The sequence below is a fragment of the Mytilus edulis genome, chromosome 5, assembly GCF_963676685.1.
Source record: "Mytilus edulis chromosome 5, xbMytEdul2.2, whole genome shotgun sequence".
Lineage (NCBI taxonomy): Eukaryota > Metazoa > Mollusca > Bivalvia > Mytilida > Mytilidae > Mytilus > Mytilus edulis.
The window spans coordinates 55,719,373-55,829,209 of NC_092348.1; the positions used below are offsets into that span (position 1 = coordinate 55,719,373).

At 32.9% G+C, this 109,837-nt stretch overlaps 5 protein-coding genes, 1 long non-coding RNA gene and 1 pseudogene across 8 annotated transcripts; 1 reads left to right on the top strand and 6 right to left on the bottom strand.

Annotated features, from left to right (window-relative positions):
- Nucleotides 1-8,806: 8,806 nt before the first annotated feature.
- LOC139523981 (complement C1q tumor necrosis factor-related protein 3-like) lies at nucleotides 8,807-11,202 on the bottom strand. The gene is made up of 2 exons (XM_071318478.1): nucleotides 11,019-11,202; nucleotides 8,807-9,730 (listed from the first exon to the last, which is right to left on the bottom strand). Exons 1-2 carry the CDS (start codon nucleotides 11,131-11,133, stop codon nucleotides 9,324-9,326), a joined length of 522 nt encoding a protein of 173 aa, XP_071174579.1. The 5' UTR covers nucleotides 11,134-11,202; the 3' UTR covers nucleotides 8,807-9,323.
- Nucleotides 11,203-22,690: 11,488 nt separating this feature from the next.
- On the bottom strand, nucleotides 22,691-24,791 carry LOC139523979 (complement C1q tumor necrosis factor-related protein 3-like). The gene is made up of 2 exons (XM_071318476.1): nucleotides 24,639-24,791; nucleotides 22,691-23,171 (listed from the first exon to the last, which is right to left on the bottom strand). The coding sequence occupies exons 1-2, from the start codon at nucleotides 24,751-24,753 to the stop codon at nucleotides 22,759-22,761; spliced, it is 528 nt and encodes a 175-aa protein (XP_071174577.1). The 5' UTR covers nucleotides 24,754-24,791; the 3' UTR covers nucleotides 22,691-22,758.
- Nucleotides 24,792-35,219: 10,428 nt separating this feature from the next.
- On the bottom strand, nucleotides 35,220-45,163 carry LOC139523980 (complement C1q tumor necrosis factor-related protein 3-like). The gene is made up of 2 exons (XM_071318477.1): nucleotides 44,936-45,163; nucleotides 35,220-35,877 (listed from the first exon to the last, which is right to left on the bottom strand). Exons 1-2 carry the CDS (start codon nucleotides 45,051-45,053, stop codon nucleotides 35,471-35,473), a joined length of 525 nt encoding a protein of 174 aa, XP_071174578.1. The 5' UTR covers nucleotides 45,054-45,163; the 3' UTR covers nucleotides 35,220-35,470.
- Nucleotides 37,698-40,355, top strand: LOC139523982 (uncharacterized). The gene is made up of 3 exons (XR_011664724.1): nucleotides 37,698-38,091; nucleotides 38,473-38,630; nucleotides 40,232-40,355. It is a non-coding gene; the product is annotated as an uncharacterized lncRNA (long non-coding RNA).
- A 5,471-nt stretch (nucleotides 45,164-50,634) lies between the features above and the next one.
- Nucleotides 50,635-95,013, bottom strand: LOC139523983 (junctophilin-1-like). Of its 3 annotated transcripts, XM_071318479.1 has the most exons (7): nucleotides 93,695-94,854; nucleotides 77,133-77,168; nucleotides 72,142-72,201; nucleotides 66,877-67,678; nucleotides 57,474-57,592; nucleotides 54,190-55,184; nucleotides 50,635-51,645 (listed from the first exon to the last, which is right to left on the bottom strand). In XM_071318479.1, exons 1-7 carry the CDS (start codon nucleotides 94,077-94,079, stop codon nucleotides 51,559-51,561), a joined length of 2,484 nt encoding a protein of 827 aa, XP_071174580.1. In that variant the 5' UTR covers nucleotides 94,080-94,854; the 3' UTR covers nucleotides 50,635-51,558. The 3 variants fall into 3 exon arrangements, with proteins under 3 accessions (XP_071174580.1, XP_071174581.1, XP_071174582.1); XM_071318480.1 differs by lacking the exon at nucleotides 77,133-77,168 and having other exon boundaries at nucleotides 93,695-95,013; XM_071318481.1 differs by lacking the exons at nucleotides 72,142-72,201; nucleotides 77,133-77,168 and having other exon boundaries at nucleotides 93,695-95,013.
- Nucleotides 95,014-99,350: 4,337 nt separating this feature from the next.
- On the bottom strand, nucleotides 99,351-103,268 carry LOC139522451 (apolipoprotein D-like). The gene is made up of 4 exons (XM_071315955.1): nucleotides 103,113-103,268; nucleotides 101,860-101,987; nucleotides 100,990-101,075; nucleotides 99,351-99,759 (listed from the first exon to the last, which is right to left on the bottom strand). Exons 1-4 carry the CDS (start codon nucleotides 103,233-103,235, stop codon nucleotides 99,524-99,526), a joined length of 573 nt encoding a protein of 190 aa, XP_071172056.1. The 5' UTR covers nucleotides 103,236-103,268; the 3' UTR covers nucleotides 99,351-99,523.
- Nucleotides 103,269-105,278: 2,010 nt separating this feature from the next.
- On the bottom strand, nucleotides 105,279-109,541 carry LOC139523985 (apolipoprotein D-like; annotated as a pseudogene).
- Nucleotides 109,542-109,837: the final 296 nt, after the last annotated feature.

The window sequence follows — 109,837 nt, forward strand, 5'->3', positions numbered from 1 at the left end:
ACATACCAAATACCATTGATGTATCTCAAGAAACAAATTAAAATCTGAACAAGAAAAAATAAAATTTTCAAATTTATTCAATTCATGAATTTAAAGTTAACTCCCTTTTTTTTTTAATCTATTTTCATGTCAAAATTAGCTTGTATCTTTCTTATATGATCTTATATGGACGGTGACCTACCATTTTTTTTAATCTTTACTTTTAAATTAATGTTTGGAGAATTCAAAAACACAAAATAAGAAAATTCTATGGATTAGAAATGCACCTTTTGATTCAAAAAATGTATCCAATAATGTTTTTTCCTTCATAGTCTATACGAAATTTGTGTCAATATGTCCATTTTGCCTTATATTTTCAAATCAAAATTTTGAGCTTGGAACACTGTTGACCCCACTTTTTTATTTGATAATTTCAAAGTATGTATCACTAATAATTATTATTTTACTATGTCTCGAAAAATTACTCAGGATCGACCAAAAAAATATTCTTTTTTTATTAATTTTTTTAATCTCGTAGCTCCTTGAAACGTCGGGTTGTTTCTGTTTGCTGTCTGAAAGCCAGTGATAGTAAGTCGCCATTATTCGATGTATTATAAGGCAGGTTTTTATTGTCAGATTATTTCATAGTTATTGCTTTGTCAGTGAAAATGACTTCGATGATAAAAATTCGAGTTTCTAAGTTATTGATGTATATTGTGACGTGTATGCTAAATATTGTGGTAAAATACTTACTAAATTGGTAATTTGACACTTAGACTCATGAAGTATTTTCAAAATCATTAGGAAGTTATTAAATTAAGATTTGGATCCCCGCGCTTGCATAGCAATACTAAATTTGTCGTAAACTCCGAAAAATGTTCTTGCGTCTTATGATTTCAATGTTCACAGCACATGATACTTACTCACACTTCTAGTTTTTTGTACATGTATTAGTACAACGCCACTGTTTTGCACGTAAAATGACCCTAGCAACAACTTTCGAGAGAGTTAAAAGTGACATGTGACAAGGCACAAGTTGTATCTATATCCAACATATTCTTAACTTCGAGGCATATAACCATGTCGAACTACCTCGCAGAACCTAAATATTTTGATATTAGATTTCTAACCCAACACTTTCGTCCAATAGTTACAGTTCATCAATAGATTTATCGACAAGGGATGGGATAATCATTCAAATGTTTACATACTTAGAATATTTACCATAGAAACATGTATTGTAGTATTATACGTACTACTAGTAACTAATAAATTAGTCAAGAGGCCGTAGCACAATTTATGAAAAAAATAAGAATGAACAAATTAAGTTGAAAAAAAACACATGATGGAATCGCATGAACTCATGGCGAAAATCGATTTGCAAATGATTCCTGCTATTCATGAACCGCTTTGTGAATCCACAGTCAGTCTAAATTTTGACACAATTGAAAAATGTTAAGAATCAAATGAATTTTCTTGTATCCAAAGATTAAAAATTCAAAAAAGGCATTTGGATTGTGAACGTAGCCTGTGTGTAGTTCCGATTTCAATCAGCCGTTTTTCCTCATAACTTTGCTGGAACAGTTGTGTTTGTCAATAGTAGCCACAAGTTGGTAAATTTTATATATAACGCCATATGATGGGTTAGAAATCACGTAATTGGTTAAAAATGGGAAGTTCACAATAGAAAACTTAAATCTACTCTTTTGTTCTATATCCTAGTTTTGTGAAGTCATTGTTTTGTCAAAATAGAACAAAAAACATATATGAAGCAGACAATTTAGTCAATAAAAACTATCGTACAAAAAAAAACCCATAATAAATCAATAAAGAATAAAAACATAATTTAAGTAGTGAAGACAAAAATAGTAAATGTCATCCACGTGTTAGCGAGTTGTCCTGTTCCAAAAAGGCATACATTCCCATAGATTTTGTGCTTCGTTCGTTATTATACTAGAGTTGCCTTTGATCTGAACTGTAAAACATGTATTTTTGAGTCTTTTGATGTCAGTGCACAAAGTTATTACCTACTCACACGTCAAGGTTTTTTTGTACATTTATGATTACAATACCGCTGAATTTACATTAAAATAACCCTTGCAATAACTTGAGGAGGAGTCCACAGTGACCTGTTTGAAAAGCAGTATTTGTATCCCTGTTCAATACACTCTTATTTTTGAGGGGCGACCAGCCTTTCGCGTCCTCTAACCAAGTCGATCTACCTTACAGAACCTATATATTTCAACACTATTATACCTTTCATCCAAAATTTAAATTCATAAATGTAATAACTGACAAAAGATTGGATAATCAGGCAGGTATTTACATACTTAAAATACTTATTATAAATACAATTGTTTAAATAACATACATATTACTAGTGAAAACTGAATTATATAACAGTGAATGACCTAGGTTCAATTATTAAAAATACAAAAGGAATGTACAAATTAAGATGAGAACAAACATGAGGGAATCGCACGAACTTAAAGAGGGTGAAAAGAGATGATAAAGAGATGCGTTAAAGTGTCCTGCTATTCACGACCCGCTATTCATGACACGCTATGCAAATCCACAGTCAATCTTAATTTCACTTGAGGGGATATAACACAATTGAAAATTCTAATGCAATTATTTTGTAACGAAAATTTTCATTGGACGTTGACAAATATTTTGTTGGGTTAGATTCCACGTTCTACCAGTCCGTAACTAAGAAAGCCACCATTGTGAATTCCGATTTTTTTTTATGGTTTGTAATTTCTCAACAAATAAACAAGATAGTCACAATTGAGCCTCAACATCTTCTTTTTTGTCTATATTGAAACCATTTTGAAGCGTACGAAAAGTAAAAATACGTTTAGTATCCATGTTTGACATCCAGAGTTTACATATGTCGTCACATTGTTTAGATGCTAAAGACGATGCAACAGTCTTGTTGACTTTTTCACTTATGCCATTTTAAAGCCATATATTTATTTAATGACATTTATTTTAATTTGTGGCATTAGAATGGAGATAACTTTATTGTATTTTAAGTTTGGCCTTCGTAAAACTTGATTTTCCTGTCGTAAATATCTTTTTATCTATCTCCGCTTCGCGTCGCAAGGTAATTTCAATTTGCGACAGTAAAATCTATGTTTTACGAAGGCCAAGCTTAAAATACAATACAGTTATCTCCTAAATGTACAGAATCAAATGACTTTTCATGTATCTAAAGATACATAAAAAAAAGGCGACAAAGTCATTTGGATGGTGGCCGTAAAATTTATGTAGTTCCGATTTTAGTCAGTGTTCCTACCTCATAACCCAATTCGAACAGTTTTTTTTTCAGTGGTAGGCTCCAGTTGATAAATTTCACAAAGATGGGTTCGAAATCACGTAACTGATTAAAAAATGGGATGTTCACAGTTCGAAAACTGAAATCCACTCGTTTGTCCTATATGCTAGTTTTGTGTAGTAATTTTTTGTCAATATAACAAAAGAACCATATACGAAGCAGACAATTTAGTTAATAAAAACTATCTTACACAAAAAAAAAAACAATGATCAATACAGAATAACTAGAGGCTCTGAAGTGCATGTGTCGCTCACCTTGGTCTATGTGCATATTAAACAAAGGACACAGAAGGATTCATCACAAAATGTTGGTGATGCTTTTGTAGATCTTACTTTACTGAACAATCTTGCTGCTTACAATTATCCTTACCTATAATGAACTTGGCTAAGAAGTGACAGTGGAAAATATTTTGTAAAAATTTACAAAATTTATGAAAATTGTTAAAAAATGACTATAAAGAGCAATAACTCCTTAAGGGGTCAATTGACCACGTTGTCCATTTTTACTCATTTGTAGCTCTTACTTTCATTGACATTATCACTGTTTTCCTCTATCTATAATAATATTCAAGATAATAACCAAAAGCTGCAAAATTTTCTTAAAATTTCCAATTAAGGGGCAGCAAACCAACAACCAGTTGTCCGATCCATCTGAAAATTTCAGGGCAGATAGATCTTGACCTGATAAACAATTTTAACCCACGTCAAATTGCTCTAAATACTTTGGTTTCAGAGTTATAAGCCAAAATCTACATTTTACCACTATGTTCTATTTTTAGCCATGGCGGCCATTTTGGTTGCTTGGCAGGGTCCCCGGAGTCATTTTTTAAACTAGATACCCTGGTGATGATTGTGGCCAAGTTTGGTTAAATTTGGCCTTGTAGTTTCAGAGAAAAAGGTTTTTGTAAAAGTTAACGACGACGGACGACGGACGCCAAGTGATGGGAAAAAAGGGCCAAGTGAGCTAAAAGCAAAATTTAAGAAGCGAAAAAACTGTTAATTTCACACGAAAACGTCATCCACGTGTGAACGAGTTGTCCTGTTTCAAAAAGTCATACCTTTCCACAACGATTGCTGCTATAAGATATAGGTATCTTATTCGGTCTTAATTTGAATCAGTTCTGTCGTTAAATCAATTTTACTGAAAACCCCATCATGATTATGTTATTTTACGCCAAACCAATTCATCATTCTAATGTAATTTTTCTGTAACGATGATTTTCATTAGACGTTGAGAAATATTTTTACGGGATAGATTCTACGTAACAAAGCAAGCCACCATTTTGAATTCGTGTAATTTCTAAGACCAAAAAAAAAAACAAGAAAGTCACAATTTGTGCCTCTCAAAATATTCATTTTGTTAAGTTTAAAATAATTCAGAAGCTTACGAAAAGTGTGAATACTGTTAATGTATGACATCGGGAGTATAATAACGTCACATCATTCAGATACCAAAGACGATGCAAACATTTCGCGGACTATTTCATTTATAGAATTTTAAGCCAAACTGTTTATTAAATGGATGTTTTTTAATATATGGCATTATAATAAAGATAACTGTAATGTTTTTTAAAGTCATATGGAACTTCAAATTAAAAATAAACTGCATATGTTTTTTATTACTTAAAATTATATACATATTTTTTCAGTAGAACATTCTTTAATTTGTCCAAATGTAGAAGAAATTTACTTCTTTTTTTCTACTTCCACCCAACAAATCGACGACATGTTTTCCGTATGCAGTTACCTCAGCGTGACCTTTCTCGTAAAAGTCTGAAGATCACAATACGCAAGTGCGAAGGGAAAAACCAAGATGGCAGAGAGAGTCACCTAACATAAACATCGCTCCGTCATCCAAATAAACTGTATGTATATTATTGTACATGTTATACACGTGCTTACCTGTTGATTGTTTAAAAGGATGGTAACTTCGGTTTCAAAACATGACCATTAATTAGCTGCCATATTTTCACAACAACACTGACTAAGTGAAATTGTTTTTTGATGATAATACATGAAAAATGATAAAATCGTGCACAGAAGACTAAATACATGCACTGGTTCAAGAATTGTACATTGTACACCACTTACAAATTCGTTAGTATGTGTTCTTCAAAATAAAGCACGATGGAGAACGTGTAATTTGTTTACCAATTAAATCCATTTTTTTTTTCAAATTCCAATCTTTATCAACACCCCAAAACAGGTTATACGATTCTAATGCATATAACTCCTTTTTATCGTCCAAATCTCGTCTCTTTTCTCAAATGTAAGGAAAGCAGTAATCGATATAACTTCATGACTGCAGCCTCGAGTCCAAATACAGGTTACTTCTGCGTCATTCTAATAAAGATATGCATAAACAACGTTACTGATAAAAAAAACACAAAAAGTAAGGAAAAGAACTGTACAAAGGTACCTAGAATATCTATAAAAAAAACAGGGACTTTATATTATGATTTGCAGACATTTTTGTGAATTATCGGAGCATGCAAAGCATCTGCATGTGTTGTTTTTTTTTCAGAAAAAATTCTTCACTTACAATATGTGAAATTAAATTATTATTTACATTGTAATTAAATGCATTCAAGACATAATTTTGAAACAATATCCGCTTTATACGGCAAACACGACAATGTCAACGGGTGAATTACCGGAGTTTCCTTTTCCCCTTTTTAACAAAAATACTTGTTTGCTTTTTCATCAGATAATGCGTAATATATTGACTTGTTGTCAAACAAAGTAACCAAGCAAAATAGTTAATCGTTATTTTCTTTACAATGCACTTTGTTGGTGCGAATGTAGTTTTTCTGGTCCTTTTTTTATTATTGATATTGAACTTTGATATCAAGCAGCATTGAAATTCTTTTAAAGACGCTTCTGAAGGATTTATTTTAATCCTGGTATATATGAGCTTATGTATGATGTTTGAAGCAGTCGAGAATAGCATCAGAGAAAAATGTAAACGGAAGAAATTAAAGCAGAGCAACATTTTGAATAAAATGTTTACAAAATATATAACATATAGGCAAAGATTATTTTGGGCAATGTCTTTTTTGACAAAATCAAGTGCAAGTGCAAAATAATAAACAAATCAAATCAATTTAAAGTGAGATTAATTCTACTGGAACGAATTCTACTGATTTTGGAACGTGCCTTTTACAAGATCAGGATCACCTGCTTTAGATGTAAAAAAAAAATTGAAAGCATTTAAACCAACACGGAACATGTCATAACAGTCCATGTTAGGATAGAAACATATATTTATGTATACTGCACTCGTTCTATTTGAGAAGTCACAATGCAATGACTCTATGTCAAATACAGTCACTGACCCGATCAAATTTCATCATGAATACTTTAATAGTAAATATAATATGTGAACTATAAATATTCATGACGACTGCTTCACGTTTCAACCTGTCCTTGTTTCCAATGTTTATAACAAAGCGGGAAACAAACTTTTTTACAATTGTCAGAAAAACATTTCATTTGTTAATAATTTTTGGTTTAAAACCTATAAATTAGCATGTTTTATGCTTATTGTTTATATTTTTAAGTCCATACTCAAACGAATTCGGTCACCATCAATTGGTTTTAACAGGTAATTTTCATTGTGTTGTATATTTCTCCGCCTGATATGAGGCTTTTTAAAAGAGTGATTTTCCCCAATACTTAAAAAAAAAACAATAACACAAAAAAAAACCAAAAAAAAAAACCAAGTGAAAATATGTTTTGTCATATTGCAGTATAAAGATAATAATAGTGTATTGAATTGACATATCAACGATATAAATATTCGACCCGAAACGGTGAAAAAGCCTCGCGTTTCCCCGTTTCTACGCCTCATCTTTTTATCGTTGATATGATAAGTTAATACACTATTATCATCTTTATATATGCGACTCAGTATGGTAAGACATTTACGAGGATGTTCTCATTGTATAACCTGTGGTCTTACAGGACTAACACAATTATCTATAAATACTCGTTTAAAATTTTGCTCAACAATATTGCATCTGCAAATATTTGTTCCTTTCTCATCGGTATTCGAACCCATGCATCGCTAACATCGTGGCAACTCCGTACGCATTGTGACCAACGACGTAAACCACTCCAGCAACCAGACAATATTGAAATATACAGTACATGCTGTATAGTGGAAGTAAATATTATATCTTGTAGATCAGCTATTTTTGTCTCTCGTCAAGGATGATAGTTTTACTAACAATTCCGTCACATCAAATTTTATTCTTATCACATTGTGACAAATTTACGACAGATTTTCCCCATCAGATAACCTGTGGGTATGAAGGACTTACACCAAAAATTTATAAATACTTCGTCTCATCTTTAGCTAAACCATGTTAAAACAGAAAATTTGTGTTAAAAACGTTATGCTCTATCTTCAGCGCGATTTCAACCCCTGCATCTGAAACATAGTGGCAACATTGCATGCTCTGTGTTCAATGATATATAAGGCATGAGGTTGTTATTGTTACAGATCAGCTAAATTATCTATAGTAAAGGATCCTACAAATTAATGTAATATACAGTCATAGAAAATATGTACACAGCCATGTATCACCATCATTGATGGCGATCCGATCGATACATCTGTTGTAGAGTTGTCACTGACTCAGACGTAGTTATAAATATAATTATTTTCTGTGACTGTATATTACATTAATTTGTAGGATCCTTTACTAAAGATAATTTAGCTGATCTGTAACAATAACATCTTCATGCCTTATATATCATGTACTGTAGTACGCCGCTAGATTAAAACTGACGAGGAAAGGCAACACACGGCCAGCGAAAGCTCTTTATTGAGAGCCCAGGTGGTCGTGTGGTCTAGCGGGACGGCTGCAGTGCAGGCGATTTGGTGTCACGATATCACAGTAGTATGGGTTCGAATCCCGGCGAGGGAAGAACCAAAAATTTGCGAAAGCAAATTTACAGATCTAACATTGTTGGGTTGATGTTTAGACGAGTTGTATATACATTATGTACACAGCCATGTATCACCATCATTGATGGCGATCCGATGGATACATCTGTTGTAGAGTTGTCACTGACTCAGACGTACTTATAAATATAATTATTTTCTGTGACTGTATATTACATTAATGTGTAGGATCCTTTTCTATAGATAATTTAGCTGATCTGTAACAATAACATCTTCATGCCTTATATATCATGTACTGTAGTACGTCGCTAGATTAAAACTGACGAGGAAAGGTAACACACGGCCAGCGAAAGCTCTTTATTGAGAGCCCAGGTGGTCGTGTGGTCTAGCGGGACGGCTGCAGTGCAGGAGATTTGGTGTCACGATATCACAGTAGTATGGGTTCGAATCCCGGCGAGGGAAGAACCAAAAATTTGCGAAAGCAAATTTACAGATCTAACATTGTTGGGTTGATGTTTAGACGAGTTGTATATAAATATATATATATATATATATATATCATAAAATAATCAGAATATTATATGGTCAAATCAAAATTCATAAAACGAAAATAAAACAAACATTACATAGATAAAATATGACGAAAGACAAGCAACACTACACATAAGGCAAAAGGCAGCAGCGAAATACAATCTCAGAAAAAAACAGGGTTATCTCGGGAGCTCATGAATGGTTGGCGAATCACTCCACTAGTTACACCTGTCGTGTTTCTCATGGCTACATCAATTCCATGATGTCACATTTTATGATTTATAAAATGAGTTTGTACTACGATATTTCCAAAAAAATATCCATATTCTTTTACTTTGCGCTCGTTGAAAAGCAAGACTTTCAGGAATCACACTGTGAGAAGACCAATTGAATTTTCCTTTTACTGCATTAAAAATTTTAATATCTTTTGATATCTAGATTTGATAAATACCATAATCATCGAATCATTGGGCATTATTCAACCTTATTATCTTGGTGCTTTTGTTTTTATTTAATAATAAATCTTGAAAAAATGAATTTGTTTTACAACTTAGTGTATTTAGTTAAATCAAAAGTTTCCTTTCTTTATCAAAACACCTGAAAACAGATTATACGGTTCTGCGGCATACAACTTCTTCCCTTCTGTTCCTTTCGTATAAACTTCGTCTCCTTTCTTGAGACTAAGGTAAACAGTATTCGATGCAACTTCGTGTCTGCCTCCTCCGTTTGTGTACAGCCTGGTAACCTCAGCATTATTCTTATAAAGATACATATAAACAGTGTTACTATGAAATCCCATCAAACTAAAGGTAAAGCTGTACACACCTGGAACTGGAGCGTGGAAGATACCGGACCTAGCACTGTATGCTTTTCCGACATTCGTGACAACCTTGTCGTAAATTATCGGGCCATTCGGTAAAGCATCTCCATTTGTTGTTATGGCCGTGAAAGCCGCATATTCTTCCTCTACTTTATCTGTTAAATGAAATATAACATCTTCTTTTTAATGTTTTACAAAAGATATCGGTCGACTATTCAATAAGTCTGTTATGTACCTTTTAACAGATACATACAAAAAGTAAAACGAAATGAAAATGATATCAATGTCACAAAAATTTGTTTCACTCTCTTGGATTTTAATATGACTACGTGTTAACACTATGACAATACTTTATTCAGTTGTTTAGGGATCCTTATACGGTACTGACATGATTTAAAAACACACCTTAGTAAAAATTGTACTATTATATATAGATTTATTAACTCTTAAGAGACTAAGGTTAAAAATCCATCACGCAAAACTGACCTTAGATGAATTTGACTATCACTTGTTTATCAATTATGGTTTGTTAACTCTTTATCTGTTTCGGTTCTAATAAATCTTTTAAACTGTCGGCTTTGAGTGTTCCTGATGAAGTTAAACCTAGAAAAGCGATTCGGGTGCATGAAACTTGTAAGGTTTTGTTTTCATTTTTAAAACAGTGGGCAGTCAGTACTTCGGTACTGGCATGATTTATATCAAAGCTTTATAAAAATGTCCAATTATGAATTTGGAAAATATTCAAAAACCAAACTTTCCACTAACTAAAAAATAGTTTAACATATAGCTCTTCAAATGTATCGATTCTCATATACATCATTGGGCTTCAACTATTAGGCTTTGTGGGCGTTCCTGATGTAGGTAAACCAGAAAAACGTTACGGATCGACGCAAAAAAAAAGTTGTTTTCCTTTTTCTAAACAAAATCGTCGTCTCAAATTATTTGAAAAATCATATTTGGTAATGTATATCTATTGCATAACGATTCAATAAGACAACCAGGCAAAACAACGGTCACAGAAAATAAAAGAAAATGTTTTTGTGTACCTTAGCAAGTATGTCACTCTTAATACTACAGACAATCGTTAAGCGTGAAAGCTTAATCTGATGTTAAATTGTAATACCTATTCTGTATGGTTTTCCTTTTGTCAGGGCCACAAGGTAGTTTAATGAATTCTTTTTAGTCACCCTCTTTAAATTAAGTCAATATTTTTAATCGTTTTTATTATTATTATTATTATTATTATTATTATTATTATTATTATTATTATTATTATTATTATTATTATTATTATTATTATTATTATTATTATTATTATTATTATAATTATTATTATTATTAAAAATAATATAAAAAAAATATTGTAGTGTCATCAAAATATATTTAAGATTTTGGATCAAATCAAAACAATTGATTGTTGACATATTTTTAACATTTACTTACTAATTGAATCACATGATGCTCTACAGCAGCTCCCATTTAATTCGGTGCCTTCACAACCCCTTGCATTAGCAAAAACAAAAGAAATAAAGATAAAGAATAACACTCCGACAGACATTGTGATCAAACAAGATATCACCGAGCTATGAAAATATATATACAAGTGTATGCATGTTGATATAATGTAGTGCGATAACAGATTTTAATTCTGACTTATTTTATTGGTGGACACTTCTTGAAACATCCGATACATATATTGTCACGTGTATTTTTCTTTATTGAAAGTAATATAATAATTTGATTTTTTTTACGTTTAGTCAGTAAAACATGTTTCACAGTGAGGATACTATTCTGTACGCTATCCGGAAGTCGTGATTTTCGAAGCGATGATTTCCAACTGGCTAACAGGACAGTTTTGCCTACGGTAACTTTTCTAATCATTTGTTTACTCCTATATCTATAAAGTGCTTTGAACATTTTCAAGGTATGTATAGTATCATAAATATGAGTAACTGTAACAAAAACATGCATTAGAATATAAAATTTACGTGTGCATCACACCAACTTGATAGAAAAAAGTGAAATCGATGGACAATTTTGCTCTCGTAGTACAAAGCAACTAATCTTTTATTGCAAATATTTGCATCAGTTTACAATTAAATATACAATGTTTCAACATTCTTTTCGTATTTAAGTAAAATATTCGTATTTCCCATAAAAATATGTTTTCCTTGACGTTCCCAAAATAAATTACTGTACGATCAGTCTAGAACTGACTGTATTCTAGAAGTGATTTCAGATTTTTGGACTGTTTGACCTGTCGTGATTTTGAAAAAAAACAACAACGGCAATTTGAAGGTGTATACGTGTCTATGTGATATTATGAACTGTCTAGAGAACTATCACGTGTAATTTCTGTCATCAGACAATACAAATATATTTCTGATGATTTTTTGTAGACGGCAAAATAATTGTGTGTTTGTTCCGTCAGTTTATTAAAAATCAACTGCATAAAAAGCAATCCATGATTCGCTTGTTGACTTTGTTATAGTGTATCGTTGCAGTTATCTGTTTACCTATTACATTTGTATAGACTATTTACACCTTCCGCCATTGACCAATTGATGACAGCATAAATCAAGATTGTCTCTTTTAAAATTACAAAAAAATGAATAAATAAAGCTTTGCGTAGGGGAATAAGTTGTATGATATAATTGGGGTATTAAGTTTACAGAAATCATTACCTCTATCAATACCGAATGAATTTAAAATGACAAGGTTTTTCATCAATTTACTTAAATCGATTTCTGGGTTAATCCATATATGTCATTGTACTGATTGCATTTCTTAATTGCATGGCAACTTATGCAGGCGGAAACCTGGTTGAAACAGAACAAAAGAATCGAAGCTCTTTGTTAGAGGAGGCGATAAATGCTTACTGTAATGTTTACTATAGTAACAAAAAAAAATTAAAAGTTAATTGAAACAAATAAAATGACAATTTTCTTTTTAATTACGAAGTGTTCTATTTCAAAAACACCATTTGCATAAGTTTTCAATTTATCTTGTACATAGTTAAGCAGAACAATTAGATATCAAGTTTCAAGTTGGATGAAAAAAATGCATAACCTCCGATTTAAAAATAAAATTACCACGGACGGAAACCATATCAATCTATCAGTTCAGTAATTTTCGTGTCTGCCCTTCCATTATGTGACTCAAGAAAAAATTCCAAAAAATTAGTAACAATAGTATCGAAAAGAGAAAATCGAGTGCACCTTTTTGTGTTAGGGCGTGTTTGAGTTGAATATTTTGTCTCGATATCGTACAAAGCAAGAATATTTCATACATGGTCTCGCTTCATATTCTATTATTTTTATGTATTAAAGCTACAGGTTGACTTTATTACATAAAAAAATCACATTACTAAAAGATGCAATATATAGGTCAAGTGAAATACCTATCTAATGAATCACAAAAACAGAGTAGGTGGGCTCGAATATAGCTATTTTTATTACTGAAAGTACTTGACGACAGTCTTTCAAGTCAGTCCGGAATGCGATTCGATAAAATTGCTCCCCTTGTTTATTTAACTCTCCTGTCAAATCATGTAATTTCGCTACCTCCAATGGTAGACGCTACAACGATGGGTGTCGTTAAGAAAGGTACGATTAAAGGAATCAGCTAGGAATTAGACGATCACTATTGGTATATAGGTGAGTTGTTTAATAGTTGTTGCTGTGGGATAAATGCATGATTTAGATTTATTCATAATCAGGAATAGCTGGAAAGGAAAGAAACGTGTTGCTACGTGAACCCGGAAAGGCCGGGACGAATTTTAAAAAAAAATCTAGAGACGATCGTTCTGAGTGTGCCACCTACACATTCAAACGTGTACACAAGCACAGTATTCCCTATCTATGTAATGTGTTTTCATAATCATGTGATATAGGGCAAAAAAAAGGTAGCAGCTTTTTGTATCTTGTTGTTAAGCATTTCCAGGGGAGATAATGTTATTTTTCACGGTGTGTTCGATACTAGGTTTGTTACATTGTAACATTATATTATACACACTTATAAAGTGGATTAAAAGATCTTCCCACACTCAATTAACTGAATTTCAATTATTCTATTTACCGTAATGCTATTATATAAGACTTCGGAGGTTCAAATCACTTATATTCAACGTTTTTATATCGGATTTTTTTTTAATATTGATGTTGAACGGTTCAAAGAAATAAAAAAAAATCCGATAAAACCGTTGAATGTAAATGATATGAATCTCAGAAATCTTATGTATTGTCCTCTAATATAAGACCGAAGGTTCATATCATTTACATTCAACATTTTTATCGAACTTTTGTTTACTATCAATGTTGAACGGTTCAACGGTTCAACATTGGTAGGTAAAAAAAAATCCGATAAAAAATAACGGTTCAACATTGATATAAAAAAATTCCGATAAACATGTTGAATGTAAATGAAATGAAACTCTGAAGCCTTACATTATAGGACTATCGTTTATTAGTTCTTTATCCTAACTAAATGTTTTTGTGGTGTACATTACAAAAAAAAAGGGGGGGAGGGGGTTCAAAAACACCAAAATACCTTAACAATCCTACAATATGCTGTTTACAGAATGAGAGAGATATTTCGTATTCTAAAACTAATTTTTCTCACATGTTTGTTTAATATGTTGAAAATACAGACAAAATTAATGTTTAGTACGTATATCCATCCCCTCTTTTTCAATTCATTAGTTCAAGATACAGCTCAGAAGAATATGCAATAACCTACATTATTCTAACATGTGAAGACCAATGAAAACATTTGATATGATTTGAAAACAAGGCCAATTAAGTATGAACTTTGGGTTTCGTAGACATAAATTATAATTCAACATTTTCGATTAATATTTTAAATTTTCTTTATTTCATATTCTAGTATATTTAATAACATGTTTATATTTTGTGATGCATCTGATGTATAAATCCAGTGTCAGATCCGGGAAAGAGCTCTTAGTTCCGATCCGTTTGTACGGGGAACATGTGGTTGGCTTGCAACCCCCTCTTTAATTGCCTGTTTGATTTTTATGTTTGCAGTGTCGAAAAGGGAGGTAGACAGCAGTTTTATCAAGAAGTTATGTGAAAGTTCTGCTATACATCCGACAGTCAGGAATTATTCTGAAGTACACATGTCGACCAGAGGCATAGAACAGAGAGGAGAGGTTTAAAAGTACCAGATGCTTATCTGAGATTCCAATTTGAATTAAAGAAAGCAATATATAAAGATATGTAGGAGAAATAATTTATATGAATAAAGTATGCCACAAAAGGAACTTGTTTTTTTTATATACATAATTTGTCAAACGTATCCATAACAGAAGAGACGTGAATGCATCCTTCATAGCCTTGTAATACTGATGGTATTTTAAATAATTTATATAATTTCTGAGATGATATAGCAGTGCCATTGGTTTCCCCTTTCTCCTTTTTCATAGAACTTGATCAGCTGAACCCTTCTTTTTTTTTTAAATTGGAGCCCTGTTCAAGAACAGAATAAAGAGCATATGCTTAATTTTCGTTATCTTTTAGAATCATCATTTTTTTAATATAAAACAGGTTGTACATTCTCACAGTGTATATACTATTCTGTACGCTTTCCGGAAGTCGCGATTTTCGAAGCGAGAACTTTTTGGATCACATTTTAAATTTGTCAGATATACTATATTAAACGGTAAGATGTTCATCTGTACATTGCTTAATGATTAATTCAGCTGACATCGATATTCACAAATGGTTTATAATTAAATTTAGCACATTCATTATTCGTATCTTTGCCTTAATTAAGAGATTTTTAAGTGCATCACTAAGGAAAATCAGTCGGTGAACCTAAAAACAATCTTTTTGCACTCTTACTGTACAAATTAACGTAAAATCTAGACTTAACTTACTAAATAAAGTATATTTTAAGTGGTGGTAAAAGTTTCAGCTAGATCTATGAAGCCAGAAATAAGAAAATTACACTTGTTTGAATTTCTCACTGTACGATCAGTCTCGCTTGTATATTTTGAAACTGTATGATCAGTCTTTATTTCACTGTATTCTAGTAGTGATTTCAAAGTTATTTACGATACATTAGAAGATGGCATTTTTCTAAATAACACAAATATATTTTAATAAATTCACATCCTGTAAACTTTTCAAACATGTTTTAGCTTGATAGGGTGTACTCGACTTACTACATTAAGTATAAGGATGTTTGAATGTGGCTGAAATACGAAGAAGGTTTGTTTGTTTATAGAAGTTTCAGAAATGTCCTCTGTACTTAAAATTGTACAAACACACAGATTTAATTGTTACTATATAAAAATGCATGAATCTACAAACATTCGAGGCCGTACTGTAGCCTATAATTGATCACAGTTCTTTCACTTTGTTTTGGATGTAGATCTGTCTCTTTCACACTCAATTGTACACCACTTTGTAAAGCGGTGGTTTATAGTGATAATGAAGTCCGTCTTTTTGTTCGTCCGTTGGACCGGTACAACATGTTTCGCCGGTTTTGCAAGCGCATCTCCTCATAAACCACTTAATATACATTGGGGTTTCCAGACATTTTTAATTGGAGAGGGGGTCCAATCCAGGAGAAAAGAGGATTCCAAATATATGTTCCCATACAAATGCATTGAAAGTTAAAAAAAGAGTTTCAAACCGCCGGATCCCAATTTTCTTGAATCCGTCACTGGTATAAGTATAAACTATTAATTATTTTTTTCTCGGATTCCGTATCATAAATTATAATATAAAAAAGAAGATGCGGTATGATTGCCAATGAGACAACCGTCCACAAGAGATCAAAATGACACAGCTATTAACAAATATAGGTCACCGTATGACCTTCAACAATAAGCAAAGCCAATACCACAAAGTAAGCTATAAAAAGCCCCGAAATGACAATGTAAAACAATTCAAACGAGAAAATTAACGGCCTTATTTATATAAAAAAAAAAGGAATGTATTTCTTATTTTATTAAAAATATCTTATGGGGTTTCTTTATATAAGATACGGACTTGAACGTTGCATTATATGGGGCACTCATCAGGTATTTCCAACCGTGACCTCCAAAACCAATTGTTAAACTTTTCTAAAATTGCTCCATTTTTAATCTATTTATGTACTATGGACCTTCTATTTCGAATTTTTTGTAAAAATATTTTTGATGTTTCTCTATCTAAAATACGGACTTTGTCATAACCTTATATTGAGCGTATCTATTTTATATCCACAACTTCCTTCAACACTTGTCATAACTTAATGAATCTTTCTCAGATTCCTTATCATTTAATTCAATTGTGTACCTCTTATTTTGGTTTTTCGAAAAATCATCAGTTTTTTATTTCCATGATATGGACTTTTCCACTACCTTATTGGGTGGTACCCGCTTACTATACGCAACTTTCAAAAAACTTACCATATACTAGTATTAATAAAACTTTCTCATATTCGTTATTAAATGATGCCCCTGTGCACCTCAGTATAATTTAGTTTTTCTGGTGGTTTATTTTTTTCCAAAACATGGACTATAGAAGTGGCGGGGTATAATTTCGTTAATTCTTTCCTCAATACCTAAAGTTTTTAAACAAAGCTTTCTCTATCTATTTTTTGTCATTTTAAAAGAGACAGTCTTGATGTATGTAATCACCAATTGGTCAACGGTAGACGGTGTAAATAGTCTTTAAAAATGTAATAGTCAAACAGATAACTGCAACGACACACTAATACAAAGTCCACAAGCGAATCATGTATTATAATTGCTTTTTAGGCATTTGATTTTAAGTAAGACTGACGGAACAAAAATATGATTATTTTGCCGTCTACAAAAATCATCAGAAATATATTTGTATTGTCTAAAGAAAGAAATTACACGTTATAGTTCCATGGACACAATCATAGTATCACATAGACACGTCTATACCTTCAAATTGCCGTTGTTTTTCAGTCAAGGTCGTTAAAAACTTCCATTTGTTGTTGTTTTTTTCTTCAAAATCACGACTGGTCATACAGACAAAAAATCTGAAATCGCTACTAGAATACAGTCAGTTTTAGACTGATCGTACAGTAATTTATTTTGGGATCCTCAAGGAAAGCATATTTTTTTATTTGAAATACGAACATTCTACTTAAATACGGTATGAATATTGAAACAGTATATATTTTACTGTAAACTGATGCAAATATTTGCAATAAAAGATTATTTGCTTTGTACTACGAGAGCAAAATTGTCAATCGATTTCACTTTTTTCTATGAAGTTGGTGTGATGCACGCGTATATTTTATATTCTACTGCATGTTTTTGTTACAGTTACTCATATTTATGATGTTATACATACATTTAAGATGTGCAAAGCACTTTATAGATATAGGAGTAAACAAATGATGAGAAAAAGCACCAAAACAAAACCGTTCTGTTAGCCAGTTTGAAATCCTCGCTTCGAAAATCGCGACTTCCGGATAGCGTACAGAATAGTATCTACACTGTGATTCTACATAAAATATGCTAGTCAACCGTAAATGTAAACACCCGAAAAAGGTCTTTAAATTAGTATATTTATTTTTCAACCTACAAAATATGTCAAAGGTTTCAGCATCCCAAACATTACCATGTGACTTGAATTTTTGATTTGTCAATATCAAGCAAACTCGATATTTCCCATAACATCATAATAGTTCCGTTTTTATTATTAAAACAACAAAGGACTAACTCTTGTACAAAACTGTAACAGAATATCAAAAATTGTCTAGTAAGTACAATTTTAACCCAAGCCGCTGCTCTTTTAAGCACCGTCTTAGCAACGGCTTGGTTGATTGTAAGTGTTTGGTGCAAAGACTGAAGACTTGAGACAATAACATGGAGGTAAGTATGTTTTAAAGAATAAAGGCGGATTCGGGGGGGGGGGGGGGGGGAGGGGGGCTTTCGTTCGAAAAATATATTTGATCAAACATGACTGGAGCGAGCTCCCCTTAGCTCAGTCAGCCCCCCCCCAACCCCCAACCCCCCCAACCCCACCCCCTTTTCCCCTCCTAATGTAAAATTCTAGATCCGCCACTGAATATTGGTTTGAACAGTGCGATGGAAGTCTTCAAATGTATAAAACAAAAAATGAGTCTTTGTGCTGGTTATTTACATACGGGAACGAAAATTTAACTTCAAATTGTGAAAAAGAGTGAGGGGTAAGATTCATTCAAAAAGAATATCGTCTGATCCAAAATTCGTTCGAAAAAATATTGTTGTCAGGAAAAATTTAAAACCAGAAAAAACATTATGAATTCTGATCTTCTTAAACCTTAAAGTGTTAAATTTTGAAAGAAAAAAATATTTTATTGGTGGAGGCGGACAATAAATGGTCGCGCTCAGACAAGAAAACCATACCCCTTTAAAGTTAAATGAATAACTTAATTCCTTGTTGATGGATTGTTTCCTGGCTTGCTTTGGTAGAGTATTGTTGCATGTTTCACATTCGAGTAATATATATATACGCATGTGTAGTACATGAAATATGAAGACACCGGTGTACTACTATAGTACTTGACTTGTAATAGTGAGCATGTATGAGAAAAATAGAGTGAGCCAATTGCAAGATGCTATACGATAGACTAACAAGAATGTGTCCATAGTACACGGATACCCCACTCGCACTATCATTTTAAATGTTCAGTGGACCGTGAAATTGGGGTCAATACTTTAATTGGGCGTTAAAATTAGAAAGATCATATCATAGGGAACATGTTTACTAAGTTTCAAGTTGATCATGTCGATTGGACTTCAACTTCATCAAAAACTACCTTAACCAAAAATCTTTAACCTGAAGCGGGACGAACGAACGAACGGACGCACAGACCAGAAAACATAATGCCTCTCTACTATCGTAGGTGGGGCAATAAAAATGTATCGAAAATATAGCACAAAAGAAATCATGAAATAACTCAGTGCAATCCCAATTTAAGATGCAAACACATCAAAACAAAAACAAAATCACACCTTATCTCCACATGACACAAAACAAAAACCAACTGCAATCAACAAATAAGACGCAAAGAGTCACAAGAAATTAAAAAAAAAACCATTCGCGGGCAACTACCGACTTATTATACTGTATGATCGAACACAAACATAGCCAAAATATGACACAAAAGAAATTAGACGCAAACTAAATTACAAGAAATTACAAGATCAATAAATGATGTATAAAAAATAATTCCGAGCGACAATTGGTTAACATAAACAAAAGGAATACAACGATATAAATATATGCAACTTCACAATGATCAACCATTCCGGGTTACTGTATAACTAAGATGTAACAAAATGTGTAACAAAACTTTTTAAAATAATACAGAAATTATGACTGTTGGTGTAAATGTAATTGTTTAAGAAAAAAACATGTCAAACATGCAAATATTATTTAAAAAAGATTAGTTTTAATCACTTAAAAGTCATGTGATGTTACATATATAGGACGGGTGTGTTCGATGCGTAAATTTATTAACAAAACCCCGTCATATAACATCCAACTTTAAAATTGCGTCCAAAGGTCAATTTTAGGTGTGCCACTTTGGGAATGGTCTTAAACGATTGACAATTCATTTCTCAATTTTTGTAATTTTCCCCAGATTTTTTTTATGTCGGGGGAAAAAAAGGTAGCAGTTTTTAAGGAGACCCCCTAAATGACGTAACAGCTTGACTTATGGTCGTTTTAAAAACGATTGTTTGCAAGTTGCATTGTTAACAATTGTACAATATGAAAATTAAACAACGTGAATGCAAATATTTATAATGACTTTACGGAAAGTAACTTTTGTGACATCTTGACAACCGTATACAAAGTTTGTTTCACTTTTCTACCTTCTAAACACAAGAGGTCTAATTCTTTTGTTCTAATTAAACCGCATATCGGACTGAAGTTGGATGATGAAAATGCATATCTTCAAAAAACTATAATATATATAATTTTTTGATGTGATAACTAGGGTTTATAGGCTTCAACCACTAAAAAAATCTAGTCTGCCCTTCCACGAAATATTTAATTAGAATTTTTATTAAATGTTTATGAATTTACGAAATTCCACCTGACAACCGATCAGACAATAGTTTTAAGTTGAATCAATGCAGACAAGATCATTAACTGATGCTCATAAGGGTAGTTATGAAAATGAACTGGCGTTATGGGGAGATAATTTTGACAAAGTAGAATCCTGACTGCAATGCAACACTTTGCTTATGAATGACGATGAATATAGGAAGCAGACTAAAGGCATACGTTACCGCATGTTATCATTTAAAAAAAAATCAATCGTGTGTCTGATTTGCACTTTGTTTGTAGCGATCGTTTTATGTTATAAAAGAAAACAAGAAAGAGTTTTTTTTGCAAAAAAGAATCGAGAGACAAAATTATATTTCGGTAACATTAAAAAAAACCACATAGACACAAATACATAAATAAACGAAAAAAACATCGAAACAACCTTGCATAACAAAAAAAAACAGAAAGGGGGAGGGATATTCAGGGGGAACCGTTTTGGTAAACAATAACAGTCTCTGGAAAATTCAGATGAACAACAATTGTTTTTAAGATGATTGTACGTTGTAATCTTTTCAGTTGTTCATATTAATTGTATATTTGAAATAAAATCGACTGCGGTGCACTCGATATGGTCCAATGTGAACCTGTCTTCACATGTTCTTTCATCTAGTATGAAATAAAACCCAAGAAACTAGAAACTAATAGAAACGGACTTGATATTGAAATATGATATATATAAAATCTGCGATTATTAGCGGCTATAACTATATCATCTTTGTAATCCACACTGTGCACACTGAAATCGAATATATCTGATCACACATTTGGTTTTAAATCAAAATTTGAAACAACACTATCACAAAAACCACATCACATTCTTCGATTTTTGCATTGAGAATATACGTTCATCGTCTTTATCCATTTTGAAATACAAAACAAAGGTATTCACGGAAAATATGTAGAGTAGTCATTACGCACGCAAAAATCATGATACACATTCGCTGTGTCTTATTTTTCATGTAACAATGCATGTTGTTTACCTTCAGCTGTACTTTCTTTTTGTCTATTGTTTAAGTTGAGCTTCTGTAAAAAGGGGCCAACATGTAGATTTAATTTTAATGTAAAAGAAGTTTATTCACAAAACAACTTTCACACTAATCTTGTTGAAAATAAATGTTATAAAAAGATAGTACTTGCATGCATTTTCCCCTCCTTTTTTTGACGAGTTAAACAATGTTTTAAGTTAGAAATAAGTCTCTAACGATACATTCTGTAAAATATTGAACAGGTCCAATATTTTACAGAATTGACTGTTATCGGCTTATATTCTTTATGGAGAGAATAATATGGAGTGGCAAAGATGTCACTTTTCAAAAGATAATAAGTATTTGTAGCCGAAATCGATAGATATGATACACAATGGAAACATGCTTGACTAGTAACTTCATACACAACTTTTTACATATTCTCAATTTTTCGGACCATGAAAGTATATATCTAAATGTCACTTCTATTTTGGCGTGATACTTTGGGTAAATCTACATCCTCGTATTACATTAATTGAGAAAAGATTAAGATGACGCTGACGCTACTTTACTATGGTAAGCTCTCATTGAAAGTTGCAGAGATCGCTTGCATGATGCTTTTTTTTCCCTTCATAATAACGAAATTACTTAAATTAAAGGCTATTTCTAGCATTTCTTCACAAAATGAATGATAAAATGAATAATCGCGTCCACATACTTAATTGAAATTGAGAATGGAAATGGGAAATGTGCCGGAAGACAAAAAACCCAACAAAGTGCAGAAAACAACCCATTTAGGCCAACAAAAGATCTTCAACCTAGCGAAAAATTTGGCAACCAGAGGCGGGCTTTAGCTTGTCCCTCAACAGGCGTGTCTACTATTTCAGCGAAAATGAACATCACACTAAACTCCTTAACAGAGAAATGTACTAAAATTTAAACAAAAAAATAGACTAACTAAGGCAACAGGCTCCTTACTCGGGGCTGGCGTCGGGGTTAAACATGCACTGTGTGATATCAATTCTCGCCCTATATCTACTAGCAAATGTAAATAAGCAAGAGCAAATAAATACGAACAAATATTTAATTCAAATTAAAGAGCTATGTCAGTCATTTCAAATATACATATATATATTAGCTGGTGAAGTCTCCACTCCTTACCAATGCCCCTGAAAACTGATTGTACGGCTCAACCGCCCATAGCTTCTTTCCTGCAGTTCCCTGTACCCATACCTCATCACCTTTTACGAGTTTGAGGTAAACTGTGTGTGATGTGACTTCGTGTCTAGTTTCACCTTTTGTGTAAAGTCTGACTATCTCCTTGCCATTATGATAAAGGCGGGCCCAAATAGAGTTAGTGTTGTGACCCATCAAGCTAAACGAGATGCTGTAGACACCGATAATTGGAGCACGGAATATACCAGAAGTAGAACTGTATGCCTTCCCAACATTCGTCACAATATTGTCATACTTAATTGGATCATTTGTCAGTGCATTTCCATTTGTTGTTATTGCCGTAAAAGCCACAAATTCATCCTGGGGTTTATCTGAAAAGGAGAAGATCAGGTTAAGATTTTAAAAAATCACCAAAAATACCATGAGAAACATTTTTACGAACACATGCGTGTTTCATATTTCAAAAGAGCTGAAATTAAAACTCAGTTGAAAGGAAAATTCATTTACAAAATTAAAGAACACTGAAATGCAAATGTTTCAAAAATCTGAGTTAAAGCTGTTTTAGGTCATCTTTGTGGGATGGCATAACAATATTAGTCATGATATTTATAAACTGTAAATTTACAGATGCAATCAACAGTTAAGCATACTAACTTAATAAAAATTATTACCGATCAGTTATAGTGAACACAACTGAACTTGATTTAATATTCTGTATTCCAAACCTAGTACTTGTCATTGTGAATTAATTAATTTGGGTTACATTGGACACACTGTTTTTAAAACATACTCTGTTCCTCTTTCATGCTGTACGCAAAATGTTAACAACGCAATATATACCCTCTGTATGTGACAGGACTCAAGTTCAACTTATATATAGACCTATATTGACCACTCCTCAAGCTCTGAAGTCGATCAAAATCAAACGTTTCAAAGAAAAATTTGGTCGAAAAAAACTATGAATTAGAAAACTTGGTCAAATTATATGTTGTCACTAAGTTGGATCAAATAATAGGTTTATGAAAACCCTTATTTCGATAAACTTCTCACATAATTAAATTTGGGAAAGGAACTTGGGAATGTGTCAAAGCGAAAACAACCCGACCATAGATTAGACAACAGCCAAAGGCCGCCAATGGGTCTTCAATATAGCGAGAAACTCCCGCACCCGTAGGCTTCCTTCAGATAACCCCTTAAAAATATGTATACTAGTACAGTGATAATGGACGTCATACTAAACTCCGAATTATACACATTAATGCATTTAACTTTTACGGTATTATTATCATTTTGAAAGTGGCGAATTTGAATTTATTCAGGTGTGAAGAGATAGGGGAGAAGACACGGGTTGCTAGGTGGAAGGCAACTGTAATACATTCATTACTTTCCAAACAACACTTCACAGTGAGGATAGGGTCGGATTTTGGAAAAGACAAATAGACGTTGAATATGTTTGCTGATCGAGATAAATGCGACATTTGTATTGCTTTGCAATATTTTTGTTTGTTTCACTGGAAATGATACTACTTTTCCGGTCAGTTTTCCCTTGTAGTTTTGCTCTGTAAACGATCATTGTAATATTCTTTAACTTCCCTATATTCATGAGGATATGCTTATATCGTTAAAGTCCATCTTTAAAGTTTCAGAAGAAATATTATGAAATTCTGTTTCATCAAAGTCCACGTTTTTATTAAAGTTTTCTTAGACGGTTGTCACTGTAAAAAAAATCCGTCTAAAACTTTGATAGCGAAACTATCATTCTGTTTTTTTAAACTTGAATATATGTAAGAATTACTATAAAACAATATTTTTTTGCCATACTAAAACTATTTACTTACCGTTTAAATCTCTTGATGCTTCACAGCAGCAGCCATTTAACTTGGTGACTTCGCAATCCCTGGCTTGAACAAAACTAAAGGAAATCAAGACAGAGAATAGAATTTTGACAAACATTGTGTTCAAACAAATTTCACTGAGCTATGAAAATATACCCAATTTAATGCACGTTTATATTATGCATATGCGGTAACAGATTGTCAATCTAAATAATTTGATTGGTGGAAACTTCTTTGAAATTCGGTAAATATGATGTATCAATATCATCCACGTGATTGTTTTCGTGGAAAGTAATATAATGATTTAAATGTTTGAATGATGAGAGGCATGTCGTCTGACACGCATTAAAAGAAAGATAGGTTTTAATGATTTTTTTTTAATATTGTTTATTTACAATGTGTCGTAACAGTTAAGTGAATTTAATTATATACTATTGTCACTTGACTAAAAGTGTTGCTCTCCACCTAATACAGTTATTCTAAGTCAGACCCACTTATAATTTGTTTATAAAATTAGACTGCTTCACAGGTCATAAAACACCAACTGCTTTAGAAATCCACAGTCAAGTCATTTAAGTGCAAGGTTATAAAATAAAACATAGCTATAAGACAATAAATGCTCTTCATTACTATAATAAAAGCTTTGCTAAAAAATTCAAAACAAATTGATTTTAGAAGGATTCATTCGAAAGTTGAAATTAGTTATTCTAAACTGCTAAAAAAAAAGTATAGAACAGGAAATAAATAATTTTCTATTAAATCTAAAAAAAAAACGTTTTCATTTCAACTTTACCAATTTGTATCTCCCAGTTTCTCAGCATTCACATACCATTTAATCTAACTTATTCAGTTTTTAAATTCACGATACGCTCTCGTCCATTCACATTAACAGGAGTGTGTTCCTTTCACACACTTTTGTACTCAGAGTATGAGGAAGACCGACTGAAATCGACACTACATAAATAGTCACCACCACCAATTGGTTGATCGTTACCATATGTCGGTATCTTAACTCACTTACAACATGATTTCTCAGTGGTTGTTCATGCATATTTGGAGATGCTTGCACTGTCGAAGCACCAGATTCTGCTTATTTTTGGACATCATGCAATTTCTTGGGTTTGTGTTTCTTCTCTCGATATGTCAATTTGCGATACTTGAACATCAGTAAATTAATGTCGGCTAATAAATACCGGTTTTTCGATGGGTTTGCGCTGTTGAATCATAACTATCTACTTATTATTTGTCAACTGATTGTTTTTCGTCTTTTTTATAACTCGTATTCTCAAGCACGTTTAATGTTCTTTTTAAACGGTTTGATAATTTCTTTTTAATAATAATGGTGACTGAAATTGTATCATAATTTGACAAGAGTAATAGAGCTCATTGTTCAATACTTGTCGGCATCGCTATGGGAACAAACTGTGTACCTCTTCTTGCCGACACTTGTCAAGAACAAGAGGATAAAAAAAGCCAGATTATTTAATTTCACTTTTAGATAAATTGATGATGTTCTTTCCATAAACAATCCAAACTTTTCTTATTGGGTTCCATTAATATATTCCCCTCATACCTTTATCTCGAATTTGACTTACACAGTCATCTCAGAACCAGAAAAGAGGGACGAAAGATACCAAAGGGACAGTCAAAATCATAAATCTAAAACAAACTGACAACGCCATGGCTAAAAATGAAAAAGACAAACAGAAAAACAATAGTACACATGACACAACATAGAAAATTAAAGAATAAACAACACGAACCCCACCAAAAACTAGGGGTGATCTCAGGTGCTCCAGAAGGGTAAGCAGATCCTGCTCCACATGTGGCACCCGTCGTGTTGCTTATGTGATTACAAATCCGGTAAATAGTCTAATTCGGTAAGTCACATTCATGAAAGGGAAGGGGATTGTAGTTACGACGTAAGGAACATATCCGATATCATTTGTGAAACGGTTATTCCATAACATATATGACAAACGAGACGATTTTAATTTTGAAATTATAAATTTCCCCCACCTAAGTAGTAATATACCAACTTCACCTGCATATGGGATATACATTTCCCAACTTATTCGATATTCAAAAGCTTGCAGCTCCTACTCAGACTTTGTAAAACGTCATCAATGTCTGAGCAGAAAGTTTATGAACCGAGGTATGTCAAAGAACGTCTCGTCCTTTTTCTAAAAAAAAAGTTCATCGGAAGGTACCAAGACCTTGTTGATAAATATTCCGTATCAACTTCGCAAATAATACATGATGGTCTTGATGTATAGATTCTGCGTACTGACGTTGTTTACCATCTTAACAACGTGTTATATTGTTTTTTCATTTGTCTTTGTTCTATTATTAATATTACTTTTATTGTTGGATTGTTTTCTGTGATATCCATTTAACGTGGCTCGGTACTTATACATCCCGTCAATGTGTTGGTATTATCTTTCATTTTTGCTTGTATGTTTTGTATATGCGTCGTTTTGTGTTTCGTTGGTTCTTATAATGTGACTCTGTACTTTTAAAGACCCTGTCAGTATGTATTTGTTCTATAATATGTCATTATGTTATATTTTTATTATAAATTAGAAAATACATGGAACCACAAACGTCAAATTTTTTTAATCACGTAGTTGAATGAACCATTTGTGGATTCTTATAAATTCTGTAGAACTTTTTGACTATTTTAAATGTCGGTCTATTTCTGAAATTAATTCTTACCTGCTTTTAACCCTGTATGCTAGCATTGCCCATGTGAAATTTTAAAATTGTTTGTATAATTATTGAACGACAAAAATATGTGACGTATAAATTTTCTGACGTCAGACACTCGAAATTTTTTCTTTTAAAATTGTAACACGATGATGACTGCTGTACCCTCATTTTGACTATTGTTTTTGTATATGAATGTCTGATTAGTTCACGCATCATTGTAAATATAACAGAATTTGATGAGACTGTCATACAAAGCGAGAGGTTTAGCGCTATAAAATAAAATTGAGAATGGAAATGGGGAATGTGTCAAAGAGACAACAACCCGACCAAATAAAAAACAACAACAGAGGGTCACCAACAGGTCTTCAATGTAGCGAGAATTTCACGCACCCGGAGGCGTCCTTCAGCTGGCCCCTAAACAAATATATACTAGTCCAGTGATAATGAACGCCATACTAGTTTCCAAATTGTACACAAGAAACTAAAATTAAAATAAAACAAGACTAACAAAGGCCAGAGGCTCCTGACTTGGGACAGGCGCAAAAATGCGGCGGGGTTAAACATGTTTGTGAGATCTCAACCTTCCCCCTATACCTCTAACCAATGTAGAAAAGTAAACGCATAACAATACGCACATTAAAAATCAGTTCAAGAGAAGTCCGAGTCTGATGTCAGAAGATGTAACCAAAGAAAATAAACAAAATGACAATAATACATAAATAACAACAGGCTACTAGCAGTTAACTGACATGCCAGCTCCAGACTTCAATTAAACTGACTGAAAGATTATGATTTCATCATATGAACATCAGGCACAATCCTTCCCGTTTTGGGGTTTAGTATCATACCATCATAACATATATGAGAAGAACATAACCCGTGTCATGCCAACAACTGTTTTTAGAATAAATGTGTTTAGTTCCGATGCAAAGACCTTATCAGTGACTCAATATTAACGCCAAAATATGCAATCTTTAATGACTTGACAACAGTATCGTAATTATATCCCTTCTTAATAAGTCTATTCAAAGGTTTTGTAAGTTTCTGAGGTGAATACTGACACCTTTGTGTTTTATAAAGAATATTTCCATAAAAAATTGGATGTGAAATACCTGAACGTATTAGAAGTCTGCATGTTGAGCTATATTTACGAATGATGTCTTTATACCGATGATAAAATTTAGTAAATGTTTTGACTAGTTTGTGATATCGAAAGCCCTTGTGTAATAATTTTTCAGTAATACATAAATTTCTCTCGTTAAAATCTAAAACAGTATTACATACACGAGCGAATCGTACAAGTTGAGATATATAAACACCGTAAGATGGTGACAAGGGAACGTCACCATCTAAAAACGGATAATTAACGATAGGAAATGAAAAATCATCCCTTTTATCATATATTTTAGTATTCAGCTTTCCATTAGTGATATAGATATCAAGATCGAGAAAAGGGCAGTGGTCATTGTTAGTATTAGCTTTATTTTAAGTAAGTTCAACAGGATAAATTTCATTAATATACATACTGAAGTCGTCATTATTGAGAGCCAAAATATCATCCAAATATCTAAAAGTATTATTAAATTTGTTTATCAGATGTTGCTTCGATGGGTCTTTGCTTATTTTTGTCATAAATTGTAACTCATAACAATACAAAAACAGGTCCGCAATAAGTGATGCACAGTTAGTCCCCATTGGAATTCCGATAATCTACCGATATACGGAATCCCCAAAGCGAACAAAAATATTATCTAGTAAAAATTCAAGGGCATATATAGTATCAAAGCATGTCCAATTAACATAGTTTTTTTGTTTATTGCTACTAAAAAATGACCTAAAAGAGTTTGAACATATATATTCACATTCTGATTTTTTGAATGCCCATTTAATTAGGTGTGTGAATTTTTTCTTAATGAGAATGTGAGGCAATGTGGTAAACAGGGTAGAAAAATCAAAACTTTGAACAGATTCAAAATCACCAATATAAGCATGCAATTTATCAAGTACTTCCAACGAGTTCTTGACACTCCAAAAGTAATTTATTCCACTATTTTCGAAGGCCTTATTTGAACAATTTATTATAAGGTTTTTAATTGTACCAAGTGTGCTGGTAAGAAGAATAGACAATTTAGTAGTTGAACAATGGCTTGAAGACGAAATAAATCTATATTTGTAAGGAGTTTTGTGTAGCTTTGGAAGCCAATACATAGTTGGGACTTTCATTGTATTTGGCTCTGCTTGTAAAGCGGTGGCTAAAAGTTTATGTTTGTTACAGATTTCGTTTTCTGAAAATGAAGTCAGTTGGAATGTTGGTGAATTGGTGATTTCCTTTTTCAGAACCTCAATTTAAAATTTACGTCAAACAATAATAATAATATTATTAGCAGCTTTATCGGCCGGGACAAAAACAAATTCCTTGGCTAGTTCTTTTAGTTTATGTTTGATACGAGAAATAGGTTTATTGTGGTTATTGTTAATAGTAAAATGTTCTTTAAAATGTTGAATACGTATATCAACTATCTTCATTACTGAATTAAAAAAAGAGTCCAAAGATTTGTTGTCAGCTTTTTCCCGTTTTATCCATTTCATACAGTAAGTATGAAGTGAGTCGTGGATGATATTACGACACTCATTCCAATTAATAATAGACGGGGGACGATATTTAGGTCCTTTACTGAGGAATGATTTTAACTCTCGGTCTTGAACGATGTTAAGATCTCCTGTTATAACATGGGAAATGGGTCCATAAATATATTCGGAATTACTGCAATTACATGAAGTAGGTGTATTTTCACTGATATTAACATCTTTACACAATTGACTATAATTAAACACAAATTTCCGGGTAGATTTCTTGTAAATATAACAAATAAGAGGTAGCTCAGTATTGTCAAAATATCCAGGAATTTGTTCTTTAACAAAATGGTCGTTAAATATACCGGCAATATTTACAAAATTAAAGCCTTTATTGACATATTTAATTTTAATAAAATGTTTTTTATGATCTTCAGGGCGATCAATTTTGAGAAATAATTTAGAATAACAATATGCCATAATAATTTGAACACTTTCATACTTAGGACTGCTATATGAAATTGTGTTGCAATCCTCCAAAATTTTATTTAACTTATTAACCGGTAACGAACAGAGTTTTGTTAACAGATGATGTCTGCCGTTGTTTTTTGAAATAGAAATTAGGTCCGACATATTGGTATGATTGGCCCGAAATTTTCTTTGATTGCGATTTGTTCTACGACCGTGAGAACGTTGTTTACGAACAGTTTTAGAAACTATATCCAAAATGTTAACGGAATTGGTTCTAGATATATTACCAATTCCCATGATATTATCATTTAGACCGAGAGGGTAAACTGTCTGTAATTTTTTAATCCAATTTAATTCAATTATTTTCCGTGATCGTACAAACTTTGAATGCGATTCACCAGGCTGCTTATTTACTACTTCTAAAGGTTGAACTGCTAAATATTTAAAAGGATGGTTGTGCTTCTTAAGGTGTTGGTAAATGATACTTTTGAATTTATTGGGTCTTTTAAAACGATACAGATGTTCTTGAGTGCGTTTAGATAAATATCGTCCAGTTTCTCCTACGTACTGAATACCACACCCCGGTGGTTTGTTTCATGTGAGTAAATAAATAATACTGTTTGTTTTTCAAGTTATATCAGTTTCAAAATTTAAAGAAAATGTGCGACCATTAAACGTTGACCTTGCCGTATTTTTGGTGGAAAGACGGGGACATGTAAGTCATTTTTTGGCATGACACTTATCGAGAGAAGGGTAACCACGATTTTTATTGTTAAAAATGTTAGCGATGGTAGTATTTTTAGATAACCGATTTTGAAGATTTAGACGTGTAGATACCCTTTGAACAAGTTTAGTATTTAGTAATTTCCATTTCTAAGCTTCATAATTGTTTTGTTAGTTAATTATATAATAAAGGAGCAAAGATTGGCGTCCAGAATATGAACCAGCATACAATAATTTAAGTTATATAAAATGGATAAATGTGTTCGGCTAATAATGTCAAACGCTATCAGTATAAATTACCCGAAAAAGATAGGGTATATCAGGGTAGGACTGATGGCTGACTAAATAGTAGAATGGGGCTGAATATTAAAATACTACTTTTTGATAAATATTCCTAAAGTAATGAACTAGAGCAGTTCTCGCTCGGACACACACTCCATAATCTAGTATATTATAAGAGCATAAACCTGAAGCACGGGGAGGCACTCTACTGCCTCCACACGGCACTAAAGACAAACTCTGTAAAAAATAAAATTGAGAATGGAAATGGGGAATGTGTCAAAGAGACAACAACCCGACCAAATAAAAAACAACAACAGAGGGTCACCAACAGGTCTTCAATGTAGCGAGAATTTCACGCACCCGGAGGCGTCCTTCAGCTGGCCCCTAAACAAATATATACTAGTCCAGTGATAATGAACGCCATACTAATTTCCAAATTGTACACAAGAAACTAAAATTAAAATAATACAAGACTAACAAAGGCCAGAGGCTCCTGACTTGGGACAGGCGCAAAAATGCGGCGGGGTTAAACATGTTTGTGAGATCTCAACCCTCCCCCTATACATCTAACCAATGTAGAAAAGTAAACGCATAACAATACGCACATTAAAAATCAGTTCAAGAGAAGTCCGAGTCTGATGTCAGAAGATGTAACCAACGAAAATAAACAAAATGACAATAATACATAAATAACAACAGACTACTAGCAGTTAACTGACATGCCAGCTCCAGACTTCAATTAAACTGACTGAAAGATTATGATTTCATCATATGAACATCAGGCACAATCCTTCCCGTTTTGGGGTTTAGTATCATACCATCATAACATATATGAGAAGAACATAACCCGTGTCATGCCAACAACTGTTTTTAGAATAAATGTGTTTAGTTCCGATGCAAACTTTAATGACTTGACAACAGTATCGTAATTAAATCCCTTCTTAATAAGTCTATTCAAAGGTTTTGTAAGTTTCTGAGGTGAATACTGACACCTTTGTGTTTTATAAAGACTATTTCCATAAAAAATTGGATGTGAAATACCTGAACGTATTAGAAGTCTGCATGTTGAGCTATATTTACGAATGATGTCTTTATACCGATGATAAAATTTAGTAAATGTTTTGACTAGTTTGTGATATCGAAAACCCTGGTGTAATAATTTTTCAGTAATACATAAATTTCTCTCGTTAAAATCTAAAACATTATTACATAAAAAACCAGGTTTAATCCATGATTTTGCCATGTGATAAGGGACTTTCAGATTTAATTATCCTCAGAGTTCAATAGTTTTGTGATTTTACTTTTTACCAAGTCAAGCATACAGCCGATCAAAATTGCGAATTTTCCTTTTGATGCGAATGTCAGAAATGGAAAATTAGACAAAACGACATAAGAATCAACGTTCGGTCTGCTGGAGGCAAATTTTCCAGAGATATTCTGATAAATTGCAATATATAACGTTCTTCAGGAAATAATTTGTTGGTATAAACTATTTATACTGAAAACCGTGAAACTTAATTTCAGTTATCTCTCTTTGAATCCAGATATCAGATACTTTTCTTATATATCAAACATGAATCTTCACTAAAAATTAATATTACTTATTTATTATGATATTTCAAAAGTATTAATTTGGAACAGAACCTTATCTATACCTACCGTGTCCATTTGTCCCTAAAGTCTTCTAATTATGATTCTCCTAAATGGTAATAAAATAAAAGTTTAAGCTAAACATCCATAATTATAGTCGTGTTGAATGAATAAAAACACATTCACGTCCAGTTATTTTCCAATGACAGTCCAAATTTCCTTTTTGCCGTCCTACATCCTGATCGGCCCATTTGTATTCATTGTTAACTTATCATCGTAGTGCTTGCATAAAAAAGATTAACAAACGAATATGAATGCTTTGGACGAATAAAATTTATTCAGTGTTATTTCATTCTTTATCATACCACCAGAAATTAATTTGACCATAATGACTTATCTGACTGAAAATTTAAGACTAATCCAGCACATCCTGCAATTCTCAACCGTCTGGATTTTTCTTATTGCTGTCTGAAGGTTATGGTAACTGTTAACATGGTTAAGAAGTCGCCATTATTCCTCCTATTAAAGGTATGTTTTTATTATCAGATAATTGTTAACCTCTTACTGGTTATTGAAAGTCACTTCCTGGATTAAATTAGAGGTTATCGGTGTATATTGCAACGTGCATGATAAATATCGAATTAAACTACCTACATACCTAGTGTTGCCTCTTTTACACATTCCCCATTTCCATTCTCAATTTTATAAATTGGCAATTTAATGCTTCGGCAGTTGAAGTATTGCAAAAATAACTAGTATTCTGTTTTAATATGAATCATTTCTGGTCACTGTCACTGATGAGTCTTTTATAGAAGGAACGCGCGTCTGGCGTATATATAAAATGTAGTCCTGGTATCTATGATGAGTTTATTTACAACCACTTGGTCGATGCCACTGCTGGTTGAGATTTATTTCTCCGAGGGTATCACCAGTCCAGTAGTCAGCACTTTTTGTGCTGACATGAATTCTCATTGATATAGTTATATTTATAAATTAACTGTTTACAAAATTTTGAATTTTTCAAAAACTAAGGCTTTTCTTCCTCAGGCATAGATTACCTTAGCTGCATTTTGCATAACTTTTAGGAATTTTGGTCCTTATTGCTCTTCAACTTCGTACTTTATTTGGCCTTTTTAACTTTTTTGGATTCGAGCGTCACTGATGAGTTTTTTGTAGACGAAACGCGCGTCTGGCGTATATATAAAATTTAGTCCTGGTATCTATGATGAGTTTATTTAAATCAGTTTTATTGAAAATCTCATCATGATTAATTGGCGTATTTGATTTATAATTCTAATGCAATTCGTCTGTAATGATAATTTTCATTGGACGTTGACAAATATTTTGAAGGGTTAGATTCTACGTCCTATCAGTCCGTAACTAAGCAAGCCACTTTTTTAATTCATGTATTTTAATAAACAAGAAAATCACACTTTGTGACCGAAATATTAATTTTGTAAATATTGAAATAAACCAGAAGCGTACGAAAAGTATGTATATGAATACTGTTTATGTTTGACATCGGGGATATACATTTGACGTCACATTGTTCAGATAACCAAGACGATGCCAAACTTTCGTGATTTATAGCATTTTAGCCAAACTTTTTCTCAAATTGATTTTTTTTAATACTGGTATGTGGCATTATAATGGAGATAACTGTAATGCGTTTTAAAGTCATATGGAACTTCAAACTAAGTTTTGGGATCTGTTTTTTATTACTTAATGGCTAGTTTTTATTATGAATCTTATATATATAAACGTTTTTCTGAAGGAATTGTTTTAATTTGTCAAAATTTAGGAGAATTTATTTTATTAATTGTTTGCTTCCAGTCTTCAATTTGCCAACATGTTTTTCGTATGCAGTTACATCAGCGTGACCTTTCTCTTTAAAAATCAGGAGATCGCAATACGCAAGTGCAAAGAGAGAAATTCATAAATCGAAAACAAAAAAAGAAAAGCAACAGTTTACGAAACACTACACATAAAACATAAGGCAGTAGCGAAATACAAACTCAGAAAAAAACAGGGTTATCTCGAGTGCTTATGAATGGTGTACGCACTACTCCACTAGTTACACCTGTCGTGTTGCTCATTACTATAAAAATTAATGATGTTACATATTGTGATTGTTAGATGGAGTTTGTTCTACGATATTATCGAACATAATCCATATTTTTAACTTGCGCTCGTTAACAAGCGTATTTCAAAATTTAATGATAAACATCAACACGTCGTTAAAATTGACAAAAATCTCACAGGAATCAGAATACATACGACCAATTAAATTCCCTTTTTACTGCATTAAATTTCTTTTAAATCTTGAAATACATGAACAATGTATCTTGATGTAAAGAACATCATAATCAACAAATCATTGGGCATTGTACAACCTTAATATCTTGGTGCTTTTGTTCTATTTAATACATTTGTAATAGTACTTGCAAAAAAGACATTTGTTTTACAGTTTAATGTATTTAGTTTAATTAAAAGTTTCCGATCTTTATCAAAACACCTGAAAACAGATTATACGGTTCTGAGGCATACAACTTCTTCCCTTCTGTTCCTTTTGTATAAACTTCATCTCCTTTCTCGAGACTAAGGTAAACAGTATTCGATGCAACTTCGTGTCTGCCTCCTCCGTTTGTGTACAGCCTGGTAACCTCAGCATTATTCTTATAAAGAAACATATAAACAGTGTTACTATGAAATCCCATCAAACTAAAGGTAAAGCTGTACACACCCGGAACTGGAGCACGGAAAATACCTGACCTAGCACTGTATGCTTTTCCGACATTCGTGACAACCTTGTCGTAAATTATCGGGCCATTCGGTAAAGCATCTCCATTTGTTGTTATGGCCGTGAAGGCCGCATATTCTTCCTCTACTTTATCTGTTAAATGAAATATAACATCTTCTTTTTAATATTTTACAAAATATGTCCGACTATTTCAATAAGTCTGTTATGTACCTTTTAACAAATACATACAAAAAGTGAAACGAGAATAAAAATAAAAAAAAGAATAAAGAATAAAAATAAAAAACAAAAAGTGAAACGAAATGAAAATGATATCAATGTCACAAAAAATGGTTTCACTCTCTTGGATTTCAATATGACTACGTGTCAACACTAAGACAATGCTTTTTTCAGTGTTTATGGATCATTACACGGTACTGACATGATTTTAAAACACGCCTAAGTAAAAATTGTACTATTATATATACAAGTCAAATGTATGTCTTCTTCCATCACAAGTTTTATTCCGTGAGCATCCTGTCAGATCATATATTTTGCCGGAATCAACATTCTGTATACTGTGTCAACAGAATACAGAATGTTGATTCTGTATTCTGTTGACACAAAATTCTATATTCTGTTGACACAACATTCTATATTCTGTTGACATTTTTACAAAAACAATGTCTTTCCCTTCAAGACTTTAGTTCAAATTTATATTTACATATATATTTGTTTATAAAAAAAGATGCCGTATTATTGCCAACGACACAACAACAACAGCAACAACATATATTTTATTTGCCAATCATGGCACCCAAAATGAGCGGAATAATCACAACTCTCCACAACAGATCAGATGACCAGAAATTAACAAATATAGGTCACCATACGGCCATCAATAATGAGCAAAGCCATATCGCATAGTCAGCTAAAAAAAGGCACCAAATGACAAATGTCAACGAATTCAAACAAGAAAACTAACGTTCTTATTCATGTACAAAAATGAACGAACAATGAATATGTAACACACCAACAAACAACAACCACTGAATTACAGGCTCCTGACTTCGGACAGGAACATATATACAGAATTTGGTGCGGTTAAACATGCTAGGGTCTTCCCCCTAAACCGTGAACAGAGTTGTAACAGTACTACATAACAACAAACTATCAAATTCAGTTGAAAAAGGTTTATTTAACTTTAAATAACTGATGAATGCAAATAGAAATACATCTCAGTAACAAAAACATAATGGACGATACCGTTACTCAACAAAAAAGTCACTAAATACAGATCTGAGAGTACTTGCAGTTACTGACAGCTAGTTCAAAGCCACTAACAACTAATAACAAAAATCATGCATCTAACTTCAAAGACTTAGTTCATAGTTGTTTTTATATATCTGTTGATTATATTTAATCTTAGTTTTTTCCTTCTGTTAAAAGAGATTAAATAACAGACGCAATGTTCAACAAATTTGTTTAAAGATGGCAAATTTGTGTTACATTCGTTTAATTTATAATAATACACACAAACTAAAGAGACAGAAAGACAAAGTTTGCCTCCAACGACAAGCAAGAATAAACCAAGAAACAGAAAACAGACAATTTTCCAATGTCCTATTTGGCTGGCTTTCACATTATTCCCAATTTTGTTATAAAGTAGACAGAAGCAATGAAGAATCGATAATAGTGTGATGCTTGAATATGAAGAAAAGAGAATAACAGGCAAAATTAATAATAAAAAGTGAAAAATGATATAGAATATTACAGAATACAGAAATGAAGAAACCACTTCCAGACCAGAACCTTTTATAAGTTGCACATTTTTTATTTTTTTTGCCTTTTAAATCTTTCTGTTCGGACACCATATTGGTCCGACACCCCAATAGCCTGACGCCCTATTAGTCCGACGACCCATTGGACCGACACACGAATACTAGTAATTCGACACATAATTATTGAGCAATACTTTGTATGAATAATATTTATATTTTAAGAGGATAATCCCTATAGTTTAAAATGATCCTACTGAGATTCCTCAAAATAATAGCATATTAGAGTACATGTATTAAAAATTTGCTTAATGTCCAGTAGCAAATAATACATTCATGTTCAAAACAATTGTTAAATAAGTACAATAGGTAAGTCCTGTAAAAGATGTCATCTGGGGTGAAAGAAGGTCAATGAAACTTGGACTGCCACTGGACAACGAAAGCATATTGAAGGTGGACAGGAATTTGCCCTGCTGCATATTCAGACAAAAGGCCACCGACGGCCTCTCAAAGAGTTGTTGCAATAGTTATTAACCTGCAGAGATCATGGCACTTTCTTTCTATACATGCTATATGAGGCATCCGATTAAAGGTAACCAATCTTACATATGTTGAAAATTAAACATCCCGCACAACTTTACTACCAATGGTTTTAATGTTTAACTGTATCACATAAACATTATCCGTTGTGATGACTGACTTGCACTTCTGGTGACATTTTCTTAGTGAGAATGTGTTCACATATGGAACATATCTTGTCCTTATGTCCCACGTAAGTGTTATCAATAACTCCTGAACCACTTTACAGAATTTTGTAAATCATCGATACAATCTTTATCTCATGATGTATTTTTTCAAAGGACAATTTACAAAGTGTTACGTCCATAATTAATACCATAACATGCATATTGGGAAAAACAACTTTTTATAAATGCATGCAAAGTATTTGATGCAGTATGATCTATTGTTATAGGTATCTAAAAATGGATCCCACCAGAACACAAAGACTAAGTCTATGAGGAAAATAAAGTTTTAGATCAACGACTAAAAATTGTCATGAACAGATAAAATATGAGATAGAGATAGAACTGGTATGAAAGGTGACAGTAGAACATTGAAATAATTTGAAAGGTAGGTATATATATAGTTTTACACTCAATTATGAATTTTTTAAAGTAAGTATTTGCAGTTATTCCTATAATTTTATTTCAATATCATGAAATGTTGTAGTGTGTTTATATGACAACAAACCAACAACGAGCAAGTTCAAAAAAATAAAGAGTAGAAATACAATTCTTCAACAATTGAAAGATATCATTAAAGTTAACAAAGAAGTCTACGGGAAGTACATATCCGTACACACAACTTCTCATTTAACTGTTTCACAGATTGCATTGATATTGTGCTCGAATAATCAGATTATATTAATACATATGTGTTTTGTTGCCGATCCAAAGATGTCAGAGTGTTACAGCAGGACATAGTTGAACTTAGGAACCTAAAGGAAATATAAACATATAGATTCCTACACTGCAACAAGTGTATTACGATATTTCTCCACTCGAGACAGTTAAATTTTATTATTTAAAGCGCGAGGCTTGCCGAGCTCGGCTTTAAATAATAAAATTTAACTGTCGAGAGTGGAGAAATATCGTAATACACGAGTTATAGTATAGGAATCTGTTTCTCTAATGATGTTTATCCTTCTTTTTCAAAGATTTTCAAAAACTTGTGTTCTTTATATGCGACGTCATCAGGCATGGTCGCCTTTTTTCATGACGTCACAATAGGAAAATTCAGAAGAAAACAAAACATTTAGACGTCATAATCAAATTTCGACTAATCATTTGCCGAGAACAGATTTTTCACTAGTGAGGAGAAATATTTTTCTCACACCGGTCAGGAAATGTGAAAATAGCACAAAAATTAGAGAAAAAGATCTCTTTCTCTGTAACCGAATAACAGATTTAAAAGATAGTAATTTATTATAATGAGAATTTCCACTGGTACTTATAATGAAAAAATTCACAAAAAGAATACTTTTATTTAATTTTTAAACTATTGCATATGTATAAAATGATAAAAAGTTGTAGGATTGTCACTGAGACAACTATCCACCCAATTTGAGACGATGTGAATGTGAACAATAATATACAACTGTGCAGACTTCAACAATGAGAAAACCCATACCGTATTGTCGGCTACAAAAGACCATGACATAAACAATATATGAAACAATTTAATTCAGAAAAATTAACGACCTAATTTATAACAAAACAAATTAAAAATGTTAAAAGTGCAGCCCGTATTGAAAACATGGACATTTGCCATGAACCCAAACTTGGGACGCTAAAGTTCTTCTCCAAATCGTATAAGATCAGGCCCTGAAGTCATACAAAATTTTCTCAGTGCCCGGAGAAAAAAAATCGTGGTCGAAAATTGAAATCCAGCATTTTGATTGGTTGATTTGTTGATTTTGGAGTTTGAGTAAATAACTGACTCGAAAGTTTAATGACTTCAAGGCCAGTTTTCAAGTAGGTAAATCAAACATTGTTCCATTTTTTTCTTTCATTTTTCTCCCTGTATAATATAAACCTTGTATAATTAACGTTATACCACCTTTAGCAATGCATGTACACTGATTCACATTATGTCATTGTTGACCTATGTTTAATCTTATTATTGGACTTTAACAAAATGATAAATGTTATAATCCAATTTTTCCTTTCCAGAAACAAGTTGGCAAAGATATATATCACATGCATAGGAAGAGCAATGGAAAATGACATTGAAGCAGAATTATGAAACAGTTATTTTAAAAAAAACATTAAATTAAGAGAGAGAAAACACAATTTTTTGTACTTTTTAATGCTGTTCATTCTTAAGATTACTGTTTATTGTATTTCGATGGAAGTTATTGCAGTTGATAAGAAGATAGAACAAAAATTTGAGTTCTTCAGCTTGTTTTTTATTCAGTCAATAAAAATTAATTTTGAAAAGCAAACCATATATATTCAAAAATCAAAAAGGTTAATTATGTACCAAATGACCTCCGTCAGACATTAATCAGTCTGTTGGAAATCTTTCTTTAAATTTTTATGCTATTTTACAAAATGTACATTTGTTTGTATGTCTGTAAGATTCAAATCAATCAGAGATTTCTGAGGAAGTACAAACCAAGAGTTTCTGAAAGTCATCAGTCCTCATGTGAACATGCTATACTGAGTAATGTAGTGCTTACCCTTTCAACTCCCCGTTAACGGGATGCCTAAATATTGTAACACCAAATTTCATATATTCTTTTCGTAAAATACGCTCTGCAGTTTTATAAGAAAGAGTACAAGAGTTGTGCATACATGTATCTAAGTTACTATTCACAATACACTCATTACAAGTGAATGAAATTGCATGATTAAGGTATACAAAAAAAAAGAAATCTGTCAATAAATGTATTCAACCATTAAAAATTTGTAAGGGTTCCGCGGAACCCAGTGTCTCGCCTACTTTTGCTGTAAATCACAGGCTTAACAAAAATGAGGAAAAAAATCAATAAAAATATTCCTCTTGATACAATCTTTTGATTGTAAGAAGCTACCATGTACTGTCCAAGTTTGGTAAAAATCCAGCATAGTTTATGAATCTAATAAATGCTTTAAAAACTTTAACTGCAGACTTTACAGGTATGTAATGTTAACTGGAAGATAATCTAAGTCCATTTAAAAGTAAAATATGGAAAAAGTGGATTTTTTTTCCTTCAAATTTACTTCTGGATACTATCTTATGATTATAAAAAAGCTTCTGTTCAAGTTTGGTACAACCCAGGATAGTTTAAGAAAGTTATTTAAATTTTAAAAACTTTTACCACAGAGTGAATGTAATGTTTCACTGCAGAAAAACTAAGTCCATTCAAAAGTAAAATACGGAAAAAATGGATTTATTTTTTTGTAAAATTTGCTTCTGGATACTATCTTATGATCATAAACAAGCTTCTGTCTTAGTTTGGTACAAAACAAGGATAGTTTAAGAAAGTTATTAAAATTCTAAAAACTTTATCCACAAAGTGAATGTAATGTTTCCCCGCAGAAAAAACTAAGTCCATTTAAAAGATAAATACGGAAAAAATGGAATTTTATTTTTACAAAATTTACTTCTGGATACTATCTTATGATCATAAACAAGCTTCTGTCCAAGTTTGGTACAAACCCAGGATAGTTTAAGAAAGTTATTAAAATTTCAAAAACTTTAACCACAGAGTGAATATTTGTGGACGCCGCCGACGACGACACTGACGACGACGGAAAGTAGGATCGCTTAGTCTCGCTTTTTCGACTAAAGTTGAAGGCTCGACAAAAATCTTACAATGAGCATATGATTGGAAATTTATTTATGAGAAGTTAGACTAAAAAAAGTGGTCGTATTCTGAATATTCGATCAGCTCACAGTAAAAGGAGAAAAACATACGCTGTTCAGTCTGAAGGTACCTGTTCATGTAGGGGGACACGTCTTGTAGCAGATTCTCTCCTTGCGGTGAACTAGCATGTTAAAAAGAAGCTCAGTGCATTATTGATCTAGTTCTGTACAAACTATGTTAATTACATTGTATTTATATCTGAGTATCATGTCCTCTTCCTGCACTTAACTTGCCACTGGATCACATAACATCAATCCATCCACCCATCTTCTCAAAAGTAATATATCGAGTTCCACTGTTCAATATGTTCTGATTTGACTCAAGCAAGATATAAATACATGTAATATGGTATTGTCAAATAGAAGTATTAATAAGTATTAAAAACATAAACCTTGTAGACCACACAAGATGCAATTCTGACAATAAATATGACATAAAGCCAGAATATTTAAAAAAAAAAAAAAAAGCTAAAGTAACTGTCGAAGAGCTGGATCTAAAGCTGAACCACTTCAGGACAACAAAAATCAGAGAAATAAAAAAAAAACATAACGAAAACATTTACATGTCACGATATAGAAAATGAATGGAAATGGGGTAAGTGTCAAAGAGAACAATTAACCCACCCCAAATATACAAACAAACTAGGCATCACTATACAGATAGTCTGATTTAAAAAATGAAACAGTACTGAAGAAATAAGTAACGAAACACTACTTACGAAATCAGTACTGAATCATTACTGACGAAATCAGTACTGTCTGAAACAGTACTGTCAAAATCAGTACTAAAACAGTACTGTCAAAATCAGTACTAAAACAGTACTGTCAAAATCAGTACTGAAACAGTACTGTCAAAATCAGTACTAAAACAGTACTGTCAAAATCAGTACTGAAACAGTACTGACAAAATCAGTACTAAAACAGTACTGTCAAAATCAGTACTAAAACAGTACTGTCAAAATCAGTACTGAAACAGTACTGACAAAATCAGTACTAAAACAGTACTGTCAAAATCAGTATTGAAACAGTACTGTCAAAATCAGTACTGATTTCATTGAGAGTATAACATTATAAGTTTTCAGTCTTTCCTTGCAGTACGGATATGCACGAGGGTAGAAATGTACCAAAAAAGTATGGGTAAATTATTGGTAGTGTAGTATAAATTTATTAACTCTTAAGAGACTAAGGTTTAAACTCCATCAGTAACAAGAATGTGTCCCCAGTACACGAATGCCCCACTCGCACTATCATTTTCTATGTTCAGTGGACCGTGAAATTGGGGTAAACCCTCTAATTTGGCATTAAAATTAAAAAGATCATATCATAGGGAACATGTATACTAAGTTTGAAGTCGATTGGACTTCAACTTCATCAAAAACTACCTTGACCAAAAACTTTAACCTGAAGCGGGACAGACAGACGGACGGACGGACGAACGAACGGACGAACGAACGGACGAACGGACGCACAGACCAGAAAACATAATGCCCCTCTATTATCGTAGGTGGGGCATAAAAACTGACCTTAGATGGATTTGACTATCACTTTATCCATTATGGTTTGTTAGCTCTTTATCTGTTTCGGTTCTAATACATCTTTGGCTTTCAAACTATCGGCTTTGAGTGTTCCTGGTGTTAAACCTAGAAAAGCGCTTCGGATGCATGAAACTTGTAAGGTGTTGTTATCATTTTTAAAACAGTGGGCCAATACCGTTGATGGTGTACTATCAGTCCCCAAGGGTATTTTCACCTCAGTAGTCAGTTCTTCGGTACTGGAATGATTTACATCAAAGCTTTATAAAATTGTCCAATTATGAATGTGGAAGATATTCAGAAACCAAAATTTCAACTACCTTAAAAATAGTTTTACATACAGCTCTTCAAGTGTATCGGTTCTTATATACATCATTGGGTTTCAACTATTGGGCTTTGTGTGGCGTTCCTGGTGTAGGTAAACCAGAAAAACGCTACAAACGCAAGACAAAAATGTTGTTTTCATTTTTCTAAACAAAGTCGTCGTCTTAAATTATTTGAAAAATCATATTTGGTAAGGTATCTCTATTGCATCACGATTTAATTAGACTACCAGGCAAAACAACGGTCATGAGTGACAGAAAATGTTCCCTACCAAATATGTCACTCGTAATACTACAGACAAGCATTTAAGCGTGAAAGCTTAAGGACATGCGTTACAGTTACATGGGGAGGTAATGACGTTGCTAACGTAAAATGTTATTTTCGCGACGTCAAACTGTGACATATACAGCAAAAAATGACGTTTTTTTTCCACATTCATGACCATTTGCTAGATTTTAGTTATTTCTAAACAAAATATTTTATAAATCTATAAAATACTTATATAAAAAGCCGAATTTTGAGCAAACATCTGAAATTTCGACCTCATTTTACTCAAAAAGTAGCACATTAAGGTATATCTTTTATTATGTATTTGATTTAAGCAGGTAAAGAATAGCTGGTATATCTTAAAGAGAAAAAATATCAACGTCAGAAATAAACTATTGGATATGCCCTTAATTTAAGGTAATACCCAACACTTTCACTAAAATTAATTTGGCTCGTTTAATTTTCATAAAATATTGTCAAAATACTTACTTTGACCCTTTAACAAAAATATAAAAATTTCAAAACTTTTTAACCAACCGTTTTGTCAGAAAAATTACACTGGTTATATAGCAGTTTGACAAAAATCAATTTTGAGCATTGAAAAGCTTTATATTTCTTTTACAACACAACGTAATTAAAACGTTTAGCTGATTTACAGAGTTATCTCCCTGTAGTGTTAGGTACCACCTTAATGTTAAATTGTAATACTGTATGGTTATTTTTGTCATGGCCACAAGGTAGATTAATGAATTCTTATTTAGTCACCCTCTGTATTATTAATAATAATAATATTATTATATACTCTAATATAAAAAAAAAATATCAGTTTCGTCAAAATATATGTAAGATTATGGATCAAATCCAAAACAATTGAGTGTTGATATATTTTTAATATTTACTTACTAATTAAATCACATGATGCTTTACAGCAGCAGTGCCCATTTAATTCGGTGCCTCCACAATCCTTTGCATAAGCAACACCAAAAGAAGTAAAGATAAAGAATAAAACTCTGACAGACATAGAGACCAAACAAAATATCTCTGAGCTATGCAAATATATACAAGTGTATGCACGTTAATATAATGTAGTGCGATAGCAGATTATAATTCTTACTAATTTTATTGGTGGACACTTCTTGAAACATCCAATACATATATTGCATCAATAAGATCACGTTTATTTTTCTTCATTGAAAGTTATATAATAATTTGATTTTTAGTTTGATAAGAAGTTTGTTGTCATGTTGTTGGCAAGTTAAAAAAAACCCACCTTAAATTACGTTTAGTAAGTAAAACATGTTTATATTGTTCATTTGCGTTACGTATTATAGGTTGGATTCTATACTACTTTGAGTTGACTGTAAGTGTTGCTCTCTACATATTGTACTTCATTCAAAACCTGACACAAGTGCGATTTGTATTATATAACCAGATGCTTGTCTTAAAACACAAACTGCTATAGAAAACAATAGTCAAGTCATCCCAGAGTAAGGTGATAAAATAAAGTATATTTACAATCATATAAGTCCTTAAATGCACTTCATTACTATAATAAATAGTCAGAAGACGCTTGAACTGTTGAAGCACCTGATTCCGGTCACATATTTTTTTATTCATGCAATTCCCTGGGTTTGAGTTTCTTCTCTTGGTTTGTCTTTTTAAATCAATTTACGAAACTTGAACATCAGTAAATTTATGTTGCCTTATTAATACCGGTTTTTCGATGGAGTTGTGCTGTTGAATCATAAAAGAGGGACGAAAGATACCAGAGGGACAGTCATACTCATAGATTGATAATAAACGAGGGACGAAAGATACCAGAGGGACTGTCAAACTGATTAATCGAAACTAAACTGATAACTGACAACACCATAGCTAAAAATAAGAAGATAAACAGACAAATAATAGTACACCAGACCCAACATAGAAAACCAAAGACTAAGCAACACGAACCCTTACAAAACTGGGTTTGATCTCAGGTGCTCCGGAAGGGTAAACAGATCCTGCTCTATATGCGGCACCCGTTGTGTTGCTTGTTATTACAAATCCGGTAAATAGTCTTATTCGGTAGGTCACATTCATGAAAACGAAATGGTATTGTAGTTATGACATAAGGAACATATCCGATATCATGCGTGAAACGGTTATTCCGTAACGGTCAACCAACTCGTGATGGCGTCCGTAAAATTTATGAAGGGATGATTTCAACTTCACCATTTAGAATTTAATAGCTTCCTTGTCAGCAGCAAGCCTCAATCAAGAAAATCATGATAGGAAATACAAGCCCGAGAATATCGTATCAATTATCTACTTAGGATTTGTTAACTGATTGTTCTTCGTCTTATTTATAATTCTAATTCAAGCAAAATTAATTCTCTTTCCAGACAGTTTCAAAATTTCTTTTTAATGTTAGTGAATGAAGTTGTGTTGTAAATTTATATGAGTTATAGCGCTCAAGTTATTTTTTGTTGGTGTTCGTGTTGCTTAGTCGTTAGTTTTCTATGTTGTGTCTTCTGAACTATTATTTGTCTGGTTTTTTTTAATTTAGCCATGGCGTTGTCCGTTTATTTTCAATCTATAAGTTTGACTATCCTTCCGGTATCTTTCGTCCCTCTTTTATTGGTCATTGTTGAATAACATTTTCAAGTCAGGTTACGAGATGACCAAATGCAGAATTAGACAAAACAACAGATGAATCCTCGTTTGGTCTCATAGAGGGCAAAATTTGAGAGATATAAAGGGGAAAATGCAATATTTACGTTGTTCTGTAAAATTGTGTTACGCTTCGATAAGGTTAATTTCAGTTATCTCTGTTTGAATCTAGATATCACATACATTTCTTGCAATTTAATTGATTAAAACTAATGTGAAATCTTTATTCAAAATGGATATAACTTATGACATAACCTTATTCAAAACTATCCGATCGATATTTTGAGCTTATACAACCTTCTTTGGTTATGCATCTTTATTTTTCAACAAACGGTCAACTTTGAAATTTTATGTTTCTTCTAAATTGAAGTAAAGTAACTTCATTAAAAAAAAGCACGAGAGATGCATCTGTTTGTTGTTCTAAGGGTGGATTTTATAAAAAAACCAAAAACAAAAAAAAACGTATTCACGTTCAGTCATTTTCAAATGGAAGTCAAAATTTCCATGTGCCGTCCATCATCTTGATCGACCCACGGGTAACTTATTATTGGAGTGAATTCGAAAGAGATATCTACCAAAGAACATTCATGAAAGCTTCGAAAGTATGAAACTAATAAAGTTTTGTTTTCATTTTTAGGTAGCTTCAATATGTCAATTTTACAAAAATGACTGAACTGACTGAAACACTTATGGACTACCCAAGACAGTCTACTTAACCGTCGAAATGTCTCTGATTACTGTCTGAAAGCCAATGGTAGAGGTATGAACTTCAAACGAAGAGAGAACAAGGGCGTTAATTGACAAATCATAAAATAGCATACTTGTTTATAGTGGCAGTATATGTTCCTTTTATCCATAAAATTGTTCTTAGTATACTTTCTATCCAAAGCCATGGCTAAAAATGAAAAAGACAAGCAGACAAATAATAGTACACAAGAAACAACTTAGAAAAGTACAGACGGAACAAAACGAACCCCACTAAAACCTGGGGTGATCTCAGGTGCTCCGGAAGGGTAAGCAGATCATGAATAGAAGATTACTCAATATGATAGATCAGAATATGAAAAACAGTAGTATTTTTTTCAAAATGAAGAGAAAAATTGTTAAAAAAAGAACTCAACAAGAATCTGTAAACATATTTTAACTCCTCACATATACCAGCTCCATAGCTCTCTATTAGATTGAAGTACGACATAATTAGGAAGAACTCCAATTTTAATAATCCCCAATGCATGAAAAGAATATGATCGGTAATGTCGTATCGATACTAAAAACAATTAGAAAAATGAAAGAAAAAAAACACTGTACAAACCTCATGCATTCATGGAAACTCTCTGGGTCTACCTCCATTAGGAACGCTCAGTCATATTTCGAAAGCCAAGAATGTTTCACAACCGAATGAACCGAATCAGTTGAAGATTTTATGACCAAAAAGGACATAGTATGATAACCAAATCCATATAAGTGAAAGAGTAAAAACTTCTTTAGTTTCTTAATATTTTTTTAATTTATTTACAGACAATTTAAGAAAGTTTGTTAAAATTCCTGTTAGTACCACAGTACTGCGTACTGCACTGAAATAAGAGCATACATGTATGTACACTGACAACATTGACCTTTAGATCACCAATTATCTTGAATACTAGTTACTGATTTGTCCATTGTTGCACGACAGATATGGAGCAGAATCTGCGTACCCTTCCGGAACACCTGAGATCACCCCCAGGTTTTGGTGAGGTTCGTGTTGCTAAGTCTTTAGTTTTCCATGTACTGTCTTGTTACAAATTTTTGTCTGTTTGTTTTAGCCATTGCGTTATCAGTTTATTTTCGATCTATTAGTTTGAATGTAGCTCTGGTATCTTTCGTCCCTCTTTTGTTGTCTTTTCATACCTTATTAGATAGGTATGAACCATGCTTTCTTGTTTATGTGTTTGTAAATTTTCTAATTGGTGTTTACTGAATTATAAGTCTGGTACCTATGATGAGTGTTTTCAACCACTGGGGTAAATGTCAATACTGGTCTACGTTTCGTTCGCGATGTTATCACCAATTCAATCTCTATTCAGCTCTTCTTTGTTTTTATCCTTCACTGATATCGCTTTAAAGCTCCGCCCACTGCCGGACTGAGTATTGTATGAACCTGTGTGACCTCAGAATGTGTAATGCAGTTGCATTCCACTGACGTATTCATTGCGAATTAACGATTAATTTTATACGTTCTGCATGTTTGTTTTCAAACATTTCTTTAGAGCAATAAGAATCACACCAATTTTCTGATAACATACACACATGAACAGTCTTTTCTACGGTGACAATTATCGATGTCAAAACTTGAATGTGTATTGATCATTGATTGTGTAGCAAAAACAACCATGTCAATTTCAGCATGCATGTTTAGTGAATGTCGAGTGAAGCGTAGGACAACTCGTACACTCCTGTTTTAAATTGGACAATGTTTTGTTATTTGTTTTTACTGTTGAAATTAGTTTTTATGTTAGAATAGATAATTATTCACCTTGAGTGATATATAATTGTTGACCATTCGAGATTCTTTTTTTGCGAACCTGTCTTCAGCTGAATGTGTGATTACTGTGTATCGTAATACTACACGGGTCTCAGGGGATTTCAAATCGAAAATAAATGCAAAACACTTGTTTTTTAGTCTTTCAAAACACAAATAACATATAGAATTAATTGCAGGATAAAGACAATAACTGTTTAGTGTCTTTAAATATCAGCTGTATTTGTACTCGGCTCGAAACAGGTGTAGTAGCTCGCTTAAAGCTCGCATACACATTATTTCCTAGCCTCGAACAAATACAGCTGATATTTAAAGACACTAAACAGTTATTGTCTATGTATACGTCTTTTTCTGTAATTTACTGTTTATAGAACTTAAATACTATTCTAAACACTTAGTTTTTATACCAATAGGCAAATACAACAGTATCTAGATGTTTACACATTTTTGGGGGATAATCGTTGGTTATATATACTATTCAACTCAGCATTGAGTTGGATACCAACTATTTCATTTTGAGCGTTACAAATAGGTCTTATGTAGACGGAATGTGCGACTTAAGTTTCTAGTCTGGTATCTTTGATAATGTGTTTTTTTTCTACTGTGTGTTATGTGCATAAATAGCAACTTATGAACAACAATGAATATTTCAGAGATGCTTTATCAAACAACGTCATTTTTCACCTTTTCATATAGTTAAAATTCCAAAAGCGAATGACAGATTTTGACATATCTACACATAGGGAGTCTTTTAACCACAACTGTTCCTGAACAGCTCACTTCGTTTCATTTAACTTTTACGGAAAAAGTTTTAAATTATGGCGCTGTGCGTCATCTGTTTTGATCGGACTTAATTTTAAGGTGTCGCATTGATAAATGGATTGGTTAGTTTGATATGTTGAGTATGATTTTATGAGCTCTGTTCACATTTTCTTTTAATTAAATGACTGTGATGCCTGGGATTAATTCTACAAGACTTATTATTATAGACTTTTGAAAGTTATAAAAGTTTCTCAATTAGGTATTTAAATGAAGAGAAGACGTTGGATGTTATTAAACGAACTGTTTTCATTACTTTCATGTTGCATGATGCAAACAGAATGAGTCAGACGTGTAAGGCATTTACGACCAGGAACCTCAAACAAATGAGAAAGTCTGTGTGATTTCAATGAATCTGACACTTGAACAAAATTTCAAATTGCAGTGACAGTGGAAACAGTGAGTATAGGATGAAGAAGACCTCGTAATGAAAGGCTCTTGCACATTCGTACCTGCAGCATTTATTTTCTGTGTTACAAATGAACGATATTGGGAGAAACTCGATAATACAATGATTTCTCTCCTAGCTTATTCATTTCATTTCTCTCGCTAGAAATATCTGTTATTAAATATTAAATATAATTCTATAATAAAGACACAATAACACAAGTGGAAATAGGTAATGTATATTATTTTCATAAATAATGGTATTATACACAACATTCCTCTACAACCGCGGGTCAAAGGTCAACTATTAAACAGAGCTGAAAGACTTAACGGACTTCACACTGAATCCTTCTAACAAGTTGGTCAATTCCTTTGTTTATGACGTCATGGTAAGTGGTCACATGATTGTATGACGTTCAAACGTGTAACTCAACAAAAATGAAACAAACAATTTAAGCTCTTCCTATTCACAAAGTCAGGTGACTGATATTCTGTGTATTTGTAAATATCCGATCAAATCTTTCATAACTTCATTCATAACTACTTTGTAAATTTTCTTACTTTCTCAACAATTTATAAATAAAAGTAATAAATATCTAGTATATCATTGAACAAGAAATAAATGTGAATCACAAAAAGACCACATTTTGTGGAAAACAAAATTACATTCAACTGGCACTGTTCTAAAATAAATTAACTAATATAAATAAATACAAACAGAGACGCAAACACGCATCAACCATTTATACCACAATTAAAATCTCAGAATCCCCTAGGAATGAAAAAACATGATCCTCGACTAAAAACTGGAGGTTCCAAAAATCAACATTGGCGCAACTCCATTGTTAGGGGAATGATATAAGGACATGTTGTACAAAATGGTGCTTCTGGTTTGGTACCAGATCAAAAAACAAGATGCTGATAGGTAGACTGGAATTGGCATTTAAGTATCTGATGATTATAAAATTCTCTTATGACTTCCAAAGACAAATTGTACCAATCTTAACAACTATCTTCGTCTTGTCAGTGGGGTATCATTACTTGTCGTCTCCCTTGTTCACATCCGGGTCCGTAAACACCGCTTCCACGTCATTTCCGCAAGAACATGGCAGTAGTTGGTTCCCATGGTAGCTATGTTAAATGGTCATCAAGACATGATGTTAAAGAACATGGTAGCTAAACTTAGATTTAAAGCGATGACTAACACCAACAATTGGCGATGCTGCACGAAGTCCTGAAAAAAAGAAAACAAATCCTCAATGATATGACATTTTAATTTACAGATCACTGACATGCAAGTCAAGTCAGCGAGAGAGTAACACAAACAAGCTTCCCAGTATCAGCATATACTTTTTGGGTTAAATAAAAAATAATTTAATTTTGGATGTAACGCGTATTCGGATTGGCTGACGTTATTTTGTTATCATCTCATAGACATAATTTAATCATGTGACCGTCATTAACGTTTTTTTATGGTTTTCTACGGTTTAAATGGAATTTAATATTAAATCATAGGAAATGACTGTAATATTTTTTCTGACTATTCGAAATAACATAAAAAATGTGGCGCTACGCGCGTTATATGATGTGCGCCAATTTTTTTTTATGTTATTTCTTCATAGACAGAAAAAATATTACAGTCATTCCTTAAAGATATTCGAACTAAGCGACATAACTCAAAATACATTCGGATCATATCAAGTAAGCTACTGCCTTTTTTAAAATTTAATATTTTGCATAAATATTTTGCTGTATATAAACTTATAATAGGATAAAACTTTACATTTTAACATTGAAGAGAAAAATAGACAATATTGACAGTCGATTTTTTTAAATGTATATATGAAGAAATAGTACATGTTGTCTGGTCTAAGCGAAATTTCTGTATTGTTTTGTTACAAAGCACAACTTCAATTACCTCAAATTAGTAAAGAATAACAAGATTTAATGATCCGAATGAATACGTATTGTAATGTCTGGAAATGGCATATCATTCATAATGAAAATATTTTCTTGTTTATGATTTTTCTTTCAAAATTTTCCTTTTCCTCCAATTAATGCGTCTAAATATATACAAAGCCCCATAATCAAAGGACAAACCGCCAACTGATGGAATTGACATCAAATCTAATTTTTAAACATTTGAACTTATAAAAATTTACATGTCATGATAATATATGACAACAAATCATCAAATTCAAATATTATAAAATCTGATTTGGAATCCATTGATTTCAAAAGAAAAGTTACACCAAGTATAAACCAAAAATTATCACTTCCATAGATTTTCTTTTTTCTTTGTGATAAAGAACAAATTAACAACCAATCGACTGTTATAAGTTTACAAATTCATATGTATTTGTCCAGCTGCTGTCTTGCTTTGATTGGTTTTCTATTATTAAAAACTACGGAACAAGGCGAAAAATATCTAAGGGTTTGGCGATTTCTTCAAAGCAAATTAAGAAACGAATCATATTCACTTCGACTATAAACCAAAATTAATACTGCAGTACCTTTACATAAAAACAAATGACTTTCAAACGGGAAAATATGGCCTGGGTATGATGATTATAACGAGATAACGAACCTAACCCTTGCAATATTTCTCATCTCTGATAAGTGGATAGTGAAATTTTCTCAAATTCGAGCGCAATGGGCCCTCACTCCTGTCGTAACCTCCATCACAGTTGCTTGTTTATGTCATTGTTTTTGTTATTAATTTGTTCGTTTGTTTTGTTGATATGAAGACAAAAAGAAATAATTCGCAGTCCTTAAATTGTTAAGTCCTCAAATTTAGTCTTTGAATTCATTCTACCTTGCTTTATATTTGTGAAGAGATACACACATACGAGGGCGCCAATTTCGGAAAAGATAGCTCTTGTTTCAATCAATGAAATAATTTTGTGTCAAACATATCATTCAATTTTTGTTGGTGTTTTTCTTTTTTTACGCATTCTTTCATACTTTATTTACAGTTAAAATCAGGTCATGAACATATGACTACGATTATGGATTAGACATAACTTAAATTGAATTTATAATTAATCATTGATAACTTGGATCTTGTCTTTAGAACTCCTCTGTTATCTTATGACGTCTTTTATCAGTATTCGTGTATAAGCTTCTGTTTAACCACCATATAGTTACAATAAAAGACCTGGAATAAAGACTCTGGCGAAAAGTTCAACCAAACCAAATGTATTCTGCTTATATTGATTTCATCCCATGATGAGAAGGTTTTATTAATATAGGTATTGTTACACGTTTACTTTTCTACATTGGTTAGAGGTATAGGGGGAGGGTTGGATCTCACAAACATGTTTAACCCCGCCGCATTTTTGCGCCTGTCCCAAGTCAGGAGCCTCTGGCCTTTGTTAGTCTTGTATTATTTTAATTTTAGTTTCTTGTGTACAATTTGGAAATTAGTATGGCGTTCATTATCACTGGACTAGTATATATTTGTTTAGGGGCCAGCTGAAGGACACATCCGGGTGCGGGAATTTCTCGCTACATTGAAGACCTGTTGGTGACCCTCTGCTGTTGTTTTTTATTTGGTCGGGTTGTTGTCTCTTTGACACATTCCCAAATTCCATTCTCAATTTTATGTATATGTTGTGTTATCTCATATTCTATATATCTAGGTTATGTTAATCACAAATATTCTTGATTCGCGTACACAAGAAAATAAAGAATGATTTAAGTCAAAATTGCCCTTATTGATTTAAAACTTAACAGGCGGTAGAAAGTCAGACTACAGCAACTGAAAATGTTAAATTACCTTAAGATCACCAAGGATCACTCCTACATCACCCTGTCTTCGTCTTTCAGCTAATTCCTGAAGACGACGTAATTCATCTCGACGTGCGGTGCCAAGTTGATAAGCTTCTTCCCTGGACATAGGTTTGATTTCATTTGTCGTCTGCACAGTATGGATATCGGGAAGACTGCCATGTTTTCCAGATCTAAGCTGTCTTTCGCTTTCTATTAGGTACGCATTTTGAAGATTTCCTCGTGATGCACTTGGATTTATTTTGTTCTGAATTCCTTTGATTCGCTTCCTAATACCGTTTTCTATCACATAAGCTTCCGGATTTTTTCCAGCAATGTTATCACTGCTGACTGCAGTATGGTTCTCACGGACAGTTTGTTTGGCGTCATCATCTTCTTTTACAATGCAAGGCATAGTTCTTCTCCGTTGCAGAGATTTATTTTTAGCATCTTCGTCCATTGATTCAGATACACCAGAATCTGGCGAAGGATCTCCTATATGATTGGCTCGGTATTTATCGTCTAATAAATCCCGGCCTAATCCACTGTCGTCTTTCTGAGCAGAATATTGATCAAAATGATCATTTAAAATGGTGGAATTAAAAATTTCACTAATTCCTCGACCACGTCGGGATCCGGCAAGAAAGCTATAACGTCTAATTTTCAATGATGGACTACGGTTTCGCGGTGAATGATTTGGTATGTTTATGTTATCTTTACTACTGCTGCTAGTACTCAATGGATTAGGAGAAAGAAGGCTCAAAGAATTTAAATGATTTTGTTCCGAATGTGGATGATGAACAGGGCTGTCTTCCGGCGAAGAAAGTAGACCTCCAGATAGCGTGGAATCGATGTGATCTTCATCGACGTGTCCTTTTCTAACAAGCATGGACTGTGATCGACCATGAGGATTGTGATTTGACATTCCTTTCAGATGACTGAAATCGTATTTCTCATTTCCTGCTCCGCCATTTTCCTCCATTTTTTTCTTTATAATATCTGTTCCTAAAAACACAAGTTAAAAGTAAAAAATGATTAATTTTGCTCAAATAAGTTTCGTCAATGGTCAGTAGATAATTCCAATTCTTTTTTTTTTATTGTTTAGACCATTTTTTCTAATCTTTATTCATTTCCGTCATTATTCTCTAACATCCCAATATTCTGGGGGTTTTTATACCAATTTTTCTCTATTCTTTATAAAAAATATTTCATTATATATTCACTGTCTTTGCCCATTATAAACCCCAATCAGACACTCCTTCATAAGATCATTACACGTACTGGACACATCACATAGTTTTGTTCGATTTCGAAAACTCTGCACAGTGTGTTTTGATGATGATAACCATGATACAAAGTTAACAGAGAGAGAGGACACAAAAATCGACATAAACTATCAGATGTTTTTTTTTGTTTTCTACGAGTCAAGAACTTGTTTTGTTCCTGAAGGAAAAGTCGAAATTTTTATGTTTTTCAAAATCCTTTCCAAAAAAATAAGGTAATATATACGTTGATTTACTCATTGGCCGAAAAGGAGAAACCGCTAATATCTGTCTCAAATTGTAAATTAATTCGGTACTAATAAGATATTTAACATGTAGATTTGTAATTAATTCTTATCTATAGTTTAGGAAATTGAACAACTTCGGTATCAACAATCACCATATGGCATGGTCAAACCTGATAAAATTTTGCTGTTATCATTTCTGTTGATTTTAAAACACGGATAGTGTTAGTGTTCTTAACAAGTTATCATTCATTGGGTCACTTAGACATGTTCGAGTTAACCCTATGTCGATGCCTGTTTGTCGTTATAGAATATATATACATATACTGTGGTATTGCCTGCTGTTTTAGTCTTCTCAGCTAGTATAGTTTATACCACTAAAAAAAGACAACGGTTAACGAAAAATTCAGCATTTTTTCCATTTGTCACTCTTGTAAAAGGACACCATCAATATTCAACTTGATCTGTATTTTGTGGTAATAAGCATTGAGTTTAAGTTTCATAACATTTGATAGAGGCAAATTTAATTGTGAGAACGGAAACGAAAAACTCAGCAATTTTTCCATTTGTATAGGGACATGATAACTATAGAACAGTAAAAATGACACCACCAAAATTCAAACTTGATCTGTGTTTTGTGGTTATAAGTATTGTGCATTAGTTTCATAACATTTGGATGAGGCGAACTAAAGTTAGAGAACGAAAAGGAAAAATTCAGCAATTTTCCATTTCTAAAGGGACGTAGCTCTAGAACGGTTAAAGTGACGCCACCAAAATTCAAACTTGATCTGTGTTTTGTGGTAATAAGTATTTTGTACAAGTTTCAGAACATTTGGTTGAGGCAAACTTAAGTATGAGAACGGACTCCCACTTGGGCACATACGGATGTACGAAAGGACGGACGGACAAGGGAAAAAAATAATGCCTCCTTGGGGTCGTCAGGGTCATAAAAATCCATGTTGTATACTAATTTTAAAGTTTGATAACAGTGAACGAGATTTCCTGTAACAGTGATTCAACATGTAGTTACAAGTGCAATGCATATGCAACTGCTTAACTGTCGATAAATAACAAAACTTCCAATTTTGACAAAGTGCAGTACTACTTCAAAGCTTTGAAGGTGCAAATTCCAATTTTGACAAAGTTTAGTACTACTTCAAAGCTTTGAAAGTGCAAATAACTTGTGACTAACAACCTCTAGTGGTAAAAAATGATGTTTGTCGTCGCACCTGAGTGTTTTAATTTGAAAAGATTTGTTTTATGTTTATTAATTTTAAAACTATCTAACGTTGAGGAGTAAACAAGGTTAATCGAGATCAATATGAACCTCAAAGCAAATCAAGTACACTTTCCTATTTCTAAGGTTATTGCAAAAGTACAAATTTTGGACTGATAAGATTAATAACAAACCTTTCTTAAATTGTATGTTTTTGAATTTGGAAATTATTTAGAAAATAAAGTTTCACCTCTCTCACAAAAAGGTGACTAAAAAGGGACTTGGCTATTCTTATTGTCCTTTTCGGTCATATAGCTCTTCGACTGCTTCGGTTCTTATGCATGTTTGGCATTCAATTATCCGCTGCTTTGAGCGTTCCTAGTGAAAGTTGATCAAGAAAAGCGCATCGGACGAATTAAATCTAAATTATGTTGTTTTCTTTTTTGATATGAGAAAATAATGTGATTTTCTCCAATGTATACGTGCTTTAAAGGGATAAACGAATGTAGTAAATGTAATAACATAATCTATCCATCTTCCATTTCAAATTGCCATTTAATTTTTTATATACCTGGCTGGTGGAATTCCGGTGCATATTCCTTGGCTTTAATTCTGGCAATATCTGAATCCTGGTCTGCTTTCAGTGCCGCTTGATCTGCCTGTTCTGACTTTGCCCGAGCATTAGCCATTCTGAAACAAATAGTGACACATCAATAAAATTGAGAATGGAAATAGTGACATGTTTATTGAATGGAAAAAAAACAACACTAAATGAATGGTTTATGGACAAATGTTGGTGCTATAAAATACCTTTACTCTGTTATTTAATTTGAATGTAATACATTTGTTTCGCTAATTGAAATGGCGATTTCTTTTTTTTTTCTTTTTTTTTTTGCGGTAAAGTTTACTGATCAACATGTATCTCGCTGTTTTGAAGACCAGTTGGTAGCCTTGGCCTGTTTTCTGCTCTTCGGTCGGGTTGTTGAATCTTTTGCAAATTCCCAGTTTCCATTCATAATTTTATTCCTCAAATACATATTCAATTATTTTGTGTATAACGGTTTGGTTAGTTGACATATACGTTTATTTCACAGTTTTTTTTTGTTATTTTTCAGATTTGCTTTCGGTACTTCAAACATAGAAAACTTTGTTGTACACATTCTGCTCTATGTTCAGGTATTATATTTCTTGTTTTTCTGCTTACGTAGTCCTTTTCATTTTCAATTGTCTCATTATTACTAAATCAAATGGGAATATTGGTTGACATAATGGATGGAATTAAATGGTGGGTCATTAGTGATTGTGGTCATAGCCCACCCACATAACATTATGGAATTATTTTTGCTATAATTTGCGTCATTGATTTTTTTTACCGCAGAATTAAGCCATAGTATAAGATGTTGTGTTAATTGCAAAACCTTTAAACGTAAACCACAAATTGATAATGAGAATTAAAAGTTTATCATAGAAAAGAAATATTAGTCACGAGACAACATTCCCTTGGATATTTTGTCACGTTTTTACGACACTGACAGAAATGGCAATTGGTTGAAATACCAGGCATACACAATTCGTTAATATACAACAAATATTTTCCTCCAAATAGTAGCAAAACAAAACTATTATCTAACAAAATCAACGTTATAAGTTACAAAAGATTTGTCAAAACAACGTATACAAACATAAAAAAATTCTTACATTGTCGTGAATATCAACTTCATTTGTGAAAGTTTTAGAACCAGGAAGAAACACGATGCTACACCGAGCTTCTTTTCCTGGTTCAAATCGAGTACAATTCAGACTATGTACGATAACTGTAACTTGAATGAATTTTAAAAAAGAAACTTGGATTTGTATTTGCAAAATAGCTTAAGGTAAATTGCAAGCTGAAAGATTCAGCGTACCCTTACCGGTTATTGGCCTTCCAACGTTAAAAATATAATTAAAAGTGGTATAATAATGATGGACTTAAATAAACAGCTCGATCTGCCGAATAATTGTCTCGCTGGGTATTATGGTAAACTATGATTACAAGTAAAGATTTTACTCAAGTAAATTTACGGGTCATTCTCTCCGTATCATGATGAGAAAACACTTATGTTATCTGATTTTCCATATATAAACACAGGATAAGTGTAAAATGAGTAATTACTGATGAAAACTATTGATATTTATCGCAGATGCTAGATCGCGCCAAGAACATCCTTGTATTTATCAGTAGACACATTCTGCGATCTGGTGCATTTGTTGCATATATCGTTACAAGTAATTGTAAAGAACGATTGAAAATTCACTTTATCAATCATCAATTATTTGAAGATAATTTTATCTATGCAAACATATGAATGAATTGTTTTATACTTTTAAATCAACTTTATAACAAGTGTGGACACAGATTGATGTCGTCTGATTGAAGAATATCTATAATGACTTGTAAAGTTACTTTTTAACTATAAATTTGAATTATACATTGTGTCCATGTTAAGAATACTAACATGATTATAAGATTTTAAATTTGTATGTTATTTATCGATCATTTGTACATGACTTATGATTCCCTTTCAATGCTGATACTTTAAAAATAAGAGCTATTTATTCAAGTTTGGTATTTTATTCGATTCCGAATTTAGCTCAAACTGTACCTGAAGGTCGATTAAATGTCAATAAAACACAATGTATACATTTAAAATAGAACAGAGGGATTCAGAGGTGTATTCAGGGAGCATGCTCCCCTTTTGTGGGAACAATTTGTTTGATTATATATGGAATCATGGGGCATGACTGGAGTGGACCCCTTTTAGTTAGTCAGTGGGCCTCCTCGGCCCCTAATGATTTTTTTTGGATCCGGTACTGAGTTGTGTCCTACCCTTTCAAGATAATCTGTGTTTCCATTCGTTCTCAGTGTTGGTTGATATACATGATACAGTCTAACGTTTGATTTTGTCTGGTTTGTGAACTCTGTATAGGAGATCGTAAACTTATAGGACAAAACTTGTTTCAGTAAGATATTGGAAGAATGCATAGAACAACCATGTTACAGGATAGTACACAAGATATAAGATCTGTATATAGTATTTTCCTCTACATGTATTTATGACATTTTTGTATTTGCATGTTAAATCTATTTAGAGGTACAATAGCTAATATCTATTGCTATATATACAGTCAAGAAACGAGCGGATATTTTTCCTCAGAAGGTATGAGTGCATTGTCATCATGTCAAAAATGTTGAAGTGCTTTAGCATTCATCGATACGGGTGTTATTATATTATAGAAGTTATGGAGAAAGTAGAGCATTTTTTCATTAATTTAACCAATCATATAATTAACTAGTACAGTCGATTTCATTGAGTGTGTAGGCAAAGGTAATATCTTTGGTTAGCTTGCTTGTAAGCTGAACCGTGAAGTCATTGTTAGATAAACTGCAGACTAGTCCGACAGATAACTTATCTATCTGTCAGTAGGAATAGGCTTCGAAAGGAGGATAGTATACCTGACCTAATAATGACTTAACGGTTCAGTTGTAACAAGTAAGCTTACCAAAGGTATTGTAGAAATTAGTGCTGAGGTCATCTAATGGTTGACGGCCATGGATGATCTAGGATATTCAAAAGAAGGACAAACCAATATGTGGGGAAAGGGGGGGGGGGGTAAAAAATAGAAATTGTTCTTCAATTAAAATCTGGGTAACCCGAACGTACTTGGAATCCCTCTAGCTCCTTTAACGTTCACAAGTTATGTACACTCGCGCAGACGAACCCGAAGTTCCTTAAACGTTGGGGCAGTTTTCAATTGTTTTGTGTTGTTTAAAGTTATGAAATAAGTTAAGTTTATGTTTGCATTTACCTCTTATCTACATTTTTGCACTTTTTAAAGTGATACAGACAGAAATATCATTCAAATTTATTTCTATCTCTGTGTGGTTCCACTTTTAACTGTGAAAACATTGAAATGATTGAATCTCTTATTATTGTTGATATACATCAAAGAAAAATAAATTGCTCAAGTAATTCTTGAAGTATTGTGATATCTTTAGATAAAACTCCCATAATAGAGAGTCTAAAAGGGGGCACTTCATATCAGTATTCCTTAATTATTTATGTCATTTTTCTCCATTCTTAAATTTCTACTGTATATTTTTTGCTTCCTATTATTCTCATTTTTTTTATCCTATCTTTCTCTATTCTTATTACATGTTGCCAATTTTTCTATACATTTGGCTAAATTTTCTCTATTCTGCATTGTTCTATTAACCCCACCCAGACCCTCATAATAGAATATTCGATTTAAGTAAGAATCAAGGATAACATTTAAATAGACTAGCTGAACTTCAAATCTGCCTGAACGATGACATAACTGTCTTTCAAGTTTTCCTGTAATATTTTATACAAGTGTATATAGCTTTTAAATACACTAATACTTAATTAAGTTCTTTTACCGCCGATAAACAGCTGTCTTTTGTGTCTTGTTTTTTTGAAGTTATAAAAACAAGTATCTGCATAGACCGCAGACGTGATTGAGAAAAATACCATTAAGTGCAAATAAAAAAGTGGATAGGCAAGGAAAATCGAAGAAAAAACAATCAAATTGCAGTCACAACTCATCCTTGGTTGTATTTTAACTTCAAACACGGACAAAATAAATAGTGTTTAGCTCTTCAATGACTGCAGCAGAATAGACTAGTGAAAGCAACGATTATCGGGATTACATATTAGTAAATAAAAGCAGACGTTTACACAAGAATTAATCGATTATTTGGAGAAAACATCCTGGTAATTAACTCTAAAATCCTCCATAGCAGGTGGAAGCAAAACCTCAATATAAAATTTCAATTACGACGACACATTTCTAAAGCAATTAGGTCGGCAACGGCAGAATAGTTGTTATGTTTACACAACTATTTAATATCGAATGCCAGCTTTCAACAAGAGAGCTGTCACAAAACTGGGAAATACTGGTCGTATGTCATGAAATGGACATGAAAATTATTGATTAACATCTTATAGAGTTGATTAATTATTTGTGCAAAGATACAGAAAATAACGTATTGAGAGATATCAGAAAATTTCATCTGACAGAAACTTTTGGACATCTTCTCCTGAATAAGTTTCAAAATTATCCCTTACAATTCCACTATTCCACTAACCCTTAAATGCAGTAACCAGTAAGTCAAAAGCGATGACATGGTTAATCGGAGTTTGTTTCCACATTTGTTTTTATATATTTATATATTTACCTGCGTATGCATCAACCGCAGAGTTAGATTTTGTTGTTAAAAGGGGGCGCTCCCGAGAACTAGAACTAGAAACTATAGGACCTTTTCTTGACAAAAAACTCAGTTATTTTACCTCTATTGTATTTGTTTTCTGTTTGGGGTGCTCGGATGTTGGGGGTCTTAAAATGCTGCATTCAATATGTTTCTAATATTAAGATATATCTTCACGTGCATTGCTCTCAAAGATATCATAAAAAACGAGGTTTCTGTTTACCGACATGTTGTGTGTGTACCTTTCTCAAGCCATGAGCATATAGTCCAGTGTTGTTGTCTGTCATAATTGTTTTTCTTTCAATGTTAATACTTTAACTCAGGCCCTTTATTTTTTTTCTGTTGTACTAGTTCACATTTTGTATTACGGGGCCGTTAAAAGCTTACTATAAGTTATGGATTTTGTTCATATTTGAAGGCCTTATATGATGACCTTAAGTTATTACATTTTTGTTCATAGGTCTTTGTGAAGATAGTTGTCTCATTCCTATATATGTCAGATCTTTTTCTTTTCATAAAGTATATATATTGTGAAGTTGTCGCATAATTGCTCAATATTGTCCTGGGTTATGAGAAGGTTTTATAGGCGTTCACAAATAGCTTAACCCTGCCACACTCTGTATGTGCCTGTCCCAAGCCAGTACCATATAGTTCAGTGTTTACTGTTGGTTCATGTCTGTTATATTTGTTTTTCGTTTGAATTGTTTCACATTTTTCATGTCGGGCTATACGGTATGGGGTTTTCTCATTGTTGAAGGCCTTATGATGGCCTATAATGAGTTAAATCCACTTCATTCGGTACCGCGTGAATAATTTTCTCATTGGCAATCATACCACATCTCCTTTGTTTAAATTCAAATCAGTGTTTTTCGACACATACCGAACTTGTGGATCTTACTTATTTCCTAATAGAATCTCAAATTTCATCCCCATTAGAAAAAAGAAATCTTTTTTCAAACGCTTAGATAAAACATGCACCTTTTAAAGGTGTATAATATTTTGACGATCGTGACAATTTGCTGACTTTGGTACAGATATGCAGTAGATAGTATACCATGCTAATGAAGGGAGGGAGGACCTTTTTCTGTATATTTTTTACCACTGGACGTCATGCAACATTCAATTAATCAATAAAATTGAGAATGGGAAAGGAGAATGTGTCAAAGAGACAACAACCCGACCATAGAACAGACAACAGCAGAAGGTCACCAACAGGTCTTCACATGTGTCCGTATGTATCTTGTACTTTACTAGAAACACATGGAACATATGCAGTAAAAATTAAGAGTTCTTTCGAACTAAACTCAACCGCTGGGCGTACTATACAAATGACACTGCTCGTGAAAGAAATGTGATTTACCTGTCAATAATTACATTAGATGTATGTTTCATTATAATATTTTATTCTGATTGGCTAACTGCACATCACTTGTTATTCCGTAAGCAGTTGCATTGCTCAATACAACTTTTCATTCATGATAACACGTGCTCCAACAATAACGTGCACAGGTGAATTAAATAATAAAATATATAAAATTCGTGTTTTCATGATCATAGCTAAAAAATGTATCATTAAAATGTAATTATAAGTATTGAATGCTTCTTTTTGTAACTTTATAGGGTTGTAAAAGCGTTGACTGTGCGTACATTTTTAGAATGACGCGCTTCCGCGCTTCATACAAAATGTACTTCGGTCAACGCTTTTACACCCCAATAAATTTACAAAAAGAAGCATTCAATTCTTAAAATATATCATACAATATATAGTTTGTTCGAACTATTCTTTATTTTTAGACTTGAATAAAACGCCAAAACCACCACTCTTATCCGATATGCATATCAGTGATTATATCTGGTACAGATAAAATAACAAAGAAAACGTGATAGAAAGACAAAGACAATAGTTTTAAATATTGAACTAATGGTGCAAATAGTTTAATTTGCATACTTTTAGTTTTATGTCAAATTTCAGATAGGTTATATAAACTATTGACAGTTTAAATTTGCCAGATCTAGGTATAAATGACGTCAAAATGACAAACATATTGAAACCTGTCAGATTCGGATTTATGAGTGGGAGGAGAGCTTAAGGAGCTTCGCGTAGAATAATTGTATAGGTTTTTACAAGTTACGCTTCTCGCAAACGTTGGTTTGGCTAAGGTTCTCCCACTTTTTTTTAATTCCTGGATCCGCACCTGTCAGTTGGAATTGTAAGACATAAGGCAGTCCCGAACGGATGGGGCCTCGGTGGCCGAGTGGTCTAATTTGTTCATCTATAGTGTCTGTGCACTAGTGAGCTAACACTGAGATGTTGGCGTTTCTCTCCAGGAATAAAAGAAGACCGGAAGTGGTGTTGAACACAAAAAAAAACAATCAATCAGTCCAATAGAAGGGATAATGAATTCAGACTCTAGTCGGGTTAACTGGTATGACACATCATTCAAACTTGATACAACTCTGAATTGGGATTTTTTTGTAAAACTGCATTTGACACAATATAGGTTTCTGACATAAAATCATGAATAAATACGGTCTAAGAACTTAAAAATTTGAAATTAAACATTTACCATTTAAGGTCCAATATTCAAAATCTAAATACGTGGTTAAATTTAGCATATTACAGAATCCAAATAATTCAATTTTTGTATTTTCCCCGTTGGTAACACTGGTAACTGACATCTTTCGAGGTCAGGCTGAACTGCTTGGGAATCTCAGAGCAGCAAGGGCACTAATGATTCAGTGTGCGGATAGACGCTAGCTCTCACCAACCTCTGCTATAGCTTTGGGTAAATAGTTTGGTTAGATAGGAGTCATTAGCCCAGCAAGGCAACCTATCTAAGAGAGACAACTCGAACAAAACGGACAGCTCATGACTCGTAAGCCTTGTTTGGCAACTGTTCTTAAGGAATGGGATCTTAATTACAAATCCTCTAGCCCTCCAGGTTGGAGGTTCAGTAGAAGACCAACTATCTCGTCTCTTAAAAAGAAATCAGATGCAATAACTCCTATAGATACTGAGTCAATTTAATATTTCTGCAATATTAACTTATTTGAAGATCTTATTGTGCTTAACATCTTCACAATCTCTTAAAATCTTTGCAATCTAGAAATGTTCACTATCTAAGTATGGTTCCTTCAAAAAATGCACACATATAGTAAAGTTATTATTTAAGGACAATAAACCACACTGGATATTAAGCAGCCATCAAGCAATCAACCAAGGACAATAACTTTTTAAAGGGTCCGATTAACGATTTCAACCAAATTGAGTTTTGTTTGCGGATCTTTCAAATTTCTCTCTATTTACTTTAAGTTCTGCAAACGAGTAAACATCATCGTTCTATAAGGCACTACATTCCCCTTTCACCCAGGAACTAAATCGGTAAATTTAAAATGTCTACTTGTATTTCAATTTTTGTCCTGGAAACTATCTATTTATCTTAAACTTTCACGTTCAATCAAGTTAAGGATAAGATAAGACAATTTACCATGATGATGTGCCGATGGGTTAAAATTGGTGTTGTTTATTGTTTGACAAAAATCATGTTTGTGCCAGTTTGCTCTTATAATGCATACCCAACTAATACGACTCAATGTTATATTTTAACAAAGAGAAACATTGCGGGTGTCACTAGAGAGACAGGAATAGATTCAAGAACAACTGAATCGATTTTATGTATGTTCGTGTTGCTCTATAGTTTTCTGTGTAGTGCTGATTGTCTTTTTTCATTTACCTTTTCTGGCAATGTTGCTGTCCAGAGGCGGATTTAGAGGGGGGCCCAGGGGACCCGCCCCTCCCCCTTTTTTGGGAAAAAAATTGGTTGCTTATATAGGGAATCACTGAAGCGTGACTGGAGCGGGCCCCCTCTTAGGTCAGTCAGTTGGTCCCCACTTATGAAAATTTCTAGATCCGCCACTGCTGTCTGCTTTTATTTAGCTTGTATTTTGTTTATCCCAATCGATGTGTCTTCTTCTTATATTAAGATAATAAGACAAATAAGGAATGATAAACAAATTGCCAATTTTGTGTCCAATTACGGTCAAGCGTACAGCGCTTACATGCATGACAGACGAAGAGCACACAAACAAATCCTTATTTAGAAGATATATATCCAGTTTCAGTTTTATCGGAGTTTAATGTTTGCCATGTATTTATACAAATGGAAAATACTGGTTGTTTCAATGTTAACAATTATCTATCTTACTCAAAGCAGATGGAATGAGTTTCCCCCTAAAAAATATACAGGATCCGGTTGAAAACTTATGTTTAGATGACATTAATTATATATGTTGGTTGCTCTATTCATGCAAAGGACATATTGTTGATCCCAAATATACATTAACATGTGACATATGTATATAAGTGTTGATACCCTGATACCTTTTCAATGGAATTTCAAACAAACTATGGTACATAAGACCAAAAACCCAGTCCATAAAACCAAAAAACCAGTACAACAGATCATCTCGGAACTTCTTTATTGCCTAGGTATTGGAATTGTTGTTGTTTGTATCTTTCCTCCACTGTCTGGAGGAAATATACAGAACAATTGTGATGTATTCCATGTAAGGATGAAAGATGTATTTAACCTGGACTTTCTGGTGCTGCTATTGACCAGGCGCTGAAAATATGTCAAGCTTAAAAGAATACTTTGAAAACCACGTAATTACAAATAAGTTTTGTATATCTATATGGCTTATAACTCACCTAGTAATAGCTATGTCAGCTTTTTGTAGTGCTATTTGTGCTGCTCTTTGAGCTGATAAAACTGCATTGTCTACCCGTTCACGTAATTTGGAAGTCCGAATTAAAAATAACTTATTTTTCTTTCCTGACGATATTAACACATTGTTTTTATATTTTCCTTCTTCTCTGGTGCCATCTTTAAACGTAGTCACTCCGTAACCGTATTTTTTATTATTTATCCACTCTCCTTCGTATCGTAGCCCATCGGATCGTTCACTTACGCCAAAACCAGAGCGTTTATCATTTTTCCATTCTCCCATATACGTTTCTGTGACATTAACATCAGTAATATCATCTTGACTAACAAAAGAAAGATTACTATCTGTGTACATGGAGGCATTTGTCATCCCTGATTGTGTTGAATCGGCACTAACATGACTTATACTACTGATCGTGCTCCGTACGGAACCCGTTTGACGTTTTGGTGAATCGTTTATATCTCCGGTGCTTTTTTGTTTCTTGAGTTTTAATCCAGACATGAGTGTTTTACGTAAACTAGTGCGGCCCTGTTTATCAAAAATTGACTTTCGACGTGCTGGGGGAGTTTCATCACTTTTAGCTTTGAGGACAAATCCCCCTCGACTTTCGTCAAGTTTTTTATCACGACTTTTAACTACCATTTCATCCTCATTTTCGCTGCGTAGGGATGTCAATGAAGCTCGTAATGCTTTTGGACGATAATATGAGGCCAGGCCATAGGGAACACTTTGTCGTACACCATAACCGTGTCTCATTCCTCTTAACCATTGTCCCTGATATGTACCTGTCAAATATAAATGTAACGTATTATTTTATGTTCCTTAAAACTATTATATTATTTAAACACAAGATATACTGATGCATGCTAAAAATATAAGACAGTGTTTAACTTTGATATAAGCATCCCCCAACAAACAAATAATTAACAATAGACAAAGACACTTAACAAACTAGTATAGAGGTGATCTCAGGTACTCCGGAAGGGTAAGCAGATCCTGCTCGACATGTGGCACCCGTCGTGATGCTCATGTTATAAGAAGTATCCATATACTAGTAAAACTTAGCTTCAGGGCTGATATACATAAAACCATTTAAACCATTTAAGTTTAGATATCCAAGCGTAGTACAAATTCATCGTAAGACATGTTTTTTATTTGATCGGGTTGTTGTCTCTTTGACACATTCCCCATTTCCATTCTCATTTTATGTATATAGAAAAATTCGTCCGTTCGGAACAAACCTTAACTTAAGTAGTTTTATGCATATCAGACTCGACTTCTTGTGTGTTTGCATGGTTTATAAATCAGTACACGCTTTAGCAGGAGACGATTGGCCTGTCGACGTTTCCAGTCTTGTTCTTGTTTGAGTGCATGCGGTTCTCTGAGTTTTTGTTTGTTACTTTAATGTGTCTCTTCTTGGGCGCAAATTACGGAGATTTGAAAATCGGCAAACTACTGAAGCCTCATTTTGATCTGTTTCTTACGTTCACGTGCACAAAGATTTTAAAGAACACTTACAGCTCTTCTATAAAAGCATGCAAAGCAAACCTTTGATCAACTTGCTTTCTATGTTTGCTTGGATGTTTGCAAACAATAGGTAGGCGGAGTTTCAGTCTGTTTTGTATATACTGGGAATTGATTGGACAATAAAAATTGACATGAAATGAAATTAATGTTAATTGTCCAATCAAATTCCAGTGAACAGACTAAAACAGACTATTTACCTGTTGTTTACAAACATCCAAACAAACATAGCTAGCAAATTAATCAAATGTTTTCGTTGCATGCTATTATAGGAGCTGTAAATCTTTGTTTATATACTACATACTAGTCAGTATCTCTCGTTTTAATCATACCATTTATGCTATATAAATACAGGCCAAAAAATTATTTTGGTATTTTCAATGTAGGGGAAGGATGTAAATAACTGACTTTGTGTATTCTAAAAAAATCAGTCTTTATATAACGAAAGCGTTAAGAACTCTTGCAACAACTCTTTAAGGGGGTCCGTATAAGAGGCCTATTACAATTCAAAATGTCTGTACCAATCAAATCTCATTTTACAGTGGCAGTCCAAGTTTCCCTGGCCTTCCTCCAGTAAAGAAAATGCCTAACAAATTTTTACCATCTTATACAATAGAACAATGAAAAGAAATTGAAAACAGTTTGGCCTTTTGGATTTTTATTGTTTATTTACTAGAAATAATAAAAAGACTGAAAATAATATCATCAAAGAAAAGCTTGAATTTGGGAATTTATATAATTTTAATTTCATGTCAAACACCTTAAGTTTTCATCCATCATGACAAGAAACTAAAGACTAACAATTATGCAATATATCGGTTAATTTTAAGCTGTGTTGATTGCATATATAAAAGTGTAAACTTTTAAAAATATGCAAATTAATTTGATGGCTATGGCGCGAAATCAGGGTCAAAATACTTCTTTGTGTATATACATAATTTGATTTACGTATATACAAAAATAATAACGTTTATAGCTATTTTGTGCATTTTTCCTTTGATCTTTTTTTGTGATAATTTTTTATATCATGCTACTCGCTTGAGATGGAAAATTATCGCTAGAAACTATGAAGCCACGTGGCGTTGCTAATGAAATTGACATGAAATCGACAACCTCCGTATACACAGAAATCGAATAACGTATATACAGAAATCGAATTACGTATATACAGAAATAATAACGGATATACAGAAATCGAATAACGTATATACAGAAATAATAACGTATATACAGAAATATTTGTGTAAAGACAGAAAGATAGTATTTCTGTATAAACGGAATTCTATTTACGTATATACGTAAATCGAATTCTGTATATACAGAAATAATTACGTATATACGTTAATCGAATTCTGTATATACAGAAATACTATCTTTCTGTCTTTACACAAATATTTCTGTATATACGTTATTATTTCTGTATATACATTATTGTTAACGTATATACATAATTATTTCTGTATATACGGAATTCGATTTATGTATATACAGAATTCGAGGTCGAGTTACGTATATACGTAATTATTTCTGTATATACAGAATTCGATTGACGTATATACGGAATTCCATTTAAGAGATAACTGTATTGTATTTGAAGCTTTAAGGACGTCCATCGGTAGTTTTACTGTCGCAAATTTAGTTTACCTGGCGACGCGGAGCGGAGACAGGTAAACGGGTATTTGCGACAGTAAAACTACCGATGGACGTTCGCAAAGCTTCAAATACAATACAGTTATCTCTATTCTAATGCAAAACAAGTTTATAATTAAATTTCAATCATTATTTCAGTGTAAAATGTTCATTAAAGAAAATTCCGCGAAAAGATGTTATGTTCTTTGGTCCCTACACTAGGTGATGTCATAGGTACATGTATGCTTCCGGCGTCAAACATAAACACCGGCCGTTTTCTGGCTTCTGTGCCGCTTCAGAATGTAATACAATTTGATAAAAAGAAGATCATTAGGCGCAACAAGTGAGTTTTTTGTTTATTATTGTAGAAATAACATGTCAATACATTCCGAAATTCAAAATGTCGGCTTCCTTAGTTACAAACAAGGAGATAGAGTATTTTATATATATCCAATCAGAACAATTGTTACAAAATAAATAATTGCATTAGATTACGTATATACATAAATAGAATTCCGTATATACAGAAATAATTATGTTTATACGTAAATAAGTATTTTTGACCCTGATTCCGCGCCATAGATGGCCTTCTGAAAGAGTACATTGTACACCAGGTCGCATTTACGTTCATATATCTATTTTCATGCTTCATTTCATTCAGCTGCTCTAATCCAATTAACTTTTAAGCTCTCCGAGAATACTATAAATTCTATAAATGTTATGTGTTTTGTTGAGTGCGTAGATTGAATATATGACAGCTATTTTCATAACACTCATTTCCGCATTAAAGTTACATTCTTAGGCATTTATATAAATTGTCTGTATTTAACTTTAGCATGTTTATAATCCTCAGTGCTTCAACTTTAAATACACAAAGAGATGGAATCGATATATATGACAATATACTTTCCTGTCAAGACTTATATTGACAATTTATGACTTATAAGTCTAATGTGTTTTGAATAATTTAGCCTAAATTGTTTAAATTAGATCACCAACCAAAAAGATCAATAAGATAACAAGTGGTCATGATTGATCAGAGAATGGAAGATCTATTTTATCGTGTTCCATAATTATTCCGCAGTACAGATGAGATGTCAACAACTGATTATCGGGTTTATCGGAAGCTTTTTTCACAGCTTTTATTCACCGATGGAATTCTTGTTTCCAAGTGTAATAATGAACTCAACAATGCGGTGATATGTAGTTGCATGAAGAAAAAAAATATTCCCCGAGGCATTGTCGAGTATGAATCGATTCTTTCATTATGTAGAGGCATAATGAATTGTTTAACAGAACTACAAATCAATGTTTGTAGTTTGAAACCTTTGATCGTGTTGTAGAAATTAAAATAACATATAATACAAGTTTGACTTTATGCCCATATATTTCCGGCTATCCATCCCATGACATAATACGTTGTATTTCAAAAATGAATATTTAAACGAAATTACATTTCTGCATGAATCATTTAAAAAAACCAGAGCTAGTACTTGTTCATTGGAATATATATATTTGTAGCATGAAAGCATCTCTCTTTGTATGGGGGATTTATTATTGTCTAATAACATGCTTTCATTTCATATTTAAACTATTATTATTTGTTTACAGTTCTTTCGAAAAGGTAAATATTAAAGCTTATATACTAGTATTTATTAGTTCATATTTTTTTTATTTATAAAGTATGGCTCCATCTTTTAAATACATGAATTCCTGTAGATATAAGATCTGAATGAATCCTTGAATTTAAAACGAATCAAATTAAATGAGATAGCGAGTTTTCATGCTTAAATACAGTATTTTGAATTCATAAAAGCATAAAACTTACAAAATTTACAAACAAGGTTGAAACCAAACAAGCATGCTTTTCATGTTGTCTCATTACAACAAGTGCAAGACGGGGAATATTGGTAACTTATGTATATGAAAAAGTAATTGTATACCGTAAGAAACAACACAAACAGATGTTGTTAACACTAATACACTAAGCAATGTTATTCTACTAGAGTATGCAAATTACACCACAGTATGCAAAAGTACATAAAAGTATGCAAATTACATCAAAAGTATGCAAAATTAAGAAAGGGAAACTCACTACTGCTAGCACCGTTCACCTGGTCTTCATAACCATTCCCAAGGCCTTGTTGATACCAAACTTAATTAAAAATAAAAGAAAAATTAAAACATTGGAATGATTTTGAGGGTTTGATTATATCATTACAGTTGGGTCATTTAAAGTTAAACTCCGTGAAAAACAAATTTTAAAGGAAAATAATAACTCAACATGGAACGAGAAAGAAAGGAAGAAAAAAATATTTCCACCGATGGGAAAAGTACTTGTCAAAGCGTAGCATGAAGTATGCCAGGTGAGGGTGCTTGAAAATAAATTTGTGTAGTAAAATGCACTAGCATACACACTCACAACAGTCTTAGCGTGATAAAGCAATTACATTGTGATAGTCGCCATTTTTTTTTAAATGATAATGCTGAAATAACATAACGATTAGCAGTTTCTATGGGATCTCAAAAATATGCTGTGACGAATGAAGATACTTTATAGTCTCATTTGATGCGCTTATGATACAGGAAAGGAGTGTTTGCGGGATATTTCATATATCTAAATGATCCGGCAAAAAAACACCATTCTAAATTGAAAGCAAATTGTATTTCAATCTGTCAATACAGAAATCAATTGGTTAATATGAAATGCATATTCATGCAACTTGAAATTTTACATTAACAAACATGCAAATTTTCAATATTCTATTGAAACTTCATCATGGTTAAAGAAAGTGTTGACGTGAATTCGAATGATAGACCGGAAGTGATATCTGAATAGTTCAAGGGAACTAACTTTATCCGCTGTTATAGATTGTCGAATGAGTTTGTCTTTTGTGATCAAGCATGTTTATTCAAAAGGAGTTTTATATCTTTAGCATACAAATCTTGTGATTTCGAGCGTTACCAAATTGATATAGCATTTTTGTTTGTTTGACACTAATGGCTCTCCTTTTTTCAAATACCGCAACTATACAAATATACAAGACACTAAAATCTTTGAAATGTATAACTGAACATGTTTTTAATTATTTTCCTTTCCAATTTTAACTGCAGATTTTGTGTTGTCGATCATCCCATTTTCCCGTTTTCAAGGGAATCCCATCCGAAAGCAATCATATTAAAAGTGCACACCACGTCAGTATGATAAGTTGGGTTCCATTCTTAATTTAACATAGACGATTTCATTTTGAAAAACATCGTCTGTCAGACGGAGACTGTAAGACAATACAAAAAATGTCTGAGACGAAAAGTCCCTTAACAAATGGCAAAATAAAATGATATTAAGACACATGTCATATTCCTGACTTGTTACAGGCATTTACAAAGTGTAAAAAAATTATGGGTTGAACCTGGTTTGAAGAGCTAAACCTCTCACTTGTATGACAGTCTTATCAAATTCCATTAAATTGATAACAATGCGTGAACAAAACAGACTCAATAGGCAAAAATGTAAAAAATAAGTGTATAACAGCAACACGAAACCCATTAAAAACTTGGGATGATTTCGGATGATCTGGAAGGGTAAGCAGATTCTGCTCCACGTGTGGCGCCCATCGTGTTGCTCATTATATTACGGTTAACTATATTCTAATTGGTTAGATCAAATTCGTGAAAAAGGAATGGGACTGTAGTTACGATATAATGAACATATCTGACACCATCTGTATAACGGATATTCCATTACGGTCAAACAACTTATGATGGCTTCCGTAAAATTTAAGAAGTGGTGATTTAAACTTCACCATTTGGAACTCTTGGTTTAAAATTGAAAAAAAAGGTCACAAATTTCTCCTTGCGTTATATTTAACACTTCACTCAACAAGCAAAATTTGTAAGGATTTATAATAAAGAGAAACTACCATCCTTCACACACATGGCCAAGAAAACACTGACATATAATTTCCTATTCAGATGAATTAATACTTGGAATAAAAAAAGTTCTAAGGTTCACGCATTAACTTTTTAAAGCATATTGTTCGATTTTTACCAAGTGCATGTACAGCTAAGAGTAGTCGGGACCACTCTTATAAAAAATATCAAGTGAAGCTATTGCGAATTGTTCTTGGTACAACCCTAAGTTCCTAAGCTTGTTTTAAGAACACTTAATAACTGACCAAAATTTAAGAATGATTTTGTGTTACCGGAATTAGTAAGATCGCTTTAAGGAAGACTTAAAAATCGTTCTTAAATCATGCACTTTTTTTAAAGCATTAAGGGCTGTCAATCATTCTAAGATAGGTCTGAGGCTGGGTCTTGTTACATTCATAAACCTTAAGACGCCCTTTAGACATTCGTAAGACATAAGAATGCTTCTTGTTACCGGCCCCTGGTCTTTCGTACTTAATCTTATTCTTAGCAAGATCTGCAGGTAATTTCCATGGTTGTGTTTTAATAAGCTAGCGCATGTTATAATAATCAAAACCTGTTGGAATGTTCTTAAGAATACAAAAGGCATGTCACTAGAAACAATACTCTTATGATGCATCAGAACATCTCTCTTGGGACAGTACATCTACAGGAATAACGGATAAAAGCTGTACCAATAAAGTTCTGAACTAAAACCATCTGCGGCCTTTGTCAGAGTGCAAACAGAAGTTTTTCTATCATCATAATGACAGATAAATATAATAACACATAATACAAGCATGCCAAGATACCTGGGAAGAATGCCAAGATCGTGAGTTATCAGTAAGTCATGCTGATTGACACACGTGCCGAGTACATGGTTTTTCTGGCATCCTGTGGGGCTCTAAACGGGTCAAGGTATTTTTTAAAACATTTTTTTTTTCATTTTTTATAATCATATTGACAGATAGCTCTAGGTCAATAGGTTTGTGTTTCTTTTTAGTCTGTTAAGGGTTGATTATCCTCCTGAAAAATCTTGACAAGTTATTAATAGAATTTCATATACTTGGCGTAAAAATCTCATTCTTCAAGAATTTTTTTTTAAGTACACCTGGAATAACAATAGAGGTTAAATAAGAGATTTTTTACGTGTACATTTGACATTCATTGGTGTTTCTTAGCAAGTTCCACTGTGTATAAAGACATAAACCTCACCATCAGACATCTATGATTGCAATTTGCTGAGAAAGCCAAACAAATGTAAATGCTTATTGGCACCATAGTAAAGTGTCTAGAAAAGTATCGAATTTTCTAACTTGCAATTTGTTTCGATAGAATTAAAGATTCTTAATTCTACCGTTGGGGTTAATTGTCGATTGCTTAACGTCCAGTGGCAAATATTTCATGCATGTTCAGGACGAGTGCAAAGAGAAGGCATGCTTAGAATTTTAGAAAAAAATCCAAAATCTCTCGTCAGAAACCAACTTGTTACGTTTAGAAAAATTGATCTAAATTATATTTTCTCGCTTGTTCAAGTTCAGGCTTTTACCATTTTTTAATAAATTTTAAATACAATTTCACATTTATGCGATCCATTTATTTATAACAATGTCAATGACTCTTACTAACATCTGTAACCAATCGTACCCTATTGTACAGTAATTATAGAATACATTACTTGACATGTGCAGTTAATATATTTCATACATGTATGTAGTTGTAGATACTTGCCAAAAACCATAACTCAGCATTTATCAAAAAGTGCATAAACATTTTCTTTTTAATTTTAAATGTACGCCTGTCTTAATGTGACAAAATTGTCACAAGATGATGTTTCTCTGCAGTGCACTTTAAAAATGACTGGCGATATTTATTCAATACAAAAATGATGGAAAAAGTTATTATTTAAATACGAAAACCTACTAGAATTTAGGTAAAACTCCATCGCATGACAAATGACAGATGATGATTTTCACTTAAACATAAGAATAAGGAGATGTGGTATGGTTACCAACGAATCAAATGTCCACCCTAGTCCAAATAGTGTGCACGTAAGTAATCATAGGTCACTAAAAGATCTTCAACAATGAGCGAAACCCATACTGTATAGCCGCAGACATGACTGTGAATATGGGAAACAAGTCAAACGAGAAACCCATGGCAACAGACTAGTTTATGACGGCCATTTGAACTTGAAAGGTCATTTAGTCGTCAATGGAATCGTTTGTATTCAGAGCTTTATTCGCTCAACTGAAGCATCATATTGACACGAGATGCATGATAAATATACAAAATAAGTATATATTCTGGCATAATTTATCTGTCTTACTACGCATTAACCATGTCACCGTTCATTGTCTGTATACTGCAGTTACTTTTGTACGTTTAAAGGTTTAAATGTTATTTTCGGAGAAATACAAGGCCTAACCAAATCATGTACATTACTCTATTGGCGACGAGACCTTTCATTAGACACAGAAAACCCTTAATACTTTGATTTGGTATAGCATGAACCCAACAAACTGCAAACTTTAGTGAGCTTTTTACCGAACATGTAAATTTAGCAACTATATCTTAAGCTCAATTTAATGGTCACTGTAACAAAAGGTTGGAAACCTCTTTTGGTAAGTTTGACACCAAAGAGGCTGTCAACATGGTAAAATATAAACATAGGGTCGTTTGGATTTGTGATTTTTGTGATTTATGCATCTGATTTATTCTTAATAATATAAATAATCAAAGAAAAATATAAAACGGATTAAGCACAACATTCACACAACAGTGGTTTACTAAAATAGGATTTAAAATCTACAAAAATAGAAAACATGCTGTTCTCTTGGATATTTCTTTTCTAAAATGTATTTTACTTATATAATATCATATAAAAGCATTGTACAATCTCATAAACTATGACCGTATCATATATCCGAATAGACAGACAGACTGGAGTATTCGGTAAAATATCACAATACACCATCTGTTTCACTGTGGAATGTTTCTACTGAATACCATTCATTTTGTAGATTCATTGATTTTTTTTACATATGTGTAAATGAAAGATCAATAATAACATAAATAAATATTAATGTTTTGAAAAGTACATCAAAGGTGTGAAAACGACATGTAATAAGGGTGAAAAAAATTTGGGTTAAAAGGCGACTGCAGCGCCCTCGAACTCACCCGACACAAATACCTTCCCATTGTTCGTGTGCAATCCTGTTAGCATGAAAAACAAGGAATGTCTTATTAATTTTGCTGAATTGTAATTTTGCAAACTTAATATTTGTGAAATAAAAAATATGCATGCTTCGTGTCAAACAGTGGAGAATGTTTATGCTTTCCTCACATAATTGCATGAGATCTTTTCTGTCGGTGATTTCTGCGAAGTAGCGTTTCTTGATCAATTCGCGCGTGAACACTGTTAGGCCCGAGAACTAAAAGGACCAAAAAACACTAAATTTGTCTGTAAACGCATTTATTTTAGGAATAAGTACAGTATGACTTGATTTCAAAACACCACATACCTTAAAAGTTTGAATATTGAAACATGTTTTTTTAATAAAGTGCCTAAAAGGATAATTTATAAAAAAGGGAACTCGTGTGTTTAAAACTCGAGCTTAGAATTTATATGCAGTTCCAAAATTTAATTTGTCAAGGATAGTTATTGAACTCGACATCAATCTGGGGGTGGGGTGGTGTCGGGGTAAGGGGCAACAAACGATCATGTATTCAGGTTTTTTTTTAATCAGGCTACACCATCTATGATCGGGCAAGGATTTGTATAGTGAGACTATACAAATCCTTGGATAAGGTTGAGAAATTCAAATCAAATATATATTAAGTTTGAGAAATCTTGGTTGAAAGGTTGAAAATTGTACATCTTAATCATCTTAAATGTATAGTATTTTTTAAAGATGCAATTAAAACCAGTAAAAAATGCACCAGATATTTGGCAAATCTTATTTTATTCTCAATGAAATATGTTGACATTAACATACATTTACACATATATTGGTATTTTTGTTTGTCTGATCTTCATTGGTACTTCAAAGTTTTTTCTCTCAGAAACACGGGTTTTGTACATTACGTATAATTCTTTTTATGTAATATAAAAACTGGCATGGCGGCGTCAATAAACACATTATATTGAAATTTTTCAATGTCTCGTCTGCATACATTTTTAATGATTCCATAACAATTTTTAAATATATTGCATAGATTATTTAATAAAAATATCAGTCTTTAATCAACTGTATTGATTGGTTTTAGACAAATTGTGAATTTGTGATGTCATGCTGTTTATGTGCATTCCAAACAAGTGTGCATCTATGCAAAGAAAATGCATTCAAATATATTTCAATCAATAAAGGAAACATGTGCATTACTTTTTTTAATTTGCAGTTCAAGAAAGAAAGAACTTTTGTGAAATGCTTATAAAAATTTGTAATTTCATCAATTATATCACTACTGTAACTTGACCTCAATATTCATGTTTGGTATATATATATATGTTAGAGCTTATGTACTCAGCTACACGTAAGAACACAATTTAAACAGTTATACAGTAACAAATCAACGACAGTCAACTGCGTTTAAATATGACCACTACATCTTAAAAAAAAACAAGCCGGTATTTATCTTGCATTTGATTACTCAAAATTTTAAAATTGTTCACCTATTAGAAGACGTGTTGCTCATTTTTGGAAGATTAGAGAAAAAAGGGGTTAATTTTTTGAAGATTCTGCTGAATGGTTGCTCTCATTTTAACATTAGCAAATCTATACTTTCATTTAATTGCATATCTTCATAAAATATACACGAAACGAATAAGGTTTAAAAAATACTTTTTGAGAAATTTTCTAACTGCTGCTCTTTGGTCGGGTTGTTTCCCATTTCCATTCTCAATTTTCTTTTCTTTTCAGAAGTATAGCAATAATATATTCATTCCACAACGAGGCTACGAAATTGGCAAGCCAAAAACGTGCATGTCTCAGTTTCAGAACATAAATACAGCCAATACGTGACAAATATCGGAAATGGAAGTATTAGTCTATTTTTTTCTACTACAATGATAATTTGCTTTGTAAACGGAATGCTGGTTAACCATTTTCTTCACCGGTTCACAGGAAGAAGTCTGTCAGATTTATTAAACGATTTCTTCGTCTTCATTAAAATCAACAAAATGATTTCAACAAGTGTCAGATCAAAATTACAATTTCGATTGTTTTATAATATAAAACATAATGGAAATCAATATTTTTTTTTCAATCTCTCTTTCTTTCTTTCTTTCTCTCTGAACTTGTTTTTCTATGTCAACGAGTAGGATTGGAAAGTAGAATTAGTTGGTACATAAATACTACGACCTCTGTCGTAAGAAACCCCTAAAACTCCCTATTAGGGTTTCACGTTATAAGCGTTTAGCATTGCTAAGGGGAGGAGTAGAGAAGAGAGAGAGTAAGACAGAATACAGTTTTGGAAATTATGAATTGAGACGTTCTTAAAGTTTGGCGTTGCTGAGAGAGAGAAAATTTGACTACATGTGCATTGATTTACAAACATAACGTTTTGGACTGAACTATATACGATCTTGAAATTTAACTATAACCATGGAATTATATATGATTCAAGCACTAGTGACTACATATGTACTGATGAAGCAACTAGATTGAGAACATACCTTTACTCAAACAAAGTGCTAGGTCAGACAAGCATTGGGAACCCATCACACACCCACGAACGGTTGCGTTCCTTTATCCCTTCCGCGACTTCTTTGAGATGCTATATCAGTTTTTAATATGTCAACACCAAATTCCCAAAAGTCAATGTATCATATTTCGAAGCAGCAAATTACAGTCTTACGCGATTTTAATTCATTTATTTCTGGTATGTAATTTACAGTTATGTAGTCATGTTAGTGACGTAACTACAAGTTAAATGTAGAACATATCTTTAACCTTCAAGTTTATGCATCATGCTTACTTGCAAAAATGTCATATGGCAAATATCAATAGATTTAGAATATAAGAACAGAAGAATATTCGGCCCGTCGACGCAAAGGATGGACGACCATAGTAAACAAACTGATAGAGAAAATTGATATGGACTTATTGGTACAAGACACTACGCTATCTACGACATTAGTGATGAAAATTGCACATGAAACAGGCGCGGATCCAGAGGGGGGGGGGGGGGGGGGGGGTTCCGGGGGTTGGAACCCCCCTTTTTTTTGGACGATCAATGCATTTGAATGGGGGCATGTAGTTGGACCCCCCCCCTTTTGTCCTGGGTTAGGAACCCCCCCCCCCCCCCCCCCTTTTTAAAATGGCTGGATCCGCCCCTGTGAAAAACTCTCAGAATTGGACAATCAAAATTGTCAAAAAGATATATTCAATGACAAAGCCAACGAGATAAACGGCAATAAACTGTGCGCATACAGACTTTACAAAAACAATGTATCTATTGATTATTTTTTTAAATATTGTATATTTTTTACTGTATATTGTTCAGCTGTTAATCAATACGTGACACTTTCATAACATAATTTATTATTATATATAAAAGAGTTAAAAATAAGGGAGCAATTTGAAATGTTTGGAAAAAAAGAGGAGAGTGAGAAATTGCATTTTTTTTTTTTAATTTTTTTTTTTGGCACATGTTCTATCAAGATACCAATATAATTTAATAATAATAATAACAGACACACATTTTGACTATTAAAGTCTTATCAATATAGCATTCGAACTAAAGATCTGAAGTATCTGATAAACGATTCATGACAACTGTTTTATTCCTTCTCATCTTCAACGATGGTTCGTTTTAGATCAAAGTATTAAACTATTCAACATATAATTTAATGATTGAAAGATTGGGTTAAATATGGTAATGTTTTGTTGGGGTAAAAACAAAGGACAGCATCCCGCAAGCAAAAATTTATTGACGGAATTGTATAGGATTCAAGGACACTTTCATTGTCTCGAATTTTATAGTAAGTTGGTTGCTCCTTTACCATTGAGCTGAAACAAAATAAAAAGACAACATCATGCAAGCAATTTGTTTTCGATATTTGTTGATTGGGGTGGAGGGGAGGAATTTCTAGGATCAAATAAAATTGAGAACGGAAATAGGGAATTTTAACTTGGTTGCTCCCAAAACACGAAACGGAGAAGAAAACATAAACAAGTCTAATAGCAATACAATATATATATATATAGATCATAAGATGTGGTATGAGTGCCAATGTGACAACGCTCCATCCAATTCACAATTTGTAAATTTTTAAAGTAAACCATTTAGGTCAAGGTTCGGTCTTCAACACGGAGCCATGGCTCACACCGAATAGCAAGCTTTGCATTCTTGTGTTTTTGCGTAGCTTTAGGGTTGCAATGCAGTTCATGACTTTTTTAACCCATGTATACGTAATACATGTCAAAAGTTATTTAACCTATATCTTGATATGCCCCGTGATGTCTAAACATTCATTTTTTTCTCCTTTTTACTTGAGATTGCATGGCTACTTATGACGGTATTTGGTAGATTCCTTTGCCAAATATCATGCATATTATGTTTATAAACCCCTAGATGTTTCAAATGCTCAACATGCTCACCGGTGAATAGGATAGACAAATATATGCAAAGAATTCTACTCAAACCGGCTCTAGGTCGGAACCGTTTTGAACTTGCAATAAGGTGTGGTAGTTTGCTCCATGAGTTAGCCACAATCCAATTTTAAGCAGATCTTTAGTGGACAACAGACAATAAACATAATAACTTTTCATTATCTTTTTATAATAAGCCAAAACTTTAAAGGACGTAAGATTGCAATTTTACGTTGATAGATACAAAAAATATAACGTAAACTCAAAGTAAGCAGTACAAAGCCCAAAATACTGCAGCATTCTTTCGAGTAAGGTAACACACTTTTTTTCTACTGAATCAATTATCAACCAAGTATGAACTATATCTGTATCATGCGCGAATGTTTCAGTTTACGAAAGAAAACAAATTATTAATTAATCAAATCCCGAGATCATTATCCTAGCATCTATGCTGATTGCATTTGGTACACATGTTTCAACAGATCATATTCAATATTGATAAACAGATGGCAAACGATAGGAAACGGGTGACTAATTAGAACCGGATATGATTAAGTCTTTAAGTAATCACTGATAATTACAACCCTGTGGAGTGTAAGACTATATATGTAATTGGATTGTGTGTGTGCATTTACATTTTCAACAGAAAAAGTAACCATCAAAATAGATAAAAATGAATACTATCGCATATCTGTGGTTTCTCTGATGTTCTGACTATGCAATCTTTTGTGAATTTCAGACGAGACAACTGTTCTGAGTCACGAGAATACATCATAGCTATCCTTGCAGATTAAACAGGATATTTGCAAAGGCGTTTCTTCGTCAAAAATTACAAATTACACATGTATATATGTGCAGAAAATTGACAAATATAACCGATTGTGTTGAATTTTAAACTAAACATATACATGGTATATGATGAAAAAACATCGCATTGTATAAATCACCAAAACCGAATCACTGTAACATTTCTGTTCATATCCGATGATGTACCCTTATTTTAAAAGTGGTAATCCAAATTTTCCCGACCTTCATTCTGGGCAGTTTATTTTACAGGACCAAACTATTGTATTTAACTATTGCTCGTCCTGAACCACTGCATGGTCGTTATATAACCAACAATCAATCATAACTGCACTTACAAATAATAAACGGAGATAAAGGAAACTCTTATACTTATTTAATTATGAGGTGTGCTACAGATTTAACTGTAACACCAAAGATTAACAACATAGATAAAGATATTGCTATCATGGGTAACGAACGATCTCACTACTCACATTAGAAAATCATGAAAAATTATTATAATCTTAGAAAATGATCAAATTCTTAAACTGCAAAAATAACAATTGCTAGATATTTCAATTTTATGAATGAGGACTAATGAACAAAAGTCTAGTTTCAAAATTTACACCAGAAACTACACGAAATCTCGTTTTAAACGAAAACTTATAACAATTTCAATACACGAATAACAGAAATCTTCTTAAAAAACCTCTATCAACAACATTGACTTAAGTTATTCGATATATAATCCATGTATTATTTTATGAAGTCATAAAATGGCTGCATTAATCTAGAACGGACTGGGCTGGCAGTAGAGCATCATGCCCGTTTTGGGACTGTGCTGAAATAAAGTCCGGGGAAAAAAATTTGATCTTTGTTGAAAAGCATAAAAGCACTTATGGTCGAAGACACTCACATGCATGCACCCTTTTTAGAGGAGACAGTAACTAATGTAAAAAATATGGTTTGCTCAATGACAAGATCGCTTAAAAACAAACACCACAGACACACACATTTGAGATGACTTAGAGGAGACAATATCTGATATAAATCAGTAAATCTTTCATTCAATCCGGCTTATTAAAAGTGTGTTTTGTGCCATGACAAGATCGCATGAACTTGCTTTAAAAAAAACCATACACACACATTTTAGGTGACTTAAAGGAGACAGAAACTGATAAAAATCTTTTATTCAATCCGGCTCATAAAAGTATGGTTTGCTCCCAGACAATAGATCACGATATCTATAGACCAAAAGAACAGATGCTACCAGTATTTTACGGTCATTTCACCCTCCATATACCAGACAATTAAATAAGGACGGATGAGTGCACCGATTACATACCTGCTTCTGTTATCTATAAATCATGGGAGATCAGTATTATTGGCAAACTGAAAACATATGGTGTCTAACAGCAAAGATAAATAAAGATCTAACAGGATTGCATGATATTTATAAAATTTACGATTGACTACAGCTTCTGAGGATCGAAACAACTGCCATAAGACAAAGGCTACTATGTTATATCACTGTCTACATATTTATTACTGGAATTATATATCAACATCTTTTTTTCTGTTGTTTAGCATTGATTCTACAATACTTTCGTGTCTCAATATTCAAGCTTCTCTAAACACACAAAGAATTAAGTACTTTTCATATGGTGCCCGAAAAAACAGATCCCCATCAAAAATAAAATTATTGGGTCGTCATTACAAAACATTATCAATATTGGTAGGTATACATCAAAAGAATATAATTATATAAGCCTAAAAAATAAATAAAAACCGAATGTTGGCCTCTACGAGGGTTTGGATGGGGTTAAATGATTATAGAATATAGCCCTTAAAAATGAAGATTAGAGAATAACGGGCAAAAAAATTAAGATTAGAGAAATGTGTGGTCTAATTTTTTGAAGATTAGAGAAAAAGGGGTTAATTATTTGAAGATTAGAGAAAAAAGAGGTGAAAATTAAATGTTTACAGAATAAGAGTTCTTTAAAATATCAAGGTTTTTTAAAAGGGCCCGGGGTCTCCAGAATTTGAATAACTTCAAGTAGACTATAAAAAATTTGCGTTTCTATTTTTCAAGTTTTATCAAGTTCCTGTATATAAATGTTGTTTATAACTTGTTTTAAATCTTTGTTTATGTCTGTATGCGACCTATCATTGGATATGACATGCGCAATGGATACAAACAAAAATCAGACGGGTGTACCTAGTAGAGCAGTACTTCCATTCTTGATGAAACTTTACAAGGTCACATGATGTTCTTACCTGCTCTAGATCGAGGACGCAGTAAAGTAATGTTAAGCAATTATGTAATTTTACTCGATTTAATGGATGGAACTTCAAATGTCAAAAGATTATACCGTTTATCAATACTTCTGATATCATATTGAAGATTTGAAGATTGCATAAATCTAAAACCATTATTTTTTGGAAATGCTGAATTTTTAAGATTATTGAACACTATTTGACAATTAGTTTTTCTGCAAAAGAGGGGCGAAAGGTATCAGAGGGACATTTAAGCAATATCTTCTAGAAATCCATTAGTATTTCTTATTTTGAAATTTAAAAAAAACTATTACGAACATTAAACAGATAATTTCCAATGGTTTTTGTACTTTTGTTCTCAAAAATTGTACTTTGTATTTTAAAATTGTACTTGTACTTTGATTGACACTGATTTGCCAGATGTTTCTGTCCTTTATAAAAAAAGTTTTATCGTAAACTGTTTATGAATGAAATCTCAATTGCTTTTATTTTACTGTCATCAAATTTACACCTTATAAATGGTCATTGTACGAAGACTTGATACGCTACCAAACATACCTACGTATGGTTAAATTATCAGAACTTATGCTGATAAATTATGTAATACTTATGTATGTATGTACATATACTGTTTGTACTTTGAACTGAGCTGGTTTTGTCTGAAGTAAAATGTTTGAAATTGTATTAAGCTCCTTGTGAGCTCATGTAATGGAAATAAAAACATTTTCTTTTAAGAGTATTCCTTTTTAGGCTAGCGTACAAAATATACTTTGTAATTTCCTCTGTTTATATTGGCAATCGTTCGTTTTCGAACGTCCGGCCAGTACATAAAATACACATTGACAAAAACGCCCTTATAAATTGTTTTTTTCCTGCAAAAATGTTTGAGTTTATTAAAAATCATGTTTGGGTTTTGATGTAAAACGAAGAATATATCTTGTATGATTGCCAATAAGACAGCTATACACAGATAAAATTAAGAGGAGGCTAGCAATTATAGGCCTTCAACAATAAGAAAACCCCATACCGTATAAAAGGCTATAAAAAGCAACACATATATCAGATTCAACTTCAGTGTACACTTAATTTAAATCTCATTTCAATTTAAAATAACCGAGGCAACCATGTTATTTTATAGAAGTCTCATAAACAATTGGACACATTCGCACGTCCACAACCGAATTTCATTTAAAAATGCAAATTATTGGCAGAAGAAAATGTTTCAATCATTTTAACTGTCAAGAAAAATGTATAAAATTCCATTTAGAAAACATGAAAATTGATTATTTAGAATATGAATGTTGATATTGTCCATCATGTCATACAGTGTTGACAAATTAATCTGGTGTTTTCAATTATTAATATAATTATTCATATTTGTCACTAGAAGCTGTAAGATCTAACCGAAGAAAACGATGATATATCTTCGTTTTGTGGTTCCAAGCGAGAATTGTCGCCCAGACACAATATAGGTTAAATGAGATCGATAATTCTACCATCAGACTAGTAACTATGGTGACAAAAATCTTTCAGATGATTGTTTTCATGTTGAATAGTATAATTTTGTATGTTTACGTGCATTGTCATGCAAAGGGAGAATCATATAAATATATGCATATGGCTTCTTTCCCATATCCATTCTCAATATTCATAGGTTTAGTTAATGACATGAATCAATACACAAATCTTTCTTTACGCTAATAGCATTACAGTATACATAAAAACAGCATATATTTCTCCGAAACTAATGAGGTATTTTTAATGATCCACTTACTGTGCTTCAAGGTTAAAAGTAAAGCGAGGTTAATTATGTATGTTGTATGCTTGGTACATCTTTCTGTCAGATAATTTTTATATAAAGTACAACAGAGTACTGAGATAAGAACATTTTGTGACAAAACCAACAGTTATGGTTCGACATTTTGTCACATGAATCTGTTTCCCATTTTCCTTTGTTGAAAACTGACATGCTGATTACGGGTTAAAGATATTTTCATGACCTTGGATTTTTCATTGGCTTATTGGATTCAAATTACACATCCCTATCGAATAAGCACTATTTTCTTCATGGTAATGACAATGGACATTATCTGTCAATCTGCCAATCATCTGAGCCTATCTAGCCATTATTCGGAACCTCTTTTTTATTTTAATGCCTGATGCTCCTAATGTATTTGTCTATTTAAGTTTTAGGTCTCTAGATTATCTTCTTAAGGTTGTCAAAGAAACACGTGTCTAACGCCCTGAAGTCAAGTTAAAACTATACATGTCTTGCGTTTATTTTCTTCTTGAACTTAAAATAAAACTAATGCAAATGCCGTGATCAAACAGAAAATGCGGAATGGCTATTTGTGTGGTATCAATTTGGGTGTCAACAATTTCAGTTTTATTCTTTAATATTTTTGGGTTAAATCAAATACATTATATGTTTAGAGAATCTTTACAACTTTACTAAGAACTCGGTGTATAAAATATGATTCTTGGACAGATGCGGATCCAGTCATTTTTTTAAAAAGAGGGGGGTCCCAACCCAGGACAAAGGTTCCAACTATATGTTCCCATTCAAATGCATTGATCGGCCAAAAAAGGGGGAGGGTTCCAACCCCCGGACCCCCTCCCCTGGATCTGCCAATGTTGGAACACAAAAAAAACGGAATTATCATTAGTTGAACTCTGAGTCGAAGTACAAAATGTATGACTGCATTCCAAGAACCAAAATGACACAAACAGTTAATGCCGCCGACGGTCAAGTTTACATGAGCCAGATGCAATTAAGCTTGATACATAATTATCGATGTCTATACTGAGCAAACATGTATATCAACTTCTTGCATTCTTTGACATGAAATGTTAGCAAGAACAACACATAAAGCAGAGACAAAGTCTGGATTTTATTATTTTCTGGAGGGTTACTATGGTAAACAATAGAAGTTATGTAAGTAAGCAAAGCCTCGGGATGTTAATTGAAAACAAATGAGATACAAATATTTTGTTGAACGCCAAGAGGGTTGCTATGGATACAAGAAAACATTCTGTAATGTTATAATAATACATCGTTTTCATCTGCACTTATATATGTATATCATTAAGACATGTATTGTAAAGTCATTATGCATCTGCACCAGAACATTTGGAAACATTTGGGGTTCTGATTGGGGTTATTTATCTATGTTTAAAGAATTCTTCTTGTATAATAATAAACAAAGAGATGTCCTTTTTTCGTAAATTAACTGGTACAAACTCATAACCGACATTTTCTGAAGAATTAGATCTATTTTATTTAACTGTCAGTTTTTAATTTAATAATTATTTAATAATTTTTCATGTTCATGCGCTTAAACAGAATTTGGGGAAATGACCTCTTCCTAAAATATGTATTTAAGTTTTGGTATATATATTGTGGAAGATTGATGATTGAATAAGTATTCGATCTATTGGGCTAGATAAAAAAATGAATGAATAAAGTACCAACTGTTGAATAGCAAGTATACCATAAATCCGTTTAAAATATGTAAGGATCGATGCCCACGTGTCAAGATCAAAGAAGTCATACGTTGTAAGAATAATTAAAGGATATGTTAACGACCTTCAAATGACCTTCACCAAGTTCTGAGTGTTTGAGATTAAATATTTGCATAAGTCTGGAATACATTCACAATTATAAAAGAGTACTCAATTTTCTTTGTATGAAATATCAATTATGTCTACAAGTAGCAGTTGATATCATTTTAAAGTTATCAAACACAATGTTAAAGCAATTGAGCAGATATTTTTAAGCGGTTTTTTGTTTTATTTTTGTTTGATAATCTGACTTTAAAAGATTGCCAATATTTTCTTAAAAATCATTATTAAAATAATTTTAACAAACAAGTTTGTTTTCTAGAATTTATGAGGCCTGTTTTTTTTCAACAAAGGTTGTAAAATCGATCCCCGCATGTGGCAATTGTGTTCGACTCAGATCTTAATTGACGAGGATTATTAGTTTTCCAGTCGAAGGTCGTAGTTTTCTCCTCCAACTACCTCCTCAAATAAAAGCTGACCGCCACGAAATATTCAATGGTGCTGAAAGTAGCACCAAGCACCAGTTAATGAATCTAACACTCAATGGATAATGGATAGTTTTGGATACTGTCTAATGGTTGTGTTGTTTTTATTTGACGTTTTTGCACGCAGATAGCCGACATTGAGAAACTGCATGGCTGTTCCTTTTCGATTCGTATGGCGGAATCGTTACCAGGAGAATAGAAGAAGCAGGGTTTTTTTTATCATATCTGAATTATGTAACTTGCACATGCTCTTTGAATACAAGTTAACACACGTTCGTTCATTTCATTTGAAAGAAATCCTCGATTGTAACGCCAGGACAGATATAACTTTGTATTTGTTTACGGACAGAACAATCAAACAGACCACACGTAACATCTGTGTAAAATCGACACCGAGTCCATTAGATCGAAGTCTATTCTGTAACAATGTCTGTAGCACTGACAAATAATACTGTCTGTATCAATATTTATAACGTTTTTAATCTCAATCCGATCAAATGGTTTTTAATCTCCAATCCGATCATAACTGTGCATAATCTCTTAACTCGACTATCAAACAAACCCTGTTTATAATCGATACTACGGATAAAGTTTTAAATGATTTGCTGCGGGTGGGGATATTGCACACAAATAGGACTACATTGTGTTTTTCGGTCAATCCCATAAATGCATTGATTAAAAAAAGCAATACTTGATGGTATGGCAATTTGATGTAGTCGAAACGTAGTTATTCGAATAAACCCAAGAAATGTATTAAGCAGAACTAACATGTACGCGATATATGTAAATCAAGGTAAACTATAACTGAAACAAAACGATAATAGGTATATGGCAATTTAAAAAGGTACCATAAATCGTGGGGCTCTACAAGTAAGACAAGTTAACGCTATACCCAAATATGATTGTCTTTATAGTTAACTTTTTATACGTGTACACAAAAAAGTAGGTTATTGTCACATATGTTTTGCAAATAACATGTATTATTTCTAGCTTAGGTCAAAATGTTCTCATTGAAGGCATACCATGACAAATACATTAACAAAAGGGGGTCTCATTATCGTATATATACACTGATACAGTAATCCAGCTGGCATACACATATCGCGTCGCATTTGATATACTTATAAAAAAACCGGAAGGATTTTTTCTCATACGTTCACCCAGTTTAGTTAACCTTTTCACTTCTATGTTAAAGCAGATGAAAAGAAAATGCAAGCATTTATGAAAATATCTTTTTTTTTCTCAGATGTTCACCCAGTTTAAACCTTTACAATGAATAATATTAAAGTATTATTTTGTCGGAAACAAAAGAATCGATACTTAGTACTATTAAACGGTTATATTTTATTATTTTCCACCCCCTCCCCTTTTTTATACTATTTTTTTTGTAAATTAGGCTAATAAAGCAACAGCATTTTCAGTTTTCTACGGGCATATGACAATAATTAGATCTTCAATTTGTTCACTTGATTTAGAGAAGTTTTTATAAGAATAGAGCCAATACATAATTCGAATGGAACATTTAATTTTTTTTAATTTTTGAAATCATATATGACTTCATAATAAAATTATTATACTAAATAAAAAAGAAGATGTGATATCATAATTGCATATATACATGATATAAGAGACAACTGTCTATCATAATTAAATGAAGAGGACATCAGCAACGAAAGGCCGTCGTACGGCTATTAATTATAGGAGACAACCCATACCGTATATTTTCGGCTTTTTGAAGCATCTATAAATTCTCAAAAAAAACTATCGCGTTAACAGTTATATCCAGCAACAAGCCACCCAAATAAGACTTTTAAGTCAATGAGAGGCAGAAAATAAGACTTTCGTTAATAATTCCTATGAACCTACAGAAAGCTGAATTTGAATCAATATTGCAACAAACACGAATTGATGAGCTTAAAATTATCACTGAAAAGATCTGTCAGTGTCCTTCGGATTCTCTCGGACTTGAACATTGTTGAATGAGATCAACTATAGATATCAATCAAGATATATGACCATGGATTCTGATCAACCTTTATTGTATCTTGACACACTAAGTCTGCTTGGCCTTGACCATAATCAAATGAAAGTTCATATATGGAATCTTTCCAAGTGATCCTTATCCAAAATGTTCGTCCTTGACCCAGAGAGTCTATACAATTTCATTTTACTATCTGCATCGGGTGCCATCATAAAAATAGGGATAGTTATAAAATACACTTCATCTAATTTTAAACAAGAATGTGTCCATAGTACACGGATGCCCCACTCGCACTATCATTTTCTATGTTTAGTGGATCGTGAAATTAAGGGTCAAAACTCTAATTTGGCATTAAAATTAGAAAGATCACATCATAGGGCACATGTATCAGGTATTTCACATCCAAAATTTTATGGAAATATTCTTTATAAAGCACAAAAATGTCAGTATTCTCCTCAGAAACTAACAAAACCTTTAAATAGACTTATTAAAAGGGGATATAGTTACGATACTGTTGTCAGGTCATTAAAGATTGCATATTTTGGCTTTAACATTGATTCACTGATAGGGTCTTTGCATCGGAACTAAACACATTTATTTCTAAAAAAACAGTTGTTGGCATGACACGGGTTATGTTCTTCTCATATATTTTATGATAGTATGATACTAAACCCCTAACGGGAGGGATTGTACCTGATATTCATATGATGAAGACATAATCTTTCAATCAGTTTAATTGAGGTCTGGAGCTACATGTCAGTTAACGGCTAGTAGTCTGTTGTTATTTATGTATTATTGTCATTTTATTTATTTTCTTTTGTTACATCTTTTGACATCAGACTCGGACTTCTCTTGAACTGAATTTTAATGTGCGTATTGTTATTCTTTTACTTTTCTACATTGGCTAGAGGTATAGGGGGAGGGTTGAGATCTCATAAACATGTTTAACCCCGCCGCAATTTTGCGCCTGTCCCAAGTCAGGAGCCTCTGGCCTTTGTTAGTCTTGTATGATTTTAGTTTTTAGTTTCTTGTGTATAATTCGGAGTTTAGTATGACGTCCATTATCACTGTACTATTATGCATATTTTAGGGGCCAGCTGAAGGACACCTACGGGTGCGGGAATTCTCGCTACATTGAAGACCCATTGGTTGCCTTCGGCTGTTGTTTGCTCTATGGTCGGGTGGTTGTCGCTTTGACATATTCACCATTTCCTTTCTCAATTTTAAGTTTCAAGTTGATTGGACTTCAACTTCATCAAAAACTACCTTGACCAAAAACTTCAAACCTGAAACTTGCACTATCATTTTCTATGTTCAGTGGACCGTGAAATTGGGGTCAAAACTCTAATTTGGCATTAAAATTAGAAAGATCTTAGATCATAGGGCACATGTGTACTAAATTTCAAGTTGATTGGACTTCAACTTCATCAAAAACTACCTCGACCAAAAACTTTAACCTGAAGTGGGACGAACAGACGAACGGACGTACATATCAGAAAACATGATGCCCCTCTACTATCGTAGGTGGGGTATATAATAAACGAAATCAGAGACAGTGCACATCTTTAATACATTAAAATGAATAATGTGTTACATGGTGATTGCTCTTCCTCAAGTAGCCCTAAGTATTAACAAACATATGTTGTGTTCTGACACCTTATCAGTAGAGAATATACACACATTGACCGAAGGGTCTGCATATATGTCACGTGTATTTAATCATATTTGCAATCTAAGGGAGATTCTCGCAACGGGTGCATTAATATACTAGTATTCATCCGAAAGAACAATCATGAACATCTGAAAGATTTATCTTAATCTTTAACATTTTTGTTCCTTTATGTCTTTTTAAAATAATATGGGCAAATCTTTAGTCAAATGAACGGACTGTTCCAAAATGATACCGTTCTAGTTTAAGAATGTTCGTAATCATGATAATCATTGATAGTCAACCCTATATATTAGCCTCAATATGTCTTTTAATCTAATATTTGTTGAATTTTATGTACCTCAAACTCTATCCTTTGTTGATGGCATAAAAATAAGTAGTTGTCTTATAATTGCCAATGGGACAACTATCCACCTAAGTTGAAATAAATTGGATGTTAGCAATTGAAAGCAGTGTTTTATTGACTGTTGCTTGTTCTTGGTCTTATTGTACCCTTAGACTATATTCCCCCTTTATACAACCTAATCAGATAAGTGACTACTTAAACATAGTAATTTAAAGTAACATGCAAAGTCGATCTAGAGGAGAACGAGCAACTCTTCTCCTGTTCTCTACTCTTTGCTTGTGGGACGTAGTCTAAGTTTCTTCGAAGACAATTTCTCCCTGTTGACTTATTATATATGTATTTTTTTCTCGTTTTAGCATGCAGTGCAGGAACTAAATAATGATGTTGTCTACATTTAGCATGTTTAGTTAAATGATTACAAACAATGATAATCCTAACATATTTAAATAAATATATAACATACTTGAATGTTTTGACTTCAATGCATACAGTTTGTTTAATGCTAATCAACTGTATATAAATTCTTTTTTTGTCAATGTTCAACTCGTAATAAGTCAAAATGACCTTGAGCTTACATAATTTCATTTAAGTTTAAATATTCTAATACAGTGGCCTTGACCGCCAAAAGAACACACTGTCCAATTATGTCATTTTGATAGGACTGGGATCGATTTTAATGATTACTAGATTATAAACATTACATGTTTACCATTGATTTGTAGAACAACCAATGGTGTTCAAATTTCGTTCTAATCTGTTGTTAATTTTCTCATTTACAGCTGATCGAAATTACGCTGAACTCAAAGATAAATCAAATTATATTAAGCATATATAACGTCTCCCAAAGGTCAAGTGGACAATTACTAAGGGTAAACTGTCTCAGTGACAAAAACAAATGAGTATATTGTGCGATTGGTATATAGTTATAGATGTGTGTGTGTTTGTGTGTGTGTGTGTGTGTGTGTGTGTATACTGACGAAACGGCATTCATGACATGCAAAGGGAAAGGATACAACTATTTAAAGCCGTGCAAATATCTTACCCCCGTCAGCATATGTTTCACATCCGTATCCACATTGTAATCCAGTGGTCCATGTCCCTTCATATCGGGCTCCTGATGACGTCGACTGACGGACGCCATAACGCCCTTTAAACCCCTGTGTCCATTCCCCTTTATAAATCCATCTACCTTTTGTTTCAACGCCTAATCCATGACGTTTGCCCTGAAACCATTGGCCTTTGAACGCATTTCCACTTGGCCATGTATAAACTCCAGAAATTTCGAAACCAAATTGCCATGCTCCCGAGTACTCCCCCATCCCCTTGGGACCAGTGCAAACTCCGTGTCCGTGAGCTTTTCCATCCTCCCATCCTCCGCTGTACGTGCCCCCATCATCAAAATCGAAACGGCCTCCTCCAGTTGTCATTTAGATGCTACCCACATGGAGGGAGGGTGTAAAACTCCAAGCTAGATATGTATTTTCACAGAAACAAATAACATTATCCACATAAATCCGCCAAGAAAATAATTCACCGGCATTCTCTATCCAAAATGGCTGACATAATCCTATGAGACTCGTCAGAAACAGAAATCAATGAAATGGTGTAAATTAAGGTTAATTAAGAAAAAGTCAGGTGAATAATAATTGTTCAACAATTTCATCCTAACATTGATTCATGGCTATGTAGTTGGAGCTTAAATCCAGAAAGCAGACTGATTGTCGTATCGTCAAATCACATTGTTACATAAGATATACGTCAGATGTAATATTTTTTTATAAACACTCACTTGAATCTGTATCTCTTTCAAGAAAAGATGGCGTAGTGAATCTCGACAAATTACTTATGCCATGTTATTTTTCAATCAAAGTCGTAGCGCAGGCGTAGCCATTTTTGAAGCCTTCATTATTTTGTTATCGAAAATTGTTATGAATTAAGTATATTCAGTAATGAAAAGATACTATAAGATGATTCGAAATTATCATCGACAGGGTGAATAAATTATGCGAAAATGTCGGACATAACACAGTATCTGACTCCTCGGGTCGGGTCTCCATATATGGCCGCACGTTACTATTGGCCAAGCGTCTGGTAATATAGCTGCCTCCTGAAACGCCACATGTTCTCACAGATAAGATACTTGCATCAACACTTTAACGAAGGCAATTTTCGTTTTTCCAGTAATTCCAAGATTTGCACAGTGACAAATAAATAATTAATGTACACATGAACGATCGGTTTGATCGATCTCAGGTATACATAGACAATACGCAGGTTGTGTCGTATTGATTTTGCTCATGAAGTAAGAAGAGCTGCTTGAAAAGTTTGGGACATATGCAGATGATTGTTTTTCTATTGATCTCGCGATAATTTAACGAGATCACTTGATTAAAATCAACAGCTCTCCAATAAAATACTTAAATATTGCTCATTATGTACAAAAATTTAGCTTATTGATTCAGCGTTTGTTTGCCTATTACTGGTCGATCCATGTATTTTTTTCTTTCTTCCGTTTTTCTTTCATTTCTTTTATTTTTTTACTAAGGGTAATACAAAAGTTCCCAAGCTTTTCATCCACTTAAATATAAAAAAAAAGGGTTTAAAACGTAATATAAAACGCTTGTAGTTTTAAATTACATGTAGTTAGATTTAAACAAGTTTTTAAAAAATGTTTAAACGACATTCAAAACGATAATAAAACAACATCGGAATATCTATTTAAATTGTACAATAGTGAGAAGAGTTGATGTAGATTTGTTCAATAAAAATAATTAAAATTAACGTCCAGTGACAAATATTAGTACGTTTTTATGAAGAATAAACGCAAAAGCTTTTGTTATAGCTATAAAATGTTGTGCAAATATTAATTATTAAATGAATGTAATAACCTTTTATCTGAAGAAGAAATCATCGGGTTGGACTAGAAAATAAAAGAGAACAAATTTTACCAAAGTAAGCAGTTCAGATTTTCAAGCATCTGGATGAAAGAATGCTTCTTCAATGTACAACTCTTTCGGAACTTGTAACACGCTTACCCGAGGGTCTGGTTGGGGTTCACAGAATATAAAGTAATGAACAAAAGTGCATGATAGAGGGCTAATAAATAAAAAATAGAGAAAAGGGCAACATAAATAAAGAATAAAGTAAATGCTATAAATCGTAAAGAATAAAAACTGAAGGACCCCACATCTAGACAAAAAAAATGAAGGACCCCACATCATCCAGACCCTCCTAACCTATCGTATAATTGTAGATGACCGGTGAACTCGTTTGGCTTTCTTTTACCTAAAATATTGTGAACATTTTCCTGACAACAAACATACATACATATATATACATCTTAACCATTTTTTTTACAAGTCAATATGTCTAACATGTGGAAATGTTTGCCTTTCCTCGTGCCATTGTTTGCGCATCAATTCGGTCTTTATTTAATCAAGTACGATAATTTGTTCAGTAATAACACCTTAGTAATTCATATTTATATAGGCCAAGTACAGCAAACAGCAGATATGATCAGATATGTGGAATAAATTCAATCTTCACAACGGAGCATACCATAAGGTTGACGTTGTCGCTAGATTTAAGGGTTTTGTTTACACATAAACAATGTATTCTAAGTACAGACAAACCTGTGCAACTGAAAACGTTTATATATTTACATATATATATAGCTGATGTGGTCGAGGGGTCTAGAGCGCTGGACAAGAGCGTACGAGATTCAAGATTTATTCATAAATACAATTGCATTTTGAGTTTCTAAAAAGCAAGCAAAAACATCCTAGATTTTTTTTCATTGTAGAAAATGCAAAAAAAAAACTAAGTCCGGTATATGTCTTGATCCGTTCCTCTCAGGTCATTGAATTTCATTACAGTGATTAATATGGACAACAGAGGGACGATAGATATGATATCTGGACATGGCACCAAAAATAAGATCGCTTATTTTACCATCTTCTTCGATGCAAGACAGAATCATCTCAAAATTTTATTGATCGAACACAATGCATTTATCTTTCACATGTTTGGGTCCTAATAGTACTCAAAACGATTCCTGTTGTTTGTCTCCTCAATTGATTTCGTGGTGTAAACACTGCCATGTTTGCCAAATGGTTATCATGAACCTTAAGTGCACATGTAAATCAATTACCGCGATATACATCTAATAGGATTAGTGTGTCGAGATATGTTTTGTGTAACATCGTGCACCGGGTTCTGTTGTTAATTGGTACTCATTGGGCTGTGCAATACACTTTGTTACATAATGTAACATATACAATGATATACATGTGCTAAATATTTATAATATAAATATTGTTACACAAAAAAAATCCTTTAACATGTACTAAAAATGTATGATATACGTGTTGTCAGATAAATTCTTTCTGCTTGTTTTGAGATATAAGCATTTATAAATTTGGCGGGAAACAGCTAGTTCTCTTAATCTGTTATGTATTTAGTTTACAGATTTACTGTCTTAATTATTTCAGAAATTAAAAACCTTTCCCAAACATGTATTCAGTTTCAAAAGTTAACATCACTGGCTCCTAATAATAATTCAAGTAATTTCAGTCGTTATATTCCGCCGATCTCCGAATAATCCCACATTGCTACATTATCGATAGGCTAGATGCAGACGCAGAATTGTTCGAGTAAGGTCAGTCCTTGTTTTTGAGTTAGTTGTTTTGATTTGGTTTTTTTTTATATAAGAAATCGTTTATCTGTTATGAGTGTTCTTATATGTGCTTTTTGTCTCGTAGTATTGACATTTTAGCGATCTTTTTTAACATTGCCATATAAACGGGAGGATTGGCTAGCCCTAACACCAGGTTCAAGCCACAATTTTTCTTAAATCAGTGTTATCAAATAGTGTGTTTCTATGTATGTTGGCCTTCAGTGATCCTATATATGGAAGTGTTTAATGACCTTGACTGACTATACAGCTCTCGCACGGTCGGCTCGGTGCCCGAAGGCGATTGGTGAGCATATAAATAATTTTGTGCCATCGGTCAGGAACGAGTGGTGGTCGCCATTTTGGAGGTCGCCATCTTGGTTTTGTGAGCTGTTTTGATTTAATTTGTTTACTAATTTGATGTTATATTCTTCACAACGGCTGCTTTCAGGGCCAGATTGGTCAGCTTGGCAGTCCGATAACCTCGATGATGGAGTACTGGTAGATGAATCATGGACGTAGTATTAAAGATGACAGGAAGCATTATCAGGACCAAAGCCGCGAAGCAGTGAAATGAAGGTCAATCATCTAACACCTAGGTTACAGCCCTCGGACGTTAATCGACATAACACTCCCCAATGATACAATGGGTATTGGAGTGCATGTTAACGCGGTTACGCCTACTACTACGTCTACTGTACGGTGTTGAATTGGTTTCTGTCATCTAAAGTAGTAAGTCGTTGATCATCTAACTGTAAACCCTCATCGAAGATAGCGGGTAAAGGAGAGCTGGCCCAGCACGTCCGTTCAGCTGTAATGACTGAGACGTGACCGAATTGAGTGATCCTATTGTTCCTTTGTCTTTCTCTTATAGTGGACATGTTTCGCTTGTTTTAGTTTGAAAACCGGATTTGTTTTCTGCCAATCGATTTATGACTTTTGAGCAGATGTATAATACTACTGATGCCGTTATTTATATAATTTTGTGTTGGTTGATTTGTTGGCTAGGGTTTTTTCAACGCTTATCCAACAATATGTGTTCCAAAAGCAACATATTTATCGATAGAGTCTTGTAAACAATGCTATCAGACAATCTGTATGTAAAATCCTCCATCTTCCTGACCCTTTAAAGCCACACCAATCAGCAATTAGAACTTACTGTTGTTAAATAATACGTAATTCAAGATGGCACGTGTATATCAAATGAAAACTGATAGCTTCATAACGTAATGTGAAGCAGTAACCAACTTTAGAAATTATTAAAAGAAAAATGGGGGTGATACATTATATTGCTATGTTAAGTAAAAAAGTCAAAATTGCTGAAATAAAATAGAATGGAATCCTTGCGTACTGTCGACTCAAACCACTCAAAGCAAGTATTTCAAACACATAGATGGTAACCATGACCATGCAGCAAACATCCTAAATAAATACATTTCCGTTATTGTTATCTTGTAGAATGTGATTATTTTGTCTTCAATATTTATTCAGACGTTCGCTACAGATGACTGAAGTGACAGACACGCCATACCTCATAAAACGCGTTGAGAAACTGGCCTGGTAGAATTGTCAGCTTGGTTGTGAGCTTTTGTTGGTTCAATCCCGTCATGATCAAAACCTATAGTTACTCAAATCGGTCTCTGGTAATCACAGTACATCTTATCATTTTTATACTATAATAAACTAGTAGATTTTTTTTTCTTCAGTACCCTGCATGGCAGCATTATGGAATTGGAACAACAATATAGTTGCAACGAGTCAGAATTATACTGAATCGTTTGGAAGCCATTGTAAATAGCAACTTTATATATATAAACCCAGGTCCAACATTTCCTCACGGCGATAGTAAGCTGTTGCTTAACATAATGATTCGCGGACATTTTCAAGATGTTATTTAATTACATTTGGAAAAGCAAGATTAACATCGTTGCTTTAAGCAACAACAACAACAACAAAAAATGAAAATTCCTTTAATAAAAAAACAAATGATTATTATAACCAAGAAAATAAAGCATAACTCGAAAGCTGAAGGTTTAATATCATTTTATTTATTTAGAGAACCAAATTGGTAAGACCACAATGTAATAAAAGTCTTGAAGTCCTCTTCCATGTATTCGCAAAATATGGATGGTAATTATTTCTTCAATCCATTTCTATATCATTATGTCACAATTATGTTGTTACGCTAGTTTAATATGTTCACTTGTCCTCACAATATGATGCCGTTTGGTCGGTTTTCATGAAATTTTTAGTGTCGACTTTGAAATCTTCGAGTTCTTGGAAAAGCTTAGTCTTAATTTCTGCTGTTATGGATTTCTCCCTTGCCAGTATCCATGCGAATTCAAAATGTACATCGACTACTTCCGAACAGGAATAAATAAGAGTATATGTTTTATAGTCTGTGTCAATCACCCAGTAATTTCCATATGGAGCAGCTGAAATAAATAAGTTGAAGTTAGGCGTATAAATACAATACGTTTTGTTTTAAAATTATATTTTTTTTTCAATTCAATTTTTCAATTCAATTCAAAGTTTTATTGCCATATAAACTTCACAGTTTTGTGACATATAACAACAACAAAAACAAATAAAGACAATAACTAAGTAACTCAATATATATACACAAATTCAGGTAAATATTAAAGGGTCCCCTGTCCTCAGTTCCATCGACTTTTTTTATAAAGGATACTAGTTTATTCACTTGTGTTGGTGTTGATGGGTTAAGTATATATATAACTTTGTCTTATTGTATATACTTACTTTTTGTACGTGCATGTAATCTAGCTCGGTGAAACAAATTTGACCTTAATGATTAACCAACTCCGATTTTGTAATCACAAAGTCATATACTTTAACCATACATTAAGCACTACACTTTTTCCCAGAAAGATGCAAATGAGGAAACCATTCAGATTTGTATTTCTAACTTTTTTTTCTCACACTTGAGACCCCAAATTATCTTATGCATAAATAAATTGGCTGTGTTGTAGTGTTATGTAAAAGTTAAAGTTTTTGGTTCATGTTTTTGGGCAAGATAGTCTTTTGTGAAGTTAAATTGGTACAATTAACTTAAAACTTAGTACACATGTTCCCTATGATATGATCTGTCTAGTTTCAATACCAAATTAGAGTTTTCATCCCAATTTCACTGTTAACTGAACATAGAAAACTATAGTGCGAGTGAGTCCTCCTTGTACTATGGACACATTCTTGTTTACAAAAATCGTTTTTGAGAATTCGTTATATTTGATTTCAACACAAATAATGACTTTGCTATTTATACCTCTTATTTTTGAAATTGAGAGTATATGCAATGTATAATTGCAAAATCATCTCTCGAGTGATGATTTGGAAATTAAATATGTGTGTACCGACGGTCTTGGAAACTGGAAAGTATGTAACAATAATTTTAGAAATGAGATTTACTTTTAGCATGCAACAGTAATATTATAATAAATGTGTTTATTTTGCACAGTAATTAAACGTTCGTTTATTTTTTTTATTTGTGTTTAAAAACCATAAAACCCATGACTGTTTCAGATAATATTGTATCCGCCTGCAACATTTATAACATGTAAAGAGAAAAAAAAACGTTAAATTATAGCCAAGCTTAATTTGCAGAACTACTTTTTTGTATTTTTAATAATCATAGAAATAAAACAAACCTTCAGAAAATTTAACCAATAGTTTTGCTGGTTCATTCTCATCGGGAGCATAACCATCACCAACTATTGAAATCGTTTCTCCGTTTCTGAAAGAAAAAAACAAGGTATGCAACTCCAGCTGAGAATTTAGTCATATCAGAGTTATCTCCCATGTAATCTTGATATTTTTCTAAATCGCTCAATCGTTTATGAAAGAAATGTTCTACAATAGAAGTCAGACATTAAGTAAACAATAATAAAACATTAGGCGCTTATTTGAATTCAAAATTGATAAACAGATCATTTAATCCCAACTGTTCGGTGTTGATATATTTTGTTGATGCATCCGATACGCATGTATTAAATCGGTAGGTCAAGTTATTTTTACAGTAACTGTAGAAAATAGAAATAGAAAGAAATTCAAAACAGCGTGGCTGTGGCCATTGATTGACACATTAAATTCATCCATTGACTGGGACAATTTACGTGAACGTTTGTCTGTAACGACCACTGTTCACGACGTACCTACGATAGACATTTAAACTGTGGGGTCACCAAAGGTTTCTTAACGCCTTTAATTATAAAATAATTCGAAAAATTAATCAGGAATAACCTTTATGTTTTGATTTATATAATTGATATAAATCAAAACATCGTGTTATTTCTGATTAATTTTTCGAATTACTTTATTAAGGTGTTGAGAACCTTTGGTGACTCCATAGTTTAAGTGTCTTTAAAAAGTACATAGTGAGCAGTGGTCGTTACATACAAACGTTCACCTAAATTGTCCCAGTCAATGGATGAATTTAATGTGTCGTCCAATGGCCACAGCCACACTGTTTTGAATTTCATTCTACCTCAAACTGACCATAAATTGGCGTCTCTACTTACGGGGTCTTTCCCTCGTTTTGAACTCTGATGTGTTTGTCCTCCTTAAGTAAATAATTAGCTTTAATACATTCTTGTCCGTCTTCAAAGTTTGCTTTGAATTTGTAGATTTCATACCAATCCCCGAGATACTGAAATCATGAAAATTCATATTTGTAAATCACTAGTTTAGCTCGTCATGTTATTAACATCTCTAATTCAGATCCATCCAGCAATGAATTTTAATTAAACTATGATTTTATTATTATCTTTCTCATACATGTGATCCTGCATTCGCTAAAATCAAGCTGGTATACTTTAAATTTAAATATCAAATACACATTCAAAGAAATTCATATATTTTGCGTGCCTTCTTTTTTCGTACATACTTATACAGTGATAAGGCAAAGGAAAATGTCAAAATGATGTCCCCAGAACATTAAAACCTGCTCAATAGTTTTGTTCATAATAAGACCAGTGCATCGAATAGCTTAAATGTATATAGGGCCTCAATACTGTTTTATTAAATGTTCAGTCCCACCTTCCTGAGCTGCAAGATTATATTCAGTATGTCCTTATCAAATATTTCAGTGACATCTTACAAAGGAATGTGTGTGTAACTGTACATTCAATTTATTTCTTGGTCTTATAGACATGCATGTGTTCTAAATTTTACAACTGAAGTTTGTTGAAAGATACGAAAATAATGAAATGTGGTCTGATGCCAATGTCAACTGTATGTTCAAATGAAGTGGATGTGAGCAATTAGGGGCAATGAGAAAACCCCATACCGTAAACAAAAATTGTAATAATAAAAACTATATTAGATGAGAGTTCTCTAACAAGAATAATTGATAAAGGAAGATGTGGTATGACTCTCCATCCAAGTCACAATCTATAAAAGTAAACCGTTATAGGTCGAGGTACGGTCTTCAACACCGAGCGTAGGCTCACACCAAACAGCAAGCCTTAAAGTGCCCTAAAAAAAACTAGTGTGAAACCATTCAAACGGGAAAATCAACGCCCTGATCTATATAAAAAACGAGAAACGAGAAACAATAAAAAAAAAGGTAGTTACACAAATAAACACCCATAACCGTAAAGTATGAGGGCAAATACTACCAGCTAGGTACAGCTAGGGACACAGTCTATTGCAGCCACACATCACGAGTAACAAACCCTGCAATCAATGTAAAAAATATGGAGATGTTGTATAATGGCAAATGAGACAATTATTTAGTTTACTTGATCATATATGTATGTTTTTAATGCCGTACCTCTTTTACATCGAGTTCCTTTTGTGCCACTACAGGAGGACATTTTCCTATACCAACTATCTGCGCATGAGTAACACCAACATTCAGAATGAAACATAATACAAAGAGTGCCACCGTAAACATTTTGATTAGAAGTATTAAGAAACGTGATCGCGTTCCAATATATATACCTACTTAAGATCTTTATGAAACATCTGAAGGGGTCAACATGATTCAATATGATATAATAATTCTACCTGACCGATATATGGATCATCCTAATATTTGTAAATATAAATTATATATGTATAACTGTGTAACAAACTGAATTTGAAAAATAAAGAAAAAAAAGTCTCTAATCGTCTCTTTTATATTTCAAGTTTATGATAACAGCATTTTTATATACGTGCCATCTTTTCTCTCTTTGTAAATTACCTTGCTTTCAGTGGCGGATCCAGAACCTTTCCTAAAAAGGGGGGGGGGGGGGTGCTGACTGACCTAAGGGGGGGCCGCTCCAGTCATGCTTCAGTGATTCCCTATATAATCAACCAAATTTTTCCCACGAAAAGGGGGGGCGGGCCCCCCAGCCCCCCCCCCCCCCCCCTGGATCCGCCTATTGCTTTTTGTAAACGAATATTTGTTGCAACCCGAATTTGTAACACAAAAGGTTTATGATTTTCAGCGTAATATATAATGCCAATATCAAGGTCGACAACTTAGACCCAAATATGAATGTAAATTCTTAATTTGATAAGACATGTGAGAAAATGGTCAAGCTTTGTTTACGTGTACTAAGATATATCCCAGTGTTTATCTCCGATCGTTGGCCTTTAGCCTATATCTGTCCTTACATAAACAAAAAGTTCTAGTGTACTCATGAAGATGTTATATCAGGGGTCAGATCTTGGAATTAGACTATGTCAAGTAACTGTATATATCGGCTCAATTTCTGTACATTATATCATTGCTCCTGTGTGTGTAATGTAGTTTTCCTTTTTTTCCTTTTCTTTGATACCAAGTTTTATAACTTTAAAAGTTTTTATTGATGATATTCAATTTAGTTTTGCTTTTATTTCCCCATTTTGTAATTCTTAAATTATGTTTGTTGCATGGTTGCTTATTTCAAAAGAATGATCGGAGATCTGAATTGTCATTGTCATTGGTCGTAGTAATCGAATAGCACTTTCTGATCACACGTAGAGCGCTCTATGTCACACGCATTATACCAAAAATTCACTCGTGTGAATTTGCAGTCTTATACCTTGACATGTTTGAGAAAGCTGTATATAATAATGAGGCTCTAGAATTATTTATCATATAGATATATAAGATATGGTATGAGTGCCAATGAGTGAACTCTCCTTCCATGTCACAATTTGAAAAAGTAAACAACCATAGGTCAAAGCAAATAAGAGCTCAGGTCCACACTTAACAGCCAGCCACAAAGTGACCCCAAAACGACTAGTGCAAAACAATTCAAACAGGAAAAACAACGGCAAATCTAAAAATCACCCACGAAGCACACCAACAAACGACACCCACCGAACACCAGGTTTCCGACTTTGGACAGCGCAAATAAAAGAATAGGGACCAAACTCTTCAATAGACGCCAACCTTCATCGATCTTCACCCAACCTGATGCAACATTGTAACATCACAACACAGAAAGACGCACTATAAAATATTAACCGAAACGACTAAACTCAACCAAAAGACAAATTAACAAAAATAAGTAAAAACACATTGAACGAACACATTTGATGTGTCTGTCATACGACCGACAGTAGCCTGACATTCAGCTGTTGTTAGTTGCTTGCCGTATGTTATATACGATTTCAATTTTTTTTGTATATGAGGTCGTTGATTTTCCTTTGTTGAATTGTTTCACGTGTTTCACATGCTTCACGTCGGGGGTCATGAAAATAGCCAGCTATACGATATGGGCTTTTTCGCATTGTTGAAGACCGTTCTGTGGCCTATAATTGCATACTATACCACTTCTTTTTAACCCTGGTGGATAGTTGTCTTATTGTCAATCATACCATCTCTCATCAGTTTTATATACTTAAGTGACCATAAATTACATTTATTACTATTTAGAATTCTTTCAGTGTCCAAATGTGTGTATTGCTAAGGCTATTATATTGCATGCCATTTCTCATAGAATCAAAACTAAAACGATATATAATAATTTAAAACAAAAAATTTTAATAAAACATTTAACATTTAATTAGTACAATATTTAGAAGTTTGATTTGATTTCATAAAGTTGCCTGTATTTATCTTGAAGTCTGCCATTTGTTTAAAGAGTTTGTTCTTTATATCATCACTGATTGTCTTCTCTCTAGCCAAAATCCAAGCAAACTCGAAATGTGTTGCTCCAAATAAAAGGTCTGTACACGAAAATATTAGAGTATATGATTCATAATCTGTGTCTAAAACCCAGTAGTCACCATATGGCGCAGCTGAAACGATATAAACACACAATTGAGTTAAAACCGAATATTTATCATTTATTATAGTTATGTTTCGTTCTTTCTCTCTCGTCCTCGTCTTGTTTGCACGCACACAAAAAACCACAAGCAACACACAACTGCTTTCAATGACATGTTTACTTTTCTTTGGTTAGATGTATACAGATAAAAAAAAAAACATTACGTTCAAATAAATGTATGAAAGAAGGGCATATTGACGCCCTCATTATTATCTTTTTTTTACCCAAGAAAATAAGCATATTATGTTAGGAAATGAATAGAATTATAAATACAGATTTTTAAACATTTTAATTTGTTGGTGTCTCACATATATAAGAGTCGTAATTATTTGGTGCCATGCTAACTCGTAAAATGTGAAACTTGTTTTTACCTCTTTACACCTTGTAGTAAAGAAAGGACAAATTATAAAACATATAGAGTTACTTTTAATTTGCACCAGTTAATATTTTGGCCAATAAGAACCTTATTGATCCTCTTTTTTTTTCATTTCCCTTTACTTTGTGAAATGTGTTTCCGTTTTAACTTACCCGAGGCAAATCTAAGTTTAAGTCTTGCTGCATCGCTTTTATCAGGATATAAGCGTCGCCCTCTGCAGATGTTGTTTTTCCGTCTCTGTCAATTAAAAAAACCCAGAAAAATACAGTATTTTTGAAAAGTTATCAAGATTTACAGTCAGAATAAGAAAAGAGTAGTATGACGAGAATCAATTTTTAACCAAACTAAAAATCGGAAGATGCTATCTTTTATTGTGTATTGAATTTTTTTTTTAATCAATTGTTTAACTTTTTAAATGTTTTGCCATAACCAATTAATGTTTGAAACTTCAAAACAATATACTAGTGCATTCCTGTGACCAAATGTCTTCAATCAGAGATATCAATAAAAAAAGAATAATTTATTAGCAAAATACACCCAAATTAATCAAAAACATAAACATATATAATACAGATAGCGGATAATTACAATTATAAACATAAAAAACAAAGTTATAAATGGTAATGTAACCTTTGATTGACATGGACCTCAATTTCAAAATTCTAAAGATTGCTATACGAAAACCATGAAAACTCACAAACATATAAATTTCAGTTTATTTGTACTCAGAAGTCAAGAGTATTTAAAAAAAAAACGTTAAGTTCCTGTTATCGAGACCCTATTAAATCAAATCTAATAAAAATGTAAATAAAAAATACTCACGGTCCGAATCCAGAATTCAATATATCAATGTGACCATTATCTTTCAGCTTGTAATTTGCTTTATTGCAAACTTGATCGTTCTCAAAACCAGCTTTGAATTTATATATCTCATACCAATCTCCAAGATACTGAAAAATAAAAAAAAGAATATAAAATATCGAAATAAATAAATTTCAGTGACAATGAATAGATATTAAAATGATATGGTACAGTGGCGCGTCCAGGGGGGGGGGGGGGGGGTTCCGGGGGTTGGAACCCCCCTTTTTTTGGCCGATCAATGCATTTGAATGGGAGCATATAGTTGGAACCCCCCCCCCCCCATTTTACTCTGGGTTGGGAACCCCCCCTTTTTAAAATAGCTGGATCCGCGCCTGTGGTATGAGTGCCAATGAGACAACTCTTCATACAAGTCACAATATGTAAAAGTAAACCATAATTTATATGTTTTCAACACGAAGCCTTGGCTCACACCAGACAGCAACTATAAAACCATAAAGCCCCGCAACAGTTTTAATTTGCAACATTTTACATGATATCATACCACAAAAATCCGTATGTCAGTAGATAAAGATAAGATGTGGTATAATTGCCAATGAGACAACTCTCCACCACAAACCAAATGACTAGGAAGTTTACAACTAGAGGTGCGGCCTTCAACAATGAGCAATACCCATACAGCATAGTTTAGTTAATATTTGAAAACATAGATATAGATATAGAATAGAATAGAATATTTTTATTTCTCAAATTACAGGACCCATAAAGGGCATAACATCAGATACAATTGATTTACATGATTGGTAACAACAACAACAATGTTATGATATATGTTTATATCATAATATACTGTATGTTGGAGTTCTATTTATCAATATGTTTAAGGTACACGTGTAAAGTAAAATAGTAAAATATAATTTATATCATATTTCGGATACTTTTCAGATATGTCTTCGATCGGGCCAAATAAACTAGAGGCTCTAAAGAGCCTGTGTCGCTCACCTTGGTCTATGTGAATATTAAACAAAGGACGCAGATGGATTCATGACAAAATTGTGTTTTGGTGATGGTGATGTGTTTGTACATCTTACTTAACTGAACATTCTTGCTGCTTACAATTATTTCTATCTATTATAATGAACTTGGCCTAGAAGTTTCAGTGGAAAACGTTAGTGTAAATTTACAAATTATATGAAAATTGTTATAAATTGACTATAAAGGACAATAACTCCTTAGGGGGTCAATTGACCATTTTGGTCATGTTGACTTATTTTTAGGTCTTACTTTGCTGTACATTATTGCTGTTTACAGTTTATCTCTATCTATAACAATATTCAAGATAATAACAAAAAACGGCAAAATTTCCTTAAAATAACCAATTCAGAGGCAGCAACCTAACAACAGGTTGTCAAATCCATCTGCAAATTTCAGGGCAGATAGATCTTGACCTGATAAACAATTTTAAAGCGTCAGATTTGCTCTAAATGCTTTGGTTTTTGAGTTATAAGCCAAAAGCTACATTTTACCCCTATGTTATATTTTTAGCCGTGGCAGCCATCTTGGTTGGTTGGCCGGGTCACGCTACACAGTTTTTAAACTAGATACCCCAAAGATGATTGTGGCCAAGTTTGGATTAATTTGGCCAAGTAGTTTCAAAGAAGAAGATTTTTGTAAAAGATTACTAAGATTTACGAAAAATGGTTCAAAATTGACTATAAAGGGCAATAACTTCTAAAGGTCAACTGACCATTTTGGTCATGTTGACTTATTTGTAAATCTTACTTTGCTGAACATTATTGCTGTTTACAGTTTATCTCTATCTATAATTATATTCAAGATAATAACCAAAAACATCAAAAATTCCCTAAAATTACCAATTCAGGGGCAGCAACCTAACAACGGGTTGTCGGATTCATCTGAAAGTTTGAGGGCAAATAGATCTTGACCTGATAAACAATTTTACCGCGTGTCAGATTTGCTCTAAATGCTTTGGTTTTTTAGTTATGAGCCAAAAGCTGCATTTTACCCCTATGTTCTATTTTTAGCCATGGCGGCCATCTTTGTATGGTTGGCCGGGTCATGTCACACATTTTTTAAACTACATACCCCAATGATAATTGTGGCCAAGTTTGGTTTAATTTGGCCCAGTAGTTTCAGAGGAGAAAATTTTTGTAAAAGTTAACGTCGACGACGACGGACGCCAGGTGATGATAAAAGCTCACTTGGCCGTATGGTCCAGGTGAGCTAAAAATGGGTGTTTCCTATTTCCCTACCTAACCCATACTTTAAGCTTAGAAATTGCATACATTAAAGTTGCATTTTTTTTCAATTTTTTTTAATAAGCACTGTTAAAGTTAGAATTTCTCTCCCGTAGACTCAATGTTAAAACATATTGTATATTAAAAACAATTCCCTTCCTACTTACCCTATTTTTTTAAAAGATGTAATAGGAAACACACATAATATTTTATTTGGCCTCAGACAGACAGACATATCTTACTGGAAACATAGTAATGGTACAATATCTAAATAAATGAAATTAAAATTAAGTATAACAAAAAGGAAGAAAATTTGGAAAAAAACCCACTTACTTGATTAATATCAAATCCTGATTTTACTGTAACAGTAGGACATTTCCCTGTACCAAACACTTGGGCGTAAGAACAGCCTAGAATCACAAAGAGGATACAACCAGCAAGGGACAACATTTTGATCGAAACTAATAGAACATCTAAATCAGGGTCGTATTAATAGCTTAAATAAATCAGCTGTTTGGCCATGTGAATCCTTATCATGGATTTCATAAGATGTTATATCACTTGTGGTCATTTTTCGGTGTCCAACACAAAGTGATTGCATAATGGATCTATTCAAGGTCAATGACGGTCAACTGTATGCCTTGATAATTTTCATTTTCAGTATTGTCCATGTTGTAATAGCGTGTACTTTGCATTGCTATGGCAACGTTGGCCTTTGGGACAAAGTATGCTATAAATCTGTTTTCGTTAATCACTTTTAATAATAAAAAAAATGGTGGCAGTTCCCAAATCAGAACAT

Coding starts and splice junctions, on each gene's coding strand:
- LOC139523981 (XM_071318478.1), bottom strand. CDS start 11,133: ATGTCTGTCGGAGTGTTATTCTTTATCTTTATTTCTTTTGTTTTTGCT. Junction 9,731..11,018: donor AGCATCATGTGATTCAATTA/GTAAGTAAATGT, acceptor TTCATTTAACAG/ATAAAGTAGAGGAAGAATAT.
- LOC139523980 (XM_071318477.1), bottom strand. CDS start 45,053: ATGTCTGTCAGAGTTTTATTCTTTATCTTTACTTCTTTTGGTGTTGCT. Junction 35,878..44,935: donor AGCATCATGTGATTTAATTA/GTAAGTAAATAT, acceptor TTCATTTAACAG/ATAAAGTAGAGGAAGAATAT.
- LOC139523983 (XM_071318479.1), bottom strand. CDS start 94,079: ATGACAACTGGAGGAGGCCGTTTCGATTTTGATGATGGGGGCACGTAC. Junction 72,202..77,132: donor TGGGAAGGTATTTGTGTCGG/GTGAGTTCGAGG, acceptor TTTTTAATTAAG/TTTGGTATCAACAAGGCCTT. Junction 55,185..57,473: donor ACCGGAATTCCACCAGCCAG/GTATATAAAAAA, acceptor TTGTGTTTTTAG/GAACAGATATTATAAAGAAA.
- LOC139523979 (XM_071318476.1), bottom strand. CDS start 24,753: ATGTTTGTCAAAATTCTATTCTCTGTCTTGATTTCCTTTAGTTTTGTT. Junction 23,172..24,638: donor AGCATCAAGAGATTTAAACG/GTAAGTAAATAG, acceptor TCTCCTTTTCAG/ATAAACCCCAGGATGAATTT.
- LOC139522451 (XM_071315955.1), bottom strand. CDS start 103,235: ATGTTTACGGTGGCACTCTTTGTATTATGTTTCATTCTGAATGTTGGT. Junction 101,076..101,859: donor CAAAACGAGGGAAAGACCCC/GTAAGTAGAGAC, acceptor TTTTTCTTTCAG/AAACGGAGAAACGATTTCAA. Junction 99,760..100,989: donor ATTGGTTAAATTTTCTGAAG/GTTTGTTTTATT, acceptor TATTTATTTCAG/CTGCTCCATATGGAAATTAC.